This window comes from Suncus etruscus, chromosome 1 (genome assembly GCF_024139225.1).
Source record: "Suncus etruscus isolate mSunEtr1 chromosome 1, mSunEtr1.pri.cur, whole genome shotgun sequence".
In the NCBI taxonomy this organism is placed as follows: domain Eukaryota; kingdom Metazoa; phylum Chordata; class Mammalia; order Eulipotyphla; family Soricidae; genus Suncus; species Suncus etruscus.
Window position 1 is genome coordinate 163,148,389 of NC_064848.1, and position 102,135 is coordinate 163,250,523.

General features: G+C 44.0%; 2 protein-coding genes and 1 non-coding gene across 3 annotated transcripts; 2 read left to right on the forward strand and 1 right to left on the reverse strand.

Moving 5' to 3' along the window:
• The first annotated feature begins 8,998 nt into the window (after window positions 1-8,998).
• Window positions 8,999-19,239, forward strand: TEFM (transcription elongation factor, mitochondrial). Its single transcript, XM_049772350.1, has 4 exons — window positions 8,999-9,047; window positions 10,855-11,315; window positions 14,091-14,240; window positions 18,802-19,239. The coding sequence occupies exons 1-4, from the start codon at window positions 9,017-9,019 to the stop codon at window positions 19,237-19,239; spliced, it is 1,080 nt and encodes a 359-aa protein (XP_049628307.1). The 5' UTR covers window positions 8,999-9,016.
• Window positions 19,240-26,584: 7,345 nt separating this feature from the next.
• Window positions 26,585-76,135, reverse strand: ATAD5 (ATPase family AAA domain containing 5). The gene is given in 24 exon segments (XM_049771166.1): window positions 26,585-26,663; window positions 26,829-26,987; window positions 27,783-28,639; window positions 30,579-30,757; window positions 35,965-36,145; window positions 38,793-38,857; window positions 41,479-41,572; window positions 44,863-44,996; window positions 45,345-45,521; window positions 48,276-48,426; window positions 48,530-48,666; window positions 48,920-48,999; window positions 52,195-52,291; window positions 54,234-54,422; window positions 57,075-57,234; window positions 59,113-59,300; window positions 60,071-60,252; window positions 63,078-63,159; window positions 63,248-63,270; window positions 64,368-64,471; window positions 66,445-66,603; window positions 67,980-68,076; window positions 70,186-72,071; window positions 76,067-76,135. Coding segments are annotated over 24 exon segments (5,529 nt in total).
• LOC126025646 (U6 spliceosomal RNA) lies at window positions 69,107-69,213 on the forward strand. Its single transcript, XR_007501493.1, has one exon. It is a non-coding gene; the product is annotated as a U6 spliceosomal RNA (small nuclear RNA).
• Window positions 76,136-102,135: the final 26,000 nt, after the last annotated feature.

Consider the following 102,135-nt stretch of genomic DNA (forward strand, 5'->3'; position numbering starts at 1 on the left):
CAAACAGGGCAGCAGTGTATAAGGGAATAGAGCCACAAATCCTGATTCCATCTTTTTTTTTGGGGGGGGGGCACACCCGGTGACTCTCAGGGGTTACTACTGGCTATATGCTTAGAAATCGCTCCTGGCTTGGGGGGCCATATGGGATGCCTGGGGATCGAACCGCGGTCCGTCCTAGGCTAGTGCTTGCAAGGCAGAGATGCCTTACTGCTCCGCACCACCGTTCCAGCCCCGTGCATCTTTTTTTTGCAGTGTGATTCTAGGCAGGTGTCTTCTCATCTCTGGGCCTTGGACTTTCTGCCCTGCTGTAAAATGTGTATTGTGAGATGCACCACGAAGGGGCCACTGATAGGTGCCAGAGCCTGGCAGACAAGCCCCTCAAAGCAAGGGGGCTCCCTCTGGTCATTGGAATGTTATGTCACTCCCTTCTTTGTGGGGTGAAGGAGGTCAAGTCTGCAGGGAACTTGACCAAGAATAACCCGTTTCCAGAGATCTTGGAGGTGAAGACCAGGAGGCTGAGATCTAGCCTAGGAGCCCCAATGAGAGAGCCCCATCGGGGTCAAAGGGTATGGGGCTGTTTACCAAACAGACTGAAAGATGATTCATTTCCGCTGCTTCAGCCAGAAAAAAAAAAAGGAACAGAAATAAATTTCCCGGGGGAAAGATGGGAAAGGAAACCTAAGGTATGAAGGCAAGGGTCTGGGAAAGTAGGGGGACAAAAAGGGGACAGAACAAAGGTGTCATTTCTGCCCTGCCAAATGCCATAGCAGAGGGACCTGAGAGATAGTACAGCATGTCGGCGCTTCCCTTGCATGCAGCCAATCCAAGTTCAATCCTTGGCATCCCATATGGTCCCCTTAACACTGCCAGGAGAGAGCCTGAATGCAGAGTCAGGAGTATCCCCTGAGCGTGGCTGGGTGTGGCCCTCCCCAAAATCAATGTCAGGGCATAACCAGGGATTATGAATGTAGTTCTTGCGGAGGTGGGTGGGCAATAGCACAGTAAGAAGGGCGTTTACCTTGCACAGGGCCGACTCAGGTTTGATCCCTAGCATCCCATATCATCCCCCAGCCTAGCAAAAGTAACTTCTGAGTGCAGAATCAAGAGCACTCCTGAGCACCTCCAGGTGTCTTCTGCCCTCTTGAAGTTATGCCAACCCAAAGAAAAACAGCATCTACTTCATTAAGATGAGTTAGAGATTGGTAGATTCCTTAGTGTCTGTTCTTCCTGTCCTTAATTTGTAAAGTTTCCATTAAACAGAAGTCCAGTCTTCAGTGGAATTTCAAGCATCCTCTGAACAACAACCAAAAATGCACACTGGAGTCCATTTGCGCCCTCTAAGGGCAGCATTCTATGCCCAGAGGAGTTAAGTTATCCCAGGTCATAGAGGAGAGGATTCCAAGGGAAGGAGTGTGCATGAGGACCTGAGTTTAATCCCCAGCACCAGTGGGGTGACCCTGCCCCACAAAAATAATAAAGATCAGAAATGGAATCTAAATCCCAGGTCTCCTGCATGGTGGCTGCTAATCCCTTTATGTTTAGACATTCCAAAAAACAGGCCTATCTCCCTTTGATCCTTCCAGTCCTAGATATTTTTTCATTCTTTTTAAATTATAGGGCCTAGAGATAGTACAGTGGTTAGGGCACTTCTTGTCTTGCTCGTAACTAACCTGGGTTTGATCCCTGGCATCTCATATGGTCTCCTGAGCACCACTAGGAGTAATTCTGAGGTGCAGAGCCAGGAGTTACCCCTGAGAATCACCTGGTGTACCCCCCTCAAAAAAAATTGTAGTAGGGAGCTCTTCGAATCCATGTTTTCCCTTAAATATATATCTCACTGGCTTGATTCTATGTCTCTGTACTTGTGACTTTTTCCACTCTGAAGAAACCTGATCTCTAGATCATGTATTTCCACTCTTGAACATGTATTTTCTGCTCTGGATTGTTTTACAAAATCAAAACAAAAATTCCTCTCTAAAGTAAAATTGGCCGTTTTGATCATTAAGTATATAATTTAATGTTATTGTTTGTTTGGTGTTTTGAGGCCACACCCAGCTATGCTCAGGATTTACACCTAGTGAGCTCTGGAGTGGTGAAGACCATATAAGATGTCAGGGGGGCCCGGAGAGTTAGCACAGCGTCGTTTGCCTTGCAAGCAGCCGATCCAGGACCAAAGGTGATTGGTTCAAATCCTGGTGTCCCATATGGTCCCCCATGCCTGCCAGTAGCTATTTCTGAGCAGACAGCCAGGAGTAACCCCTGAGCACTGTCGGGTGTGGCCCAAAAACCAAAAAAAAAAAAAAAAAAAAAAAAAGATGTCAGGGATCATACCTGGTAAGATGCAAGGTAAGATCCCTACCCATTGTCCTATCTCTCCAGCCCTCAGTACTATCAGTAACATTGTTGTACCCACCAGTCAGCTACAGCGTTGCTGTTTGTGATGGGAAAATATTTTGAAAGTAGGTCATGATTATGTTTTATCATCTTGGCATGACCCACTCTGAGCTCAATGCTGGGTAATCTGACGGTGCTCCTGAAGAAGAGCCTTGTGCCAAAAACTGGCCATAGCCACTGGCAGTGCTCAGGGACAGGATGGACTGTAGTATCCTTAGTGACTCAGTCATATATCAAATGACTAGAGAGAGGAGAGCCTAGTTTCTGGGACAAGTGTCCTCTGTAAATAAAGCTATCACAGCCCACCCCACTCTTAGGGTTACTGTCTCGGTCAAATGGGCCCAGCTGCTGCAGGACTGAAAAAAAGATGGCAACTGCACTCCCAGTCCTGAACTGGACTCCGGGGAGGCTGTAAAAACTTATGATGTTTATTCATTTCATACTTAAAAAAATAATCAGGGACAGGATAGATAGTACAGATAATACACTTACATTGCATGTGACCAACATGGATTCGGTCTCTGGCATATTTTCTCTCAGCATGTTCAGAGACATGGTTCACATAGGTGAAGTATCACCCTCCCCAAAATAAAAACATTTATATTCCTTTAGTTATGCACAATTTAGTCACATAAATGGTTATCCTACATTGTATCTGTGCTATAGGTATCTTCCTCTTGTAGCACTTGGTAGACACTTTACCTCATCTCAGTTTATTTACTCACTTGTCAGACTAATAACACTTTCTATTTTCTCAATGATTATATACATTTATATCATTTTATATATAATACATATCACCTATATATAATGTCATATATCATATATCAAATGTTTATGTCTACATATATTCATATGACTTTTTTCTTATTCCAAATCCTATTGTGCTAAGTGACATGTGACTTTGACTTGACCTCATCCCTTTAATTCACTTCATAATATATATATACATAAATATTCATTTTTTCAGTGAATGAAAAATGGAGCATGGGGAGAATAGTACTTGTATGCTTCATCTGCAAAAACCTGTTTTCATAGACATAAACTGAGATACAGATCCAATATGTGACAGTGTCACATATAAGTCCAAGTTTTCTGGCTCTGTACCTCAAATTGTGACATTAATTTTAATATTAGCTTATTTTTGTGCTACACTGACAAAAAAATGTAACATAGGTCTAGAGCGATGTGCTTGCCCACTGAGATTCAATTCTGGCATCCCATATGGTCCAGTGGACCAGGAATAATTCCGGACTACAGAGCCAGGAATAACTCCTGAACACTACTGAGTATGGCCCAAAAATTTTAAATAAAATGACTTGGAGATTTAAACTTTAAAGTAAATTATTTATGGAACATAGCACATATACAGAAAAATAAACAAATATTAAGTGTATCTTTTTTATTATTTTTTACAAAGTGCACAAACATCTTTAAGGAGAACCCAGCGCCAATAAAAATAAATAAAAAGAGCATGACCAGGGGAGGGGAAAAATAAAAAAAAAAAAAAGAGCATGACCAGCATTCCAAAGAAAACCTCCACATCCCCAGCCATAACCAGATTTTTATTATCATCAAATTTTTGTCTATTTTTGTGCTTTTTATAAGTATGTCACTTCATTCACTGAAATTCATGCTTGTGAGAGTCTTCCTTGCTGCTGGGCATAGTTGAAGCTTATTTAATATGTACAAAATTTTTTGACATTTGAAAAAGTCCAGGCAAGTGTTTTTTCATTTTGTTTTATTTTGAGGTCCTTGACTATGCCCGGGGCTTACTCTACATTCAGGAATTACTCTTGGATGATCATAATATGGAAACATGGGTTTGACCATTTGCAAGGCAAGCAGCTACCTGCTGTACTATTGATCTGGCCCTAATTTGTTCTTTAAATGATTTTTCCTCTCTTCCAAATCCTATTGTGTTAAGTAACCTTAACTTAACTTGATCCTAGTGTAGAATTAAATAAATATGGGGCTGGATGGAGGTGGATGCCATCCCAGGCCACGTGGCTCCGAAACCCTCATCTAGCTGGCGGGTCCCAGGTTTAGGTGAACGGCAGAATCAGACTCATCCAGAGACAGGCATCAGGAAGCATCAACTTTATTCATGCCCTATTCACCACATGTGTGTGGCCTATCTCATAACCTTTCAAGCACAGCCATTCTTAGCCCTGCATCTTAACTCCTTTCAGCCATCTTCCCTTAAACCTCCAAGCTGGCCAAAGACCAAAAGCACGAGAGCCAGCCAAAAGCCCTAATCCCCTCTGGTCCATACCTTATCTACCTTTTCCAAGACTCCTCCCAGGAATGGGCGGGGTCTTGCGGTTAAGGTCAAGTTACTTAGGGAGAAAGGGTGGGGGATGAGGCTTCATCTCCCCCTTCTCTGAAATATAAAAGAACCTTTTGTAATCCTGACTCCACCTTTAGCCAAAGGTGGGTAATATTTTCAAGCAACAACGTAATAATGTGAAAATTAACATACAAGCCCTTTTCAAAAACATAACATTTCTGCAAAATATACTATACACCTGTAACTTAAAATTCTCTTAATGCTTTTTTACCAAGCACTATTCTGGAACTTTCATGTTCCTATACTTTTAAACTATATTGGGGGAACTTTCTGTTCCTATTAACCTTCCCTACACACAAGTATACAGCATAAATGCATAACATACATTTTAAAAACAGGCTAAGTAAATTAAAATACACACAGTAAAACATTTTGCAGTTGAAAATATTAGCTATGGAAAACAAAACACAGTTAAATTATAAAGAAAATGATTTAATCAAGACAAAGATGCAGGCGGTTAGAAATCAGATCTTTAAATGGGCTAAACTGTTACTACTCCCTTTTTTTTTAAACCACTAACTAACTAAAACTTATCCCATCACCAACTATGAGTAAAATATATGACTACCCACTTAGTCCCAACACCTAAAACCATAAGTCCAGATGCTGGTTTGTCCCACGCTGATCTCACCACGTGGCTTCCTTCCATAGTCCCAGGCCCCGCAGATGGTTTACTCTCGCTGCTGTTGACCTTCTTTTGTTTTATTTTTGGTCCACACCCAGTGGGTCTGGAGTTAGTCCTGGCTCTGCACACTCAGAAATCATTCCTGGCAGGTTTGGGGAACCATATGGGATGCTGAGGATCAAACCTGGGTGGGCTGCATGCAAGACAAGTGTCTTACCTACTGTACTGTTTCTCTACCCCTTACAGTTTATTTTTCCTTGGCAGAACTTGAAGCTACTCCTACCTTCATTTCAGTGGGGAAGAGGGTGGGATGTAACTCCTGACACTGCTTAGAGGACCATACAATACCAGGAAATGAACCTGGGACACCTTCATATGCTCCAGCAATTTGAATCATCTCCCAGACCCTGAAACACTTTTTTTTTTTTTTTTGGTTTTTGGGTCATACCCAATGGCGCTCAAGGATTACTCCTGGCTCTGTGCTCATAAATTATTCCTGGCATGGGGACTGGAGCAATAGCACAGCCGTAGGGTGTTTGCTTTTCACTCGGCCAATGCAGGACAGACTCTGGTTTGAATCCCAGCATCCCATATACCTGAGCCTGCCAGGAGCGATTTCTAAGCGCAGAGCCAGGAGTAACCCCTGAGTGCAGCCGGGTGTGAACCCAAACCAAAACAAAATTATTCCTGGCAAGCTCGGGGACCATATAGGATGCTGGGGATCAAATCCAGGTCAGCCTTGTAAAGGCAAATGCCCTTCCCACTGTGCTGTTGCTCTAGACCCTGAAACACTCTTTTTTTACAAGTACATCTGTGTGTACTGTGTCACGACGGATAAAGTTTTAAAAACACAGACATTAGCTACCAGGTTAGCCATAGTGAAATAAGAGGTGTGAGGATCTCACCCCTCAAGGATCTCTCTACATCTAAGTGATAAAAACCAGGAAGTGAGAAGGCATTTCTGAAGATGACAACTTTCTTTTTTTTTTTTTTTTTTTTGTTTTTGGGCCACACCTGGCATTGCTCAGGGGTTACTCCTGGCTGTCTGCTCAGAAATAGCTCCTAGCAGGCACAGGGGACCATATGGGACACCGGGATTTGAACCAACCACCTTTGGTCCTGGATCGGCTGCTTGCAAGGCAAACACCGCTGTGCTATCTCTCCAGGCCCAGATGACAACTTTCATTCTGAACACAGATTATGATTCACAGGAACTCATATACAGCAGCCATCTCTCTCTTCTTATCCCTTCCTGCTTCGGGCCAAAGTATAATTCTGAGGAATGAGGAACTTTCTCCTTAAGTCATTAATAATTAGCTCCCAAGGCAAGATGATGCTTTAATTGGGGGAAATACCCTTTATTAAACCTTAACTACATGTCAGACTCTCTGTAGCCTATTACTGCTGAAGCCTCTTGGAAGCCTTGTGAGGTTACCAAGGAACCACCATTCACAAAAGAGGAAGCTGAAGCTCAAAGAGGATAAGAAACTGGAAGATTGAAAAGTTGGTGATCTTTTTATTTATTTATTTATTTGCATCTTTCCAGTGAATCATGTCAGCTCTGAAGCATCTACACCAAGGTTTTATTATGGCCTCATGTGTTAGTGTCCCATACATCTAACTACAAACTGGAGGCATTTGACACAACAGAAATGCTCTCTCATCGTTCCAGAGGCCGGATGTCCAAAATCAGAGTGGGTAGAGTTGGTTCCCCCTGAGAGTTAATCTGTTCAGTGTTGATGGTTCCTGGCCTTTATGCTAGTCTCGCTCCATTTTCATCTTCTTGTAAGAATTAAAACTATCATATTGGATTAACCCTCCACCTCCCAGTCCAGTGTGACCTCATTATCACTAATCACATCTGCAATGCCCTGATTTCCAAATAAGGACACATTCAGACAAATTTACAGCAAATCTTTCATTTCTTGGATTTTGGTGTCTGTTTCTGGGCTACACCCAGTTATGCTGAGGGGTTATCTGGGCTATGTGTTGGTGGGGATTGCTCTCAGTGGTGGTTGGAGAAGTATGTACTACTGGAGACCACACAGACAACCCCTGCAATGCTCTAAATCAGATAATGCTCAGATACATTATGGTACAGGGAATCAAAAGGAGTCAGAGATTAGAGACAGTACAAGAAGATGCATGCTTTACAAGTGGTCAGAGGCATTGCACATGGTCCCCTGTGAACTGCACATCGGTAGGGTGTTTGTCTTGCATGCGGCTCACTAGGGATCAACCTGGGTTCGATTTCCGGCATCCCATATGACCCCTGAACTTGCCAGGAGCAATTTATGAGCCAGGAGTAACCCCTTTATGCTGCCACGTGTAAAAGAAAGAAAAGAAAGCAAGGAAGGAAGGAAGGAAGGAAGGAAGGAAGGAAGGAAGGAAGGAAGGAAGGAAGGAAGGAGGAGGAAGGAAGGAAGGAAGGAAGGAAGGAAGGAAGAAAGAAAGAAAGAAAGAAAGAAAGAAAGAAAGAAAGAAAGAAAGAAAGAAAGAAAGAAAGAAAGAAAGAAAGAAAGAAAGAAAGAAAGAAAGAAAGAAAGAAAGAAAGAAAGAAAGAAAGAAAGAAAGAAAGAAAGAAAGAAAGATTCCTTCAGGGCCAAGCAATAGTACAGCAGGTAGGACATTTGCCTTGAACATAGTAGACCAGGGCGTCATCTCAGGCATCCCATTTGGTCCCTGAGACTCATGTAGAATGATCTTTGAGCTCAGAGTCAGGAGTAAACTCGGGTGTGACCCCAACACAAAACAACTAATTCCTTTGTTTGGTTTTTAGTGGTTGTTGTTTTTGTGTCAAAGCCAGCAGTGCTGCAATGTTCAAGATTTATTCCTGCCTCTGCTCAGGAATTACTTGGGGACCGTACAGCAGTCCGATTCCATGGAGGATGGAAGATCCAACAGCTCCCTTTCTACCCTTCATTCAAGACCTAATCAAATTGGGTCCTGCTCCCTCCATGCAATGGAACTACCAGTCTTGTTTGGGGGGTGAGGGTTGGTTTCTTTGAGGGGTGTAGTAAGGGAGCACACCCCGTGGTGGTCAGGCTCAAGAGTCACTCCTAATGGTGCTTGTTGGAAGTTGTGGGATGTTGGGGACCACACTTGGGTAGAAAGAAAGCATCCAGGGCAGGCGCTCTACCCACTGTGCTCTTTCCAGCCCTCTAATCCAAGTTTCCAGGCTCCACGTTCAAGTCATCTCTCCTCTCGCGCCCTTTCCTGACTCCACTTGCACTCCGGTTCCAGGATAAGCTCTTGAGCCTCTTGTACCTCCTTCCCATTATGCCCTTATATAAGGGCATATGCCCGGGCGTGATATTGCTTGTGTGCCAGTCTCCTCGCCCCATCAAGACCACACTCTCTGGGCCCAGAGGAAAGGATCCTTGTGTAGGACTTTGGCAACCCTTGTCTGCCAGATGCGCTGGCATCTGGATTCTTCGGGTTCTCCGCTGCGGAGGAGCGCGCAGCTGCACCCAGGCCCGCGCCCCTCTCATTGCACTGAACCGAACGCTTCTCCCGCCAGGCCAGGAACGCATCTTTCGGCGCGCACTTTCCCGCCGCTGGGGGGACACTTTTGGGCGACGCACACCAGAACCGGAAATGCCGAGCGGACGCGTGGTTCGTGGGACTCGGCCGCTCTTACTTGAACCATGAGCGTTTCGAGCCTCCTTTTGGCGGGAGGTAGGGCTCCAGGGATGCGAGGTTCGCTTTCGTAGTGCCTTTGGACCCCTCGTCCCAGCTGATCTCTGCCTGTGTCATTAGCTTCCCCTCTTGGAGCCTTAGCTCCAGCCGCTCAGCGCTGATCCCCGAACCTGGGGGCTGGGACCCCCCGAGTGGCCCCATCGGGTGGCTGCGATGGCGCAGTGGCCTCCTCTTGGTTTCCAGCTGTGCGATGGCTCTTCCGTTGTTTTTCTTCTTGCATAACATGGTTATGACACGTCTTGAAAGTACAGAGAAAAATTAAAACGGCCTTGAAACGCTGTCCTCTCATGCTTAATTTACTTATTTACTCCTGGCTCTGAGGTCACAGGGCACTCCTGGCGGATTCAGGGGATTTGATGGGGTGCCTAGGGCCATGCTAGTCTTCTCAGTATCGTTCCAATTTTAGTATATATATGCTGCCGAAGCGAGCACTTGATGGGGTGCCTAGGATTGAACCCGCGTCAGCCACGTGCAAGGCAAATGCCCTGTCTGCTGTACTAGTGCTCCGGCCCTAAAACATTTTTTTTATGTATTTAAAAGAGTTTTATTTGGTTCCATTGAGTGGAAAATTGAATTTATGGAATCAATGGAAATAGATATCCTAAACAAATTTTTCTTCTCTTTCCTTTTTCTTCCTTCTTTTTTCTTTCCTTTCTTCCTTCTTTTTCTTTTCTTTTCTTTATGGTTTTTGGGTCACACCCGGCAGCACTCAGGGGTTACACCTGGCTCTACGCTCAGAAATCGCTCCTGGCAGACACAGGGGACCATATGGGGTGCCGGGATTCGAACCACCAAGCTTCTGCATGCAAGGCAAATGCCTTACATCCATGCTATCTCTCCGACCCCATTCTTTTCTTTTCTTTCCTCCCTGGTTCAGGGGAACCATATGGAATGTCGGGATTCGAACCATCAGTCCTTGGTTGGCGTGACAAAAGCCCTACCACTGTGCTATCTCTCCAGCCCCCTAAACAAGTTTTTTTTTGTTTTTGATTTTTTGATTTTTGGGTCACACCCGGCAGTGCTCAGGGGCTACTCCTGGCTCTATGCTCAGAAATCACCCCCACCCCCGGCAGGCTCAGGAGACCATATGGGATGCCGAGATTCAAACCACCGTCTTTCTGCATGCAAGGCAAAGGCCTTACCTCCATGCTATCTCTCCGGCCCAGCTAAATAAGTTTTTAATTACTAAGAAAATCCCTCTAGGGGCTGGAGAGATAGCATGGAGGGTAAGGCGTTTGCCTTTCATGCAGAAGATCATCATGCAGAAGTTCGAATCCCGCTGTCCCATATGGTCCCCCGAGCCTGCCAGGAGCGATTTCTGAGCAATGAGCCAGGAGTAACCCTGAGCGATGCTGGGTGTGATCCCCCCCCCAAAAAAAAATCCCTCGAATGTAAAAATATTCCAGAAATGCTAAAGTAGTGGAAAGCATTGTATTAAATACTTGCTTTCTTTTTTCCAGTTTGGGGGACTGGGTCACACCCTGAGGTGGCAGAGTCCCTCCAGTAAGCTTGGTTACTTTGGTTATTTCTTATGAATTCAGGGCTCCTGCTTGCAAAGCAGAACTTGAGTCTGTTGAATGATCCATCTCCCTGGCCCAAATCCTTGATGGACATAAAATAAGATTTTTAGGTAGTAATACTTAGATATACACAAAATGAGGTGAGATCTCATGATCAAAGCAAATTTCCAAAATGCAGGTATATTAACATTTCACAGGAAGTAAGATACCAAAAAAGGAATTCAAAGAAGTTAGTTAAATTTATTTTTTGTTAATTTTATTTTTAGTCAAGTGGAGATGTTTCCCAGTTCTGCTAGAGTCATCCTTGTTCCAGGCTCTACTTAATTCCTGCTGTCGAAAAAAATCAACTTCTGCAGAAATTACTTCCAGTATTGATGCTTGTAATGAGAAGACAAAGGTACCTGTAAATGCACTTGACAAGCTCTTCTCTTCAGAACAGCAAACTTCGATCTTGCATGTATTGAATACAGCATCTAATGAAGAACTTGAAAAATTCAGACTGCTTCGTGGAAGAAAGGCCACCAATATTGTAGTATATAGAGAAAAGTTTGGACCATTTCAGAATTTGGAGAGTTTAGTGAATGTGCCTCTATTCCAGTATAAAACTGCCATTCAAGTGTGTAACTCCATTCTTTGCCCAGAGACTGGACGGAAGAAAAGGCAGTCACAGGAAAACCAACACTTGAAGAAGCTTATCAAGCCTGACATTGAACTAGAAAGACTTAAGGTATGTCTTTTTTTTTTTTTTTTTTTGGTTTTTGGGCCACACCTGGAGATGCTCAGGGGTTACTCCTGGTTATGCTCTCAGAAATCACTCCTGGCTTGGGAACTATATAGAATGCCAGGGTTCAAATCCAGGTCCATCCTGTGTCAGCCACATGCAAGGCAAACCCCTACTGGCCCTACTTCTCCGACCCCAAGCTATGTCTTTTTAGTTAGACCATTGTTATATTGCCTAAACAGATATCAGGGCCTGGGATGTGGCAGTGTAACCTCTGCTTTGCATGGAATTCAATCCCCTGCCATAAGAAAAATGATTTTTGAGAACCTATTTGCAGAATTATTCTGCTCACTTCCTTCCTTCCTTCCTTCCTTCCTTCCTTCCTTCCTTCCTTCCTTCCTTCCTTCCTTCCTTCCTTCCTTCCTTCCTCCCTCCCTCCCTCCCTTCCTTCCTCCCTCCCTCCCTCCCTCCCTCTCCCTCTCACTCCCCTCCCTCTCCCTCTCCCTCTCCCTCTCCCTCCATATCTGGTTGAACTCAGGAGTTACTCCTGGTTCTGCACTCAGAAGGCAGTATGAGGCCTTGAGGAAAATCTGCATGTGAGGCACTACATACATCTTTTCCCAGTAATCCTTATGCACACTAGAGTTTGAATCATTGATCTAAAAAGAGAAACAACAGGATTTTGTAGATGCCTAAACATCCTAACTAGTCTTTTAAAGATACTTATTTATTCTAAGATAATGTCCTGTGCTGTTTTTCCAGCCTAATTTTAAACTATTTTACACCTCCTCTTAAATGCCCTTTAAGCAACCCTAGTTCACTTCATTAAAGACTCACATCCTGGGCCCGGAGAGATAGCACAGCGGCATTTGCCTTGCAAGCAGCCGATCCAGGACCAAAGGTGGTTGGTTCGAATCCCGGTGTCCCATATGGTCCCCCGTGCCTGCCAGGAGCTATTTCTAAGCAGACAGCCAGGAGTAATCCCTGAGCACCGCCGGGTATGACCCAAAAACCAAAAAAAAAAAAAAAAAAAAAAGACTCACATCCTACCTTTCCAATCATCTTGATTACTGAAGCAAAATGGAATGGAGTTATCCTATGCTTCAACTTCATCCAGCTATGCAGTTCTACTCTGATACCTGATCTGTTTCTCATCTTTCTCACTCCCACTCTTTTAAATTCTAAATACCTTGTACTGGAATAGGTATGGAACACAAATTCTTACTTCTGGTCTAGCCTCCTCTGGTTCAGCCCTTCACAGCTTAGTTTATTCAAAATGTTAAGTTCATGTTACATTTAATACTCTAGTGATTTCCTGGAACTCTCAGGATAAGGCAAGTAACATTTCATAAAAATATTTTGTTTTGTTTTTGGGCCATACCTAGTGGTGCTTAGGGATTACTCCTGGCTCTGCGCTCAGGAATCACTCCTGGAGGTGCTTGGGGGACAATTCTGGACACTGAGATCAAACCTGGGTTGTCAGCAAGGCAAGTGCCCTACAATCTTTCCTCTTACCCCTTTCCCCCCCCAGCCAGGAGTAGCCCCTAAGCACTGCTGGGTGTGACCCAAAAAAACAAAAAAAATATATTTGTACATTTCAGCCTCCATCTTTTTTCCTCACACCCTAGTAAGCATTACTTCACAGATTCAGATGGTCTTTTTTTTTGGGGGGGTGGGTATCTGGTTGAAATAATTTCTCATTTTCCATTTTATTTAGTCCTCTAGTAAATCTACCTTATATATTTTCTCTCCAGTAACTATTCTGTGGTGCATTTCTTAGACTCTTGCAACACTGGAATGCATACTTTTTAAGATGTAGAGAAAGAGTAAAAAAATCTCTGCCTCTAGGGCCCAGAGCCATAGCGCAAGCGGTAGGCCTCCTGCTTTGCACATGCTAACCTAGGACGGACTGGTGGTTTGACCCCGGCGTCCCATATGATCTCCCAAGCCAGGAGAAATTTCTGTGCGCATAGCCAGGAGTAACCCCTGAGCATCACCAGGTGTGGCCCAAAAACCAACCAAACAAACAAAAAACTCTGCCTCTAAACTGATTGTGTGGTTACCAAATAATTTATTCCTGCATTTCTTTAACAATTCTCAGTTCCAGGAACCACGAGGTAGCTCAGATGGCCAGGATGCAGGCTTTGTATGTGGGAGACCTGGGCCCAGTCCTGAGCATTGCATGGTACACAATTACTGCTAGTAGGAAACCCTGAGCATGACTGAAGGTGGCCAAAACAAAAAAATTCTTCGCTCATCATAAACTATAAATACATATCTATTATAAAGCTATTTGGCATTTGATTTGTAGCTTAAAGCTTATATTTGTTGGGCCAGAGAGATAGCACAGCGGTAGGGCATTTGCCTTGCATGCAGCCAATTCAGGATGAATGGTGGTTTGCATCCAGGCATCCCATATGGACCCCTGTGCCTGCCAGGAGTGATTTCTTTTTTTTTTTTTTTTGGCTTTTGAGCCACACCCGGCGGTGCTCAGGGGTTACTCCTGGCTGTCTGCTCAGAAATAGCTCCTGGCAGGCACAGGGGACCATATGGGACACCGGGATTCGAACCAACCACCTTTGGTCCTGGATTGGCTGCTTGCAAGGCAAACGCCGCTGTGCTATCTCTCCGGGCCCCAGGAGTGATTTCTGAGCACAGAGTCAGGAGTAACCCCAGAATACTGCTGGGTGTGGCCCAAAAACCAAAAAAATAATAATGAATAAGAAGCTTATATTTGTTAAAATGTTTACACTCGTAAGTAAACCAACCTTTCTGTTCTAGGCAATTAATAGTGTCGTATCCATTGCTTTTGGTACTCGAAAAATTGCGTGGGCTCACCTTGACCGTAAATTATCAGTGTTGGACTGGCAGCACAGTGAATGTTGCCGATTAGTTAAGGGAACATTTGTGACATCTAACTACCTTGAAAAGGTAAGGCTATTGTACCTTCAAATTCCTATCGGTTAGAACTCATGTTTAATCCTCTAGATCCAAAATGACTAATAAAATAAGGATGGTCTTTCTTTTTGGTACTTACTATATATCTTTATTATGTTTTCTATCACCCATAACTTTAAAAACTAGAATCTTTGTTTAATTCAAGAAATGCCATACAGGGGCCAGAGAGTACAGTGGGTAGGGCATTTGGTATGCAGCTGACCCAAGTTTGATCCTAGAATCCCATATGACCCTCTGAGCATTCCCAGTGCAGAGCCAGGAGTAATCCTGGAACACTGCTGGGTGTGGCCCAAAAGAAACAAAAGAAAAGAGGGGCCGAGGGAGAGCATAGCAATAGGGCATTTTCCTTGCACACAGCTGACCCAGGATGGACCTGGGTTCAATCCCTTGCAACCCATTTGGTCCCCCTCGCCAGGAGCAATTTCTGAGCACAAAGCCAGGAGTAACCCCGAGCTACACCAGGTGTGGCCCAAACTCCAAAAACAAACAAAAGAAAAGAAAAGCCATACATGGCTCAGAGTCATAGTTCAGCGAGTAGGGCTCTTAATTTTGCATGCAGGTGAACTGAATTCAATTCCTGGTGTCACATACAGTTCCACTGAGCCCTGCTAGGAGTAAACACTGAACACAGATGGGCATTACCCCAACCCCCAAAAATGTTATAGCATTCCATTACTATTTATAAAACTTAATTTTCACAATGCTATAGACTCATTTGTTAGTAAAACTTGTGAGGTGAGCAATAATTATCTTGATCACCCTTGTGAAAAATGGTTCAATCATCTGATGCTTGCAGATCAGTTGCAAATATGTTTGATTCTAAGCTTGTTAGAAATAATCCTGCTCTGGGGCCGGAGAAATAGCACAGCGGTAGGGCGTTTGCCTTGCACGCAGGACGAATGGTAGTTCAAATCCCAGCATCCCATATGGTCCCCTGAGTGCGCCAGGAGCGATTTCTGTTTTTTTTTTGGGGGGGGCACACCCATTTGACACTCAGGGTTACTCCTGGCTATGTACTTAGAAATCGCCCCTGGCTTGGGGGGGCCATATGGGATGCCAAGGGATTGAACTGTCCTAGGTTAGCGCTTGTAAGGCAGACACCTTACCTCTAGTGCCACCTCTCCAGCCCCCAGGAGCAATTTCTGAGTGCAGAGCCAGGAGTAACCCCTGAGTGCTGCTGGGTATGACCCAAAAAGAAAGAAAGAAAAGAAATAATCCTGCTCTGCTCTAGCTGAAACCTGAAGTAACAATAGCTTATAGCATTATGGAGACTGAATATCTTTAGATTCTACCTTACGTTTACCACTGGAATTCTAGTTTCTATTCATGTAATTGACCTTTTACATTTATCCACCCCTTCCTTCTGGTAACCAATATTTTGTTCTTAAAGTCTGTTATTTTTTGTTATTTTTGGGCCACACCCAGTGGCTCTCGGGTATTCCTGGCTCTGCACTCGGAAATCGCTCCTGGTAGGCTTGGAAGACCTTATGGGATACTTATGGGGATGAATCCATGTAGGCCACATGCTAGACAAATGCCCTATCTGCTATTGCACTGGCCCCTCTCTACCACACTTTACTCATTGTACTATCTATTCTATGGGCCCCTGAGTTGAAGTGATTTCTTTCTCGGCCACTATGAATAATGCTGCAGTCAACTGAGTCGTGCAATGATCTCTTTGGTTTTGTGTATTCTTCAGATATAATACCTGGATGTGGGATCACCGTCTTAGAATTTTTCTCAGGATTATGTACAGGATTTTCCATAATGGCAGCATCACTTTCCATACCCACTAACAGTGTCTGAAGGATCTCTTTTCTACAGCCTTGTCAAGATGTTGGGTGTTTGTTTTGTTTTTTAATTTGATTTTGGGGAGGGGGTCCAACCTGACTGCTTGGGGGACCATATATGGTACTGGGGATTGAACCCTCCCTGCTGTACTACCGCTCCAGCCCCTCACTGTAGGTTCTGGGTCTGATGAGGTCCCATTTGTTTATGATTGGTCGTTTTCCTGTGCTATTTGAGACATTTTTACAAAGCCTACTCTGAGTGATTAGGTCCTCATCCTATCTTCCTCTCTGTACTTTGTGGCTTCAGATTTTATATTAAAATCTTGGCTAATTTTGTATATGGACAAATTGAATTTTTTAAGGTCATTAAACCCTTTTCGGCAGCGCTCAGGGGTTACCCCTGGATCTACGCTCAGAAATCACTCCTCGCAGGCTAGGGGGACCATATGGGATGCAGGGATTTGAACCACCGTCCTTCTACATGCAAGGCAAACACCCTACCTCCATGCTATCTCTCCGGCCCCCATTTTTATCTTTCCTAGTTAAGCAATGATTTTATTACTTTAGTACACAAATTACGCACCAAGGTAGATTATGTTGTTTTTGTATTTCCTTTTATCAGGGTTGTAGGATTCATATCCCGTAGTGCTCAGTGTTCTCAGTGGGAATGATTGGGGTAGAGGTAGGGGCTTGCCCCAGCATGATATATGCACTCAAACCCATCTTAGAGTTTCCAGTTGAGCAAATACTGCTGTCAGTCAGAACACATCAGAATTTACTTTACTTTTTGCTATTCTTCTCAGGATACAGCTTTTATTTTATTTTATTTATTTATTCATTTTTTTTTGGTGGTTTTTGGGTCACACCCAGCAGTGCTCAGGGGTTATCCCTGGCTCCAGGCTCAGAAATTGCTCCTGGCAGGCACAGGGGACCATATGGGACACCCCTAATGACCTCTTGCATGAAAGGCAAACGCCTTACCTCCATGCTATCTCTCCAGTGCTTTTCATAATTAACTGGTGGAGGTCCTCAGGAAGATCAGGAGCAATTCAGACTTAAGAATTCTAATTTGGGGTCCGGAGAGATAGCACAGCGGTGTTTGCCTTGCAAGCAGCCGATCCAGGACCAAAGGTGGTTGGTTCGAATCCCGGTGTCCCATATGGTCCCCCGTGCCTGCCAGGAGCTATTTCTGAGCAGACAGCCAGGAGTAACTCCTGAGCACCGCTGGGTGTGACCCAAAAACCAAAAAAAAAAAAAAAAAAAAAAGAATTCTAATTTGGGGAGCTGGAGCAATAGCACAGCAGATAGGGTGTTTGCCTTGCATGTGGCCAACCCAGGTTCTATTCCTGGCATCCCATATGGTCCCCCGAGTCTGCCAGGAGCAATTTCAGAGCACAGAGCCAAGAATAACCCTGCATATCACCAGGAAGAGCCCAAAAACCAAAAACCAGGAAAAAAATTCTGATTTGGATTTGTAACGTTTGTATGCCTGAAACTCTATTTAATGGTACTCTAAATAAAATTTTGAGGAAAAATATTTATACTTGTTGCCATTTTGTCTAAAGTGTATATTGACTCTTCTATTTTTCACATCACTGAAATGAACACATGTCAGTTGAATTATTCTTATTATGAACACTTGTAAGATTGTTCACTTTTGAAAATATCAGTAGTAAATTAAAACAAGAAAATAAATTTCAGGTTTTATTGTCTGCCACAAAATGTACTTATACCACCCCGTCCTGGAACATTGTGCACCAAAGGAGTTTATAGATCTGCATCTTTAGGTGGACAGTTGACCTTAAGCCAGGTAGGGACTCTTTGGTAGAACTGAGGTAGAACTGCTGAGGATAGACACTGGCCTGCATGTGAAATGTAATAAGCAAACATGCTAGAGAACCAACTTGGTGTCTGTATGTGGTGAAAGGAACCCTTAGATGGGGCTGATTCCTTTCTCCAGCTCCCTTTTTATATTTTTGTCTTAAGTTGGTGGCCTACATAAGTATAGAATTGCTTCTTGGCTTTTACTCTGTTAGGTTGATCTGTTTTTTTGTTTTGTTTTGATTCCAAACATAGACTGTTTTGAAGACTGTTGCTTTTTTGTTTTGTTTTTGGTCCATACTCAGTGATGGTAAGGCATTACTCCTGGTTCTACACTTAGGGATTATTCCTGGAGGTGCTCAGGGGATCAAATGGGATGCAGGTTTGGATCAGAGGTCAGCCACATACCATAAACACTCTACCTGCTGTACTATATCTCTGGCTCCTTAAGACTCTTGCTTTGCACTATAATTTGAATTCAGGGAGCTTAATACCTCCATTTTTGTTTTCTCAGTTTTGGCTTTTGGGGGGTTTGTTGAGTTATGCCTGGTGGTATGGTATTCAGGGGCCATTCCTAGGTCTGTGCTTAGGGATCATTTCATGTGATATCTAGGGATCTAAGGGATTAGCCACATACAAGGCAAATATACTATAGTTTAGCCCTGTGATGTAAGTTTTATAGTTGCATTTAAAAATAAAATGGGGCAGACTGGGGCAGGAGTAATAGCACAGTGGGTAGGTATTGTCTTGCATGTGGCCAACCCAGGTTCAACCCCTAGCATCCCATTTGGGCAGTCCCCCGAGCCTGCCAGGAGTGCTACTAGGCGTGGCAGAAAAAGGAAATGGAGCAGATAGGGAGTCAAACAATAAAACTTTATTTCTCCCCCCATATTTGTTCACTTGGCCTTCTTTTTTGTTTTTAGATATCTCCAGTTATTGCAAAGATGCCTAAAGCAGACTTTTATATTCTGGAAAAAATTGGACTTTCCATTCAGAACTCAACATTGTTCCCTGCATTGTTACACTTTCATATCACGGAAGCCATGCTATATGCCTTATTAAATAAGACTTTTGCCCAGGATGGCCAGCAGCAGGTGCTAAGCATGAATCGGAATGCAGTGGGGAAGCACTTTGACCTGATGTTGGGTGCCACCCGAACCAGTGGAAAAGAAGTAGTGAAGAAGCTCCTCTCAGAGTCTGTTTTGAGGGCAGAGCCTCGAGTGTCCTTCCCATCAGACAAGATCGTACGCTACAGACAGCTCTTCTCAGCCACCGAGCAGAACCGGGTGGAGGAGCTGTATGATTCACTCTTACAAGGAGTTGCCTTCTTTGAATTAGTAGTTTTTGATACTGAACCATAAAATATTCGAAGTTAGTGTATTTAATGTTGTATTATGTGAATTTTTATTTATTAATTCTAAAGTTAAGGAATCAGACCAGGGACGCAGCACTGAAGTAGAGAACTTGTGTTGCATGTATGAGGCCCCAAGTTAAGTCTGTTAGCACCGCAAAAATGAAATAAAGTCATAAAACCAAGTGTTTTTGAGCATCCAGGGGAGTGAAGAAAACATGTTTGAGTTTCAGCTTTTTTATGTTTTTAGACTTTCAGCTATTGATCTACACCAGTATTTCTCAACCTGGCACCTTTTATTTTTTTTGTTTTGGGGCCATACCCAGCTGTGCCAGGGGGTTTTATTCCTAGCTGAGTTCAGGAATCACTGCTGACAGTGTTTGGGGAAACTACATGGGATGGTGAAACTTGAACCTTGGCTGTGTGTAAAACAAGTCTACCCACTGTGTTATCTCTTTTTGACCCCTCAACCTGGTAATTTGTTTTGGTTTTTGGGTCACACCCGGCAGCGCTCAGGTTACTCCTGGCTCTATGCTCAGAAATCGCCCCTGGCAAGCACAGGGAACCATATGGGATGCCGGGATTCGAACCACTGTCCTGCATGAAAGGCAAATGCCTTACCTCCATGCTTATCTCTACGGCCCAACCTGGTACTTTTTGACCACATTTCCTTCCTATCCTAGAAGTTTTCTCCTACTTTTCTGCCTTGGCCCTGGATTGTCCATATGATCCCTATTTCTCTGAAATGCTGGTTTATACAATAAGGCACAGATAAGCCAACAAGTTCTTTTATAAAGTTCTGTGCTTTTGGGGTAAATATTAAGTAAAAATGCCTTAAGAAAAAAAGATATACCCTTTTTTTTTGTTTTTATGGGTTTTTTTTGTGTTTTTGGTCCACACCCGGCAGTGTTCAGGGGTTACTCCTGGCTATCTGCTCAGAAATGGCTCCTGGCAGGCATGGGGGACCATATGGGAAGCTGGGATTCGAACCAACCACCTTAGCTCCTGGGTTGGCTACTTGCAAGGCAAATACCACTGTGCTTATCTCATATATATATATATCTTATATAGAAGACATACCCTTCTAATAGCAAATGCAATCTAAAGATTAGCATGTTTTTATTATTAAGAAGAAATACCTTTTTGGGTGGTGCTCTGATAAAGTGAAATATAATTAAAAACACAGCTATGGAGTCCTGTGATTTTTAGTGGCAAAGATGCTAAGGATCTTTTTGTTTGTTTTGTTTTGGGGTCACACCTGGAAGTGCTCAGGGGTTACTCCTGGCTCTATGTTCAGAAATCACTCCTGGTAGCCTCGGGGGATGCTGGGATTCAAACCACTGTCCTTCAGCATGAAGGCAAACTCCCTACTTCCCTGCTATCTCTCCGGCCTTAAGGATCTTTTCTTTTTCTGTGTGTAAAATGTGCATTGATGCAAAACTTTCTTAATTTTTTTTTTTTGGCCACATCCGTTGGATGCTCAGGGGTTACTCCTGGCTAAGCGCTCAGAAATTGCCCCTGGCTTGGGGGGGGACCATATGGGACGCTGGGGATCGAACCACAGTCCTTCTTTGGCTAGCGCTTGCAAGGCAGACACCTTACCTCTAGCGCCACCTCTCCGGCCCCTGATGCAAAACTTTCAATCTATCATACCCAGAACAAGCAAGCCTTGTTTGTGTGTGTGTGTGTGTGCATGCATGTGTGCCTTTGTGCATTCATCCTCCCAACCAGTACGCAGGGGACCCAGGGCCACTTCTGTCAATACACAGCCTGGCTGTCTGGGCCAGATAACACCAAGGCTTGGGCATAGCAATGAAGTGCTAATTGGATTGAGCCTAGTTCTAAGGCCCACCAGGGCTACTCTTGGGGATGATGATGTTCTAGGGATTGAATTTGGGACTTCCAGGGCCCGGAGAGATAGCACAGCGGTGTTTGCCTTGCAAGCAGCCGATCCAGGACCAAAGGTGGTTGGTTCGAATCCCGGTGTCCCATATGGTCCCCCGTGCCTGCCAGGAGCTATTTCTGAGCAGACAGCCAGGAGTAACCCCTGAGCACCGCCGGGTGTGACCCAAAAACCAAAAAAAAAAAAAAAAAAGAATTTGGGACTTCCAGATAACTCTTTGGCCTTTAAGCCTTTTTTCTCTTTTGTTTGTTTGGCTTGGTTTGGTTTTTGGGTGGACCATATCGAGCAGTGCTCAGAGATTATCTCTGGCTCTTCACTCCTGGCAGTGCTTGGGAGACCATATGGAATGCTGAGGATAGAACCTAGGTCGGCCATATGCCAGGCAAGAGCTCCTTTAAGACCTTTTCTGACTGAAATGTTTTAACAAATAATCTTTGCTTTTGTTTTGTTTTTGGGTCAGACCCCTGTGGCGATGTTACTCCTGGCTCTATCATCTTTTGAGAAAAATAGCTTATGTCCTGCTCTTTCCATTTTGCATTCCATTTGTTTTTTTATTTTGGGCCACATCCAGTGGTATTTGCATTACTTCTGGCTCTGCGCTCAGAAATTGCTCCTGGCAGGCTTGGGGACCATATGGCATGCTGGGGATCAAACCCAGGTCCGTCCCGGGTTGAACACATGACAAGACAAATACCCTACCACTGTGCAATCACTCCAGCCTCTATATTTGTCTTAATTTAGATACTACTCACCTATATTCCAATCCTTTTGATAGTAAAGAATGATTCCTGAGCTCAAAGCCAGGAATAAGCCCTAAGCACTTAGGTGTGGGCCCCACCCACAAAAGAAAGGTTCCAATTGGAGGATGGAAAGAATACCTCATTGAGGAAACTTCCCTTGTACATGATCAACCAGGTTCTATTCCCAGCCCTACATATGGTTCCCAAGAGTGATCCTATGTGAAGTTATAAGCCCTGAGCTCTGCCAGGTGTGGCCCAAAAGAACAAAGAAAAAAGTAAAAGGCATGGGCTAGAAAGATAATGTAGCAGGAAGGACTTACCTTGCATGCAGGTGACCTAGGGTATTGCTGGCACTTCATAGGGTTCCCCAAGCAGTCTTATTTATTTATTTTTTGCTTTTTGTTTTTGGGTTACACACGGCTGCGCTCAGGGGTTACTCCTGGCTCTACGCTCAGAAATCACTCTTGGCAGACTTGGGGGACCATATGGGATGCCGGGATTCGAACCACCGTCCTTCTGCAGGCAAGGCAAACTCCCTACCTCCATGCTATTTCTCCGGCCCCACCCCCAAGCAGTCTTACAAGTGATTTCTGAGCATTGCCAGGAGTAATTCCTCAGCACTGCTATATATGGCCCCAAACAAAACAAATAGAGAATATATAACATGTACAATACATAATATATTAAATATATGGGGGACCAGCTCCAGAAATGGCCTCCGTGCTAAGCATGTGGTCCTGTATGGCCTTTGTTGCGCTTTTACCACGGTGTACCTTGGCCAGGGCCAAAAGGTGATGGTGCAGCCGATCAACCTCATCTTCAGATATTTACAAAATAGATCTCGGATTCAGGTGTGGCTTTATGAACAAGTGAACATGAGGATAGATGGCTGTATCATTGGTTTTGATGAGTATATGAACCTCGTATTAGATGATGCAGAAGAGATTCAAAGACAAAGTCAAGCAAACAGCTGGGTTGGATCATGCTAAAAGGAGATAATATTACTCTGCTCCAAAGTGTCTCGAACTAGAAATGATGGCTGAAGTGAGAAATTGTTGAGAAGGCACTGCAGTGTTTTGGGAAAGATTTAAAACATTTGTTCACATTGTTTTCATTTATGTTATTACCAAATGACAATAAATGTTGGGGAATTGTTTGTATTTAAAACTTCAAAAAAAACATATGGGGGACCATATGGGATGCCAGGTTTCAAACCACCATCCTCTACATGCAAGGCAAACGCCTTACCTCCATGCTATCTCTCTGGCCCCTTTACTTTGGTTTCTTAATTTTTTTTTTTAGGTTTATGGGCCACACCCAGTGACACTTAGGGGTTACTCTTGGCTCTGTGCTCAAAAATCACTCCTGGCAGGCTCAGGGGACCATAGAGGATGCCAGGGATCAAACTCAAATCGGCTATGTGCAAGGCAAACGCCCTTTCTACTGTGCTATCACTCTGGCCCTGGTTTTTCAATTATTGAGAGTTAGAATTCTAGTAATAAAAGAACAAACAAACAGATAAATGCTCTGTAAATGGTGGAAACCCCAATGTTTAAAAAAATTCTCAAAGCGTCGAAAGAGTACCAGGGTTAAGATGCTTGTTTTGCCTCTGGTGGTTCAGCTCCCCACCACCACATATGGTTAGTCTATTGAGTACCACCAGTTATCCCTGAGCACATATCCAGGAATAAATGCTTCAGAAGGTTTTTTTTTTCCCTTTTTTGCAGAGGGTGCAGGCTTCCTTCTGGTACTGTGCTCAGGGGCCATACATAAGCAATACCAGAAATTAATCCTAGGCTGGCTGCATATAGGCAAGTACCTTTCCCAGAACACTTTCTCCAGCCCCAGAAGATCTTACTTTCTTTTGTACAGGGATAAAATTGTAAAATAGAGCCTAAATCTAGACCTGACATTAAAAATTTGGTAGGGCATTTGCCTTGCAAGCAGTCAATCCAGGAAGGACGGTGGTTCGAAATCCGGCATCCCACATGGTCCCCCAGGCCTGCCAGGAGCAATTTCTGAGTGCAAAGCCGAGAGTAACCCCTGAGCACAGTCAGGTGTGACCCCGCCCCCCCCCCAAAAAAAAAACCTTGGGGCCGGGCGGTGGCGCTGGAGGTAAGGTGCCTGCCTTGCCTGCTAGCCTAGGACGGACCGCGGTTCGATCCCCTGCGTCCCAGCTAGCCTAGGACGGACCGCGGTTCGATCCCCCGGCGTCCCATATGGTCCCCCAAGAAGCCAGGAGCAACTTCTGAGCGCATAGCCAGGAGTAACCCCTGAGCGTCACAGGGTGTGGCCCAAAAACCAAAAAAAAAAAAAAAAAAAAACCTTGTTTAGTGGCTGGAGTAACAGTGTGTTTGCCTTGCACATGGTCAACCCAGGATGGACCCTGATTCAATTCCCTGCATTCCATATGAGTTTCCCAACCCTGCCAGGAGCGATTTCTGAGTGCAGAGCCCAGGAGTAACCTCTAGCACCAAAGTGTGACCAAAACTCCCCCCAAATAACTTTTGTTTAAATATTAAATAAGGCCTTCAAGCTTTAGCCTTTAATTAAATCAGTATAATAATGGGGGCCAGAGTAATAGCAGTGAATAGAGTGTTTGCCTTGCATGTGGCCGACCCAGGTTCGAAATCCAGTATCCCATATGATCCCCTGAGCTTGCAAGGAATGATTTCTGAGCGCAGAGCCAGGAGTAACCCAAGTGCTACCAGGTGTGTCCCTCCCCCCAAAAATCAGTATAATAAAAGGTCGAATAAATAAGAGGTACTCTCAGATATAAGCAGGTATAAATATATATTTTTAACTGTACAAAATTAGGATCCTTACCTTTGGAGTTGAAATTATAATTCACCAGATAATGAAACAGAATATTAATATATAAAATTCTTGAAATAGGAAATAATTTTGGATATAATTGATTTAAAAATGATATTAAATGAAATGTGATGTTTTAAAACCTCTAATTAAAAATATATACTTTCGAGGTCGACTCTATGGCATACCTGGTTAAAGAGCCTGCCTAGTAAAAATATATACTTTCACTAAAAGTATTAAGTGGAAACCTTAAGTGGAAATAACTATTATTTAGAAATCCTATAGTAAAATTCTGTATTAATAAGTTTGTCAAAAATAAATATATTAACATCATTAATATCTAAATATTAATGATGTGAAAATACAAGAGAAGAAATGTACTAATTGAAGTTTGCAAAATATATACATCACATATATACAGAGGCTACAAAATTTATAAAATATACAATTCATAATCTTAATTTCATTTTGTCAACAAAGAGTCAATGGTAAAAATATATGGGGGAAGGGCTGGAGAGATAGCATGAAGGTAGGGTGTTTGTCTTGCCTGAAGGATGGCGGTTCGAATCCTGGCATCCTGGCATCCCGTATGGTCCCCCGAGCCTGCCAGGAACGATTTCTGAGAGCAAAGCCAGGAGTAACCCCTGAGTGCTGCAGTGTATGACCCAAAAACCGAAAAAAAAAAAAAAATACGGGGAAGTACAATAGAAAACACTTTATCGGGCCCGGAGAGATAGCACAGCGGCGTTTGCCTTGCAAGCAGCCGATCCAGGACCAAAGGTGGTTGGTTCGAATCCCGGTGTCCCATATGGTCCCCCGTGCCTGCCAGGAGCTATTTCTAAGCAGACAGCCAGGAGTGATCCCTGAGCACCGCCAAGTGTGGCCCAAAAACCAAAAAAAAAAAAAAAAAAAAGAAAACACTTTATCAAAACAAATTTACTTTCAGGGAGCAAGGTGAGAACTTGGGCCACTTATGGCAGTGCTGTTGGGGTTGGAACTGGGTTAGAAGCATGCAAGGCAAATTCCTGAACCCCTGTGCAGATAATCTCTCCAGCCCAGAGTGATCTTATTTTAAAAAACAAAATTAAGCAGGGGTCGGAGCCATAGCACAGAAGGTAGGGCAAGTACCTTGCATGCAGCTGACCCAAGTTTGATACCCGGCATCCCATATGGTCTCCTAAGCCTGCCAGAAGTAATATCTGAACCCAGAGCCAGGAGTAACTCCTGAGTACTGCCGGGTATGGCTCCCCTCAAAAATCATAATTTACTTCCGAATCAGTTTTGTTATGTATTATATATGTGGGGGTTTGTTTTTATATTACACAAATGTATTAATGAAAATTATCACTTCAGTGATTCATATTTACAATTTGATGTTACTTATATGTGGTGGGAGAGAAGTGGATTAGGGTAGCAGGAAAATTAGTTTAGCAATTAAACATCTTAGAATAATCTTAGTAAACTAAGAATCAGCCCACTTACATACAAAAGCACTCCCAACAAGGGGCCAGAGAGATAGTACAGCGGATAGAGCACTTGCCTAGCACACAGCCAAACTGGGTTCAATCCCTAGCTTCCCATAGGGCCCCCCCAGGCACCACCAGGAATAATTCCTATATGCAAAGCCAGGAATAAGCAGATCTTCATGGGGCAAGGTTTAAAAATAAAACAGTAACATCATCAAAATACTCCAATGTTAAATGAGGGCACAGCAAAAATCCAGAAGAAAAAACAATCATAAATACAATATGTAATTACATTTTTCATTTAAATATTTGCATACTAATAAAAATAGTCTTTTTTAATGTACACTGAGAAATTTAAAATCTCCCAAGAAAATCAATATAAAAAGGTATACCACATAATAATCTGTACAAGACATTATTATTGTAAAATTATTAAGGAAAGCCAGTTGCCAAAGTATTCAAAGTCTCTTTTGAAATGTTAAGATGAATTCCTTCAAGATAATGTAGGAACCTATCAAAATTACAAGAAAAAATTAATATTTTCATCGAACTAGAACTTTAATCTTAAGAAAGCTATTTATCCACCACCACCACCACCACCACCACCACCCCACCCACCACCAAAATAAAAATTAAAAAGAAAAAAAGCTATTTGAAAGATAAAAGAGATTTTTACCTTCTTTTACTTTTTCCTTGTTCTTTTAGCTTCTCAATCTGACAAATATTTCGAAGAGCTGGCAAATAGTCAATTATGCTAGCTTGTCTATTACCCAAGTTCAGAAGAGATCGGCTAGAAAACACACTTTTAATGACAGCTATTCTTTTCCAAGCACTTCTGAAATTAAAGGAGGGCATAACACCTTATTTGTAATGTGCAAACACAAGTAACATTTAGTTGTTGCTTTTCCCTGCTTCAAATCTAGACAGGGTTAAGTGGTTTACAGATGAATTTACTATGCCCCAAAACAAAACAAAACTAGTCACAATAAAATTTAAAACAGGGGCTGGAGAGATAGCATGGAGGTAAGGCATTTGCCTTTCATACAGAAGGTCATTGGTTCGAATCTGGCATCCCATATGGTCCCCCGAGCCTGCCAGGAGCGATTTCTGAGCATGGAGCTAGGAGTAACCCCTGAGCGCTGCCAGGTGTGACCCCCCAAAAATTTTTTAAAACAGTAATTTTTTTTCTTTTTGGGGATCACACCTGGCTGTGCTCAGGACTTACTACTCGCTCTGTGCTCAGAGATCACTCCTGGGGCCCGGAGAGATAGCACAGCGGCGTTTGCCTTGCAAGCAGCCGATCCAGGACCAAAGGTGGTTGGTTCGAATCCCGGTGTCCCATATGGTCCCCTGTGCGTGCCAGGAGCTATTTCTGAGCAGACAGCCAGGAGTAACCCCTGAGCACCGCCGGGTGTGACCCAAAAACAAAAAATAAAAACAAAACAGAGATCACTCCTGGTGGCTGACACTCTGAGGACAATATGGGATGCTGAGGATCAAACCTGACAGGTCAGCTATGTGCAAAGCAAAAACCTTGCCTGTTGTACTACCTCTCGCCCCACAAAGCAGTAAGAAATTTTCCCTTTACCATTTTTCATAAAAGAGGAAAGTAAACAAAAGCAACACTTACTCTAAATTAGCTGCTGAATGGCTGAAATATACATCGTTGTGCTTCTGTGAGATATGAATTGTAAGGTCTTTCGTTGGATCACTTCCCAGTTTCTTGCAAGTGTTTAAGGTTTCCAGTGCTTTTGAAAGTGTAGAAGAACATTTGGTAAAGCTGAGAGCTTCTACAGCTGCTTTTAATTCTCCAGAATTTTGGAAAGTCCATCTGTCATTATTCTCAAGCCTGACCTCATCACAAAGGCCACTTTTAACCTTTCCATCAGTCCAGCTAAAGTCATTTTTACTAAATTCCTTTTGTTCCCTCACATCAGTCAAAAGGGCATCTGAGAAGGACATATTATCCATGAACTCAGTGAGAGAATTTAAACAGTGAGAGACCAGGGCAGAACTTCTTTTTTCAGCTGCTGTTTTAGGAGGACAAGGAACAGATTCTGTGTTAAACTCAAAACATTTGTTTGGTTTCTTAGTCTCTGGATTACTTTCCTCATCTTGGGCTTTGCTTTCTTCTGAATTGCAATCAGGGGTTAGACTGCTCGATTCATTAAAAAAGTCTAGTGGAGTGTCAAATAAGTCACTATCATCAAGAGTTATGATCTTTTTCTTCTGTTTCTTTTTTGGTGATTTTTTGGATGGCTGTGTTCCTTCAGCATGCTTCCTAGTAAGACTTCTCATACTCTTTGTTGCTGCACTGGTGTCCACATTTACTGAAGTATCACAGAAGTTTTCTGATTTGGGAATGATACTAACAGGTAGTGGTAGAATGAATTCAAGATTACTATATAAGAAATCTATCTTCTGCATCTGGAATTCTGTAAGAAGCTGAATGAGCTTATGCCATTCTTCCTTTGTTCTACTTGTGTGCTGAAAACAATTTTGAATAAAAATAAGTTATAAAAGGCAGACTAATTTAGATATTTTTCTACACATATGAACACAATTCATATTCTTTCTTAAAGTAATGATTAATATGAGTTAAAATTTTATTAATTCTCCTTAACACATCAAAGCAGACTGAGTCTTAAAAGAAGAAAAAAGAAGTTAAAATTTTATTAATTCTCCTTAACACATCAAAGCAGACTGAGTCTTAAAAGAAGAAAAATTGGGCTGAGTAATAGTACAGTAGGTAGGGTGTTTGCCATGGTCCACTGAGCCCCACTAGGCATGATTCCTAATCACAGAGCCAGAAGAAAGCCCTAAGCACATCTGAGTATGGCCCAAAAAAACAAAAAAAGAAGAAAAAGAAAAATTAGGGCCTGGAGAGATAGCACAGCGGTGTTTGCCTTGCAAGCAGCCGATCCAGGACCTAAGATGGTTGGTTCGAATCCCGGTGTCCCATATGGTCCCCTGTGCCTGCCAAGAGCTATTTCTGAGCAGACAGCCAGAAGTAACCCCTGAGCAATGCCGGGTGTGGCCCAAAAACCAAAAAAAAAAGAAAAAAAAGAAAAAAGAAAAAGAAAAATTGCAGGTCAGAGACAATAGTACAAGGGTAAAGCACTTGCCTTCATGTGGCCAAACCCAGTTTTTAATCCTTGGCACTGTATATGGTCTCCCAAATACTGTTAAGAGTAACTCCTGAGCATAGAACCAGGAGTAAGCATGCCAGGTATAAAACAAAAATCACAAAAAATATAATTTTTTTTTTTTTTTGGTTTTTGGGCCACACCCGGCATTGCTCAGGGGTTACTCCTGGCTGTCTGCTCAGAAATAGCTCCTGGCAGGCACGGGGGACCATATGGGACACCGGGATTCGAACCAACCACCTTTGGTCCTGGATCGGCTTCTTGCAAGGCAAATGCCGCTGTGCTATCTCTCCGGGCCCATAAAATTATTTTTATGTGAAAAAAAAAAATTTTTTTTTTTTTGGTCTTAGGGTCACACCCGGCAGTGCTCAGCGGTTACTCCCGGCTCTATGCTCAGAAATCACTCCCGGCAGGTTCAGGAGACCATATGGGATGCCGGGATTTAAACCACTGTCCTTCTGCAGACAAGGCAAACACCTAACCTCCATGCTATTTCTCTAGCCCCTATGTGAAAAAAAAAATTTTTTTTTGGTTTTTGGGCCACACCCAGGGGTCACTCCTGACTCTCTGCTCAGAAATAGCTCCTGGCAGGCACGGGGACCACATGGGACACCGGGATTCGAACCAACCACCTTTGGTCCTGGATCGGCTGCTTTCAAGGCAAACGCTGCTGTGCTATCTCTCCGGGCCCGTGAAATGTTTTTTAAGTACTATTCTAATTTCTGTAATAGGCATTTAAAGCAATACTAAAGTACCTGGCATCAAAAGGTATCACGTGGAGGATAGATAGCACTACGGGTAGAGCACTCGCCTTATACACAACCATCTTTGGTTCAATCCCTGATTCCCATATGGTTCCCCAAGCACAAGCAGAGCGTTGTCCCTGAGAACCAAGAGTAATCTCTAAGCAGCACTAGGAGTGACCTCAAAATCAAAACAAAAAAGAAAAAATGTGGGGCATGAGCAATAGCACAGTGGTAAAGCATTTGCCTTGCATGCAGCCAACACAGGAGGGACCTCGGTTAGAATCCCAGCATTCCATATGGTCCCTTGAGCCTGCCAGGAGTAACTTCTGAGTGCAGAGCTAGGAAAAATTCCTGAGCGCCGCCAGGTATAACCCAAAAACCAAATAAAAAAAAATAAAAGAAAAAAGGTATGTATTTTAATAAAATATGAAATTATTATAAATTATAGGCAAATTAATGTCACCCTAGGAAAAGACAGAACAGTGCTGAGAAGATAAAAAGTCTTAAATATTCCAAATTAGACTCAAAAAATACCTTCAAAAATGAAAATAAGTCTTCAGATGAGGAAAAAATATTCTTCAGACCAAATAATGTTTCAGCACAGCCAGTGGTACATTTAGGAAGTTCTGGAGAAATCCTTTCACTACCTTTAGTGTTATTTTTAGAAAATGGATCATCGTCAGAGCAAACAAGCTGCATGTTTGTGTTTCCACCTATAAAATTAAAGAAAATCATATCTATTGACATTTCAACTAATTATAGTAATTTTAATTTAAATATTTAATCATTCAACATCTCAAACCTATACCCCCATTTTTTTCCACTTAAGTATTTAATACATGAAGAAGATTTAATATAAACATTTTCAGTTTACATTGGTTAAATGGCTTTGTATGAGGTAGAGATAAGGAACATATAAGTTAATAAAAAAAGTGAAACAATATCTTGAGTGTATGAGAGAGTCCCCCTACACACATACACTATACATACACAAATAAATAAATTATGGGCCAGGGCCGGAGAGATAGCATGGAGGTAAGGCGTTTGCCTTCCATGCAGAAGGATGGTGGTTTGAATCTCGGCATCCCATATGGTCCCGCGAGCCTGCCAGGAGCGATTTCTGAGCATAGAGCCAGGAGTGACCCCTGAGCGCTGCCCAGTGCGACCCAAAAACCAAAACCAAAACAACAAAATAAATAAATAAATTATGGCCCAAGCATGTGGCTTAGTGGTAGAATGCTTGCCTTATATGCCTAAGGTCTCTGGTTCAGTCCCTGGTGCTAATGCAACCAAGTGTGCAAGCACCACAACTAAGCACATCACAATCGCAACAGAGTGAAGGGAGGGATCTAAACTACAACAGTCCTTTAAAAAATTTATATCTGGGGGCCATGGGTACAAATGGGTAGCTGTTAATAGCCAACCCAGATTAAATCCCTGGCATCCAAAATGGTCCCTGAGCCTGTCAGGAGTGACTCCTGAGTACAGAGCCCAGGAGTAAGCCCTGAGTAATGCCAGATATGACCCCAAAACAGAGAAAGATATCTGGCACCCGAGTGATAGTACAGCAGTAAGTTGCATGCCTTGCAAGCAGCTAACCTGGATTCAATTCCCGGCACCCCATATGATGCTTAGAGCCAACCAGGAGTAATTCCTGAGTACAGAGCCAGGAGTAAGCCCTGAGCATTACCAGATATGCTCAGAAACAAAGGAACAAAAAGATGTACCATTTCACTAGTGATCATGTAAATAAAAACCAAGTTACCAACTCTTTTTTTTTTTTTTTTTTTTGGTTTTTTGGTCACACCCGGCGGTGCTCAGGGGTGACTCCTGGCTGTCTGCTCAGAAATAGCTCCTGGCAGGCACGGGGGACCATATGGGACACTGGGATTCCAACCAACCATCTTTGGTCCTGGATCGGCTGCTTGCAAGTCAAACGCCGCTGTGCTATCTCTCCGGGCCCAAGTTACCAACTCTTAAGGTTTTGGGGTTTTGTTTGTTTGCAGTGCTGAGAATCAAACCTAAGTCTCATGCATGCAAGGTATGCACCTTACCATTGAGCACTATTCCCAGCCCCATTCTCTTTTTCAACTTTTCAATTGACAAATGAGAATGATAGTTACCCTACTTTTCTCTGAGGTACTCATACATAACCATCATAGAGTCTTTTGCTGGACTATTGCTGAAGTACCAGGAATTCAATCATACTGTGTACATTACTTGGGGACTGCACATAGCACCTCCTAGGAACTGTACACCAGGGTGAAGGTACTACTGAGGATTAATCGAAGGCCTCAAATGTTCATGCCATAGATGTGCTTATAGCAGACTGCTTAGTTAGTAATCCTCCCAGACTTTTCTCCTAGGACTGAGGTCCATCGAGCATAAAGTGGAAGCACTCTTGCTGCCCACTTCACCTAAGCTAACTGCAACACTTGGTGAGACAGTCATGAGTCAGGTGGCCTGCAACAGAATTCCAAATCACCTGGCAAGCCTATTTCTTTATTGGGAGTCACTTCTTCCACCTGCTCACTCACCTCCTAGAACTAATTCACCCGTAGAACCTAAAATTAGTACAATCATAGGAAACTACTTTATATGTACACAGGAAAAATCACCAATATTTGTTTTTGGCGGCACTTAGGGGTTACTCCTGGCAGGCTCAGAGGATCATATGGGATGCGAGGATAGAAGCTAGGCTACATGCAAGGAAAACACCCTCCCCACTGTACTATCACTCTGGCCACTCACCATTGTTTGTTAAGAAGGGAAAACTGCTAAATAACATAATTCTGTGGCCTGAGTAGAGTGATTCCTGAGAAGGAGAGCCAGAAGGAAGCCCAAGCACCATCAGGTATGGCCCCAAAAGAAAAACTAAAACAATATAAAACTCAGTTTATAACTGCTTAAATAAAATTTGTTCCAGGGTCAGTTCATTTCTATTTAAGCCATGTGTGTTTTATTAATTTAAAACACTAACATGCTAACTCAATATATATATATATTTTTTTTTTTCAGTAACTGTTTCCCTTTTAGTACAACGTTAATAATCTTAGAATTTCTGTTTCTTTTGGGGGGGTCACACCTGGCGGTGGCACTCAGGGGTTACTCCTGGCTCAAGTCACTCCTGGGGTTGGAGAGATAGCATGGAGATAAGGTGTATGCCTTGCATGCAGAAGGTCGGTGGTTCAAACCCCAGCATGTGACCCCCCAAAAATTATATATATTTGTTTGTTTGTTTTTGTTCTTGTTTGTAACCCTGGCAGTGCTCTGAGTTATTACTGGCTCTGTGCTCAGAAATCATTCCTGGCAGTCTCAGGAGGAGATCATATGGGATGCCAGGGATTGAACCCAAGCCAGCCACGTGCAAGGCAAGAGCCATACCCCTTGTGCTAATACTCCAGGGCTGCCTGATAAAACATTTTTTAACAGAGTGTCCTATAGAAATTTCTTTTATAAGGGCCAGAGTTCAGCTGGCAGGGAATTTGCCTTGGACACAGTTGAACTAGGTTTGATCCCCAGCATCTATATGATCTCCGCCATCCCAACCCCGGTACCACCAGGAGTGCTGAATGCACACAGGAGTAACCTCTAAACACTGCTTGATAGGCTCCCAGCCTTCCCCTCTTCTGCCCCCGGCCTCCAGGCCTTCTGGGGTGGCAGCCCAGGCGGCCAGACAAGGTGGGTGTCGGGGGTTCCTCCTGGATGGGGTCCCAAGCTTTCCCCGCCCTTCCCTCAGCTCTAGGGTGGGAAGGGCACAGGGTGTAGGGCGGGCAGATCCTGGCTTCCGGCTCTCTCTCGATCCTCTCTTGAGCTGGAGGCTAGCTCTAGCCGGCATGGGGTTGGGGGAGACCCCATGTGGAAGGCCTTCTCCCTAACTTGGGTGCGCCGGGAGCCTATGCTCCCAGCCTTCCCCTCTTCTGCCCCCGGCCTCCAGGCCTTCTGGGGTGGCAGCCCAGGAGGCCAGAAATGGTGAGTCCTAACTTGGGGTGTGCTGAGATTTGCTCGGATGCGCTGTTTGTCACTGTCAATTTCTGACCACTCTGCATATGGAAAACTGCACGGGGACACTAGCGGGGGCACTGCATGTATTAAGAGTTTTCCTTATCTTTATGTTATTTTTGCGTATCCAGAATGTCCATTTTGTATTCTGCCCTTTCCCACACCCCTACAAAGCTCATTTTTACTCCTTAACTCTCTCACCCTCCAAACATCACTAACCCACATTATTTTTTTTATTTTTATTTTTTTTGGTTTTTGGGCCACACCCGTTTGATGCTCAGGGATTACTCCTGGCTATGTGCTCAGAAATCACCCCTGGCTTGGGGGGACCATATGGGACACTAGGGGAATCGAACCGCGGTCCATCTGCTTGCAAGGCAGACACCTAACCTGTAGCGCCACCTTCCTGGCCCCACATTACTCTTTTTAACTTCAGTATTGAACAATCCTAATCACAGACCAAAGCCATGCATTGTGTGTAACAACCCCAAACTGTTTCAAAAGACCTAAAATGGACACATATTTCTTTAGAATATTTTGTTTTTTCTCTGACAACTATAAGTCTTACTAAATATTCTCTTATACAGTGACGATTCTAACCACTTTTTATCTTCTCTTTATGAGCTGTTCAACAAGGAATTTTGGTGAAAGAGTCCCCCAGTTTAATGCTTATGATTGAACCATGTCATGAGGATTGTTGGACTTGTTCTTATGGCCCCCATATGCACAAATAACGCCACGTGGCATTGCTCCTTTTTTTGCATAGGCACATTAAAATGGGAAAATACTATACATACAAATAAGATCCTATCTAACAGAGATTGGAATACACAAATCTTGTAGTGCAAAGGAACCTTACACGCTGAACATTGGCATAATGACCTGGCACAGGCGTCAGAAGAAAGGGCATTTTCCATTCACCCCTGAACCAGGGAAGCCATCCACGAAACATCCAGGTTTGTCTATAACATCACCTGGAAGCAATCCTTTACCACAGAAGACCCTACCACTGCTCAGACATCGACCTGCTCAAAAGAGACTTCCCTTAAAGTGAGAAGACTTAACAACAACGACCTGCTTACAGGACAGGGCTTCCTGCATTGCCCTTTAATGGTGAGGTGAAACGAGAGGACGCTCCACATCCTGACTTCAATGTAGGATATGCAGATTCCAGGATCTTTACTACAGAAACATGATACCAACAACAGAGACTGTGTGAAAAGTGTGTCGGCACTACGGACAATGTCTTAGATAGGACGATCTAACTTGCCTGGAGCCTAGAGTTGGTCTTATGCCAGGAAACTTCAGGGGTAGGGTCTCTTTGTATTTAGGCCAAGGTTATTCCTTTCCATGCCCCTCCTATTTTGGTGGGCCTATGCAAACAACAATTGCCACTCTAACACCGTTTTTACTGTGCTCCTTTGACTCTAATCCTTAAAAAAAAAACACTTAAAATTTGAGGTTAACTTGGGCCCGGAGAGATAGCACAGCGGCGTTTGCCTTGCAAGCAGCCAATCCAGGACCAAAGGTGGTTGGTTCGAATCCCGGTGTCCCATATGGTCCCCCGTGCCTGCCAGGAGCTATTTCTGAGCAGACAGCGAGGAGTAACCCCTGAGCAACGCCGGGTGTGGCCCAAAAACCAAAAAAACAAAACAAAAACAAACAAATAAACAAAGAAATATAATGTGTTACAATCTGGGGACTTGAGGAACAAAGTAATTGTACATGGATTCTGTTTTATTTATTTTAATGTTCTTTGGCTGAAAGTTCAAAGTTAAGATATCAGCAAGGGGACTTCTCTGAGAATTATGTTATGGGTGATTGTCCTTCCACTGTAACTTTACCTTGTCCTCTTTCTTTGCATCTTTGTTCTCATAATTAAAAATAAAAAATTAAAAAAAATTATTTTATTACTTACGACAAATGGCAAGTGGCCTTTCTTCCAAAAATCCACCTCCACTTCTAATCCAGAATTGTAAGTAGTGGATACTTTTTCTTATATCACCAGTGTTTGCAGTTAGCAATGTAACAAAGTCTTTCATATCTGTTCTAAAATTCTCAGTTAAGCAGATCATCTGTAGGTAACTGGCAACATTTAGCTTACAAAGAAAAGGGAAGAGAATATGAGAATCTGGAGGTTACAGAAATATATCAAAAATACATTCCTAAAAATTTTTAGATATTAGGTATTCAGATTAAAATTAAAAATGAAATTCAGGGGCGTGAGCAATAGCACAGCGGTAGGGCATTTGCCTACACACAGTCCAACTAGGATGGGCCGTGGTTCGAATCCCAGCATTCCTCATGGTTCCCTGAGCCTGCCAAGAGTGACTTCTTTTTTTGTTTTGTTTTTGGTTTTGGGTCACACCCGGCAATACTCAGGGGTTACTCCTGGCTCTATGCTAAGAAATCGCTCCTGGCCGGCTCACGGGACCATATGGGATGCTGGGATTTGAACCACTGACCTTCTGTATGCAAGGCAATCGCCTTACCTCCATGCTATCTCTCCAACCCCAGGAGTGACTTCTGAGCGCAGAGCCAGGAGTAACCCCTGAGTGCCGCCGCCAGGTGTGAGACCCCCCCCAAAAAATAACCAGAAATTCATAAGATTATTAATGTTGTACTAAAAGGGAAACAGTTACTGAAAAACATCAAATATAAAACAGTTATAAATACTTCTTTTATTATCATTATTCTAAAACAGCAAAGAGGTGCTGGAGAGCTAGTAAAGTGAGTAGGGCATTTACCTTGCATATGGCTGACCACGGATCAATCCCTGTCACCTTATATGGCTCACCAAAGACTACCAGAAGCAATTCCTAAACTCAGAACCAGGAATAATCCCTGAGCACTGCCAGGGGTGGCCCAAAAATAAAAATAAAACAGAAGGGGCCAGAGATAGTACAGCAGTAGGAAGTTTGGCTTGCACCGACCCAGGACCGACAGTGGTTCGAATTCCGGCATCCCATATGGTCCCCTGAGTCTGCCAGGAGCTATTTCTGAGCTTAAAGCCAGCAGTAACCCCTGAGCGCTGCCGAGTGTGACCCAAAAACCAAAAAAACAACCAAAAATAAATAAATAAAAAGTAAAACAGAAAGGAAACACTTGGAGATTCTCCAAACTGAATTGTGGAGGCCACCCCTACCAGTTTTCTAGGGCCACTGTTGGTTCTGTGCTCAAAGAACTCTCTTGGTGGGGCTAGGAGACCATTTAAAGTGCTGTGGACTGTCAGGATTAGCTACTTGTAAGTCATGCACTCCACCCCTAGACTACTCTCTGGGCCGTACACCTTTTGTGACTGTGGAACTGACACATTCTTTTTTGGTTTTGTTAGTTCTTGGGAAACCACACCTGAGTGCTGCCCTAAGGCTATTATGAGGGCACCTTCCAAGTTACACCCCGTAGTGGTTGAGGAGAGGGGCATTAGAACTACTCCTCGTGGAAAAGGGCAGAGAGGGAATATATATAGTGCTGGGGAATGAACTCAGGGACTTGCATGATAAAGGCGTGTGTTCAACCACTTTATGTCGAGTCCTGGCCTACAGACATCTTTTTTTTTTCTGGGTGAGATATGGCACACCCAGCCATGCTCAGTGGTCAAATATAGTTCTATTCTCAGAGGCAATGCTGGGTCAACAATATGGTGAAGGTATTAGAACCATTATCACGCCCCCCCACACACACACAGAGCAAATACCATAACCTCTATACTATCTGGCCCCTAGATACAATCTTCATATTTTATTTGGCTTTGGTTCACATTTGACTGTATTCAGAGTTTATTCCAGGCTTTATGCTTAGGGACCAGTCCTGGCTGGGCTCAAGGGACATGAGTGGTGCTGCATGCAAGACAAGCACCCTGCACCAAAGACCTATCTCTTCGAGGCCCTGGGCACACACTTAAAGCTCAGTAGTCTCATCTTACCATTAGAAACCACATTGGACAATAGAGATTTAGATCAATCCCTCCCTAAAATTTAACATAAAGAGTGGCTGGACTAAAAGTACAGCAGGTAAAGCATTTACTTGCTTTGTATGTGGCCAATCTGTTTTAAACCCTCAGCACTCCACACTCAAGTGATACCAGGAGTAAGCCTTGAAAACCATAATGTGGATACCAAAACAGAAAAACAAACAAAAAAGTCTGACTAGTAGCTAGAATTCTCATGCATATGAGACTCCATTTGGCAGATCATTCAAAATTTAAATACCACCCCCCAGATACAGGACCCTCCCCCCACATTTTAAATGAAAAACATCAAATACTGAGGCCAGAGAGATAGCATGGAGGAAAGGCATTTGCCTTGCATGCAGAAGGACGGTGGTTCGAAACCTGGCATCCCATATGATCCCCCGAACCTGCCAGGAGTGATTTCTGAGCATAGAGTCAGGAGTAACCCCTGAGTGCGGCCGGATGTGACCCAAAAACAAAAACAAGGGGCCAGAGATAGCATGGAAATAAGGCATTTTTCTTTCATGCAGAAGGTTATTGGTTCGCATCCGGCATCCCATATGGTCTCCTGGAGCCTGCCAGGAGCGATTTCTGAGTGTGGAGTCAGGAGGAACCCCTGAGGGCTGCTGGGTGTGACCCAAAAAAAGAAACAAAAACAAAATAAAAATATTTTCTGAAACACAGAAATTTTAACATTCTTCAGTGACATTTTAAATATTATAACAGATATCAAGGAGATCCAACATTACCTAATTATGATACCTAACTTATGATCCTCAAAATTCAAAACTTACCAGTGAAGGAGTACTGAAATTAATTTCTTCAAAATAGCCATCAAATATTAACTTAAATGTGGGATCTACAGGAAAGAAAAACATTTTTTAAAACCTTAACAGTATGAATATAATTGATTCTTATTTCAATAATTATTACAAAGAAACTAAAATGCAATTTATAAATCCTATGTGCAAGGCATCTGCTTAATCTGCTATATCTCTCAGGGTCTAAATTTATTTTTGCCTTTTCTGTGTGTGAGGGTGGGGTAGAGGCCCACATCTGCCATTGTTCAGGGGTTCCTATGATGCTGAGAATCAAAATCAGATCTTCTTATATAAAGCATCCACTGAGCCCATTGAGCTATCTATCTCTTTGGTCCAGGAAATGAATGTCTATCTTGATCTACAATAACTATGCTCTTCAATGAAACCACTGAATTATGATAAAGACTTTTTTTCTTTGTACTACTGGCTCTGAATTTAGGGATCACTTCTAAAAGTGCTCATGGAAACATAGGGGATCCCAGGGACTGAACCTGGGTTAGCCACATGCAAGGTAAGTGCCCTACCTGCCGTACTTTCATCTCTGGCACCAAATAAATTTTTTTTTGGTTGGTAGTGAGAATCAAGACCTTAATAAAAAAAAAAAAAAAAAAAAAAAAAAAAAGACCTTAATAAGAGTGATGAAGCAGGGGCAGGAGCGATAGTACAGTGGTTGGGAATTTGCCTTGCACTTGGCCAACACAGGATGGACCAGGTTCGAATCCCAGCATCCCATATGGTCCCCGAGCCTACCAGGAGCAACTTCAATTTTTTTTTATTTTTATTTTTGGGTCACACCTGGCAGCACTCAGAGGTTCCTCCTGGCTCCATGCTCAGAAATCACTCCTGGCAGGCTCGGGGACCATATGGGATGCTGAGATTCGAACCAATGACCTGCATGAAAGGCAAACGCCTTACCTCCATGCTATCTCTCCGGACCCCAGGAGTGACTTTTAAGTGTAGAGCCAGGAGTAACTCCTAAGCGCTGCTGGGTGTAACCCAAAAACCAAAAAAAAAAAAAAGTGACGAGGCAGGTATTCTTCTACTAGCTATATTTCTAGGTCAAAGGCACTTTATTTAATTTTTTTTATTTAAACACCTTTTATTTTTAAATTTTATTTAATCACTATGAGATAAGAGTTTAAAAGTTGTTGTTGGGGGTTGCTGGAGCAATAGTACACTGGACAGGGTGTTTGCCATGCACACAGCTGACTCAGGTTCGATTTCCCAGTATCCCATAATCATCCTCCAAGCCTGCCAGGAATAATTTCTGAGCACAGAGCCTGGATAACCAAGCACTGTCAGGTGTGACCTAACCCCTCCCCACAAAAAATTATTTGAATTTTGGTTATAAAATGTTCCAACACAAGTCCTTTTACCAGTGTTTATTTCCCAACACCAATTTCCTCAGTTACCCTCCCATCACCCCCAGCCTGCTCTGACAACAGTTCCTTTCAGGCACTGCTACTTAGAATACTGTTGATGTAAGGGTACCATGCATATCAATTTACTTCCTTTCAATTCCCAATTCTTGCCTAGAGTGATCATGTCCAACTATTACTGTCATCATGGTCCCTTCTCTGTCTTTTTTGTTTGTTTGTTTGTTTTTGGTTTTTGGGCCACACCCAGCATTGCTCAGGGGTTACTCCTGGCTGTCTGCTCAGAAATAGCTCCTGGCACGCACGGGGGACCATATGGGACACCGGGATTCGAACCAACCACCTTTGGTCCTGGATCGGCTGCTTGCAAGGCAAATGCCGCTGTGCTATCTCTCCGGGCCCCCATTCTCTGCCTTTTTTTTTTTTTGGGGGTCACACCCGGCAGTGCTCAGCGGTTATTCCTGGCTCCAGGCTCAGAAATTGCTCCTGGCAGGCAGAGGGGACCATATGGGGCCCCAGGATTCGAACCGATGACCTCCTGCATGAAAGGCAAACGCCTTACCCCCATGCTATCTCTCTGGCCCCTCCCTTCTCTGTCTTAACTGCACTTGACCACCCATCATTTCTATTATCTTTGGGTATTTTCTCATAGTATGGATTGATTTTTTTTTTGTTTTGTCACACCCTGCAGCGCTCAGGGGTTAGTCCAGGCTCTGGGCTCAGAAATCGCTCCAAGCAGGCTCTGGGACCATCTGGGATGCCAGGAATCTAAATCAACCTGTTCCAGTTTGGTGCATGCAAGGGAAACAAATGTCCTAACACTGTGCTATCTCTACAGCCCTTAATTATATATTTTTATATCCTACAGATAAGTGTGACCATTCTATGTCTGTACCTCTTCCTATTTTTTTTTTTCCCGGTTTTTGGGTCACACCCAGCAGTACTCAGGGATTACTCCTGGCTGTATGCTCAGAAATCAATCCTGGCAGGTTCGAGGTACCATAGGGGATGCCGGAATTCGAACCACCGTCCTTCTGCATGGAAGACAAATGCCCCACCTCCATGCCATCTCTCTGGCCCTGTACCTCTCCCTTTAACTCATTTCATTCAGCATCATATTACCATGTCTATTCATGTAAAAGCAAATTTCATAACTTCAATTTTCCTAATAGCTGCATATTATTCAATTGTCAAAAACATATTTTAAACAAAATATTTCACACAAAAATTAGTTTTAACAAATATTTTAACTAAAAGTATGATCCATTAAATCTGTTACCTACCACTTGTAGTAAGTATTACAGGTCTTTTAGTTGTTGCCATGAATGTTTTGATTGCATTCAAAAACCCAGCATCTTCTTCAAAAATGACATCAACCTAAGAATTATTCATTGAAATGTTAACATACTGAGCAACCACGCACATACTAAGTAATAATTATTTATACATAACAGCGACATTGTATGTCTACTAGAAATAAAGTTTATGAATTTTTGTTTTTGTTTTTGTTTTTTGGGTCACACCTGGCAGCGCTCAGTGGCTACTCTATGCTCAGAAATGGCCCCCAGCAGACTCAAGGGACCTTATGGGACGCCAGGATTCGAACCACCGTTCTTCTGCATGCAAGGCAAATGGCTTACCGCTGTGCTATATTTTCTCTTATTAATACTATGAAGTTAGGCCATACTCCAAGCTTATATTGTCTTATACAATAATTTAAAAAGATTAATGACTGGCCAGAGTGATAGCACAGCAGTAGGGTGTTTAGCCTTGCATGCAACCGACCTGGGACAGACCGAGGTTTGATCCCCAGCCTCTTATTTGGTCCCCCGAATCTGCCAGGAGCAATTTCTTTTTTGTTTTGTTTTTGGGCCACACCCGGAGGCACTTAGATGTTACTCCTGGCTCTGCGTTCAGAAATCGGCACTGGCTTTGAAGGACCACAAGGGACGCCCAGGGGATCGAACAGCAGTCCATCCTAGGTCAGCCGCGTGCAAGGCAAATGCCCTACCGGCTCTGGCCCCGGCCAGGAGCAATTTCTGAGCGCACAGCCAGTAATAACCCTGGAGCGCCAATGGGTTACAATGGGTCAGAGCTATAGCACAGTGGGGAAGAGAATTTGCCTTGCTCAGAGCCAATCCAATTCAACCCCAACATCCCATATCAGGGATGGCAAACACGCCGCTCTCGAGCAGCAAGCGGCTTCCGGCCAAAATGAATGCGGCTCTTTGCTTCTACTCATTATTTTGTATACTGTGGCTCTTTGACAAGTTTGGATTTTGTTCTGTGCTTCTGAGGAGGGACCTCTGAGGAGAGATCTCCAAGTGCATAGTCCTGCCCCCAGGCTGCGTCATCCCGCCTCCCATCCCTCGGAAACAACTGCATGGCCAGCGGGGGGGAGAGGGGGGGAGAACGACCCGTGTGTCACATGTTGGGTCACATCTTGCCATTAGTTCTTAGTGTGGAGGACACAGCACACCCTCACCATCACTGTAGGATTTTTACCCTCACTCAAAATGGCAAAATGCAATAGTGTTTCATATATTATTGCTAAAATTATATGCTTTTGTGTGAGTGTCCGTTTTGGCTGGTCACTGCATGGTGTGGCTGACTCTCACAGTTTAAAATTTTGGCTCTTTGTGTCGCCACCCCTGTCCCATATGGTCCCGAGTCTGCCAGTAGTAATTTCTGAGAGCAGTCAGTAGTTATTCCTGAGCATGCCTGGGTGTGGTCCGAAAAACAATAAACCAAACAAAAAAGATCAAACATTAAAACCAATTAGATGAGTTACCTATTAGGTTTATTTGTTTGTCTTTGTTTTTGAGTCACAACTGTTAATGCTCAAGAGTTACTCTTGGTTCTATATTCAAGAATTACTACTGGGGCCGGAGAGACAGCACAGTGCGTTTGCCTTGCAAACAGCCAACCCAGGACCTAAGGTGGCTGGTTCGAATCTCCGCGTCCCATATGGTCCCCGGGGCCTGCCAGGAGCTACTTCTGAGCAGGAGTAATCCCTGAGCGCTGCCAGGTATGGCCCAAAAACCAAAACCAAAACCAAAACAAAACAAGAAACAAAAGAAACTCAAAGAATTACTACTAGTTGGGGACTAAGCATCAGTGAGTATGACTCCCCCACACCACCAAAAAAAAAAAAAAAAAACATAAAAAGAATAATTATTACTGGTAGTGCTCAAGGGAACCATATGAGTACTGGAGACTGAACCAAGGTAGCAAAGGTGTGAGGCAAGCATGCTCACTGCTATGCTGTCACTCTGGACCAGGATGACCTATTAGTAGTTTAAGATTTAGGGCTGGAGTAATGACACAGTGGTAAAGCGTTTGCCTTGCACACAGCCAACCCAGGATAGACCCATGTTTGATTCCCGGCATCCCAAATAGTCCCCTGAGCCTGCCAGGGGCGACTTCTGAGCACAGAGCCAGGAGTAACCCCTGAGTACCACTGGGTGTAGCCCAAAAACAAAGAAAACAAACAAAAAACTGAAGTAGTTTAATATTTAATAAACATGGGGCCGAGCGGTGGCGCTAGAGGTAAGGTGCCTGCCTTGCCTGCGCTAGCCTAGGACGGACTGCGGTTCGATCCCCCGGCGTCCCATATGGTCCCCCAAGCCAGGAGCGACTTCTGAGCGCATAGCCAGGAGTAACCCCTGAGCGCATAGCCAGAAGTAACCCCTGAGCGTCACCGGGTGTGGCCCAAAAACCAAAAAAAAAAAAAGAAAAAAAAATTAAATACAGTATGGGTCAGAATTTCTATGCTTATTAAACAATAATCTATAACTTTAACTTGCATTAATCATCTTTTGGAAAAAACTATAGTAGTAGTTTGTCTTAATTTCAAATAGATAAAAGTATACCTAACAGTTACAGGTATTAGTCTCATATGCAATGGAGACTAATTTTGTTTTGTTTTTGTTTTTGGGTCACACCCGGTGATGCGCAGAGGTTTCTCTTGGCTCTACGCTCAGAAATCGCTCCCAGCAAGCTCAGGGGACCATATGGGATGCCGGGATTCGAACCACTGTCCTTCTGCATGCAAGGCAGACGCCTTTCCTCCATGCTATCTTTCTGGCCCCAGAGGCTATTTTCTGTTCGTTTACTTGAAGAAGGAAGATTTAGTGTAGCTCTGAATGACATTTTTTCTGAAAGGGAGCAGTGAGCCAAATAAACATAGAAGCCAGTGGGGCCAGAGCAAAAGTACAGCAGATAGGACACTTGCCTTGCATGTGACCAATTCCGGCTCAACCCCAGTATCACATGTGATTCCCTGAACCTATCAGAAGTTATTCTTGGGGGCTGGAGGTATAGCATGGAGGTAAGGCATTTGCCTTGCATGAAGAAGGACGGTGGTTCAAATCTTGGCATCCCATATGGTCCCCCGAGCCTGCCAGGAGCGATTTCTGAGCATAGACTCAGGAGTAACCCCTGAGCGCTGTCAGGTGTGACCCAAAAACCAAAAAAACAAGAAGTTATTCCTGAGTGCAGAACCAGGAGTAACCTGAATGCCACTGGGTGTGGCCAAAAAAAAAAAAAAGATAGAAGCCAGCAGTAAACCAAATAAATATAGGAGCCTGTTTTAGAGTACAATATTCAGCAAACTTTAGAATGCTTGTATCACGAGATAGCACAAATGGATACCTCTATAAACCTACCTCCTCAAAAAGAATAAGAGATGTTGCATTTTTCCTGTTGAGTTCCTCAGCTCCAAATTCTTTGACATTTGAGTTAGTTGTGTTTGTAGAACTAGTCTGAAAAACTTGTTTCTGTTCAAAAGAATTTTTGATTCCTGCATAAATAAAATTATTTTAGATAAAATAAAATTTTAACAGAATACTCACTGTATTTTCACAGAAAAAAACTAAAATTGGGGGGCCAGAGCAATAGTACAGTGAGTAAGGTGCTTGCTTCGCATGCAGCCCACCTGTCTTCAATCCTCAAAATCCCACATGGTCTACCCCTCCCCACCCCCCACCAACCAGGAGTGATTCCTAAATAAAGAGCCAGGAGTAACCCCTGAACACCAATAGGTGTAACCTAAAAACCAAAGGGATAAAGGAGTACCCTTAGGCACTACTGGGTGTGGCCCACAAGTAAAATGAAAACAGTTAAGTTAGATTTGTCAGTTCTGTCTTACCTTTATTTTTGTCCAGAAGTGCTCCTGTTTCTTCATTAGTTTTTGACTTGGAAGCCACTCTAAAATAATTTGCCAAAGTTTTGGGTGGAAGTGTTCGCTTTCCTCCACTACTTTTTGGTGATGATGGAGGAAGTTTCCTTGGTGAGGTAACAACTTTCCTAGGAGAGTTTAATTTTTCTGCCCAAAACAAATTAAATTTAAAGATAAATAATCTAGAAAATTCAGAAATCATTTCAGACAACCAGAGAATAGTGCATTCCATGGACCAGAGTGGCATACTTAGGGCCGAGGGACAGTCTAGAGGGCAGGGTGTTTGCTTTGCACACAGCTGGCCTGGGATCAACCCCAGCATCCCATATAGTCCCCCAAACCTGCCTGGAGTAATCCCTGAATAGAGGGTCAGAAATAACCCCTGAAAAACACCAGGTATGTTCCAAAAAGAAAAATAATTTTTTAAAAACTAATAATGAGGGGCTGGAGTGGTGGCGCATACGGTAAGGCATCTGCCTTGCATGTGCTAGCCTAGGATGGACATCGGTTCGATCTCCCTGGCGTCCCATATGGTCCCCCAAGCCAGGAGTGATTTCTGATCACATATCCAGGAGTAACCCCAAGCATCACTAAGCATGGCCAAACAAACAAAAACAAAAAAAAAACCTACAAAACTAATAATGAAATAGCATAGATGAGGCTGCAAATTCAATCTTCAGCACTCACCACCTGGTGAGTGATATCCTGGCAGCTCTGCTACTCAGATCCCAGCATCACAACAAGACATAATTTTTTTTTGGGGGGGGGGGGTTTTGGGCCACACCCGGCGGTGCTCAGGGGTTACTCCTGGCTGTCTGCTCAGAAATAGCTCCTGGCAGGCACCGGGGACCATATGGGACACCGGGATTCAAACCAACCACCTTAGGTCCTGGATCGGCTGCTTGCAAGGCAAACGCCGCTGTGCTATCTCTCCGGGCCCAACAAGACATAATCTTTGGCGCACCATAAATGGGTTTATGTGCCAAATTTAAAAATGAGTGGACAGGGGCTGGAGAAAATAGCATGGAGGTAGGGCATTTGCCTTGCATGCAGAAGGACGGTGGTTCAAACCCCAGCATCCCATATGGTCCCCGGAGCCTGCCAGGAGTGATTTCTGAGCATTAGAGCCAGGAGTAACCCCTGAGCACTGCAGGTGTGACCCAAAAACAAAACAAAACAAAACGAGTGCACAACCCAAAACTTAGACTATCCACAAAAGAAAGTGTAAAATAGAAGTACGTGTATATTTATAAGTGAATCAGGGGAGCAATTCATGTATGTATAAAAGAAAAGATAAAAAAAATGTCAGGGGCTGGAGTGATAGCAGTGGGTAGGGTGTTTGCCTTACACATGGATAACCCAGGTTCCATCCCAGCATCCCATATGGTCTCCTAAGCCTGCCAGAAGTAAATTCCTGAGCTCAGAACCAGGAGTAACCTGAGCACCACTGGGTGTGGCCCCAAAACCAAAACCAAACAAAAAAAATGATACCATGTTAATTATCAAAATTGTTTTCTTGGGGCTGGAACAATAGTAAAGTAGGTAGGGTATTCACCTTCCAGTCTGTTGTATTAATTAATTTTTTTTTATTTTATTTTATTTTTTTAGTTTTTGGGTCACACCTAGCGGTGCTCAGGGGTTACTCCTGGCTGTCTGCTCAGAAATAGCTCCTGGCAGGCACGGGGGACCATATGGGACACCGGGATTCGAACCAACCACCTTTGGTCCTGGATCGGCTGCTTGCAAGGCAAACGCCGCTGTACCATCTCTCCGGGCCCTGTATTAATTAATTAACGATGGTGGTGGATGGTGAAGGATGGAGGCCTTTGTCCTTAGGCCCTGGCCACGTGGCTTCATCCCCCATCAACCGGCGGGTCTGGGGTCCAGGAAAGCGACGGGTATTGAACTCACTCACAGGCAGGCATCAGGAAGCATCAGCTTTATTCATACCCTATCCACCACATGTGTGTGGCCTACATCATAACCTTTCTTTTTTTTTTCTTTTTTGGATTTTGGGCCACACCCGGCGGTGCTCAGGATTACTCCTGGCTGCCTGCTCAGAAATAGCTCCTGGCAGGCATGGGGGACCATATGGGACACCGGGATTCAAACCAACCACCTTTGTTCCTGGACCGGCTGCTTGCAAGGCAAACGCCGCTGTGCTATCTCTCCAGGCCCACATCATAACCTTTCAAGCACAGCCATTCTTCGCTAGCCCTGCATCTTAACTCCTTTCAGCCATCTTCCCTTTTAGCTCCATGCTGGCCAAAATCCAGAAGCGCGAGAGCCCCAGCCAAAAGCCAAAGGGCCAAAAGCCCAAAAGCCAGAGAGCCCAGCAGGGCAGAGACCCTAATCCCCTGGCTCAAAGGCTTATCTACCTTTTCCAAAACCCCTCCCAGGAATGGGCGAGATCTTGCAGGTAAGGTCACATATAATATCTGGTTCCCAAGACCCCTCCCAGAAATGGGTGGGTCTCAGGTAGCTACACCTAAATCCAGGGTGGAGTTACACAGTCAACCTAGGTTCAGTTCCTAGTACTCCATATGGAGCCCCCAACCCTGCCAGGAGTGATCCCTGAGCACAGAGCCAGAGAATAAGCCCTGGGCACCACCGAGTACTACCCAAGAACAAAAATGATAAATAATATTTTATTGTTTTGTTTTTTGGGGTCACACCCGGCAGCGCTCAGGGGTTATTCCTGGCTCCGCATTCAGAAGTCGCTTCTGGCAAGGCTCAGGGGACCATATGGGTGGCAGGATTTAAACCGGGGTCTGTCCTATGTTGGCCTCGTGTAAGACAAACACCTTACCGCTGGGCTATTGCTCCGATCCCTCAATAATATTTTCTTGAACAATATTCTTCCCCTAAAATGCCACTACTTAAGGAAAATAATTTACTTACTTGGTGATTTGCTTAAGTTGTAGTTATTAACAATACAAGGTTTTTGTGAGTTTACACCTTGCTTGTCCACTTGATGGGACTGGGTAGCTTCCTTCAGTTGAGAGAGGATTTGTCGACCATTGCGCTGAGAAGAAGCATTCACTTCAAATATCTAAAAGAAAAATGGAGGGGTGAAAGAAGGCAAGATAGCTTGTATTTCCTTAAAATGCTCTGTTACTTGATGATGTTATCTTTCTCCCATTGAACTGACTAACCTTAAATCCCAGCTCCTGAGCACAAGCATACACAGCAGCAGTTTTCCCTACTCCAGTAGGCCCTGTTATAAGCATGGTGTTGCAAAGACGAGTGTCTTCATCTTCAGAGCTGCCTTTAAAATCCATATCCAACAGATCTGAAATGCCAATTCAAATGCATATGAAATAATTGCTTAAGCAACAATCTATCCCCCCAAAACCCAATGGCTCGAATTTATAAACTTCCTCCTGATAAATGCTGAAAATCTAACCTGGGAATGTGGTAGAGTGATACAGCATATTAATTGCATGTATAAGGAGGCCCAGGGTACAATTCCCAGCATCACATGTAGATGCTATTAAGAACTCTACAAGTCTTTAGTGAAATGGAAAAAAAATGACTCAAAATACCTTCCTGTTTTTCTTCCTTTTTTCCCTTCAAATTTTGTCTTTCTTCCAGTTCAGCTCTTCTTTTCCAATCCTTCAACCAACTGACAATAGAATATTAGTAAAAAAAAAAATAGCTCACAGAACATGCACATTGGGGCGGGGAAAGGGGGTTAGGTCACACCTAGTGGTGCTCAGAGGTTACTCCTGGCTCTGCACTCAGAAATTGCTCCGGGCATACTCGGAAACGATAAACCTGGTTTGTCCTGGGTTGGCTGCGTGCAAGGCAAATGCCCTACCGCTATGCTATCATTCCAGCCTCAAACAGGGGTATTTCTTTTTTTTTTTTTGGTTTTTGGTTTTTGGGCCACACCCGGTAACGCTCAGGGGTTACTCCTGGCTATGCGCTCAGAAGTTGCTCCTGGCTTGGGGGACCATATGGGACACCGGGGGATCGAACCGTGGTCCGTCCAAGGCTAGCGCAGGCAAGGCAGGCACCTTACCTTTAGCGCCACCGCCCGGCCCCAAACAGGGGTATTTCTTAAATTATAAGTAAAATCCCTATTTGGCCAAAGAAATAAAGCAGCAGGTAAGGTACTTGTGTTGCATGCGACTGACCCAGGTTCCATCCTTGGCATCCCCTTTAGTCCCCTAAGCACTGCCAGGAGTGATTCCTGAATGCATGGCCAGAATTAACCCCTAATCATTGCCAGGTGTAACTCCCAAAATAAGTAAATAACACATGAAATAATTCTTAGAGGTATTTAAGGTATAATGTTAGTTTTAAAGGGCTTCATAGTAATGGGGCTGGAGCGGTGGCACAAGCAGTAGGGCATTTGCCTTGCACGTGCTAACCTAGGACAGACCACAGTTCGATCCCCCAAATGGTCCACCAAGCCAGGAGCACTTTCTGAGTGCATAGCCAAGAGTAACCCCTGAGCGTCACTGGGTGAGGCCGCAAACCAAAACAAACAAATAAATAAACAAATAAATAAAGGGCTTCACAGTGCCCTGGAATCAAGATAAAAATAAAATGTTCAGGTCCAGAGCGATAGCACAGCAGGGAGGGCATTTGCATTGCATGCAGCTGACCATGGTTAGATGTCCGGCATCCCACATGGTATCCCCAGCACCGCCAGGAGTACAGAGCCAGAAGAAACCCTTAAGCGCTGCCAGGTATAGCCAAAAAACAACAAAACAAAACAAAATAAAACAAAGCTTTTACATGGCATAAGGTGAAGTAATTTTTGTACAATTCTCGCACAAATATGACTATGTTTACAGAATTTATATACAAGAATTTACACTGGGGAAAAAAAATTTACACTGTTTATATAAAACCTCAAAAGGAAAACCTAAAAATACATCAGTATTGAAAAAGATACATTATAATACACTCACCTAAAAACAACCAAAACAGAATACACCAACTAGGGGCCGGAGAGATAGCATGGAGGTAAGGCATTTACCTTTCATGCAGAAGGTCATCGGTTCGAATCCCGGCGTCCTATATGGTCCCCCGTGCATGCCAGGAGCAATTTCTGAGCACAGAGCCGGGAAAAACCCCTGAGCACTGCCGGGTGTGACCCAAAAACCACAAAAAAAAAAAAAAAAAAGAATACACCAACTATACATTTCTGAGATGGATTGTATCATGCCAAGAAGGAAGTCATCATATATTCTTTTGTTGTTGTTGTTTTTTTGGGGGGTCACACACAGCAGCGGTCAGAGATTACTCCTGGCTCTAACACTCAGAAATAGATCCTGGCAAGCTCGGGGGACCATATGAGATGCCGGGACTCGAACCACCATCCTTCTGCATGCAAGGCAAATGCTTTACCTCCATGCTATCTCTCTGGCCCCATCATCATATATTCTTATACTTATATTCATATATCACTTATACTTAGCCTTGAACATTAGGCTAATATATAAGAAAAATGATCTTTCTACTCAAGCTAAACTGCCTAAGTTTAAACTCAACTTAAATCACTCCTAGCCAGATGACCTAACAAATAATTCAAACTCTATAAATCTCACCATCTCTGAGGTGAGGACAATCTACCCTTGTGCGATCCAAGGATTAAATTACTGAGCTAATGGGCCAAGTGAGATAGCTCAAAGGGCTGGAGCACATATATATATGAACTCCTACAACGTGAGGTAATTAAATATCATAAGTATATTATAATAATTTCATATAATGAAGTTATTACTTTGTTTTCAGTACATTTTTGGATGTGTGATCTGTTTAGAAAGATTATGAACCTGAATTAACAGCAATATAATCCTACTTGTTAGGAAAAACTTTATATATATGTATACACATATATACACACATATGTGTGTATATATATATATGATATTTTTCTGAGGAGATTAGAGAATAGTAGAGGATAGAATGCTTGCCTAGCACACTGCAGACCCATGCTTGTTACCAGCACTCCATATAGTTCTTATGAGCCTGGCCAGGAGTTAATGTGGAAAACGGGGACTCAACGACCTGAGCACAGCTAATATAGCCATATATATATAAAAAGAGATATATATATATTTTTTTTTAAATATGAATAGAGGAGGTAGAAAGGAAGAGAGATTCACTTTTTTTTTTTTTTTTTGGTTTTTGGGTCACACCCAGCAGCACTCAGGGGTTACTCCTGGCTCTCTGCTCAGAAATCGCTCCTGTCAGGCTTGGGAGACCAGATGAGATGCCGGGTTTGAACCACCGTCTTTCCTGTGTTGGCCACGTGCAAGGCAAATGCCTTACCGCTGTGCTATAGCTCCAATCCCTCTGCATCATTTTTTTGGGGGGGGCCACACCCAGTGACACTCAGGGGTTACTCCTAGTTATGTGCTTAGAAATCGCTCCTTGCTTGGGGGACCATTTGGGATGCTGGGGGATCAAACCGAAGTCCGTCCTAGGCTAGCGCCAGAAAGGCAGACAGCTTACCGTTTCACACCACCGTTCCGGCCCTGCCCATGCATCATTTTAAAGAAAAATTTTGGGGCCGGGAAGGTGGCGCTAGAGGTAAGGTGTCTGCCTTACAAGCGCTAGCCAAGGAACGGACCGCGGTTCGATCCCCCGGCGTCCCATATGGTCCCCCCAAGCCAGGGGCGATTTCTGAGCACATAGCCAGGAGTAACCCCTGAGCGTCAAACGGGTGTGGCCCAAAAACCAAAAAAAAAAAAAAAAATTTTGCCATACATTATTTACAATTACTAGATTTTAGTACATATGAAATTTAAAAGTAAAACCAGATTAAAAAACTACTTTTTAATCCTCTTAAAATTTTACCAACCTGTGTAACTTTTTTATAGCTAGCTCATTGCCTATGAGTTCACTGGAGGTCTGAGGTTGATATTTTTCTGTCCAAAGCATATCTTCAGTTCCAGGCTCTAAAGCAAAGAATATATATTAAAGAATTTATTACTTGACATCGCATAAAATTTCAGATACCAGGGGCCCAGAGAGATAGCACAGCGGCATTTGCCTTGCAAGCAGCTGATCCAGGACCAAAGGTGGTTGGTTCGAATCCCGGTGTCCCATATGGTCCCCCATGCCTGCCAGGAGCTATTTCTGAGCAGACAGCCAGGAATAATCCATAACCCCTGAGCAATGCCAGGTGTGGCCCAAAAACCAAAAAAAAAAAAAAAAAAAAATTCAGATACCGTATTTTTCACACTAAGACGCACCTGACCATAAGATAGACAGACACACATAGTTTTTAGACGAAGAAAATAAGAAAAAAAATATTCTAAAGCAAATGGTGCAACACGAGACACCATCAGGAGACGAACAGATGGTTAAACACATTTACCTAAGTTTAATTTTACATCAGAAAATAAACATGTTTTTAAATATCTTTTTCATTAATATAAAAAATAAAAGTCACAGTCGTGATCAAATAATCTTAAACAAAAGCTCTATATGTGATGGTGAAAGTTCATTAACCTGATTGTTCATACTATGTGGTATGTCTGCGCAATAATAGGGCCATAATACTGCAGATATCAAGTGGTCAGTATATGCTCTCTTCCCCTGCACTCAGGCTTCAGCTCCAGGTGGCATTTGCTCATAAGACACACATTTTTTCCCATCTTTGGGGGGGGGGTGGAGTACGTCTTAAGGTACAAACATACAGTAATTATAATGCCACTTCATGAAACAATGTTATATCAATATTTACATTTACAAAATACCAGAAAAGCAATTTCAAAAATTTCTATTTCAAGGGCTGGAGAGAGAGCACAGCGGTAGGGCGTTTGCCTTGCACATGGCTGTCCAGGTCATACCTGGGTTTGATCTCGGCGTCCCATAGAGTCCCCCAAGCCAGGAGCGATTTCTAAACACATAACTAGGAGTAATCCCTGAGTGTCACTGGGTGTGGCCCAAAAACAAGAACAAAACAAAAAATAATAAAAAAGAAAAGGGCTGGTAGTAAGTTGTATGCCTTGCATGCAGCTGACCCAGGAAGGACACGAGTTCGATCCCAGGCATCCTATATGGTCCCCCAAGCCAGGGGCAATTTCTGAGCACAGAGCCAAGAGTAACCCCTAAGTGGCGCCATGTGTGGCCCAAAGCAAGACAAAACAAACAAAAATTAAAGCTTAAAATTACATTTAAGTGGGTCAGAGAAAAAAAACAGCTCGAGGGTCTAGAGAGTATGCTATGTGCACAAGGGGCTCAGGTTTGATCTGTAGCACTGTCAAGAATGATCAATGATCACTAATTACAAAGTCAGATGTAGTCTGAGCAGTGTTGGGTGTGACCCTCCAACCCAAAATAAATGCACAGAGGCCTGAGTGATAGTCTAGCAGGTAGGGCATTTGCCTTGCATATGGCCAACCCAGGTTCTATCCCTGGCATCCCATATGGTCCCCTGAGCCCACCAGGAGTGATTCCTGAGCAGAGTCTGGAATAACCCCTGAGTATAGCTAGGTGTGGCCAAAAAGAAACAAATAAAAATTCCATAAAATCAAATTTCTTTTAGGACCTGAGAGACAACTTAACATACTAGAACAAATGATTTGCATGAAGGAGGCCTAGTTCAATCCTTGGCACATGGTCTCCCAGGAGCATCACAAAGAAGAGGCCTCTCCTTCCACTACCCCACAGTACCAGAAGTAGTATGTCCACTAAGTACCCACAAGTATTGCTCTAAAACAAAGTTCAAGGATCAAAGGAGAAAATCTAACTTACCAGAAGTAGGAACTTCTTCTGATATAGAATCTTTGTCATCTATTATCAGAATATCAGAATCTTCTATTGCTTCTGTCTCCACTTTACATGCTATATTTGAAGTCATTTGTTTCTTCCTGGATGTTTTAGGAAACAGACCTTTGGACGAATCAGACTTTGTCTCAGCAGAGCTGCTTGTATTGTCCAAGTCTTCTGGTTTTCTATTTGCCTTTTTTGAACTTTCTGAGTACTCATTTAGTTTTCTTCTTTTGGACTTATGACATTCTGTTCCAACTCTTTTCCTTTTAGTTTCTTTTTTATTGACATCAGCCTCTAAATGCAGACTCTCTATTTTGAGAATTATAGAAATGTATAATTAGGGCCCGGAGAGACAGCACAGCGGCGTTTGCCTTGCAAGCAGCCGATCCAGGACCAAAGGTGGTTGGTTCGAATCCCGGTGTCCCATATGGTCCCCCGTGCCTGCCAGGAGCTATTTCTGAGCAGACAGCCAGGAGTAACCCCTGAGCACCGCCGGGTGTGGCCCAAAAACCAAAAAAAAAAAAAAATGTATAATTATTGATTAGAAATTGTTAGAACTGTTGGCCCGGAGTAATAGCATGGGGATAGGGTGTTTGCCTTGCATGCAGAAGGACGAAAAATGTAATACAACAGAATCTTACTATCATTTCAAAATACCTAGCAGTCTTTTAGTACAAGAATCAAATGTAGGGGGCCGGAGAGATAGCATGGAGGTAAGGCATTTACCTTTCATGCAGAAGGTCATCGGTTCGAATCCCGGCGTCCCATATGGTCCCCCGTGCCTGCCAGGAGCAATTTCTGAGCACGGAGCCAGAAAAAAAACCCTGAGCACTGCCGGGTGTGACCCAAAAACCACAAAAAAAAAAAAAAAAAAAAAAAAAAAGAATCAAATGTAGTAGGCCCAGGAGTGCTCAACAAACTGAGGAGGTAGAGAGCATCTGTCTAATACAACCCGGGTTCAATCTGCAGAAACCCATAAGGTCCCCCTGAGCATTGACAGGAGTAACCCTGAACATCGATGGGTATGGTCCAAAAAGCAAAAATCAAAACAAAAACAAAGGGCCCGGAGAGATAGCACAGCAGTAGGCATTTGCCTTGCATGCAGCCGACCCAGGAGGAACCTGGTTCAATTCTCAGCATCCCATACGGTTCCCCAGCCTGCCAGGGGCGATTTCTGAGTGCAGAGCCAGGAATAACCCCTGAGGGCCGCAAGGTGTGACCCAAAACCCAATCAATAACCAAGTTTATAAAAATAAAAATAGAAATAAAGGGGCCGGAGAGATAGCATGGAGGTAAGACATTTGTCTTTCATGCAGAAGGTCATTGGTTCAAATCCCGGCATCCCATATGGTCCCCGTTGCCTGCCAGGAGCGATTTCTGAGCGTGGAACCAGGAGTAACCCCTGAGCACTGCTGGGTGTGACCCCCCCCCCCAAAAAAAAAAGAAGAAAAAAATTAAAAATAGAAATTAAAAAAAAGAAAAGAAAAGAAGCACCACTGGGGCTGGAGAGATAGCATGGAAGTAAGGTGTTTGCCTTCCATGCAGGATGGTGGTTCAAATCCCAGCATCACATATGGTCCTCTGAGCTGCCAGGAGCAATTTCTGCATATAGAGCCAGGAGGTAACCCCTGAGCGATGCTGCCGGGTGTGATCCAAAAACAAAAACAAAACAAAACAAAAAAAGAAACAAATTGAGAAAGTACTTTGCATGACAGAAGACAGGGTTCAATTCCTACACTGCTTGGTCCTAAGAATAGTCAGAACCACCAGCCTCAGATCACCAGACCACGATCAAAAAAACCTCTGCTCCCTCAAAATAAACTAGAGTCAAAATTAATATATGAAGGAGGCTGGCGATATAGTATAAAGGGTAAAGTTCTTGCCTTGCATGTGGCTCACACAGGTTCAATCTTTTGCACTATATATGTTCCCCTGAACCCTATGAAGAGTGATCACTGAGCAGAGTCACGAGTATGCCCTGACTACTGCCAAGTGTAACCCAAAAGCCAAAACAGAACTCCTGATATACTAAAAGAAAGCAGGATATCTTCTTTAAACTGCCCTTTGTAGGAGCTATCTATACATATAAGTTCAATTTATCTTACTTAGGTTTTTCTCGAATTATCAATTTTTGAACATAAGTAAAGTTTTCACTGAGCTTTCCTCTCTGGAACAAGGCAAGTACCGTATTTTCCAGATAAGACAACTTTTGAAACAAAAAAAAGTAAACGGGGGGCCGGGCGGTGGCGCTGGAGGTAAGGTGCCTGCCTTGCCTGCGCTAGCCTAGGACGGACCGCGGTTCGATCCCCCGGCGTCCCATATGGTCCCCCAAGCCAGGAGCGACTTCTGAGCACATAGCCAGGAGTAACCCCTGAGCGTCACCGGGTGTGGCCCAAAAACCAAAAAAAAAAAAAAAAAAAAGTAAACGGAAAATCGGGGGTCATCTTATACGCCAAGTATATCCCGAAAAATGTTTCAATATGCCGCTTAACGAAAATTGTCTGAATATTGCCACAGAACGAATTTTTCAACTTGATCCTGCACCAATCACTGCAAGGCTGCTCGGACTGCCTCTCTAACTCAGCCAATCCAAGCAGGCTTTTGATGCATGCAAATTAGACAATGTTCTGTACAGAATCTACACTGTCAAAAACCTGCGCAGATTGGCCAGAGTCAGAGAGGAAGTCTATTACAGTATAACCTTTGAACCTTTGCTTGTTGTGATTGGCTCACTGTGGTACATACAGCTGCAGCACAGGAACGTTCTGTCTGATACAGCGAATATAGGCCTAAACCTATGTTTTAACTGCAAAATTAGGGGGTCGTCTTATACGCCCAGTCGTCTTATATGCCGGAAAATATGGTACTTTACTTCAGTTGAACGGTCCTCTCTGGTAAGAGTCAACCAACTGTTGAATTTTCCAAACCAAAATGTTCACACAAATGATAATTTCCACTAACCTTGTTTCTGATGACATTCAGAAAGTACATGATAATCAGCCCTTTTTTTCAGTAGCAAAGGAAAATAATTTTTTACAGGAAATTCAGGATTTGACCAACTAATTTCTTCCAGCAAAAAATGTTTAACTTCTTCTGTTAAATCTTTCCTTTTCCCCATTAACTGCAATAAAGAATAAAATGCTCATTATAAGCTTGAAGTCATCTATTAAAATTAAAATACTGCCCGCCTATCATTCCTCCTCCTTCCTCCTCCCCATCCCTTCCCCTCTATCTCCACTCTTCTCCCTCCCTCTCCCTCAAAAAAAAATTAAAATATTATCAACTGCCTTCTAGTTGTGACAAGTCAATATCAGGGTAGAGATAACTTTAGTCCTTAACTATAAATAACCATGACAGCAAAAGATGAATCTACATAGTTTTTGATAAACACTTCATATTTTTTGTTGTTGTTGTTGTTGTTGTTGTTTTGGGTCACACCCGGCAGCGCTCAGGGGTTACTCCTGGCTCTACGCTCAGAAATCACTTCTGACAGGCTCGGGGGTCCATATGGGGTGCTAGGATTCGAACCACCATCCTTCAGCGTCTAAGGCAAATGCCCTACTGCTGTGCTATCTCTCCAGCTCCCAGACACTTCATATTTTTATTCTCACTTTTTTTTTTTTTTTTTTTTTTGGTTTTTGGGTCACGCCCAGCAGCGCTCAGGGTTTCCTCCTGGCTCTGTGCTCAGAAATTGCTCCTGGCAGGCACAAAGAACCATATGGAATGCCGGGATTCAAATCACCATCTGTCATGGATTGGCTGCTTGCAAGGCAAACGCCTTACCGCTGTGCTATCTCTCTGACCCCTTATCTCACTTTTTATACTTTACATATTTACTGTATCAAGTTCTAAATACCACCACCACCACCACCACAATTATTTTTGTTTGTTTTTGTTGTTTTTGAGCTACACCAAGGAATGCTCAAAGGTTATTCCTGGCTCTGTGCTCAAAATCATTCCTGGCAGGATCGGGGGATCATATGGGATGCCAAGGACTGAAACCAAGTCTGTTCCAGGTCGGCAGCATGCAAAGCAAATGCCCTACCGCTATGCTACCACTCCAGCCCATCACCACAATTCTTTTATTTTGACAGGGGCTAGGCCACACCTGGCAGTATTCAGGGCTTACTACTGGCTCTCTTTTCAGCCAAAAAAAAAAACTTTTTGTTTATTTGTTTTTCTGGCATTTTTTAAATTTTGTTTTATTGGTTTTTGGGCCATATCTGAAGATGTTCAGAGGTTACTCTTGGCTTTGCACTCAGAAATTCCTCCTATTGGTGCTCAGGAAACCATATGGAATGTTGGTCATTTAACCCAGATTAGCCATGTAAATGCAAGGCAAGTGCTACCTCTCTAGCCTCATTAATTCTTAAGATATTTTTAAAATTCTAGGAGAATTTCAGGCCAGGGATTTATCTCAGAGTACAAACTTTGCATGTATGAGATACTGTATTCCATCACCAGTATATCCTGCACACTTCACCCCAACAGTGTCTATGAATATTCAAGGGTATACATCAAGTGCAACTTTTTTTTTTTTTATAAATTAGACTTTTAGAAAAAGCTAACTAAAGAAGTAGACGCCAGGGGTAGGGCATTTGCCTTGCTTGCATCCTACTCCAGTTAATCCCAGGCATCCCATATGACCCCCAAGCACCACCAGGAGTAATTTCTGAGTAGAGAGCCAGGAGTAACTCCTTGGCATTGCCAGATGCGCCTTCCTCTCCACATCTCCCCCCACCAAAAAAAACTAGTAAATAGCCATATTTGAGAGTGCATATAGAATTTGTAAAAGCGCTTGCTTTGGGGGCTGGAGAGATAGCATGGAGGTAAGGCGTTTGCCTTTCATGCAGAAGGTCATTGGTTCAAATCCCGGCATCCCACATGGTCCCCCGAGCCTGCCAGGAGCGATTTCTGAGCATGGAGCCAGGAGTAACCCCTGAGCGCTGCCGGGTGTGACCCAGAAACCCCCCCCAAAAAAGTATTTTCCAACATTTACCTCAATAGTGGACTTTTTATATTCTGAATTTGAAGTCAATGCTGAAAATTCACCAAGAGCCATAATACATTTTGAGATATCTATTATTTTCATATTCTGTTCCTTAAATTTAGTTAAGAGATGGCAAGTAGGTGGTTTCAAATGCCACAAGTAGTGTTCTAAAATAAAAAAAAAATCAGAACAAGTATCTTAATTACTGTATTCACAAATTATTCATTCACTAAATGCCAAGCATGTAGATATGAAAAGATTTAACAAAGTACCATATAACACAATGAAAGCAAAAGTACCAAACATCAAATGAGTACACAGGGAATAAAATCACTTCCAAGAGTACAATTAATAGAAATTATCAACTTTTTCTTCTCAATTGCTAAAAAGAAGAAAATATTATCAAACTTTCAAGTGAGCCTTGCTACCTTAGGGTCAAAATTTCAAGGGCAGTTACCATCCTGGTTTAAAGTTTAAAGCTTTTTACTTTGAACCTTTATGAACCTGGATGTAAATACAAATTCTGCCACTTACAAGCTATGTGAATGTGAGCAAGACCCCAAACCTAAAAGCTTATTTTTTGATTTTAGGGTCACACCTGACAATGCTCAGGGGTTACTCTTGGCTCTGCACTTAGGAATTATTATTCCTGGTGGATAGCTAGACCATAAGGGATGTTAGAAATCAAACCCTGCTCAACTGCATAAAGGTGAGCTTCCTAATCACTGCACTATCTCTCTGGTCCCCTAAATTTCTTCTAAATCAGAATCTCTCCTTTTTTATTTTTTTGCTTTTTGGGCCTCACCCTGTGACGCTCAGGGGTTACTCCTGGCTATACGCTCAGAAATCGCTCCTGGCAATTACACATAGATTTTAGCCTCATCCTAAAAATTATTAATATTGCTTCACAATCATTAATTACCAGCTTAAAAGCAAGCAAACACCCAATAATCATAAGTAAACGTACCATCTTTTTGTTGAACATGAACAACTTTCTGAAAACTGGTACTTGCAGCATCATATATATCTAATGCAGCAGCTTTCTTTGCGATTTGTCGTTTTAACAACTCTGGCAGGCCGCTCATCAGAAAGTCACGCTTTGCTTTGAACTGCAAATTGCAATCCTGAGATTTTTCAGATTTATCTTGGCTTTAAAGAAAAATGTGAGAATAGGTGTTTAAGTTAAGAAACACTTAAAATATGCTTTCATTTCAGTAGGAATGAAGTGATAGCACAGTGGTATGGCGTTTGCCTTGCATGCAGCCAACCCAGGACAGACTCAGGTTCAATCCGTGGCATCCCATATGGTCCCTAGAGCCTGCCAGGATAGACTTCTGAGCGCAGAGCTCGGAGTAACCCTTGAACGCCACTGTTATGGCCCCAAAACAAAAAACAAAATACCCAGCAGTTTTGAAGCTAGAGCAATAGCACAGAGGTAGGGCATTTGCCTTGCATGTGGCTGACCAAGGACAAACCCAGGTTCCATTCCCAGCATCCCATATGTCCCCGTAAGCTTGCCAAAACTTATTTCTGAGCATAGAGCCAAGAATAACCCCTGAGCGCCAGCAGATGTGGCCTAAAAACCAAAAAAGAGCCCAAAAACCAAAAAAAAAAAAAGGAGGGGCCAGAGATAGCCTGGAGGTAAAGCATTTGCCTTTCATGCAGAAGGTCATTGGTTCAATTCTCGGCATCCCAAATGGTCCCCCGAGCCTGCCAGGAGCAATTTCTGAGCATAGAGCCAGTAGTAATCCCTGAGCACTGCCACTGCCGGGTGTGACTCAAAAACCAAAAAAAAAAAAAAAAATTAATTGTATTAGCTCATCAAAATCTGCTTTGCTTGCCATAAAAACAAAAGTCTATCTATGTGGGGGGAGTAAATAAAATTAAGTATATATCAAAGAAATTAACTTGAGGAGCTAGAGAGATAGTACAGAAAGTAGGGCTAGTGCCTTGCATGCATCTGACCCAGGTTTGATCCCCAGCATCCCTGAAAACGGCCAGGAGTAATTCCTGAGTGCTGAGCTAAGGGTAACCCCTGAGCATAGCCAAGTGTGGCTGGGGTGTGGAGGGAAAGAAGATAAAAAAAGCTGACTTGGGGCAGGAGTGGGTAAGGTACTTGACTTGCACACAGCAGACCCAGGTTTGATTCCTGGTATTCCATAAGGTCTTCTGAGCACTGCCAGGAGTGATTCCTGAGGCAGAATCAAAAATAAGTCCTTAGCACAGCCAGGTGTAACCCAAAACAAAACAAAAAACCAATTAACTTATAGAACAGCCACCAGAACAATATCATGTCTTTAAATCTGGCTCACCATAATTGCATTTGCATGCACAGACTAAAACTTATTTGTCACCCTACATCTTCCTCTATCCATTCATAGTCCCTAGATGCAATAAACCATCAAGGGGTTTTTTTGTTGTTTTTTTTTTTTTGTTTTTGGTTTTTGGGCCACACCCAGTAACGCTCAGGGGTTACTCCTGGCTATGTGCTCAGAAGTTGCTCCTGGCTTGGGGGACCATATGGGACACTGGGGGATCGAACCACGGTCCGTCCAAGGCTAGCGCCACCGCCCAGCCCTCATCAAGGGTTTTTAATGCACTAATCTGTCTCCTAAAATCTTTTCATATAACATCTTCACCACCTTTGTCTACATTTTCATCAGCTCAGGTCTGAACTCCTATCCACTCTAATCCTTCATTCCATTCTTGATGCAAAACAAATTAATCCGGCAATCATATCAAACTTTGCTAGCTCCACAGTCTATTAAAAACGCTAGACTGGGGGGCCGGAGAGATAGTACAGTGGTGGGGCATTTGCCTTGCACACAGCCGACCAAGGATGAATGGTAGTTTGATTTCCGACATTCTATATGGTCCCCAAGCCAGCCAGGAGCAATTTCTGAGCACAGGGCAAGGAGTAACCCCTGAGCGCCACCGGGTATGATCCAAAAACCCAAAATAAAAAACCTGATATTACTACCCTTAACATAGTAACCAAATCCTTTCAAATGGCCTGACCTACAAGGATTGCCACCCACCAGTCCAGCAACATTGTATACTCCTCTCATCCCTACTCTCTCTGCCCATGTTCTAGAAGAATCCTTCTTCCTCCTGTATTTCCTATGCTGCTCATATCTCCTGGGCCGTTGAAAATGGGTCACTGTTACCCTATGAACAACTGCTCCCCTATACAGCATAGATTATTTCCTCAATGAAGTCTCTCTAAGTTATCTCAAATCTATTCACTATAAGCAATGAATCTTCATTTCTCTCCTCAGCACAACAGCAGTTTCCCTTTCTTTTTCTTGGAGGAGTACACACCCAGTGATATACAAGGATTACTCGTGACCCTGCATTCAGGAATCACTCCAGATGGTGCTTTGGTTGGCCTCCTGCAAGATAAATGCCCTACCCACTGTACTATTGCTCTGGACTCATTCAATAGCAATATTTTGTTGTTTCTGTTTTGGGGCCAGACCCACCAGTGCCCAGAGGTTATTACTGGCTTTGTACTCAAATATCAATCCTGGCAGGGCTCATGGGACCATATCAGAATCAAAATCAGGTTTGCCATGTGCAAATCAAGCCCTCAACTCACTGTACTATGTCTCCACAATTGTAATTCTTCAATAGGTTTTCATCCAGACTGCTTTTCATCCTCCTGAGAATAAGGCATGTATCTTATTTTTTCACCTTAATATTCTTAGAAAAAAAGTGCCTATAACATAATATTTAAATGAGATTTAGTTCGTAATTTTTTGCTTGCTTATTTTTCTGATTCTTTGACTAGAGATAGTAAAAAGTGCTTGCAAAAAGACCAAGATCTCCAAATTGCAATTGCATCATTATCATCATCTTTGAAATGGACTTTTGAAGCTTCAAATACTTGATACACTTTCTTATCAAACTAAATGACTAAATAAAGCATACATTTAATAAAACACTTCGGCATTTAAGTAGTTATATGAACTAACCTGTGTTCATCAAATCCAAAAACAGGATCAGCTGTTTTTTGAGACTTCTTGGTTACAAATAAAGGAGCAACTTTCATTTTTCCTTAAAAAAATAAGTATGTCAAGTTAGTATCAGTGTTTATATTTCTTTTTTTTTTTTTTTTTTTTTTTTTGTGGTTTTTGGGTCACACCCGGCAGTGCTCAGGGGCTATTCCTGGCTCCATGCTCAGAAATTGCTCCTGGCAGGCACGGGGGACCATGTGGGACGCAGGGATTCGAACCGATGACCTTCTGTATAAAAGGCAAACGCCTTACCTCCATGCTATCTCTCCGGCCCCAGTGTTTATATTTCTATATCTTAAACTTACTTTCAAAATTACATCTTTTTTTTTTTTTTTTTTTGGTTTTTGGGCCACACCCGTTTGAGGCTCAAGGGTTGCTCCTGGCTATGCGCTCAGAAATCGCCCCTGACTTGGGGGGACCATATGGGATGCTGGGGGATCAAACCGTGGTCCGTCCTATGCTAGCGTTGCAAGGCTACCTTACCTCTAGCGCCACCTTCCCGACCCTCTTTTTTTTTTTTTTTTTTTTTTTTTGGTTTTTGGGTCACACCTGGCAGCGCTCAGGGGTTACTCCGGCTCCACACAATTAAATGTTTATATTTTATGAGCTGGAGTGATAGTAGAGGGGGAGAGTGGTTGTCTTGCACACGGCCAATCTGAGTTCGATCTGAAACTTCCCCTATGGTCCCCCGAGCACTGCACATGTAATTCCTGAGTATCATCAGATGTGGCCCAAAACCAAAAAAATTATATTTTATAGGACAAGAGATTCAATTAAGGCTACTGAGGGGTCAGAGAGATGGCAAAAGACCGGAGTTCTTTGCATGTAGGAGTTCCAGGTAAATTCCTATCACCTCAGGTAATTTTACCTAAGCACCAAAGAAGTAACCACAAAGTACAGAAGGAAAGGATCTTAAGTCCTGCCAGGTGTGACCCAATAAATAAATAAAAGTATTCAGAACATTTTCCACCTCCCAGACATTTGCTATATATGTGCTATCAAATGTAATTACAAGGGATTTTTTTTTTGGTTTTTTTTTTTTTTTTTGGTGGTTTTTGGATCACACCCGGCAGTGCTCAGGGGGTACTCCTGGTTCCAAGCTCAGAAATTGCTCCTGGCAGGCAGGGGGATCATATGGGCCACCAGGATTCAAACCGATGACTTCCTGCATGAAAGGCAAACGCCTTACCTCCATGCTATCTCTCCGGCCCCTACAAGGGATTTTTTTTTAAGGGATTTTAAAGAGACTTACGTTTTTTTCCTAACACATCATTCAGACACTGAAGTTTCTTCTGATTTCCTTCAGGACGCTTTAAAGATGTAGGACTTGAATCAATTATTATTACAGAATTCTAAGACAAAAAATGAAAATAAAAACTGTTTAATGTCATAGAATTATAACTAAAGTTTCAAAATTTCTATTGCTAACAGCACAGATAAAATATATGACCAATTCCATACATCTCCCAGACTACAGAAAACACACATGTATGAAAATAGTCTATAATTATGACATACAAATTCATGTGATTCAAAAGTAGATTCATTAAAACCAGTATTTTCATTTTGGTTTGTTTTTCTTTTGTTTGGGGGCCAAGCCAGCAGCATTCAGGGGTTACTCCTGACTGTACTCAGAAATCACTCCTGGCAGGTGCTCTAGTTTAATGAGGTAGCACCTGGAAGGGTTTTAGGATCAAACCCAGAGCATTAAAGTCTAGAGAGGTAACAGTATACTAGGCAGAAAACTTGCCTTGCATGCAGCAAACTGGGGTTCAATCCTAGGCACCCCATATAGTCCCTTGAGGCCCAACAGTAATGATTCCTGAACACAGGGGCAGAAGTAAGCCCTGAACATCATCAGATGCCTCCCCATTAAAAAAAAAAAAAAAAAAACTCTAGCATAAAACACCTTTGGGGTTCTCTCCAATACAACCATGGGTTTACTTTATTTTTGGTTTTTTTGGGTTACACCAGGAGGCACTCAGATGTTATTCCTGGCGCTGCTCTCAGAAATCACTCCTGGGGCCGAAGTAATAGAACAGCGGTGTTTGCCTTGCAAGCAGCCAATCCAGGACTTAAGGTGGTTGGTTCGAATCCCAGCATCGCATATGGTCCCCAGTGCCTGCCAGGAGCTATTTCTGAGCAGATAGCCAGGAGTAACCCCTGAGCACTGCTGGGTGTGGCCAAAAACCAAAACAAAGAAAAAAAAGAAATCACTCCTGGCAGGCTTGGGGACCATATGGGATGCCGGGAATTGAACCCATGTCTGTTCAGGTCATCCACGTGCAAGGTAAATGCCCTACCGCTGTGCTATCACTCCGGCCCCAAGTTTACTTTTTTTTTTTTTTTTTTTTGGGCCACCCGGTGTTGCTCAGGGGTTACTCCTGGCTGTCTGCTCAGAAATAGCTCCTGGCAGGCACGGGGGACCATATGGGACACCGGGATTCGAACCAACCACCTTTGGTCCCGGATCGGCTGCTTGCAAGGCAGACGCTGCTGTGCTATCTCTCCGGGCCCCCAAGTTTACTTTTTTAAAGAAGCAGTTAGGGGGGCCGGAGAGATAACACGGAGGTAAGGCGTTTGCATTGCATGCAGAAAGATGGTGGTTCAAATCCCGGCATCCCATATGGTCCCCCGAGCCTGCCAGGAACAACTTCTGAGCATAGAGCCAGGAGTAAACCCCTGAGCACTGTCGGGTGTGACCCAAAAAGCAAAAAAAAAAAAAAGAAAAAAGAAAAAAGAAAAAGAAAAAGAAAATTCTGAAATGGCTGTTTCAAGCTGAGACTAGAAAAAGTGATATCTAAGGGGAAATAAGTGCTTACGTACACGAGGAAGAGCACTTAAGAAAGGGAAGAACTTGGGGCTGAAGTGATAGAGGAGCAGTAGGGCATTTGCCTTGCATGCAGCAAGCCTGGGAACAACCCTGGTTCGATTTCTGGCATCCCATATGGTCCCCTTGAGGCTGCCAATAGTGATTTCTGATCGCAGAGCCAGGAGTAACCCCTGAATGCCACCAGGTGAGACCCAAAAACCAAGGGGAAAAAAAAAAGAAAGGGAAGGGAAAAAAAAAAGAAAGGGAAGGGGAAAAAAAAGAACAAAAAAAAAGAAAAGGAAGAACTAATTCAGCCTGATTGACTGGGTAAGGTCTCAGACTATATTCTATAAACAGTGTAGAACCCAATGCTCTAACAGCAAAACGTACCAAGATATACTTTCTACCACTCAGACAATCTTACAATTCTACTTTCACTTTATTCCCTTTATATAGCGCTCCAAACAGCACCATAGGACAAAGTATATACCAGTAAATATCTGATATACTTACGTCTGATTCTGATGATTTCTTCCTTTCAGGAAGATGTCTAGATGAACGCCTTAAGGGTGTCACTATTTCTTCAGTAGCTTTTGATCTACTAATGTGTAAAGCTTTTGCTTTTTCAATCAGTTGTTTTGCTTTTGATACATTTTTTGATGTCACGTTTACCTAAAATATTTGAACATATTATTTAATTTTGATAATAGCAACATAATTTAAAATACTGGCAAACATGACATATTTAATAGGAAAAAATTAAAGAGGGTCTGGTGTACAGCAGGTAGAGCTTGCCTTGCACACAGCTGACCTGTATTCAATCCCGGCATCCTGCATAGTCCCCAAGCATCACCAGAAGTGAAATTTGTGTGCAAAGCCAGAAATAACTCCTGAGCATTACAACTGGATGTGGCCCAACAACAAACAGAAAAAAGAGAAAGGGAAGCCAAAGAGATAAATCAGCAGGTCCAGTGCTTGCCTTGCATGTGGCCAAACCAGGTTCAATTCCTGATTCCTGGCATCCCCTGAGCATCGTCAGGAGGAATTTCTTTTCTTTTTCTTTTCTTTTTGATTTTTGGTTTTTGGGTCACACCCATTCGACGCTCAGGGGTTACTCCTGGCTATGCGCTCAGAAATCGCTCCTGGCTTGGGGGGACCATATGGGACACCGGGGGATGGAACCTCGGTCACGCTAGCTTGCAAGGCAGACACCTTACCTCTAGCGCCACCTCTCCGGCCCCAGGAGTAATTTCTTTTTTTTTTGGGGGGGGGGGGGTTTGGGTTTTTGGGTCACACCCGGCAGTGCTCAGGGGTGACTCCTGGCTGTCTGCTCAGAAATAGCTCCTGGCAGGCACGGGGGACCATATGGGACACCGGGATTCAAACCAGCCACCTTTGGTCCTGGATCGGCTGCTTGCAAGGCAAACACCACTGTGCTATCTCTCCGGGCCCCCCAGGAGTAATTTCTAAGTGCACAGTCAGGAGTAACCCCTAAACATTGCCAGTTATAATCCCAAAACCAAAAAGATAAAAATTAAAATAAAAATTTCAGGACCAGAGCGGTGGTGCAAGCCTTAAGGTGTCTGCCTGGCATGTGCTAGCCTAGGACAAACCGCAGTTAGATATCCTGGCATCCCATATGGTCCTCCAAGCCAGGAGCTATTTCTGAGCGCATAGCCAGGAGTAACTCCTGAGCGTCACCGGGTGTGTCCAGAAAAAAAAAAAAACGAAAAAAAAGAAAAATAGAAAATATGATTGTTCTTCATTTAAATATTATTTCTTTTATTTTTATTTTTATTTTTTTTTATATTTTTGGTTTTTGGGTCACATCCGGCAGCGCTCAGGGGTTACTCCTGGCTGTCTGCTCAGATATTGCTCCTGGCAGGCACGGGGGACCATATGGGATGACGGGATTCGAACCACCATCCTTCAGCATGAAAGGCAAACGCCTTACCTCCATGCTATCTCTCCAGTGGATATTATTTCTAATACTAGAAAGCAGCTATTCTAGGAAAGCAAAAATCACTATAGAATTCTGTAATAATTACCTTTCTAGTCTGAGGAGAAAAATCTTCATCTGTTGCTTCACATTTCTTAGATTTTTTCTTAGATTTTCTTTGAGTATTAATTCTGGTAAATTTCATTCTGGAAAAACAAACATAAAAGAACTATTTAAAACACTTTCATGGTTATAACATTTAAAATTTTCAATTAGAAGGCTGGAGAGATAATACAGTGGGTAAGGCGCTTGCCTTGTATGCCACCGACCTAGGTTTGATACCTGGCATCCCATATGTCCCATATGGTATCCCGAGCACTGCCAGGAGTGAGTGAAGAGCCAGGAGTAACCCCCAAGTATGGCTCCAAGACAAAAAACAACAACAAAAGAGAATTTTAATTAGAGGGTCCAAAGAGATAGCACAGCAAGTAAGGCACTTCCCTAGCATTCAGCTCACCTAGGATCAATTCCCAGTATCCCATATTGTTCCCTTAGCCCACCAGGGTGATCCCTGAGCATAGAAACCCTGGGCTCTGCTGAGTTTTTGGCTCAAAAAACAAATAATATTTTTTTTTTAATTAGGGGTAAATGAGATAGCATAAAGGCAGGACACTTGCCTTGAATGCAGCCAACTAAGGTGGAATTCCTGATAACCCATATGTGATCCCTGAACACCACCAGGTGTAGCCCCAAAACACACACACAAACACAAATCATGTTTAGGGTTGAAGAGAAAGTATAGTTCCTAAACTGATCCAGATTCTAGCCACAGCAACCCATATGGTCCCCTGAGCCCCATTGAGAGTGATCTCTCAAACAACCAGGAGTAAGCCCTAAATAGTGCTAGGTGTGTGCCCCTTTGTACCCCTCCTCCCACACACACAATAAAAAAGGTCATGTTTAGTCAGAATCACCATGAAAGTATAGACCTTATAAATAAGGTTACAAGATTGGGGCCTCCACCAGGGGATCTCATTGATGATACTAGTGGGCAAAGGCTCGTGATGACCACTTGAGCTGCATCCCCACAGATTCAATGATTTATTTTTGGGTCTGGACAATACCTGGCTGTGCTTAAGGGATCATGTGGTGCCAGAGATGGAAACTGGGTTTCCTTTATTAAGCTAGCTCTCTAGCACTGTAATTAATTTTTATTTTCTGTTTAAGAAATGTACAATGCTCGCTTCGGCAGCACATATACTAAAATTGGAATGATACAGAGAAGATTAGCATGGCCCCTGCACAAGGATGACACGCAAATTCGTGAAGTGTTCCATATTAAAAAAAAAGAAATGTACAAAATTCATATTTGAAAAATATTTCTCCTACAATTAAAATGTGACAAGGGGACAGGACAGCAAGGTAGGGCGCTTGTCTTGCATGTAACCAAACTAGGTTTTATCCCCATCATCCCATATGGTCCCCTGCCATAAACACTGCCAGGAGTAATTCCTGAGTACAGAGATAGAAGTAAGCCCTGAGAACCAAAGCTTGTGCCCCTCTCCCCCCACCAAAAAAAAAAAAAAAAAATGAGGGGAGGAAAAGGTGCAATATCAATAGCATCCTAGAACCCTGGATAGTTTTCCTTTTTTGCTGAGCTTGGGATAAAACCCACAATGTTCCCTACAATGCAACATTTTCTTCTATTTCTTTATTTTATTTATTTCTTTTATCAAATATATTTGAAGTGTTGTAGATAATTAAAAAAAGTCTCTTCAGGTCCAAAGAGATAGTGGTCAACTCAGATTCAATCCCAGCCAGGAGTAATTCCTAACTGCAGAGTCAAGAGTAACCCAAGAGGGGGGCTGGTGAGGTGGCGCTAGAGATAAGGTGTCTGCCTTGCAAGCGCTAGCCAAGGAAGGACCTCAGTTCGATCCCCCAGCGTCCCATATGGTCCCCCCAAACCAGGGGCAATTTCTGAGTGCTTAGCCAGGAGTAACCTCTAAGCATCAAATGGGTGTGGCCCAAAAACAAAAACAAAAAAAAGAGTAACCCATGAGCTGGAGCAATAGCATAGTAGGTAGGGCAACCAAGTTCCAAGTTTGATCCCTGGCATCCCATATGGTCCCTAGAACCTGACAGGAGTGATTTCTGAGCACAGAGCCAAGGTTAACTAATCCCTGAGTGCCACTGGTGTAGCCCAAAAACAAACAAAAAAAGAGTAACCCCTGAGCATTGCCAGGTGTGGACCAAAAAAACAAACAAACAAACAAAAATGTATCTGTTTTGTTTAAAGCACAAAAACACAAGTTTACCTGATAGGGCTCTCTGAATCAGAGGACACTGTTATTAGTTCTGCTGTATATAGGCTATGCTTTTCTGATAAGCTGGCTGCTTTGAAAGTAGAAACCTTTACAGGACTATCATCTTGCTCATTTCGAGAATTAATATCTCCAGTGATGGCAGATGTGTTGCTACTTCTCAAAGATCTTCTGGTTGATTTGGGTGTGAAATCATTTACCAAACTGTCTTCAGGTTGAAATTTAGAATATATAGTTCTATCCTTCACTGGTGTGCTGGTTCTTCTTAAAGATTTATTGCTACATAAAGTGGTCATCTTCAGGGATTTATAATTTGCTTTATCTTCACCAACAGAACTTAAACTGTTTGGGGAAACTTCTCTTTTCTTTTTTCTTAAACTCATTCTAAGCCTATTTTGATTGTTTTCATCTTTAAAGGAAAAAGTTGTTTCTTCCTTTTGAGGTTTCTCCTCTCTGTTTTCACCTGGAATAGGAGCAATATCAAATATTTTCTTGTGCTTTTTCTTTAGTTTTTTACTCTTCTCTTTAGTAAAAATTCCTTTATCAGAATGTGAATTGTCATTATTCGAAAGTACTTGTTGTACGTTGGAATTTTCCATAAATTTTTTAGAATTATGGTCCCTTCCATCCTCACTTGAAGATTTTTCATGGAGCTCTCTCTGTTTATCAGTCTTCTTACCTCCATTTTTAAGGGTATCTGAACCTGGCTGTCTGAATGCTTTCATAAATTGTTGTCTTTCTTCTAATGTACATTTCGACTTCACAGCTTCAGCATTCCCAGCTTCCAATACTGCCAATTCTAATTCTTCCTCGCGGATAACCACATTAGATTTTCTTTTCTGAACTGTCTGTTCATTCTCAGGATCAGATAGACTGGTTTCCATTTCCAACTGCTTTTGTTTCAAGAAAATTGAGGGTATTTTTTTTTTCTTTTGGGGAGGAAAAGAGTGAACTTGTGCAAGAACAGTTACTGTCTTAGAACATACTTGGGAAATTTCACACGCTTCAACATCACTTGTACAGCTACTTATGACTGTATCTTCCATGGCATCTGAAGGTACACAAGTTGACATTGCTGAATTGGGTACATGTTCTGCTTGCTTTTCGGTGTGAGTTCTTAAAAATTCTTCATATGAAACAGTTATCGTCCTCTCATTGCACTGGGCCTTTTCGGTGATGTTATCTCCAGAGTTAACATAATTTGCAGTGCTGTCAATTTCGTTAGTTGTGGAAAGTAGTATCTGTTTACTGTCCTTACCATCTTTTTGAAGACTGAGTTCTTCTACCCCAGGGAAACTTTCAGATAGATCCATTACATCCTTGCACTTTCTTTTTCTCAATTTTTTGTGAGCACGTTTTGTGACCCCTTCTTTAAAATTGTCTTTCTTAGGGACTCTGGATGTGATCATGCTCGACTGGTCTGGGATCTCCCTAACACTTTCTGCATGCTCTCCTACGTGCTTGTGGTACAGTAACACTGAAGTACTACTTTTCTCAAAATCATGATTTAAACTAACATCCCTGCTATCATCACTGCTAATTTCAATGGGTGATTCATTTTCAGGTTTAATATGATTTAGCTGATTAGCAACTTGAACTCTTTTTCTTCTCTTCTTAAACTCTCTATCTGATAACATTTCCACAGGTGTTTCAGAATTTTTGCCATTGTCAGCTGGCAATGGTATGTGAGACTTTATCTTGCACTCCTTTGCTGGGTGAGTCTGCTCACTCGTTGGGGAAGTCTTTCTAAAATAATCCAGAATATTACTGGGTTTGGATGAAGAGAAAACTCTGTCTCCAGTCTTTCCTATTGGTGATAAATATTTCCTAATTGTTCTGCAAGAAGGTGTGTCGTCATCTTCCCTTCGCTTTTTGCATGCCTAAAAATTTAAGAGAAGAAAAAGGAGCATTTATTTCAAATAAAACCATTTGAACGTAGGCTGATCATAGATTATGATCAGGAAAGAAAGGTCTTCTGTGGATAAGGCAGAAGAGCATCCTCTTACCCACATACCCACAGGTTTTCCTTTCTTAGTTTCACTTTCTCCTGGTCAACAAGAGTCCAAGAATACTTTAGTAAACAAGAAAATTTGAGACCCCAGTCACCAACTTTCATGAAATATACTGCTATAATTGTTCTATTTTATTAGTATTGCATTTAAAAATAAATGTATAAACATGTCTAACTTACTATGTCTAATTTATAAATTAAGCCTTAACATCTGTGTGCATGTATGGTAAAAAGTGTACAGTATTATATTCAATCTCAACCCTTGGAAGATATTCTACATAAAGGAAAACTACTATATTAAAGGAAAACTACTATATCACTATGCATGGGACCCTGAAACTCTCAGGAGTGGTCCATGAACAGTTTCTTTTTTTTTTTTTTTTTTTTTTTTTTTTGGTTTTTGGGCCACACCCGGCGATGCTCAGGGGTTACTCCTGGCTGTCTGCTCAGAAATAGTTCCTGGCAGGCACAGGGGACCATATGGGACACCAGGATTCGAACCATCCATGAACAGTTGTAATTAAAAAACTTCTTCCCTAAACTTCCCACCCAAAAAATGAAAAAGTGGGACTAGAGAGGCATTACAGTGAATAGGACATTTGCCTTGCATGTAGCCAACTCGAGTTGGATCCCTGACATCCCATATGGTCCCGGAGCCCACTGGGAGTAATTCCTGAATGCAGAGCCAGAAGTAAATTGGAGGTCCTGGCAGATGTGGCCCAAAAACAAAACAAAACACACACACACACGCACACGCACACGCACACAAAGAAAAAAAAGTTTCACAAGCTTTGAAAATTCAATATCATACCAAAGAACACCCCGAAAACTTGGTATACTTTGCTATTAATATACTTCAATAAAAACTTCCAACGCCGGGCCCGGAGAAATAGCACAGCGGCGTTTGCCTTGCAAGCAGCCGATTCAGGACCAAAGGTGGTTGGTTTGAATCCGGTGTCCCATATGGACCCCGTGCCTGCCAGGAGCTATTTCTGAGCAGACAGCCAGGAGTAACTTCTGAGCACCTCCAGGTGTGGCCAAAAAAAAAAAAAGAAATTCCATCGCCACTATCTTTCTAAGTATATTAATTAATGTCTGCTTTTTTGTTTGTCTGCCCCCCCTTTTAGTGCCACACCCCATGACGCTCAGGGGTTACTCCTGGCTATGCGCTTAGAAATCGCTCTTAGGGGGGCCCGGAGAGATAGCACAGCGGCGTTTGCCTTGCAAGCAGCCGATCCAGGACCAATGGTGGTTGGTTTGAATCCCGGTGTCCCATATGGTCCCCCGTGCCTGCCAGGAGCTATTTCTGAGCAGACAGCCAGGAGTAACCCCTGAGCACCGCTGGGTGTGGCCCAAAAACCAAAAAAAAAAAAGAAATCGCTCTTAGGGGCCAGAGATAGCACAGTGGCGTTTGCCTTACAAGCAGCCATCCCAGGACCAAAGGTGGTTGGTTCAAATCCCAGCGTCCCATATGGTCCCCATGCCTGCCAGGAGCTATTCCTGAGCAGATAGCCAGGAGTAACCCCTGAGCACCTCCGAGTGCAACCCAAAAACCAAAAAAGAAATAAAGAAATAAAGAAGGGCCCAGAGAGATAGCACAACGGTGTTTGCTTTGCAAGCAGCCGATCCAGGACCTAAGGTGGTTGGTTGGAATCCTGTTGTCCCATATGGTCCCCCGTGCCTGCCAGGAGCTATTTCTGAGCAGACAGCCAGGAGTACCCCTGAGCACCGCTGGGTGTGACCCAAAAACCAAACAAAAACAAAAACAACAACAACAACAAAAATTAACATCAAATAGCACCTCTATCAAACCCTACATAGAACATAGGTGAGTGGGAGTAAAGAAAATAGAAAACATGGAGCCAGAGATAGCACAGCATTTGCCTAGCACGCAGCCGATCCAGGATAGTGGTTCGAATCCCAGCATCCCATATAGTCCCCCATGCCTGCCAGGAGTGATTTCTGATTGCAGAGCCAGGAGTAAACCCTGAGCACCACTGGGTGTAACCCCTTTCCCCAAAAAAAGAAAAGAGAGGGGGCTGGTAAGGTGGCACTAGAGGTAAGGTGTCTGCCTTGCAAGAGCTAGCCAAGGAAGGACCATGGTTCGATCCCCCAGTTTGATCCCCCGGCGTCCCATATGGTCCCCCACAAGCCAGGGGCAATTTCTGAGCGCTTGGCCAGGAGTAACCCCTAATCATCAAATGGGTGTGGCCTGAAAAAAAAAAGAAAAAAAAAAGAGAAAGCAAATGAGAGTTGGCTTTCTGAGAGAAATTGGGATTAAAGTTGAAACAGGAATAACTTCATGACATCCTGGATGCTGGATTTACAGAGGGTGATTGCAAACATTTAGAACATATTTTTTCAAAGACTAAACCCATAATCCAGAGTAAATATCTATGATCAGAGTGTAGCATAATTTGGATCTATTCAGGAATTGTAGAGAAATGCATTTTCACAGAAATCAAGATGTTATTTTTGTATACAATATTGCTTAGACAAGTATGTTTCTTTTGCTGTAATCAGTATTTTGTTTGTTTTTTGGGCCACACCTGGTGACGCTCAGAGGTTACTTCTGGCCATGCACTCAGAAATCGCTCCTGGCTTGGGGGACCATATGAGAACCACAGTCCATCCTAGTCTAGCGCAGGCAAGGCAGAAGTCTTACCCCTTGTGCCACGGCTCCGGCCCCTGTAGTAGTATTTAAGTCTGATGAAAAAGGCAACAGAAGTCTTAGAAATCAAAAGTTTAATTCTCTCTCTCTCTTCTCTCTTCTCTCTTCTCTCTTCTCTCTTCTCTCTTCCCTCTTCCCTCTTCCCTCTTCCCTCTTCCCTCTTCCCTCTTCCCTCTTCCCTCTCCCTCTCTCTCTCTCTCTCTCTCTCTCTCTCTCTCTCTCTCTCTCTCTCTCTCTCTCTCTCTCTCTTTTGGTTTTTGGTTTTGGGGCCACACCCAGTGACGCTCACGGGCTATTCCTGGCTATGTGCTCATAAATCTATCCTGACTTGGAGGACCAAATGGGATGCTGGGGATCAAGCCGGGATCAAACCGCGGCCTGTCCTAGGTTAGTGCATGCAAGACAGATGCCCTACCACTTGCACCACCACAGCTCCAGCCCCTAGAAGTGTCATTCTAAACTACCCAATAAAACAGGAGTAAGACAGAAATATATATATACTTATTACAAAGATATATATTCTCATATATGAAAATAATAACCAAAGACAATACAAACTAGAGCCAGGAGGAGTAGGCATTGGTAGAAAGCCTGCCATAAAGGGGATAGTGTAGTTAGGACCGAGAAGAGACCACTATGACACTGTTGAAGAAGGGATAGGTGTTGGAACATCTTATGATGGAAACTCCAAGTGGCACTGACAACTTTGCAACTGTTGATCCCACGGTGATTCGATTTAAGAAAAATAATTTAGAAAAAATACTGAAATAAATTTAAAAATAATTTGAAAACCTGTTGGATTCCGGTCGTTAGCAGTCCATTCATCCAGAGCGCCAACTCCTAGAACAGATCGATGGGGGCGAGCTCCTGGAACTCCAGATCGAGGATTCCTTACCGTGAACCTCACAACTGGATCCTGGAGTTGATGTGCCTTTCAGACATGTCAAAGAACATCTGGACGCGGAAACTGGTTCCAGTTTCAAGACACCCCCCTTCCCTTCCTGCCACCCCAAACATTTTATCTGACACCCCCAACTTGTGTGGACCTAAATCGATCCACTGCAGCAATCGAGTGTCACAACTCGGGTGTGGGGGGGGAAGCCTCCGAGGCCCTGCTTGGACCCTCCTGGTGGGGTTTTACCCTTCCCACACCCCCAAACCTTCCACAACAGCAGCAGCTCGAGCTCACTCACCTCGACCTCGTCGTAGTCGCCCACGGGAGGGGGTGCAGCGGCCGCCGCCATGGCCAGGACCCCCACCATGCTCCCCGGTTCCCGCGATCGGCGGCTCTCAGGACAGGGCCCGACCCGGCCCGGCCCGGCCCGAGGCCATGGGGGTGCCCAGCCGGGTCGGGGCCTCCCAGGAGCAGCCTCGGGGCCCCCCGAAGCCTTCCCGCCTCCAGCAGGCACCGAGGCCGGGCCCAGCTGCGCCGAGTGCAACGCGGGAAGCGCCGGCGAGAGAAAGCGCGGGCAGCGAGCAGCCTGGAGCGCAGCCGACGAGCCCCGAGAGGCCCCACGCGAGGCCTCCGGGCGGAGAGAACGCCGAGCCCCGGCTCCCGGCACCAGAACCGGGCCGAACGCGGAGCCGGCCCGAGCGCGCCTCGGCGAGTCCCAAGTCAATTGGGTTTTCGCGCCGTCCCGCGCTCAGGGGGCGGGGCTCAAACGCCTTCCCCGAGGCGCCGCGGACGGTGCGCCGAGAGGGACAAACTACTGGGAGGTCGAACGGCAGGAAGTGGCATCCAGAATCCGTGTGAAATTGACAATGGCGTGGGGTTTGAAGGCCGTCGTGTCTCAGACTCACTGCTAAGCATAGCAGGAGGACCTCGATGGGCTTGATCGAGTCTTAGGGTGACAGAATTTAACGCATGCTTTTAGTGCCTGCCCTCAGATTAGTAATGGCTTGTTGAGTGGAAATTTTAGAAATACAGAAAAGGCGGCCTGAAAGATAAGGTGCTTGCCTTGTACGTGCCTGACCTAGGTGTGATCCCCCCAACAACGTGTAGGTCCCCCAGCACTTCCAGGAGTGATCCCTCGACACCTGAGTAAGCCCTGAGCACCACTGGCTGTGACCCAACTCTTCCTTCCCCCACATGCACAGGGGGCCCAGCAGCTATCTTGGACACCAGCATTCCCAGGTTGTGTGGGTGAGGGTCCAGGAGTGACCCATGGACTTCTGAGCACTTTCCTGATGTTGATACTTTTCTCCTGCTCAGGCCTGACCCAGAATGAAACCTACCTACGAGGCAATACACCTGGTGGGGCTCTGGGCTTGGTCACTCACTTCCTTTTTGCCCAATTCATCTCTCTACCTCTCTCCTCCCCGTTTCAAGGTTCTAAGGTTCAGAAAATGCTTGTTACAGTTTTTTGTTTGTTTGTTTAAGTTTTTGAGCCACACCTGGCGGTGCTCAGAGCACTGAGCTCAGGGAATCACTCCTAGCAGGATGAGGAGACCATAATGGATTGCCAAGGTTTAAACCTGGTGTACCGTGTGCAAGGCAAATCTCCTACCTGCTGTGCTATCACTCAACCACAGACAGTTTATTTTTTATTAAAAAGATAAAATTGAAAGAAAAAAAAAAAAAGAAATACAGAAAAGGGGGCCAGAGAGATAGCATGAAAGAAAGGCATTTGCCCTGCATGCAGAGGGACAGTGGTTCGAAGTCCAGCATCCCATATGGTTCCCTGAGCCTGCCAGGAGCGATTTCGGAGCATAGAGCCAGGAGGAACCCCTAAGCACTGCCGGGTGTGACCCAACAAACAAAAACAAAAACAAAAAAGAGCAATTGGTGCCATTCTTCTCACCCAAAATAAAACGTCAACGTTTTGTCAAGATCGACATACAACAGTTCAAGATCCTAGATTTTAACTTTTTATTAAAACCTAGCTCAAGCCCGTTATGAGCTAAGGAGGCATTTCTTCTAAAAACAGCAAAATGTATTGGCTCCAGGAGTCCGAGAGATAACACAAAAGGTAGGAGGGCCCTTGCCTAGCTGCAGCCTATCTCCAGCAGCCCATACATTCCCCCCGAGCCCGGCCAGGAGTGCTTCCTAAGTGTAGAGACAGGAGCCTAGCTGGTGTGCCTCCCCTGACGCCCCCCCCCCAAAAAAAAAAAACACCTACTAGCTTGATTTCTGAGCACATAGCCAGGAGTAACCACTGAGCGTCAAATGGGTGTGGCCCCCCCCCCAAAAAAAAAAAAACTACCAGCTTTTGGGCTCTAAATTCTCTTTTCTAGAGGTGCTGTAAACCAAACTCAAGACCTCACATTTGTTGTGAAAAGTATGAACTTTACTGAGTTCTCCCCATTATACCTTTAATATAAGGGTATTTTCTAGAAGAATGAGGAAGAAGGCAGAAGAACAACTAAATTAGAAAATTACACAGATAGGGTGGAGTGAAGAAAAAATAAAGAAAATTATATAGATAAAAAGAGAAAAAAAAATAACACAGATAAAGAGTCTAACTTTAATCTTCCCAAGCACAAGTCTTACCCTCTGCACCTCAGTGATAGTAAATATTATATATCTAATAAAGAGCATTGCAAAGAAAAAAATTGGGTTTTATCTTTATTTGCTGAATAAAAAGGCTGAATTAATAGTACAGTGGTAGGGTACTTGCCTTACATGGGGTCAATCTGAGTTTGAATATTGGCATTCTATATGATCCCCTGAGCCTGAACACTGCCAGGACTAATTCATTTGGGGGGTGTCCACATCCGGTAGTGGTCAGGGGTTACTCCTGGCTCTACACTCAGAAATCGCTCCTGGCAGGCTCAGGGGACCATATGGGATACAGGGATTAAAAATACTGTCCATCCTGGGTCGGCTGCATGCAAGGCAAACACCCTACCGATCTCTCCAGCCCATGAGGACTAGTAATTCCTGAGTGCAAAACCAGACCCTGAGCATTATTGCTAACTGTTGCCAAAATCAAAATACAAAAATAAAAATGGTAACCTTATAACTATGGTTCAGTAATTTGTCTTTCACCCATTGTTATCTAGAGTTTTTTCCATGTTACATAGTTTGATGCATTGCCTTTCGTTCTTAAAATTCTATCCAGTTATGTCGATTCTATTTATGTTTCCTTAGAGATAAATATTTGAGCTGTTTTCTATTTTCTGTTATTCAAATGACTCTTAATGAACATCCCTGTTCACATCTCCTTGGAAACCTGTAATATTTCCCTGAGATGCACACCTAAAAGTGTAATAGTTAAATAGAATCTCTCTAAACTTTTATTGGGGAGACAATGGAGTGTACTTCAGGCATTATGCAATGCCTGGACATAAAATCTGGGACCTCTCAGTGTAAAGAGTTCAAGAAGTCTTTTTAGTTTTGTTTGGTGTTCGGTCAAGAGTTACTTCTGGGGACCGGAGAGATAGCGTGGAGGTAAGGCATTTGCCTTGTATGCAGAAGGGTGGTCGTTCAAATCCTGGCATCCCATATGGTCCCCCAAGCCTGCCAGGGGCATTTTCTAAACATAGAGCCAGGAGTAGCCCCTGAGCGCTGCCAGGTGTGAGCCCCCCCAAAAAAAAATAGTTACTTCTGGCTATGCACCCTAGAATCATTCCTATCAGGGCTGGGAGTGGGGAGCAGAGAGAACCATATGGGGTGCTTGAGCTTGAACCTGGGGACTGTCTGTAAGGGAAACACCTACCTCTATCTATCTCTCCAGCCCCAAAGTCCTTTGAATAATCTAACTGGTCAAGATAATTCTGTGTGTGTGTGTGTGTGTGTGTGTGTGTGTGTTTGCAGTAAAACAAGTTTATTCAGGAAATAAAAGAAGAAAAAGAAAAATATGTGCTCAATGGGGCGGGAGAGATAGCACAGTAGTAGAGTGTTTGTCTTGTGCACGGCCAACCCAGAATGGGCTGGGTTCAATTCCTGGTATCCCATATGGTCTCTGGAGATTGCCAGGAGCAATTTCTGAGTGCAGAGCTAGTAGTAACCCCTGTGCACCACTGGGGTGGCCTCCAAAAAACAAATATATATATATATATATATATATATATATATATATATGTGTGTGTGTGTGTGTGTGTGTGTGTGTGTGTGTGTGTGTGTGTGTGTGTGTGTGTATGAATGGGAAAAAGTACAAGGACAAATCCCAATGAGGATCATTTCCTCATTCTAGGGAAGTGCATCTTGAAGTAAGAAAGTGTGTATCACAGAGCCAGAGTGATAGTGTAGCTGGTAGGGCATTTGTCTTGTCCTACACAAAGAGATTACACCTGACTGACTCGGGGAACCATATGGTCTGCTAGGGTTTGAACCCAGTCAGCCACATGCAAGATGAGTGCCTACTCATGGTACTATCCAATGTTTTATTTTATTTTTAAATAATGTTATTAAGATTCTGTGGTTTAATCACCAGGAAGCAAACTTCTACCAAGGAAGACCCTACTGCTGCCCTGGTATGGACTTACTCCAAAGAGGGTTCTCTTAGCAACCAGATGACTTAGTAACAGCAACAACCTGCTTGCAGAGCAGGGCTCTCCACATTGCTCACTAATGGTGAAGTGAAACTACAGGACGCTCAACATCTTCATGACTTCGATGAAGAAGATGCACAGAAACCAGAATCTTTAACTACAGAAACCTGACACCAACAACAGCAAATCTGCAAAAAAAAAAAAAAGTTTACCAGGACCACAGAGAATGACTCAGGGGTTGGACAGCCTAGTATGTCTGGAGCCCTGAGTTGGTCTTATGCCAGAAAATTTCAGGGGTAAGGTCTCCTTGAATTTAGGCCAAGACTTTTCCCTTCTATTTCCACCATATTTTGCTGGGCCTGTACAAACAACAATTACCATTCACACCATTTTTACTGTGTATTTTTTTAACTCTCATCCTTTAAAAATAAAATAATAAGAGCTTACTAAACTTTCTACTAGTGCTTTAATGAGTTCATTAGTGATTCAATAATTTTCAAAAATATATTTGCGGGGCCGGAGAGATAGCATGGAGGTAAGGCGTTTGCCTTTCATGCAGGAGGTCATCGGTTCGAATCCCGGCGCCCCATATGGTCCCCTGTGCCTGCCAGGAGCAATTTCTGAGCCTGGAGCCAGGAATAACCCCTGAGCACTGCCAGGTGTGACCCAAAAACCAAAAAAAAAAAAAAAATATATATATATATATATTTGCTACTGAACATTTTTTTCCTTTCTCTTCCATCTCTTTAGTTTTTCTTTCAATTTTCTATTTCTTTTAATTATGCTGTTTTTGGTCTTCCCAAAACAAGTGTATTATGATTGGTTATGTCAACTATGTGATGCATTTTTATCAATAAATAAAAAACATTATTTAAAAAAAGGGGACCGGAGAGGTAGCATGGAGGTAGGGCATTTGCCTTGCATGCAGATGGCCCATTGTTCTAATTTCAGCATCCCAGATAGTCCCCGGAGCCTGCCAGGAGTGATTTCTGAGCATGGAGCCAGGAGTAACTCCTGAGTGCTGCCGATGTGACCCAAAAACCAAAAAAGAAAAATAAAAAGATTCTGTGGTTTACAATGTTATTAATAATGTCTTCCTGGGGCCAGAGAGATAGCATGGAGGTAGCTCGTTTGCCTTGAATGCACAGGAAAATAGTTCGAATCCCGGCATCCCATATGGTCCCCTGAGCCTGCCAGGGGCAATTTCTGAGCATAGAGCCAGAAGTAACCCTGAGCGCTGCCAGGTGTGACCCAAAAACCAAAAAAAAAAAAAAGTCTTCCCAAGTTTAAAGATTTATTTTTTGTTTTGGGGCCAGTCCTGGTGATGCTCAGAGGTTACTCCTGGCTCTGCACTCAGGAATCACTCCTGGCAGTGCTTGGGGGAACCAGATGGGATGCCAGGGATCAAACACTAGTCAGTTAGTTTTCTACCTACTATACTTTCTCTTTGTTCCCTCCCAAATGTTTTTTTTTTAAAGATGAAACTGGAGAGATGTACTATTAAGTGTGGCTGCAAAAACAAAAATTAAAGGGGCTGGAGCAGAGGCGCAAGTGGTAGAGCGTTTGCCTTGCACGTGGCTAACCTAGGACAGACCGAGGTTCTATTCCCCAGTGTTCCATAAGATCCCTCAAGCCAGGAGCGCTTTCTGGGCTCATAGCAAGGACTAACCCCTGAGCGTCACTGGGTGTGGCCAAAAAATTAAAATTAGGGGCTGGAGGGCCGGAGGGCTGAAGGGACAGAGAGACAGCACAGTAGTAGGGTGTTTGCCTTGCGTGAGGCCGACCCAGGAAGGACCCGGTTTGGTTTGGTTCTGGCATCCTATGTGGGCCCCAGCCTGCCAGAGGCGATTTCTGAATGCAGAGTCAGGAGCAACCCCTGAGCACCATCGGGTGTGGCCCAAAAACTAATCAAGCAATCAATCAATAAATAAAGTTAAAAAAAATAAGGGGGGCCCGGAGAGATAGCACAGCGGCGTTTGCCTTGCAAGCAGCTGATCCAGGACCTAAGGTGGTTGGTTCGAATCCCGGTGTCCCATATGGTCCCCCGTGCCTGCCAGGAGCTATTTCTGAGCAGACAGCCAGAAGTAACCCCTGAGCACTGCCGGGTGTGGCCCAAAAACCAAAAAAAAAAAAAAAAATAAGGGACCAGAGAGCATAGCAGTAGGGCGTTTGCCTTGCATGCAGCCCACACAGGACAGACCCAGGTTCAATTTCCAGCATATGGGATGAGCCTGCCAGGAGTAATTTCTGAGCTTAGAGCCAAAAGTAACACCTGAACGCCACCAGGAGTGGCCCCCAAAAAAATTAATTTAAATTAAATTAAAATATAGGGCCGGGCGGTGGCGCTAGAGGTAAGGTGCCTGCCTTGCCTGTGCTAGCCTTGGACGGACCGGGGTTCGATCCCCCGGTGTCCCATATGGTCCCCCAAGCCAGGAGCGACTTCTGAGCGCATAGCCAGGAGTAACCCCTGAGCAGCGTCACCGGGTGTGGCCCAAAAACAAAAACAAAAAAAAATTTTAAATTAAAATATAAAGGACAAGATTCATGTCTCTTTATGTGCTAGGTTCTGGGAATCAGCGCAGGAATAAGACTTAGGATTTTATTTCATATAGTCCAGTGGAGGGAACACATATGCATGAACGCACACAGTAGAAATTTAAAATGTAATGCCAAGAGCTGAGAATGTTGCTGGCACCCACATGGTGCTAACAATAGAAACTACATTCAAAGCCTGTACTTCAGTCCTTTTCTCCATCTCCCAGCCTTTATATCTAGTATTTGAGCCAACGTGATAGTATAGTGGGAAAGCATTTGCCTTGCACTTAGGGTTGATCCCAGACACCCCAATGCTGCCCTGAGCCCATCAAGCGTGATGATTCCAGAACTGAAGAGATAGCACAGGAGTAGGGCATTTGCCTAGCACCCAACCAGCCTGGGTTGGATTCCAGCATCTCATATGATCCCTCAAGCCTGCCAGGAGTGATTTCTGAGTGCAAACCAGGAGTAACCCCAAGCACTACTGGGTGTAACCCAAAAAAAAAAAAAAAAAAAAAAAAGATTCCTGAGAGCAACATAAGGAATAAGTCCTGAAAGCCACTGGGCATGGCCCAAAACACCAAGCTACCCAATCCATCAAAAATAAAGTTTCTTCACCCCTTAACACTGAGAAGACAACAAGAACAATGACCTGCTTACTGGACAGGGCTTGCTGTATTGCCCCTTAATTGTGAGGTTTGTCTATAACATCACCTGGAAGCAATCCTCTACCACGGAAGACCCTACCACTGCTCAGACATCGTCCTGCTCAAAAGAGACTTCCCTTAACACTGAGAAGACTTAACAACAACAACCTGCTTACAGGAAAGGGCTTCCTGCATTTCCCTTTCATGGTGAGGTGAAACGAGAAGACACTCCACATCATGACTTCAATGTAGGACATGCAGATTCCAGAATCTTTAATACAGAAACATGATACCAACAACAGAGACTGTGTGAAAAGTGTGTTGGCACTACGGACAATGTCTTGGATCGGATGATAACTTGCCTGAAGCCTAGAGCTGGTCTTATGCCAGGAAACTTCAGGGGTAGGATCTCTTTGTATTTAGGCCAAGGTTATTCCTTTCCATGCCTCTCATATTTTGGTGGGCCTATGCAAACAACAATTGCCACTCTAACAACGTTTCTACTGTGCTCCTTTGACTCTAATCCTTAAAACGCACCCACTTAAAATTTGAGGTTAACTTAAGCTAATATTCATGTACATGGAAATGTAAAAAATACTATGCCTCTAATGTTAAAGGAGTTACGTAAGTTTGATGGCTTTGGATTGCCTTGTGTGCTGTTAAGAAATATTATAATGTGCTACAATCTTGGGACTCGAGGGACAAAATAATCGCACATGGATTCTGTTTTATTTTATCTGTTTTTTTTTTTTTTTTTGGTTTTTGGGCCACACCCGGTGACGCTCAGGGGTTACTCCTGGCTATGCGCTCAGAAGTTGCTCCTGGCTTGGGGGACCATATGGGACGCCGGGGGATCGAACCGCGGTCCGTCCTAGGCTAGCGCAGGCAAGGCAGGCACCTTACCTCTAGCGCCACCGCCCGGCCCCTGTTTTATCTTATCTTAACTTTCTTTGGCTGAAAGTTCAAAGTTAAGATATCAGCAAGGGGACTTCTTCTGAGAATTATGTTATGGGTGATTGTCCTTCCACTGTAACTTTACCTTGTCCTCTTTCTTTGCATCTTTTGTTCTCATAATTCAAAATAAAAAAATTAAAAAAATTAAAAATAAAAAATAAAATAAAGTTTCTTGGGGCCGGAGAGATAGCATGGAGGGAAGGCGTTTGCCTTGCATGCAAAAGTTTAAATCCCGGCATCCCATATGTTCCCCTGAGCCTGCCAGGAGGAACCCCTGAGTGCTGCCAGATGTGACCAAAAAAATAAATAAAAACGGGCCCGGAGAGATAGCACAGTGGCGTTTGCCTTGCAAGCAGCCAATCCAGGACCAAAGGTGGTTGGTTCGAATCCTGGTGTCCCACATGGTCCCCCATGCCTGCCAGGAATTATTTCTGAGCAGACAGCCAGGAGTAACCCCTGAGCACCGCCGGGTGTGGCCCCAAAACCAAAAATAAATAAATAAATAAATAAATAAATAAATAAATAAATAAATAAATAAATAACGTTTCTTGGAAAAAATGAACAGAAGAGATTGGAAAGATAGCATAGGGTAAGACCCTTGCCTTGCAGGCAGCCTATCTGGGTTTGTGTGTATTTCTGGAGCACAAAGTCGCTATTATGTCAGTGAATCAGGAAAGTAAAGAATAGCAACAACTGGGGCCGGGTAGGTGGCGCTGGAGGTAAGGTGTCTGCCTTGCAAGCGCTAGCCAAGGAAGGACCGCGGTTCGATCCCCCGGCGTCCCATATGGTCCCCCCCAAGCCAGGGGCGATTTCTGAGCACATAGCCAGGAGTAACCCCTGAGCGTCAAACGGGTGTGGCCCAAAAACCAAAAAAAAAAAAAAAAAAAAAAAAAAAAGAATAGCAACAACTAGGCCAGAGCAATAGCACAGTGGTAGGGCATTTGCCTTGCACATGGCCAATACAGGACAGATCCTGGTTGAATTCCAGGCATTTCATATGGTTCCCTGAGCCTGCCAGGAGCGATTTCTGAGCGCAGAGTTAGGCGTAACCCCTGAGTACCCCCGGGTGTGATCTCCCCGCAAAAAATAGCAACAACTGAGGGATAGGTACAACACCAGGTTCACTAATAGTATACCTCCATAGGCCTTCTTTCTTTCCCATATAAGCATACTGCCTATACCAATTCACTGTCCAAAGTTCCCCCACCCGTGGGTCTTTTGACATATTTCTTACTTTGTGGCAATATCCTTTTTTGCAAAGACTCAGTAAAATGGGATATCTTCCTGAAAGATGGTATGGAAGTTCCATCTTTAGCCTTAGGAACTCCAAAATCCAAATGTTGCAGATGGGTCTTACAAACCTTTAATATTTGTCATATTGGTTTGATTTAAGCCTCAGTCACTCTGAAATTGACGTTTCATCCTAACACCTCAAATATGGGTTCCATTGAAGGCATCAAATGGAACTGGGCCAGGCCTTGTGCCACCTTGGCAATAATATGGAACATGAGAGATCCCAAGAGCTCAAGCGTGATCTCAAAATAACAGTCACTAACTAAAAGAAAATGGGGGAAAGGGAGCCTTTACTTTCCCCAAGACCTAGAAGAAGGACCCTCTAGGGTTATCAAACTAAAAGGCTGAAGCCTACAGTTGAAAAATATGACCAAATGCTTTCTGGAAAGGCCATCTTGCTGTAATCTAAATCTAGGTTAAAAGTTATTATCTCTTGGGATCGAAGAGATGGCATGAAGGCAGGGTGTTTACCTTGCATGCAGAAGAATGGTGGTTTGATTCCCAGCATCCCAAATGGTCCTCAGAGCCTGCCAGGAGGAATTTCTGAGCATAGAGCCAGGGGAAACCCCTGAGCACTGCCAGGTGTGACCCAAAAACAAAAACAAAAACAAAAAAAGTTATCTCAGCTCTTACTGTGTCTATGTAAAATAACAATCACTTTCTTTTTTTTTTTCCACACCCGGCGGTGCTCAGGGGTTACTCCTGGCTGTCTGCTCAGAAATAGCTCCTGGCAAGCATGGGGGACCATATGGGATGTTGGGATTCGAACCAACCACCTTAGTTAGGTCCTGGATCGGCTGCTTGCAAGGCTTGCTGTGCTATCTCTCTGGGCCCAAGTCTATTGTTATGAAGGAAAAAAAATCAGGGGTGAGCACAAACGCAGTCCCCCACTACCACAAATTAGCCTCGCCCTGGGGAAACCACCTTTGTGATTATGGTATCTCCCCTGCCAGGTAAGTATCAATAACAGTCACTTTCACCACTTTCCAATAAGCTCTGCTTTAGGCATAATAGATCTACTCACCCATGATGTTGGTAACGCTGGTACTGATTCTTCAATCCTGACTCTTGTGGAGAAAGTAGGACATAAGGAGAGCGTGGCCTATCAAGCCCATCGCAATTTCTTGTGTTTAGCAAACAGAAAAGGGAAAGATGATGGTGGGTAGAACTATAGTACAGTAGGTAGGGCATTTGCCTTGCACATGGCCAACCCGGATTGGATCCCCAGCATCCTATATGGTCCCCCAAGCACTGCCAGTAATGACTCCTGAGCACAGAGCAAGAAGTAACTCAGAGCAGCGCTAGGTGTGACCCAAAAACAAAAAAAATTAAAAAAAAAAAAAAAAAAAAAAAAAAAAAAAAAAACAGGGAGAGGTAGCTAAACACACAAAGGACCCTGCTTTCCCCTAATCACACAGAGGACATACCCTATTAATTCCCTAAACACACAGAGTTTACACTTTACTTTCCCCTAACCTGATTCGCTGAGGCACTTTATAAGTGACCCACTTCCACCTAAAATAAATCAAGTTACCTCCCCAATGTGCCTCATGGACAATTTGAAACTGTAAACACTCTACTTGCCCTGGATCCACATCATTGGCCTTATCTAGAGGTTTGATTCCTGGCACCCTATATGGTCCCCCGAGAACTGTCAAGAATTATTCCTGAGTCAGAGCCAGGAGTGACCTCTGAGCATCACCAGATGTGGCCAAAAAAAAAAAAAAAAAAAAAAAAAAGAAGGCGGGGAGTGCTGGAACGATGGCACAAGTGGTAAAGTGTCTGCCTTGCCCACACTAGCCTAGGACAGACAGAGGTTCAGTCCCCCAGCATTTCATATGGTTCCCCAAGCCAGGAGCGGTTTCTGAGCGCATAGCAGGAGTAACCCCTGAGCGTCACCGGGTGCCCAACCCCCACCCCCAAAGTAAAAATTAAAGAAAGTAAACCTGAGGGGCCGGAGAGATAGCATAGAGGTAGCGTGGTTGCCTTGCATGCAGAAGGACAGTGGTTCGAATCCCGGCATATGTGACCCAAAAACCAAAAAAAAAAAAAAAAAAAAAAGTAAACCTGAGATAAGACTTAAAACTTTTCTAGTATTGAACATTTGTACTCCTTTTTCTTTCCTTTTTTCTTACTACAGTATAGCCTATTAAAATAACTACAGGACTAAAGTGCACATGCAATCCTCTTCTGGAATGTGTACTTTCTTAGCAATGCTTTGCCTGCATCTGCTTGAGATAAATACCTTTTTTTTTTTTTAAGTTTTTTTAGTCCTACCCAGAAATGTTCAAGTTCAGGGATTATTCTTCTTTTTGGGAGGGGGTTTGGGTTTGGGGTCACACCCCGGCAGCGTTCCGGGGCTACTCCTGGCTCTACACTTAGAAATAGCCCCCAACAGGCTCAGGGGACCATATGGGATGCTGGGATTCGAACCACCGACCTTCTGCATGCAAGGAAAACGCCTTACCGCTGTGCTATCTCTCCAGCCCAGGAATTATTCTTGGTTTAGCAATTAGGAATCATCCTAGTGGACTCTAGGGTATCAGGGATCAAACCAGGATCAGGATCAGCCAAGCACAAGGCAAGTACCCTACTTGTCTTTTTTTTTTTTTTTTTTTTGGTATTTGGGCCACACCTGGTGATGCTCAGGGGTTACTCCTGGCTATGCACTCGAAGTCATTCCTGGCTTGGGGGACCATATAGGACAGCGGGGGATCGAACCGCGGTCCATCCAAGGCTAGCACAGGCAAGGCAGGCACTTTACCTCTAGCGCCACTGCCCGGCCCCAAGTACCCTACTTGTACTTGGAGTACATTGCTCCAGCAGTGTTGTTGTTGTTGTTGTTTTTGGTTTATGGGTCACACCCGGCAGTGCTCAGGGGTTACTCCTGGCTCTGGTTCTGTGCTCAGAAATTGCTCTTAACAGGCATGGGGTGCCGGGATTCAAACCACCGTCCTTCTGCATGCAAGGCAAATGCCCTACCTCCATGCTATCTCTCTGGCCCCAAGGGTGCTTTCTTTTTTTTAGTTTTTGTTTTTGTTTCTGTTTTTGTTTTTGGATCACACCTGGCAGTGCTCAGGGGTTACTCCTGGCTCTACGCTCAGAAATCACTCCGGCAGGCTCAGGGAACTATATGGGATGCCAGGATTTGAACCATCATCCTTCTGCATGCAAGGCAAGTGTCTTACCTCCATGCTATCTCTCCGGCCCCAGTGCTTTCTTATTTAGGATGCATTTCCACATTCTGAAAATTAGCCTACACATTCCTGCTTGGAAGATGCACTTTCTTTTTCTACTTTAGAGAGTTAATGTTCTCTCTTGAGCACAGATCTTTGTCTACCTCTGTTCTTCCCTCCCTTTATATCCTACATAAACTGGTTTTACTTTATTTATTTATTTATTTATTTATTTATTTATTTGGTTTTTGGGTCATACATGGCAGCCCTCAGGGGTTACTCCTTGCTCTGTGCTCAGAAATCGCTCCCGGCAGACTCGGTGAACCGAGTGATTCCAGGGATTGAATCCAAGTTGGCCCGGGTTGGCCGGCCACATGCAAGGCATTTTATCTGCTATGCTACCTCTCAGGCCCCTGGTTTTACTTTAAAAAAGGTGGTGGTGGTGGTGGGGAACCTGGAGAGAGAGCATAGCAGATAAGATGCTTGCCTTGCATGCAACCTAACCAGATTTGATACCAAGCAACCTATATAGTCTCTTGTACTTCTCCAGGAATGATCTCTGAGCAGAGTCAGGAGTCCTGAGCACTACTTGGTGTGACCCAAAAGTAAAATAAATTAAACAGAATTAAGGGGCCCGGAGAGATAGCACAGCTGTGTTGCAAACAGCTGATCCAGGACCAAAGGTGGTTGGTTCGAATCCCGGTGTCCCATATGGTCCCCCGTGCCTGCCAGGAGCTATTTCTGAGCAGACAGCCAGGAGTAACCCCTGAGCAACACCGGGTGTGGCCCAAAAACAAAAAAAAAATAAAAATAAAAAAAACAGAATTAAGAATAAATAGAACATTAGAGAACACACACACACACACACACACACTAATTCTAAAAAATTCCACAAAATGTTGAAAGAGAAAAAAGATGAAGTAATAAATACTCAAGCCAATTGGCAGAAGTTTAATAAATTCAGTGAGGGGCTAGAAGAATAGTATAGGATTAGAGCACTTTCCTTGTATCAAACAAACTCTCATTTAAATTTCTGGCACTACATTTGGTCCTATGAGCAGTGCCAGGGGTCACTCCTAAACACAAAACCAGCATTAGCCTCTGTATACCACCAGATGTGCCCTCAAAACAATAAAAACAGGGGCTGGAGAGATAGCATGGAGGTAAGGTGTTTGCCTTTTAGGCAGAAGGTCATTGGTTTGAATCCCAGCGTCCCATATGGTTCCCACTGCTTGCCAGGAGCAATTTCTGAGCATGGAGCCAGGAGTAACCCCTGAGCATTGCCGGGTGAGACCCAAAAACCAAAAACCAAAAAAAAAAAATAAAAAAAAAGGAAGACATTAAGAATTAGCCTCCTCGGGGCCGGGCGGTGGCGCTAAAGGTAAGGTGCCTGCCTTGCCTGCACTAGCCTTGGACGGACGGACCGCGGTTTGATCCCCCGGTGTCCCATATGGTCCCCCAAGCCAGGAGCAACTTCTGAGCACATAGCCAGGAGTAACCCCTGAGCATTACCGGGTGTGGCCCAAAAATCAAAAAAAAAAGAATTAGCCTCCTCTCCCTGAAGACTCCTAAGGAACTCAGTCCAGTAATGTTTTCTTTCTTCCTTTCTTTCTTCTTTCCTTTGTTCCTTCCTTTCTTCCCTTCCTCCCTTCCCTCCTTTTCTTCCTCCCTTCCTTTCTTTCTTTTTCTTTCTTTCTCTTCTTTCTCTTGCCCTTCCCTTCCTTCCTTCCCTTCTTTCTTTCTTCCTTCCTTTCTTTCCCTTCCTTCTCCTTCCTTCCTTCCTTCCTTCCTTCCTTCCTTCCTTCCTTCCTTCCTTCCTTCCTTCCTTCCTTCCTTCCTTCCTTCCTTCCTTCCTTTCTTCCTTCCTTCCTTCCTTCCTTCCTTCCTTCCTTCCTTCCTTCCTTCCTTCCTTCCTTCCTTCCTTCCTTCCTTCCTTCCTTCCTTCCTTCCTTCCTTCCTTCCTTCCTTCCTTCCTTCCTTCCTTCCTTCCTTCCTTCCTTCCTTCCTTTTTTTTTCTTTTTTTTGGTTTTTGGGCCACACCCGGCGATGCTCAGGGGTTACTTCTGGCTGTCTACTCAGAAATAGCTCCTGGCAGGCACGGGGAACCATATGGGACACTGGGATTCGAACCAACCACCTTTGGTCCTGGATCAGCTGCTTGCAAGGCAAACGCCGCTGTGCTATCTCTCCGGGCCCCCCCTTTTTTTTTTCTTTTGATGAGCCACACCCAGTGGTACTCAAGGCTTACTTATGAATTTGCTCTAAGGAATCACTCCTAGTAATGCTTGGGAAACTATACAGGACAGACCTGGATCTGTCACATGCAAGGCAAGCTCCTTACTTGCTGTACTATCTGTTCAGCCTCTTAAGTGCCTTTTTTTGTTTTGTTTTGTTTTGTTTTGTTTTTGGGTCACACCCAGTGATGCTCAGGAGTTACTACTGGCTATGTGCTCAGAAGTCGCTCCTGGCTTGGGGGACCATATGGGACGCCGGGGGATCGAACCGCAGTCCATCCTAGGCTAGTGCTGGCAAGGCAGACACCTTACCACTAGTGCCACCCCCTTAAGTGTCTTCTTTTTTTTGTGGTTTTTGGGTCACACCCGGCAGTGCTCAGGGGTTATTCCTGGCTCCAGGCTCAGAAATTTCTCCAGGCTCAGAAATTGCTCCTGGCAGGCACGGGGGACCATATGGGACACTGGGATTCAAACTGATGACCTCCTGCATGAAAGGCAAACGCCTTACCTCCATGCTATCTCTCCGGCCCCTTTAAGTGCCTTCTTAAAGTGATATATTGTAGTTGGCACTTAGAGAAAAAGTGGAAGATGTAATTTTCTCTCCAGTACTCTATCTTTTCTCATAATAACTATCATTGTTTTTCTGGTATGCACATTTTCTCTACTAGGACCCTATAGTTAGAGAAAGTAAATTCCTTAGGCTATGGATTCATCTAAAACTCATTTGCTAACCCTACATCATGACTACAAGTTCAGAGACAAGCAAGTTACTTACTTGGGTTCAAGGAGATTACAAAGAAAATCTCTGGGTGGGCCCGGAGAGATAGCGCAATGGTATTTGCCTTGCAATCAGCCAATCCAGGACCTAAGGTGGTTGATTTGAATCCCGGTGTCCCATATGGTCCCCCGTGCTTGCCAGGAGCTATTTCTGAGCAGACAGCCAGGAGTCACCCCTGAGCACCACCGGGTGTGGCCCCCCCAAAAAATTTGTGGGTACTTCTGAGAGAAAAGTATGTTAGTACTACTTGATAGACTAAAGGAAGAATTTCTTCTACTCCTTCAGGTTAAGAGAGATAGGAAGACTGGCCTGACCGGATAGCACAGCAGTAAGGCGTTTGCCTTGCATACAGCTGACCCAGGACAGACCTGGGTTTGATATCCTATATGGTTCCCGGACTCTGCGACTTCTTTTTTTCTTTTTGGTTTTTGGGCCACACCCGGTGTTGCTCAGGGGTTACTCCTGGCTGTCTGCTCAGAAATAGCTCCTGGCAGGCATGGGGGACCATATGGGACACCGGGATTTGAACCAACCACCTTTGGTCCTGGATCGGCTGCTTGCAAGGCAAACGCTGCTGTGCTATCTCTCCGGGCTCGAGTCTGCGATTTCTGACGGGCGATTTCTGACGGGCGATTTCTGAGTGCAAGCCAGGAGTAACCCCTGAGCACTGCCAGGTGTGACTGACTCAACATCTCTCCCCACCTAAAAACAAAAGTGAGTTAGGAAGAGTGACTTTTGTTTTTGCCTTTTTTTTTTTTTTTTTTTTTTTTGAGACAGGTTGGGAGGCGGGGGGAGGCAATGCTCAGGATTTACTCCTGACTCTGCACTCAGGAATCAATGTTGGAGTGCTCAGCATTAATCATATAGGATGTCAGAGATAGATTTCGGCTTGTCTGTTGTGTACAAGGTAAACACTCTATCTCTCTAATACAGCTCTGACTCCTAAAGTCTGGACTTTTTTTTTTGTTTTTTGTTTTTTTGGGCCACACCCTGTGACGCTCAGGGGTTACTCCTGGCTATGCGCTCAGAAGTTGCTCCTGGCTTCTTGGGGGACCATATGGGACGCCGGGGGATCGAACCGCGGTCCGTCCTAGGCTAGCGCAGGCAAGGCAGGCACCTTACCTCCAGCGCCACCGCCCGGCCCAAGTCTGGACTTTTTGTTTTGTTTTGTTTTGTTTTGGGGTCACACCTGGCAGCTCTCAGGGGTTACTCCAATGCTCAGAAATCACTCCTAGCAGTCTCCGGGGACCATATGGGATGCCAAAATTTGAACTACCATCCTTCTGCATGCAAGGCAAATGCCCTACCTCCATGCTATCTCTCCAGCCCCCTAAAGTCTGGACTTTTGATCTAACTAACCAGAGTTATAGTAGAACTAGTAGGGTGCTTGCCTTGCACACAGTATATCAGGGTCTGATCTCCAGCATCCCATATGGTACCCTGAACATTGCTAGGAATGATTACTGAGTGCAGTGAAGGAAAACAAAAACCAAAAACTAACCCTAAAACCTTCTCAACTATTTTAACTAATGATATCCTTTGGGGTTCTTTTTTTTTTTTTTTTTGCCACACCCAGTGACACTCAGGGATTACTCCTGACTATGTGCTCAAAAACTGCTCCTGGCTTGGGGGACCATGTGGGATGTCAGGGGATTGAACCGCAGTCTGTATTAAGTCAGCACGTGCAAAGAAAATGTTCTACTGCTTGCACCACATCTCCAGTTCCATGTTCTGTTTTGTTTTTAATCATACCTGGCAATGCTCAGGGCTTACTCCTAGTTCTGCACTCAGGTATCACTTTTGACAGGATTAGAGGACCAGGTGGGGTACCAGGGATCACACCTAGGTCAGCCACTTGCAAGGCAAGTATCCTACCTGCCATACTATCACTCTGACTCTGAGTCCCATTTATTGGGACATATTTTGCATATGGCTGTTTGGAGTAGGAAGAGTTAGGGCTACATCCAACAGAGCTCTGGGGGCTATCCCAGTATCCCAAAACCTCCCCAAATTAGAAATCACCAAATTTTAAGTCTGTGGGGAATAATTTTTGGTTTATTTAATTATTGGGGAGGGAGGATTTTGGGCTATACCTGGCAGTGTTGAGAGCTTATTCCTGGCTCCTAGCAGGTCTCAGGAGACTGTATATGGCGCAATATATCAATATATAAATGAACTTTAGTGGGCCTGGTACAAAGTAAGTGTTTTACTAGTGCACTCTCTGGCCCAGCCCATCTTTACTATATATTTTTATTTTTTTGATTTTGGTTTTTGGGTCATACCCGGAGGTGCTCAGGGGTTACTCCTGGCTGTCTGATCAGAAATAGCTCCTGGCAGGCACGGGGGACCATATGGGACACCGGGATTCGAACCAACCACCTTTGGTCCTGGATCGGCTGCTTGCAAGGCAAACGCCGCTGTGCTATCTCTCCGGGCCCTATATTTTGTTTTGTTCTTGTTTTTGGGATAAGCCTGGTGGTGCTTAAGAGTTACTCATGGCTCAGTGCTCAGAAATCACTCCTGGTGGACTCAGGGGAACTATATGAGATGCTGGGGATCAATCCTGGGTTGGCTATATTCAAGGAAATCACCTTACCTGCTCTGACCCCAGCTTTTACTTACCACTTTTTAGGGGGGCACACTCTGTGACGCTCAAGGGTTATTCCTGGCTATGTGCTTAGAAATCCTCCTGGCTTGGGGGACCATATGGGATGCTGGGATCAAACCTAGGTCTATCCTGGGTCAGCCGTGTACAAGGCAAATGCCCTACCACTGTGCTATAGCTCCGACCCCATTTTTTCTTACTTCTAATGTCAACTACCATTATATCTACCTCTCCACTCAAAATGCTCTACTTCTATGATAAATAATCCACCTAAATTCCTGTCTTAAGTCCTCATTCCCTTCCCTACTTAACTTATTTCTGTCTGGAGTATCTTTCCCCACTCCTTTTATTTTTATTTATTTATATTTGTTTTGGGGGCCACACTTGTCAGTGTTCAGGATTTTGTCCTCGATCTGGACTCAGGGATCACTCCTGGCAGTGCAGGGAGACCATCTGGGATGCTGGCGATGCAACCTGAGTTGGCTGTGTGCAAAATTCCCTACCCGCTGTACTTTAGCTCTGGCCCTTCCCACTTCTTTTAAAGGAGTCCTTATTTTAGTTGTCCAACGAATACTTATTGAATAACTAATAACATACTCAGCTACTTTTTTTTTTTTTTTTTGGTTTTTGGGCCACACCCAGTAACGCTCAGGGGTTACTCCTGGCTATGTGCTCAGAAGTTGCTCCTGGCTTGGGGGACCATATGGGACACCGGGGGATCAAACCGCGGTCCGTCCAAGGCTAGCGCAGGCAAGGCAGGCACCTTACCTTTAGCGCCACCACCCGGCCCTCAGCTACTTTTTTTAATTTTCAGAATAAAGTTAATTTCCTGTTTCTTTTGCACTTCCCCTTTTTACAATATCTCTAAGGGCGATTTACTTAACACAAAACATGTGATCGAAAGAACTTTTCTTAGTGGAGCCCAGAGAAAACTAGGACCTATGCTCTAGTACAGATTCATTGTGTAAACCTTGAGCAAATCATGTTCTGGAAGTTTTCTGGTGAGGCAACCTTCACCTCTTAAATCCTTGCCTAGGGGTCAGCAACGGATGGCTCAGAGTCTAATCTGAGCAGTCACTTATGTTTGTAGGGCAGAGACTGAATAAAGAATGGCTTTTTTTTTTTGGGGGGGGGCAATACCCAGTGGCGCTCAGGGAATATTCCTGGCTCTGTGCTCAGAAATCACTCCTAAGAGGGGCTGGAGAGAGAGCACAGCGGTATAGTTCATTTGCCTTGCATGCAGCTGATCCAGGATGAATGGTGGTTCAAATTCTTTCATCCCATATGGTCCCCAGTGCCTGCCAGGAGCAATTTCTGAGCGCAGAGCCAGGAGTAACCCCTGAGCCTTCCGGGTGTGACCCCAGAACAACAACAAAAAAAAAAGAAAGAAACAAAATCACCCCTAACTGCTCGTGGGATCATATAAGATCTTGGGCTCGTGGGATCATATAAGATCTTGGATATGGAATCGGTCAGCTGGTGCAAAGCAAACGCTCTCCCTGTGTACTATCGCTCCCAACCCAGGATTATATATATTTTTAACTACTTGGGAAAAGCAACAGGGAATATTTTATGATGCGAGAAAATTATTTCTTTTTTTTTTTTTTTTTTGGTTTTTGGGCCACACCCGGCAGTGCTCAGGGGTTACTCCTGGCTGTCTGCTCAGAAATAGCTCCTGGCAGGCACGGGGGACCATATGGGACACCGGGATTCGAACCAACCACCTTTGGTCCTGGATCAGCTGCTTGCAAGGCAAACACCGCTGTGCTATCTCCCCGGGCCCGAGAAAATTATTTCTAAATCAAACCTGTGCCCATAATTTAATTTGCAAGCGGCCACGCCTATTCACTATGTTGCAACTTGTCTGTCAAGTGCCAAGTTTTACTACTGAGGCCTTCCAGAAAAAAATTTGCTGAGTTGAACTCCTCCCAGGAGTTTGATCACATAGTTCTTGGTCTTGGTGTTCATGCTTAACACACTAAAAGCTTCTGTCTAGCAGGACCCATCCGTGTCTACCCATTGGAGGTTCACCATCCAGTTGCTGCTGGAATGCTGGTTTGTTGGAGCTAAAGAGTCTGAGGGAATTCCCCTGGGTTAAAAATCAAGAAGGTTTGAAAAGCAGATAGATGCCTTGCAGTCCCTGTGTCCTGCTAGATGAAGAGGAGCAAGAAGAAAAGGCCGGAGAGATAGCATGGAGGCAGGTTGTTTGCCTTGCATGCAGAAGGATGGTGGTTTGAATCCCGGCATTCCATATGGTCCCCGAATCTGCCAGGAGTAATTTATAAGTGCAGAGCCAGGAGTAACCAGAGTGTCACCAGATTTAGCCCAAAATCCAAAGGGGGAAAAAATCAAATACTTCAATTATATAAAAAATATAGTGACTCTCCTCTCTTTTCATTCCCCTCTCCTCTCCTTCCCTTCTTTCCATCTCCCTTCTCTCCCCCTTCTTCCTTCTGGTCCCATCCTCTCTCTCATTTTCTCTCTTCCCTTTCCCTTCTCTCTCCCCTCCGTATTTTTCCCCTTATTCCTTTTTCTTTTATCTTCCTCTTTTCCTCTCTTCCTTCTCTCCCCTCCCCTCCTCATACCCTCCCATTTCCCCCTTTCTCATTCTCCTTTCCCTTTTTCCCACTCCCTCTCTGCCAATCTTTTATTTATTTATTTATTTATTTATTTATTATTATTTATTTATTTATTTATTTATTTATTGGTTTTTGGGCCACACCCGGCGGTGCTCAGGGGTGACTCCTGGCTGTCTGCTCAGAAATAGCTCCTGGCAGGCACGGGGGACCATATGGGACGTTGGGATTCGAACCAACCACCTTAGGTCCTGGACCAGCTGCTTGCAAGGCAAACACCGCTGAGCCATCTTACCGCCACCCCCTCTGTCAATCTATCTCATGAGGGGAATTAAAAACAGAAAAGGAATATATATATATATATATATATATATATATATATATATATATATATATATAGTGAAGGGGATCGGAGAGAGGGCATGAAGGTAAGACATTTGCCTTGCATGCAGAAGAACGGTGGTTCGAATCCCGGCATCCCATATAGTCCCCCGAGCCTGCCAGGGGCAATTTCTGAGCGTAGAGCCAGGAGTAACCCCTGAGTGCTGCCGGGTGTGACTAAAACCAAAAACCAAAAAACAAGAAACAAAAAAAAATGAAAAGGAGCAAGAGGAAAGGCAATGAATCTAGAATGGGAGTCGACGCAAGTAGCACTTCCAAGAGGCAGACAGACAGTCATTCCCTTTTCCTTCCTCCACGCGTGTCAGTCCCCAAGGAAGCACCGGGACCAGCGAGTCCGAGAGGGATCGGCCACGCCCACCTACAACCACGCCCACACAGGACGCGCCCACCACCGAGTGGGCGGCGCCGAAAGTCACCCGAGGGCTGCGCGCGGCGCTGGGGCGCGGCTGTCAATCAAGGCGGCGAGGGCGGGGCGGGGCGGGGCGGCGCTTCCGCCTTTGCTTGGCCTCCGGAGGCCGCTCGGCGGCGCCCGGGACTGGAGCTCGAGAGAGCGAGCGAGAGCACCGGGTCCGCCGCAGTCGCGGGTCGCGCCGCCGGACGAGGCTGCGATGGAGTTGGAGCCCGAAGTGCTGCGGCAGGAGGCCCGCGAGAACGTGGAGGCAGCGCTGAGTTACCGGCGCGAGCTCGACCACCGGCTGCTGGGGCTGCGGGAGGCGCGGAGGCAGGTCGGAGGGCCGCGCCCGCGGGTGCTTGCTGGGGGGCCCGGGGCCGGGCGGGAGGGGTCCGGGGTCCCCGGGTGGGCGAAGGCTCAGGGGGCTCTGGGGACTTGGGGGGCATCTGGAGACTTTGAGGGAGCAGGAGAGACGCTCAGAAGTCCTGGAAGACCTAGTGGTTTGGGGTGAGGGTAGGTGTGGCCTAGGGGGGCCTTTCTGGGGAAAATAGACAAATTTGGGGGGCGCCCTTGGGTGTGTGTGTGCGCGCATCCCCTCAAGTTTGGGAGGCCCCAGAGCGAGGGGTGGGGGAGAGTGGATGAGAGTGGAAGGCCAGAGCCCCAAATGAAGAAAGGCATTCTAGAATCTAGAGAGAACGGATCATAGGGGTCTGGGGACATGGGGAAAAAGCCTGCAGTTTTCAGAGGCAGTGGAAAATGGGGGAGCAGAGCCTGGGGGGAGAGCTGAGGGTGGAGGCAAGATGGATTTTGGAAGGAAAAAACTACAGAGCTTTTGGGGCTCGGGCTAACCCAATGAATGGGATCAGCCATTTGCATGTCCAACTCTCCCCAACTTTGGGTAGAACATGGGCAGAACGTTGGGCAGAAACTTGGAACCCCAGTCACGAATTTGAGATGAAGTTGGAAGGCCAAAGAAGGTAAATGAATTACTTGAGGGCTGGAGCATTGAGGTGTTTAAGGAAATAAAGACATTTTCAGAGTAGAGTGCTGAAAGGAGAAGCTAAATATACTTCCCAGCCACAGCAGTTATCTGGGCCTCTTGGGGAAATGTTGTTAGAGATACTGGAAGGCCATCCCTGTGGCTTTTACACCCTAGAGCATGGACCAAAAAAGATATCAGCCACTCTAATTCGGGATAGGACTGATAATCCACCAGTCACTATGAACTTCGGTGTTTCATGCTTCTTCTTCTCTTTTATTTTCGGTTTTTGGGCCACACCCGGTGACACTCAGGGGTAACTCTTGGCTCCGCGCTCAGAAATTGCTCCTGGCAGGCATTGAGGACCATATGGGGTGCCGGGATTCGAACCACCGCCTGTCCTGGGTTGACTGCGTGCAAGGCAAACACTCTACCACTGTGCTCTCTCCAGCCCTGTTTCATGCTTCTTGAGGGAGCAGAATTCCATCTGAGCTGTCATTTGAGGGAGTGGGATTTCTCTACTGTACTCTTAGAAATGGCCTGCATTGTAATTCCCCATGCTATGTGGTATCTGAAAAGAGACAGTTTACAAGTAGGATAGTCCCATGGCAGCCATGCCTTTGCATAGTTTATTTTATTGGGGTGTGTGTGTGTGCTCATGTTTGCCACTTCTACTTTGGGTCTGCTGTTGGCTTAGTGCTTTTGGTTTATTCCCTGTGGTACTTGGGGAAACCATGTGTTGTTGGGGTGCTGATCAAACTGTGTATGCAGCATGCAAGGTAAGTTTCTTAACACCTTTACTGTTTCTTTGGCTGCCTTTGGCTATTTTCCTTATTACAGATATTTATGCTCTAGATTCGACATATTTTAAAATCCTTGTTTGAAAAAAAATCCCCTAGAGAGCTGATATAAGCTAGGAATCATTTACAGTTTAAATGCAAATCGGGGTAAAATCTAGATTTTTGTTTTGTTTCTGAAAGTCTAGCTATGCTCAGGGTTTACTGTTGGCTTTGCACTCTGTATCAGAACTTGTGATTTGGGGGAACCATAAAGGATGCTGGGGATTGAACTGGGTTTGGCTACGTGCAAGGCAAGCACCCTATTTCACAGTTCTATCTATCTCTGAAAATCTAGATTTTGTTATTCTGATTTCATCAGTACTTTTTCCTATGTTTTTGTTTTGGGGTCACACTCAGCAGTGCTCAGAGCTTACACTTGCCTCTGTGCTCAGAGGTCACTCCTGGCTATGCTGTGGATTCCTTTTTGGCTCTGGTGATTGAATCCAAGTTAACCAAGTACGAAACCTTAATCCCTGTTCTGTCTCTCTGGTCCTGAGTTATCACATTTCAGCATCTTCCAGTTCTTTTTTTTTTTTTTTTTTTTTTTTTGGTTTTTGGGCCACACCCGTTTGAAGCTCAGGGGTTACTCTGGCTAAGCGCTCAGAAATCGCCCCTGGCTTGGGGGGACCATATGGGACGCCGGGGGATCGAACCGCGGTCCTTCCTTGGCTAGCGCTTGCAAGGCAGACACCTTACCTCCAGCGCCACCTACCCGGCCCCTTCTTCCAGTTCTTTGATTTTGGATTCCCTTTGAAAAAAAAATCTTCATTGTTCCTTCTATTTTGAAATAGAGTTTTTAAATCTAGAACGTTTAAAGTAGTTTAGAATATTAAAGAAGATATTGCCATGGTATGACTAACATTTCAGCCCTTAAGATATTTTATGAGTCCTGTTTAAAACATCAGGATTAGTATGCTATGAAGAGATTGCTAAGACTAAGAGGATTGGAAGGAAGACTAGCCTGGCTCCAGGTTGGTTCCTTGGCATTGCTGTTTACCCAGGCACCACTGGGTGTAGCCCTAGAGGCCTTAGCTACCCCTTTGGGGAACTGCTCCCTTCCCAAAATATGATTTCAAAAATACTAGTATTGATACTAAATGGAGACCCTAGTAACACAAAGGAATAATACTTAATTTTTTTGTTTCTGTTTTTAGGGCCACCCCAGCAGTGCTCAGGGTTTATTCCTGGCTCCCTGACTCTGCTTTCTGGGGTCACTCCTGGTGGTCTCAGGGTTCCAGACTTCATACTACGTTGGCCACATACAAGGCAAGAGCCATGCTCTGGCTCACATTGTATTATCTCTCTGGCCCCCATATGCAATTTTTTGTTTTGTTTTGTTTTGTTTTTGAGTCACACCCAACAGCACTCAGGAACCACTCCTGGCTCTGCACTCAGCATTCGCTCCTGGCAGGCACTGGGGACCATATGGGACGCATGGAACAAACCAGGGTCAGTCCTGTGTTGGCCGCGTGCAAGGCAAACGCCCAATCGCTGTGCTATCTCTCCGGCCCCCATATGTAATTTCTTTTTTTTTTTTTTCATATGTAATTTCTTGAGTGATTTGAATGCATTAAAAAAATTTAGTATGATCTCATCCTGGATGATTTCATACTCAGTTTCCAAAATCACTGTTCTTTACAGTTTGTATCCAGTAATTTATACCCATCACATTTTACTATAATTTCATCTTGTTTGCGTTTCTGTTTGATTCTGTTTTGGAGACCTTTTTATCTCTGCCTGAGTGGAACACATTGCGAGACCGTCCATCACTGTTTTGGTTCCCCATGACATTATTTTCTCAGTGGATGGAATGAAAGTGTTGTGTTTTTCATGAACCAGAATGTGCTTTGTACCAGTGCCAGTTCCAGATCCAACAGCATCTCTTCTCAAAACTAGTTCTAGTGTCTGGTACACATTTGGGTTTGTAAAGTAAGTTCTTTGTCTACTTTCTTTAAAAAAAAATGACTTGCATTGGAAGGAGGGTTTGTGTTACAAAAATGTTATCAAAATAAGCAGCTGCTTTTGTTTGGTGGTTAGGATATTTTTAGGCTTGCAGTCATTTTCAGAGTAACTGTACAAAAAATACATGGCTTTTTTGTTTTTGTTTTTGTTTTTGGGTCACACCCGGCAGTGCTCAGGAGTTACTCCTGACTCCATGCTCAGAAATTGCTCCTGGCAGGCAGGCTCCTGGGATGCCGGGATTTGAACCGATGACCTTCTGCATGAAAGGCAAACGCCTTACCTCCATGCTATCTCTCTGGCCTCATACATGACTTTTTAGTCAAAGTTTTGTGTCAGCCGCTTGTAAGGCAAACGCCCTACCACTGTGCTATCTCTCTGGCCCCTAGTCAGAGATTTTTTTTTTTGTGGTTTTTGGGTCACACCCAGCAGTGCTCAGGGGATACTCCTGGCTCCAGGCT

Bases quoted from the DNA above. Each gene is read 5' to 3' on its own strand.
- TEFM (XM_049772350.1), top strand. From the start codon at position 9,017: ATGAGCGTTTCGAGCCTCCTTTTGGCGGGAG. The intron at 9,048-10,854 runs GTAGGGCTCCAG...TTTTATTTTTAG, and splicing joins GAGCCTCCTTTTGGCGGGAG to TCAAGTGGAGATGTTTCCCA. The intron at 11,316-14,090 runs GTATGTCTTTTT...TTTCTGTTCTAG, and splicing joins TTGAACTAGAAAGACTTAAG to GCAATTAATAGTGTCGTATC.